The following is a 144,179-nucleotide window of genomic DNA, read 5'->3' as shown; positions in this document are numbered from 1 at the left end:
TTTCCTCCCAGCTACATAGACTTTAAGAATATGTTATTAGATTTATAAAATTTACTTCGAGGACTGTTATATATCAAAAATGTGAAAAATATCAAATTTTAATAATTTGTCATAAAATTTGTATTATATCGTGAATTTCAAAAATGAAAATTATTTGATATCAGAAAGACATTCTTCGTATTCAGAAGGCAATTCGATATGTCTGATGTGCTCTCATGTCCCACAAAAATACTGTCGAGACGCTCAAAACGCTCATTCCAGATCCCTTAATGACTAAAATAGCTATGAAATTATACAAATCGATTTCACAAGAAAAGTAGGCCCTGTCCGAATTACTGCTAACGGAACAAGTTTTAATGCTAGTTTTGGCGTTGAAATAACGGCACCGCTTTTCAACATTATTTACTAAAAAACTGAATCTGTAAAGTTAACCAAAATTGAAGCTTAAATGAAAATTCAGTCCTTAATTAATATACAGGGATGACATAAAGAAGTGAAAAATATTGTCACGCGGGGTAGAAAACGCTGGGTATAAAAGTTGACTTTTACGTGCTTTTCAATGCAGAAGTTATTTGGTGGTCTACGCCCATAATAAAGATAATCATGGCCGATCAAAATTCACCAACTCAAATAGGATTTTAAGGCCATACAATTACACAATTTATCACTAGAAAAAATAACGATTTTCTGTGACACTGTGAAACGTATTTGTATAACTATCATAACTATGCAGTCACAAACTCACCTAAAAAGCTTTAACCTTCAATTGTGTTATCTAAATGATTGTAAGACATAATAAAGACTTCAGCTTTTTATTCAAATAAAAATAAAATATGCCACGTTTTAAATTGGTAAATACCCGAAGGTCATTTTCTGGAATATACGTCTCATCTTTTAATCTCGAAGAAGAAGATTTAGAGAATAAAGGTATTGGTTTTAGCCACTGGAGTGCATCTATCGTCTAATATAACACGGGCGACATCATTATTTTAAGTAAAACAACGAGGCGAAGCCGAGTTGTTTTACGCCAAAAATAATGATGTCGCCCGTGTTATATGAGACGACATATGTACGCGTATTTATCTTCGACCAATGAAATCTCGCCGTAGCATTTCTTATACGCGTAAGAATGGCCAATTAGGGATGGACGGTATTCCGATTTGACTGGTACGACGAGTGTCGAATTATCTCACCCTCAATATCGATCTGCACCGCGGTAATTTTCGCAAACGTGATTATTTTACCATCACCTCTTGAAATTTAATTGATATGAGTATTAATTGACTCCAAATAACTGAAAAAAGTAGCCAAAAAGTGAGAAAAATCGGGATGTGGCCATGACGGACCAACAGTCGGAACAATTCCTGACATAGATTCGTTACAAAATACAGGGCATTGTAGCACTCATACAAATTAAGAAAAAGGCTCGTTTACGAGTTTGGTGACGAGCTCTCGCCGCCAATATTATCACGTATCGTCCATCACTAAAATCCAATTATTACACGCATAAGAAGTCGTGGGTGTTACAAATCACAAAACGTCTTAACATATTATTGGTTGAAGTTTGTTACGCATGAGATGATTGGTTGTTTGTGATTTCTTACTCTGTGATACGTCAATTTAAAAAATCCCGCTTCATTCTTACACGTATAAGATGCAATCTTACGCGTGTAAGATGCAACCTTACACGTGTAAGATGTAATCTTACACGTGTAACATTACACGTGTAACATTACACGTTTATCTTACCCGTTTATTGGACCACTTGGCCATTCATAAAAACGTATAGAAGACGTGTAAAGTTGTTCTCTAAAACCAAGTTTTCTCAGCAATCAAATATCGCAGTGAGAGAAGTGTTGGTGCGTTGCATGTAGCTTTACATTATTTTTGTGTATTTATACAAATATTTTTACGCACCATGTTCACAAGATCAAAAACGCGTTCCATTTTGTTGTTGTTTCTTGCAAATGTGCACCCCGTATAAAACCAAGCCGAGTGATTGTTTTCTCCTTTTTTGTATTGTACTACAAATCGATCAAAGAAATAATGGTGTCGTTTATCAAAACCAAGTGCAGTACCGATTAAATTTTAGTTTAACTAAGTACGCTTGAGCTTATTCTTTCCTGCATGGCTGTTTCTATTATTAACTTACGACCCTCTGGAATCAAGCCTTGAAAAACCCTTAATTCCAATATAGATTTGTTGACTTTTATTTATTGCTCAAAAGAAAGGAGCAGGGAGAAGAGAGAGAAGGGGAAGAGAGGATGTGTGTGTGTGGGGGGGGGATAAACAAAGGGAGGGGAGAGATGATCGGAAGAGGGAAAAGAAGGAAGGGGAAGTAGCTTTTGGGGCCTTGGAGCCATATGTGACATGTGTGGCTGTGGCTCATATATACAAGTAACAATATAAAGCTCAAGTCAGTGTACCAACTCTGAGCCCTGAAGCTGCTTTATTTGCTGAGATACGACCGACGCTTTGTTTTAACATTTTGGGCCATATATGACCCATATTATTTAACATTATGTGGTTCATGTACACTCAAAACGGACAAGATTTAACCATTTTCATGATAGTTAGCTCATTTATATATAACTCAAAATGGAAGGATCAAATGACAAAACTGAATGTTCCTCGTGAAATTCATTTGCCACAATTTGGTACTAAGGTCGATACACTTTGGACAACATTTGAGCATTTTCATGTTGATTAATTTGGCATATAACTCAAAACGGAAGGTTTTTACAGTTTTTATGCAATTAGCATTTGGGGCCCTTGGGTCCATACTAAAGGACATTAATTGTTGCTCATGTCAAATATCCAATATCTCGTTAAGTTTACCGTGACAGTTACCGTGAATATAATCTTACAATACTCTCGGCGACTAATTGACAAATGTTATTCATTTTTACAGGAGATTTACTGGAGAAACTTCTGGAGCGGGATCATGATGTGCAAGGTGACTATTAACTTCGAAATGATTATGCTCTCTTCTTCTTCTTCTTTCTGGATACGCTCTAACATTGCACAAGGAATCACACGAAGAGGGTGTGAGTGAGCAATGCTGTGCTGCTATTTAATCTCTGATATTATTTATTGTGTCTTGGTTCTTGAAGTATTCCGAAGTGATTGATTTGAATTGATTAGGTCCTTCAATTGAGTGGAGATCAGGTGGAAGTGAATTCCAATCCACGACGGTGCGAGGCACAGAAGAGTTCTTGAAACAATTGGTTCTTGCGTGGTATGGTATAAATGTGTTGGTAGTAGAGCGTCTTGTGTAGCGGCTGGCCGGGCGCAGGTAGTCCGACACTGGTAGGGCCAGGTGACCCCCCTATGGCTTTATGTAGTACGTTGACCCTAGCGATCTTCCTCCGTGTGCTAAACATGTCCCAGCCAAGATCTCTTATCAGACAAGATGCACTAGTGGTTTGCTGATAGTCATTGCAAACCATGCGGGCCGCTCTCCTCTGGATTGTACCAATCTCATGTACATGTGTTCATTTGTAAAAGGGTCCCACACACTAGCGCAATATTCCACAGTTGGTCTGACAAGAGCAGTATATGAAGTTGCTCTCGTTGGAATATTTATTATTCTTTCCCCTTTCTTTTCCTCTCTATCTTTTCTTTTATTCTTTCTTTCTTTTTCTTCCTTTCTTTCTTCCTTTCTTTTTCTTCCTTTCTTCCTTTCTTTCTTTCTTTCTTTCTTCCTTTCTTCCTTTCTGTCTTTCTTTCTTTCTTTCTTTCTTTCTTCCTTTCTTTCTTTTTCTTCCTTCCTTTCTTCCTTTCTTTCTTTCTTTCTTTGCAGGATTGTCTCTTATGTGTATTGCTTTTGTTTTTTGTTTTTCCTCAGAAACCCCAACAGGTTTTGGCTTTGCCAAGCGTTGCAAGAATCCAACAGAATTTCTACGAGATCTGAGAGATGAAACGAAAAGTAAGACGACCACTACAAAGTGTAACACGACCATATCCACCATGCATAACCATCCCACCATGCATAACCATCCCATAACTTCCATTACCTCTACATCCATACAACGTTCATCACCACCATAATTTCCAATAACATCCATTTCATCTACCACCAATATCCACCACATCGTTCATCACCACCATATCCACCATAACCACCCCATAACATCCATTACATCTACCAACACCACATTAACTTCCATAGCTACCACAACGTTCATCACCACCACCATAACCACCCCAAACTAAACATCCACTATATCCATCACTTCTTCCATCACCACCACCTTCCTAATCAATACCTATGTACCACTACAATACATCCACCGAGCCATGTGAGTACCTAAAATGCACAACATTTGACAGAATACGATCCGTGATTTTTTCACCTGTTAAATGTTTTAGTTAGGCCACTGAAAATTTAGAATGTAATTATTTTTGATCTCATGATGTTGTACAATTAACATGCCAGACCGTTTATTAAGGTAACGTTGATTTTTTTTATCTCAACTTCAACTCAACTTAACTTCAACTTCAACTTTGTTTTCCATAATTAAACAAATGGACAAATACTTATTGGATACATTATTACAAAGAAAGATTAAACGAAACGATTATGGAGGGAATGATCGAAAGGCCAATAAGGCCAGAATTGACCACCCCCTTTTATAAAATCAAAAAAAAACGGGGTTTTTTTTGGCCCACTTCTTTTCGATAACCATAACAAAAAAATTCTTAGGCCAAAACATTTTTTTTGTTCATTTTTAAAAACTAGATAAAAATATCTAGGAGCCGTTTATTTATTTATTTATTTTTTATTTTGACCAACTTCGCCAAAAATTTTGGCGAAAATCGGGCTTTTTATGATTTTTTTGAAAATTAAGCATTTTGTGGCATTTTTGGTGCAAATTTCTCAAAGTTGGTCAAAATTCAAAAAAATGATAGATATTTTTATCTAGTTTTTAAAAATGAATAAAAAAAATTTTTGGCCCAAGAATTTTGTTTACGAAAAGACGTGGGCCAAAAAACGGGTTTTTTTTTGGGGGGGGATTTGGGCCAAAAATGAGAAAAAAAAAATTGGGCCAAATTTGACCTCACAGATGAATTTATCAAGTCTTTGCCATTCTAAATATGTATATTTTATTTACTTTAGACCAACAATTTAGCAGTCATGAGGCCCGAAAGTTTCCATAATTCCAGGGTTAAGACCAACCTTAAAGCCATGTTATAACATTTTCATACAAAATAGATTTAGCATTTCTTTGACATAAAAAATGTTAGTTTTTACTGTCAGATATATCCCCTTTTATTTTTGAGCCGAACAACTACGGCAAAGCAAAGAAATTGAATTTACTACCAGCGCATACGTCGCCAATACGTACCACTCCTTCGGTCATGTTATGATATGACCCTTTGTTGTGTAGATCAACGTCCCGCACGCCGTGTACGTACTGTGTGTTATGAACATCGTGTATGCGTTCGACTAATAATTCCATCGTAATAATAAAACGCCGGTTCCATCGTTTTATTCAAAATCTCGGATTTTGACAAAACTATTGCAGGGTATATTGGTTTAATAAAGTTTAATATAATCGTGTAAAAAATGAATTAAAAAAATCAGTGAGGGCGTCCTCCTCAGCAAATGTTATAATATGGCTTTAATTCAAAATTTAGTTATAGAAAATCTTTGAAAAAAAAAAAATCTTTAAAAAAAAAACTCATTCCGCATTCCTTTTTGAAACTGCCATGGGCTTCGAGACATCACAATTTTTTATCCTTATTTCGGGCTTTCATTATATTCTTATATAGATCGAGAGTTTTCGATCCGCCCTCACTAATAAATGAGTAACATGGCACGTAAGATCAGCAAAGAATGTCGAGACTATTCTGGTCTACGGATTAAGTTTACCTTAAGGATACGATACATGATTTACCGACAAGTGACTCATTTCGGAATGCGATCATGAATTTTGAAGAAAAAAAGTTTCCACAGGCTTCGTTGGGATTCGAACCAGCGATTCGAAACTTCCTTCGATTACGCGTCTAGCGTTTTACCGTTCGGCTACGGTGGCAGTTGAGTGGAGGAGTGTAATGATAAATGATAAATCTCATAATGCCATCTTTAGCCTTTTGTTTACTAAAAAAAGACGCGTTTTGTAAAGATAGATTAGCCGTTTTATGCATAAAAAGCACGAACGTTTGGGAACGGTTTCAAACAAATAAAGACACTGATGTGATGATGAAATTGCGTAAGTCGGGAAATATCTGCGTCGCAATGTTTTGTTTTGGTTTTAGGAATTTGACCTTAAAATTTACGACTTCATGACATTATCATTCGAAATCAACAAAAGATATTTCAACAGTATATGGTATCATTCTTTCTCTAGAATGTTTTATACATGTATGTGAAATACCTTCAACAATGGTTCGCTGCATAATGGTAAAAACAGCCTTGACCTAAAAAAAGGGCGAGAGGTACAATTTTTACGGATTCAGGCTAAATTTAAAATTGATATTAAACGTTTGTTTTTTGATCGATTACAAAAATTATTTTTTGTCATGTAAAGAAATTGTGTCTGACGTGAATTACACTACAGTTTTTATTCTTAGGGTTCTAATGATAGAGTGAATCCCCTGGCCCTCTATAATTACGCATAAAAGATCGAGTCCCCTAGCTTAATCCATGTATCAAGAACAGAACATCTCTCTTTGTAAAGCCCGATTCTTACTCCACATCGCAGCGCGATGCGATGCTGCGATGCTTTTAAAACAACGCAGCATCGAGCGCAGGCGGTGATGGAAGCGATATCGCCAATTTTGAGGTCGCCATTGGATTAACACATAATCTTGAAATCTTCACAAACAATTCTAAATTTGTTATGTGGTGTCAAAGCAAAATTATCTTACTCTAAAACCGTCGGGGTTCTGCAAAGTACCCCACTGCAAGTATGTTAATTTTCCATTTGTAATTGCTAACCGTGTATTTTGAATGGGGATGTCAGCCCTGTATCTTCGCCAGCCTCGTACGTCACGGTCGCGCTTCCTATATGCCGCCTGATCGAGCGATGAAATTAAAATGCATATTTTAATTGCATCACGCGATGCTGCGATGTTTTAAAAGCATGTGGGGTCTGTATCTCCTTTTATGGTCATTCTGCCGACCTTGATTTTCCAGCAACCAATCACAAGCGTACAAGGCTGCGATATCGTTGAACAAAATCCAACTCCATCGCGGACCGAAATTTCCACCGCGCGATGAGAATTTTCACCGCCGAGCTCGTAAAAACCTGGCTCAGATTTCAGTTTTTATAGCATCGCATGTGGAGTAAGAACCGGACTTAACACGAAAATACCACGTGTCGAAAAAACGGGTAGCGGTATGTACAGAGGAATCCTTGGCATTTGTGACTGCTCTGGCGTATGCCATACACTACAAAAGCTTACAAAGTCAGACAATCAAAGCAGTGTCCGGCAAGGTCCGTAGAGCTGGCAAAGTAATTGCTCGCGGGCAACTCAACCCAAACCTCCACGTGGTGTCGGATGGATAACGCTAACTTGGGCTCTGGGGAACAGGCTTGGATGCGAGGAAGTCAAGCTAGCGTAGGATCATGCAAAGTAATTTGACCACGTTTTAGCCCTTCTTCGGCTGACTCAGCCTGGTGTGGCTCTGAAGAGACACCGTTTGGTTTTTACCACGCAGACAGAGGAAAAATCTACATTTTTTGTACGAGCATATACAGCAGGAGAAATACAACGAGCGTGGCATAAAGAAGATAGAAATAACTTAGATGCAGTGAAGCAGAAAAATACGTATTGTGACTGAATGGAGTTATACAGGTGCAACTAGACAAAGGAGTGAGTACTGGCGCAAATAACCTCAGTAGTTGAAAGCGCCATACAAATCAACCAAAAACAAAACAAAAAAAACAATCAAAGCAGCAAACCGTGAAGGAAATAAGATCGTATTTAATGAAAATTTAGAGATAGAATGAAATTATTTTATAATGTTTCTTTTCCTTCCTTCTTTCTCAGTCTGCATTTCATTCATTTTACTTATATTTCTTTCTCGATCATGTCAATAGATCCTGAAGAACGTGGATGCTGCGGGCGTTGTCGTCGCGATGTAAACATTTTTGGTAAGCCATCCCTTAACTTTAGGTCGGAATAATTAGAATGTTATTATGCTTTGAACATGCTTGTGATGTATTTGATCGAGAATCTACTCAATCTAGGGCATGGCTACTACGAAAGATATAGCTAATGTATGCAGGTCCGTTATAACAGGTCCGTGTCTGTACGGATATGGGGCAAGGTCGCCAGGAGTTATGCGGTGCGGTGCGGGGCTGCTGGCTACAGTACGGTATCTAAAAACAATTTCTCATCTGATATAACCCCGTGAGGGGGCACTCAACTTTTTAAGTAACGGTATGTGCCTGTCAATAGGCCCCCTTTTTAGGACTGCCAGCTAGTGAGGCGCCATAACGCCAGATAACGACTTTCATGCCAGACAAGTCGCAGCGCGTACCCGCGTGCATTGCGTGGATTTATATTATACCGCATGGTTGTATATCAACCGCTGCGTGCGCTTTGACAGCCAATTTAACTCCGGTATTTTACCGAGTTGATGTTCAGCCAATCAGAAAAGACGTACTTTGAGGTTGTCGCCAGGCGATTTGCTTAGGGTTTTAGTGACGGAGGAGCACAAATCGGCTGGCACCGAGACTACCACATTGATTGCAGTTTGTTTTGATTAAGAAAGGTTTTCTTTTCTTTCTTCATTAAATATATAAACAGGACTGACGCCCGAAACTCGTGGTCTGGATGCTGATGCTCGTACTCAGATGCAACTGCGTGAGCTATGTAAGTATATAGAAATAAAATGGAACGGCTTTTATAACACTTCGATAACCGCCGGCGCAAGAAAATGAGGAAGAAAATATTAAATGACGAAAAGGGAAAAAACTGAAAAGATAGGAAGAGAAAATCAATCAAATCAATTCATCTGAATATGTAACGGAGTAATGTGATCTTATTGTCCCTAAGTTTACTATTCTATACAGACCATTGAAAGACTTGACCTTCAACATTACAGTAACAATTTTTGGTTTAGCCTGTAAATTTTAAAACTCATGGCTGCATCGATGAGTTATTAGCGATTGGTGTTTAGCCAATAATTGGTTTTTAACCATCGCTCACCGAGCGCGGAGTACAAGTATAAGCTTATTATGTAATAGAAGCTACTGTCAGCGGCCGGCGAGCATGGCAGTTTATAAAGACACGTGCTTTGATGCCTATACAAAATATTATTCTTTACCTGGCGTGGACGATCAGTGCGTCGTTACTGCCCACATCCATGACATCACGGCTTTGAAATGCTTAACAATGTTCGCTAAACGATGCGCGCATCAGCGTGACGTCAAATGACGACATCTCAGGTCTACTTGCAAAGGCTTATGGAAGTTACTGTAAAGGTCAACTTAAAGTTGCCACCCCTACATCTCCCTGACCCCATAGAATTCATGCCATACCGGGATTATGAAAATTGATGATGAACAGTTGACTTTACAAAATTATAGGTTTTAAAATAGTATTGGTGTCTTGTTGTTTTTCTGTTTTCTCCATTTTTTTATTTGGCATTAATATTGTTCTCGACTCTATTTTAAATTTCAGCTGACGCACTTGGTGTTGGTCTCGATAAACGTTGTAAGAGCATGGAAGAATTCCTCCGTGATTTTGCTGACTCAACTAAAGGTAATGAAACCGTTTCAGTTCTCTACAGGGAATGAGAGAGGGAGTAGATAGGGAGGAGATCGATGTTGAAGGGGAGAGAGCAGAGAAGAGACAATGAGAGAGAATACTTGTATTAATAATGCGACCGCTTACCGTGTTTATCTTCGAAAGCTTTTGTGAGATTTTTGCCCGAAATTATGCTCCTGGAGCATAATCAATCATACCGATGTCTGATTTTTGTTCCTGGAGAACTGACACCTTCTAATACAGGTTTGATGATCATGTGACAATTCGAATCATATTGAATGATCACATGATCTGTAAAAATATCAATATCGATATCAATATTATTTGCAGCAACGAAACGGACCACAGCTGATGTACTAGACTGTCTAATTGAATACAAGTATCGGGAGCATAGCCGTGCGCGTGCGCAGAATCTAGTCTCAATTCTAATGTAAATTGTGTCACAAACCAATTTGGCCACGTATCGTCAATTCAGTCCCAAACCAATTCGCCCACATGCCAATTCGAACAAAAAAAAGTTGGCCAAATTTAACTTTTTCGTGATTTTCTCCATAACTGTTGTTTTTACACCAAATCTGTACTTGCCTTGATGTCTTGCATTCGGTCACAAACCAATTCGTTGTACTTTGTGCACTGAACCCTCTATCTTTTTAACCAAATAGCCTAAAGAGTCGTGCGATATGTCGAACTTTTCTCGGGTCATAAGGAACCAAAAAGTCAGCGGTCGCGTATCGGTACGATCATTAGTTAATGAGATTATAGTCACTTATTGTACTTTGTACACTTAACTCTACATCTTTTCCTACAGAGTCGTGCGATATGTCAAACTTTTCCTCTGGTCATAAGGAACAAAAAACAGTCAGTGGTCGCATATCTGTAGGATCATTGGTTAATGAGATATAGTCACTTTTTAAATTTTGTGCACTTAACCCTCTATCTTTTTAACCAAATATCCTAGAGAGTCGTGCCATATGTCAAACTTTTCCTCTGGTCATAAGAAAAAAAAAGGTCAGTTTCGTGGTGGACGGTCACATATATTCATTAACATATTAAATCGTTTATCCCTTTGGTCAATATCGAATTGGTTTGTGGCTGAGTTAGCTTGGGACCAAATTGGCATATGGCCAAGTCAACTGTGGCCGAATTGGTTTGGGTCCGAATCGACCTGCTTCCATGCTGAATAGCAGAAAATGGCGAAAAATTACGTACTTTTACAAGGCAAAAAGCAACTTTTCTAGGCATTGTTAACATGGTGCATTCGCGAAAGAAAGTTTCCTACTATATAGACCTAACTATTGAGATGGTTTGTATGTTTGAAGGTGCAAAATTAACAATAAGGCGCCCGGTTATACCGCCGCGTTCAGGAAGTCATCATCACGACACTTGTAAACAAACCGTGCTAAACAAACCGAGTTTGTTTTGACAGATGACGTCAGGCGCGATAAAGTCTTTTAATCTCTGTCTTTGATAATATCGAATGGTAAAATTCGCCATCTTCGTCCTGTGAAAAAATTTGAAGAATAAGCTAGAATAGAAGGCTGACGCTGCGCCAAAACACGTATGTAAGTGTATAATATTTTAATGATAAATGAACTACCACTAAATGTTCATGTCAGTGCTGCAGTGCAAAACTTCTCATGCAATTCCATCTTTAACATTACATTCAAATAATAATTACATTGTAAATTGGAACTGACACCAATTTTTTTCAGGAATATCTTGTTTGAAATACAACACTGCTTTACTTGCCCATAAGTATAGTATAGTTTAACACATTTTTATCAAATCTGCTCCTGGAGCATGTTTATGTTGTCTGTACAATGATGACATGAATGACAATGCTCCAGGAGCATAATATAAATGTCTAATTTTTGAAATACAGCACTGCTTTACTTGCCCATAAATATAGTTCAACAAATTATATCAGAACTGCTCCTGGAGCAGGTTTATGCTGTCTGTACGATGATATGAATGAGAGTGCTCCAGAAGCATCATACCAATGTCTGATTTTTGAAATACAGTCACTGCTTTACTTGCGCAAAAGTATAGTTTAACAAATTATATAAAATCTGCTCCTGGAGCTTGTTTATCTTGTCGTACAATGATATGAATGAGAATGCTCTAGAAGCATGATGTATCATACCAGCGATCCCCTATTACGAGAATGGAACACCCCGACAATTATCGATAGTTCGAATATGCTGATTGGCGTTGACTGCTCCAGGAGCATAATTTCGGGCAAAAATCTCACAAAAACACTTCGAAACAGGGGCAAATTTCGTTATTTACATGGTTTGAAATGTGTGGCGCGAATGATATTGTTAATTTAGCTAACTGAGTTTCCCAGAAATCCTCGTACTATCAAAAAGCCCAAGATCTCACGAAAACTGCAATAATAATTAACCCTATTTTGATCTTCTGGAAAATAAATCACTACACATGTGCAGATCATGAAAGAGAGTTATATAGTACACATTTAACCTTTGTTCCATATCTATAGTATGTTCAGTTCCGAATATATAGCCCTCGGTATTTTATGGAAAATATCCGGAAATGTTCGCATATTTGAATATATTCGCCAAAATGGTAGAAATGCGGGTTTTTTCTGCTAAATTATTGATATGAACGTTCTTAATCAAATGAAATGAAGAAAACGTATCAGTGGGAATTTTAAATTGCACACGAACAAAACAATAAAATATTATAATTCGAGAAGTTAAAGAGGTATTCAAATGCGGTTTTCTGTTTTCACTGTCATTTGACATTATTTTTAGGTACACCTTATTTTTAAATAAGCCTAACAATTTTTTGGTAAATTGGTTTTCTGAATATTGGACAAATCTGTTTGTTTCCAAAACGGATTAAATCCACTAGAAATACGTAGAAAATACAGTGAAAATTTAAAAAAGAATGAAACCACATCAGTAGCTAAGCTTTAATATATGCCAGTGGTATCTTTCATTTGGCAGAAAATAAACGTTGTTTTCCTAAGAACTATACGAAGTGGATTTTAATCCCTTTTGGAAACAAACTGTTTAGTCTGTTTAGTAGTTTATATATTCGTCATTGTGGATATGCAGAAATCAAGATGTATTACATCATATATATTTTGTATTATATTTTGTTATTTTATCATTTTTATCTTTTATAACAGGACCCGAGGAGCGTGGATGTTGCGGCCGCTGCTAGGTGCAAAAATGAGATATATGTACACTACATTATATATTGGGGGTCAATGTGTGTCCATATCCCCTGGCACTGTCAGGGCTGACAGCGTAACTCTACTGGCCTATAATTACTGACCAATTACAAAATCTTGAAAGAACTGTATCGTCAGAAACTTAATTGTTTGGGTAGTTTTGACAATTGACCACACCGTTCTAGAAATATAAGAATTTTTCGAAACTCCCTCATTTTCACACCTTTCCACAGATTCAAATATCAATCGATGATCTGTAATCGGAGTGCTAATCAATGTGCATCATCAGCGCATATGATCTCACACCACCAAATCAGAGTCCCATAGAGATATGTGCTAAATTTGCCTTAAGAAAACGTCATTTTTTCTTCACAGGAGCGACTCAGTTTTAATCATTATTTTTTACGACTGGCTCTCGAAGTCTACGATGCCCGGAAATTGCCTATTTTACAGCCAAAACCATACCAGTGTTTCTGTAAAGAAAAAGCCTGCTTAAAATCATTAAAAGTTATTCGATTTCTCCCATCTGTGGTACACTTGCAGGAAAGAATATTAATAATTATGACCAATCCAAATTTGGCTAAAATTATGCAAATTTCTGCTCATTTTAATGCACAACCATATAATTCTATTTGGTGGTGTGAAATCATATAGGCGTCTTAATTGTTATTGATTATATTGAAAATGAGGTAGTTTCGTAAACCTATATCATTTCAAAAACGGAGCGGTCAATTGTCAAAATTCAAAAAGTATGTGATAGCTGATTTATTTGTCAACCATATCGGTTATTTAATTATGTTTGCTTTAAGCGTTAAAATACCCAAAAAATCAGTTCCCGACGATACAGTTCTTACAGGGACACCCTGTAGATTAAGATATTTTTTGAGTAGTAAAGTGGGCTATTCCTCAAACATAATGGGATAGACCATTTTACTCATAAAAGTATGATGCAAATAAGTTAACTAAGGTATGTCTATGTATTGGGTCATGTGGTCTATCCCACATTTTGCACTTTTAGGCTTAATCTTGGCAAACATATTTCATTTGAGAATTTTATAATGTACTGGGTAAATGGGTAAAGTGTGCTATCCCACATTTGGGCAATCTTTCTTTGTGAGAATTTTTCAAAATCTAAGTCGTGCACAGACAGTTAACTAAAACAAGTCTACTTTTTCTCTAGAGCTATGATGATTTTTTTTAAATGATCCAACATTAAACCTCATTTTTTCGAAATGTGGGATAGCCCACTTTGCCTTCTATTATATTAACATATTTTCACTCTTGCACTTACTCATATTTACAGGACAAGTGTTCTGACTTGAAGCTGTGTAAGAGACTGTTTAACAAGCTAACTTATTAAAATTAGTGTGATATTGGTGACAGATTAAATTAATGAACATAGTTTTTCAGAAAATTGCTTTTTGTTCGTCATTTCATGTTCGTCTTCTGAGTACCTTAAGGTGGTATTGGAGGCATTTTCTAGAAATTAGGAAATGCTTAGCTCAGTAACTATATTGATTATTGATAAAAACAATAAGATACAAAGAAAATATTATTTGATGTCATGGAATCCGTATGTCCGATTTGCTTCATACAAAAGGCATATTGATTAGTGTACTTTACCCTACTCAATTAATCCATTTAAAGCATGCTCAAATCCATTTCCTAATTTCTAGAAAATGACTCCAATACCACCTTAAGTGTCATAGAGGAAGTGGCAGAACGGAGAGGGAGAATGGGAAATCCCCAAAGCACAGGGGGAACGTGAACACTCTACTTTGGAAGTAACGGGGATGCGCGGACACCAGTTCAATGTTCGGTGAGAGATTTAACACCAAAATGGGGTCAGTGGTGAGTAGGCCCAAAAGGGGTCTTTTCGTCAGACTGGATGGGGGAAAATTTGCCATAATAAAGGGATCTTTCCATGAGGCTAGACAAAATTTTGTGTCAAAATCCTAGGTCGAAACATAAAAGTTTTGATAAAAGGGTTGACAACTTCAAATTTTTAAAAAAACTTGAAGAAAAAAATAATGATGTAAGGTTTTAAAGAAAAAATGGGTCATTTGGTGAGAGATTATCAGAAGGAATTTGTTCTTAATTCACTGAAAAAAGGCCGGGGTCTTTTGATGACAGTAAAACAAGATGGGAGGTCATTATGTTTGAGCGAGTCGGTAAATGGGGGTCATTGTGGCCGCATATCCCAGTCCCCAATTATTAGTGAGTACTCCGGACAATTGCTCCTCAATGAAAAATCACAAAATATTTCATTATTTGGGCAACATTTTAAACTGGCAAATTTTTAGAGTATTTGACCTGCCAAAATGTCATTGCCTTTTCACAACGGTGGCGGAACCAAATGGGCCAGTGGCCCCCACTTTTTGACCGGGGCCTGGCCCTCCCATTTTAATCAAACCCATAATGCGCTGTGTGTCACATGTCTTAATATAGACCCTGAAAGAAAGTGTAAAAAATTATGCATCAAATGGCTTCAATTGGTCCTTCATTTGGCAAAATTTTCCAATCTCCCTGTGTATGGATAAACAAATCCCACTTTCACTTCTGCTTTGGACTATCTATCTATCTATGTCCCATAGCTAGGAGGCTGGTGGGGCGACGTAGTGATGGCTTTAGAGATGCACAGTTTGCACAGTTCTCTGTCCTCAGCTGTTCACATGAGCTGGTCAAAGTGCAATCCAGTCCAGTCTTTGATGTTATCAATCCATATGTCTTCCTTGGTGTTTCTCTCTTCCTTACCCCATCTGTACCTCCCTGCGGAATGGTGTCGAACTTTCTCAGGATTTCACATATACGGTCAAACGCTTTTTTTTGAAATCAAAGAAGTTGTGTAAAAGTGGCTTGATCTGTGCGGAATTTCTCCCTCAGAATTCTCCGATTGAAGATTTGTTTTACTGTGCTACGCCCTTTTCTGAATCCTGTCTGTTCTTCTGCTATGATTCTCTCTGCTGGAGGTCGAAGTATATTAAGAATGACTCGAAGAAGTATCTTTCTAGGATGACTGATCAATTACTGATGGTGAGGTAATAATATTTTAAGGTTGTCATTCTTTAAGAGATGAGGATGTCCACAACTTATTGCAAAGTTTTGTGTAAGCCTCGATTGTTGTTTGCATGCCCATCGGTTTTTTTAGCATCTCTGACGGTATATTATCAACGCCTGGTGACTTCCGATCTTTCATATTCATATTTCTCATGGTCTCTTCTATTTAATAGGTTATGATCTGATGTTAGGTTATAGTTGTTAAGTTCCTCACAATATTTCCTTCTTCTCAGTCAAAAGATTTCCATCTTTGTCGTCAATCACTGTTGATCTGCCCCTTTCGTCTTTGTAAGATCTGTGATGGGTTTTTTTGTTACGCTCCATAACAATGTGTGGATGGTTGATCATGGTGTTGATTGTATAGAGGCCTTGCATGTGACGTATCATCCCGTAAATATGGCGGACTACTCAAATGCATTCAACAACAGCATGATTGCAATCTACCGTGACAGTTCGTCTCACACACATAACCCTGCACTACGATCAAATAGGTCGATGACAACATTTGATTGAATGGACTGCACTCCGCCATAACTACGGTGAAGGACACCGGTTCAAATCCTTTGTTTGGAGCCAATCGATAAAATGATGCAGGGCCTCTATTACACCGATCATGGATTCACTGCTCGTTTGCTTCTTTAGTGGCTTTCTTTACTTACCTGTTAATTCTGCTGTAGTTGGTATGGTCGATGTCACTTATGAAACGCTTCTTCCTCATCTTCCTGCGCCTGTCACATACTTATAGCACATCATCTGTCATCCATGCCTGCTTCTTCTTTCTTACTTTGCCCAGCACCGCTTGTGCTTCTCTTTCCTCAACTTCTTCAGTTTTACTTGTATTGATGTCATCGCCAAGTCATGGTCCCTTCCGATGTCTGCACCAGGAAAGGATCTTGTTTGGGCGAGGTTCACGCTTGATTGGAAACGCTTACTGACTTCTACTAATTATATTTGATTTATTTCTGGCGAATGTTGCTACGCCACATATCAAACTTACTCTCAAATAAAATTGAAAACTGTATTATACAAACAAGAAAAAATACATATGGTTTAAATTTTTAAAACATTCATGATGAAGAATTTGATTTTGCCTTCCTGCGCATTTCGGGAAAATCCAAACATGCTGAATATTTTGTTGCTCACAGCACAACAATCTTCCGTTGCCAATCTTCTTCCAACTACATGTATATTCAAAGCAATCTTCCGCAAAATCTCAATGTGCTTTTACGCTATTTGACCATGTAAATTCTGCATTATCAAGGTACGTTTGATATATTTTTATGTTTTTCACAACATCTCCTAAAACATATAATATGCACATATATATTGGTAATAAAACGTATTTCATATACATTATGTTCTATGTTGGGGAAATGTTAGAATATGACTGCTCGAATATTGCAGCTCAAAATAAAAGGATTTTTCACACTGTTATACGTTCTTAAGAGGACTTGTCCAGGAAATTCGACTTTTGGGTGGCAACGGCCAAAAATAGATTTTCCTTATAAGTTGAGTGGTAAGAGGCCTTTGTCTCATATAAACACTGGTGGTTTTATTTTGACAATTTATATCTTGTTGCCATAGTAACGGACATTTTTTCCATTATTAGCCAATTTAACCAATTGTCACACTTTCGAGCAGTAAAATACCCTTTTATTAGAGTAACTGTACCTCACACATAAAATTTCTCAATATTTTCTTATAATTTTCCCGATATAGATGGAAGGCTTAGTAGCAAATACATTGCATAACAAATTAGAATGGGGTCAGAATTAGGCTATACCATTTATTTTAAATAGGGGTGTTTTTGATAATTTTGAATATTCCCATTTAGACCTAACTTCTGGGCTTCATATCCCGTATGGTAACGCTTCATTTGATTTGTCATTTTAGGGTTGACTTGATGGGACATTGTTACATTGAAAATGGAAGAAAGTAGTTTGGGGAAAATCATGTGGTAAACGGGGTGTTGCCAGAAAATGTTGCATACTTTCAATTTTGTAAATGGATTTAGGTGCATCATAAAGCTGATTCTCGCATATAATACTTGTATAAAATTGTACTATTATCGTGTACAATAGTTTAGTGTACTTTGTATAATGTATTTATATAAACAAAATAGCAGAGTTGCCATTCCGCATGTAAGTGTTGCCATTTTTGGCAAAAAATGTACTACATCTGTAAAAAGTTAAACGCATGCTTGCAACACTGATGGTGTTCATGATGAACTAATAATAAACCGTACTTTGATATTGACTTGTCATGAATAGCTGCATACAACTAAAATTGACATTATTATAATAATATTTGGATTGTATTTACAATATCTACAGTTAAAAGTTCTATATCAGTTTCTCATAGGCTTAATCCCCCCTTGAAATATGTGTAAAAATTCCGATCTTCTTTGCTCGTTTTGAGGCCTTTTGGGCACCTTTTGAGATATTTTATGACAACCAGTCGATTGCAAATCGATGAAAGTTTAACATATGATTCAATGTATGGGTAGCCTGAAGTTCCACCTCGTTTTCCAGGTACGAGGCACTAAACAGTGCCCTCACTGTTTTTGATATGCTCTCAAGACTATTTCGCGGACCTATTTTCTCGATAATTATAAAAATGCGACTTTTTTGGCGACTCAAATTCATGCATAGGCTTTACACTTTATTTGAGATATAATTTGCTACTCTCTCTGATTATTTGTCTAAAGGGCAAAAAGTTTTTGTATTTTACCGGAACTCATTAGGGTTACACAAATGACGCATTGATTTAATGGTGTGCTCCCTTCAACGATAGGCTACCGAATGTTCATAAAACTTTTGTTATTATTATGTTCTTGAAATATAAAATGTTTTGAGTAAAACACTCAAGGTTTGAGTGCTCTGTGATATTAGCCCTATTAAATTTATATGGTGAATTCTGAAAATGTGCACATTTTCAATATTTTGACCATCTATTTAGATTTGCATTAAATACCAATTATCTACCTTTAGTTTTTGACCGTTTATCTACTAAAAACCGCTTTAACCCTATAGCTAGAACTACGAAAAACAACCTCCTCTCCTAACATTTTTTATCCGTCATAAAAAACACATGTGCCTGCGCCCAAACGACCTAAGCTAGTCGTAGATCCATCCTTTGCGCTCATTTTAGTGATAAAATGTTCTTACCCGGGTAGAACCCGGGTAGAATCGATCGTCAAAGATGACTATAGAGGGGGGATTGGTGAGGCACCCATTGGTTTGTACAGTAAAATCAATGATTTTCATTTCGCGAATAGTGTGTCTTTTCCTTTTATATTGAGGAGAATATTCACTGAAAATTAAATTTGTGTAGAATTTTTAGCCCAAAATCAATTTTTCCTACCGTATATACTTTTGTACATGGGCAGAATTTCCCAAATTTTCATGGGCACCCTCACATTATGACATCATAGCAACATTGTGTGGGGAATATTTGTACTTATTTTGGTATTACTGGGTAGAGGAGACCCATAGCTATACATTGGTACCAAATATAATGGTATAAAAAATTAGGGGGTTACATTATTTCTTTTGGTAAATTAAAATGATTTTTTTCTCCCGAATTCAATTAATGAATTAATAATAATAATAATAATAATAATAATAATAATAATAATAATAATAATAATAATAATAATAATAACACTAACAACAACAACAACAACAACAACAACAACAACAACAACAACAATAATAATAATAATAATAATAATAATAATAATAATAATAAAAACACTTAAAATGCAATTTTCCAATTTTAAAAATAGAAACACTGCTTTTTTGGAGAAATTGTTATTCATTAATATTTTATAAATTGTCAAATGCTACCAAAATACTTTGTTATGCAAAATTGTTCTCTACTAGTAAGATTATCCCTGAACTAATTTTTCTTGAACTAAAAATGAATGATTAAAACCAAAATACCATAGAAACACTGTATTTTCAGCATTTTGATATTTCTGTAATCTCATATTTATATTTACAATACATTAGGCTTACAATATCCAATAATTTTAATTTTCCCAATGCTAATATTACAAATGAAGGCAAAATAGACAAATAAGAGATTGTAAAAATAGGGAAATTTCTAGAAACACTATGAGCATACAGATGATTTCCCCAAACCATTTTTTTCTATAAATTCTTAAAGCATACTTTAATCTTCCAGGAAACAAAAGTTTGTTGAATTAGAAGCGTTGGCATGATACTTATAACCGTTTCAACCATACAGGTTTTATGTACTTTTCAAAATAATAAAAAACACCCCTCTTAGAAAAAGTGGTATCTCCCAAATCAAAAGGCCCTCAGTTCCCATTTAGGTCCTGAAACACAGACAAGACCTTGACCTAAATTTTACCCTCACCAACTTTAATGAACCCGCTCTAACTTTTTTCCAGAATGATATCGAATTGACAGAAAATTTTACACATAATTTTGCCAAAATCACTCAATTTAAGGGGTAAAGAACAATTAGCCGTTTCCATGGCAACAAGAAGCTGGTGTCACTATAAATGTTATTTTTGATACATCACCCTAAAGTATCATTGATTGACACAATATGAAGAAAATTGGTGATTTTGCGTTTTGCCACAAATTTGAAAAATAAGTCTATTTTCCTGGACAAGTCCTCTTAATAACTTTGACATAGCAATTGTTCTGCTTAGCAGTTACATGGACATGTTCTTCATTTTTGCCTTTCATCAATGTTTATTGCATTTTTATTATGAAAAAAATCATCAAATAACAAAATGAACATGTTTTTCTTAGTATACATAGCTTATTCTTTTGAATAATTTAATAATACTAATAATCGAATATGTTCTCTAAATGTTCGATTCTAATCAGGAACATCTAATCAGGATTATAGTCTAATCAACATGAAGTTTCAGTTTATCAAATTAGGTCATTTTGTGTAATTTTCCTTAACCTACTCCGCCTTTCTAATATTATTAGACACCGTTTTCCAAAAGATGAATGCAGGATTAGGATTTATGAATAACTAAAGCAAATTCACCATTTAATTGACATTTTTGGTAAATCCCATAAATCATTGCGGTTAGACCCGAGAAGTCGTCATTTGACGTCACGCCGACTTACAATGCGCAGTAACAATTTTCCCTAAAAAATAATACAGACATCACGGGTCTAACCACAAGGAATTATGCGATTTACCGAAAAGCTGTTATAATTTCACAGTTTTTAGTATGTAAGAAAAAGTTAAAGTTTACCTTGAAATGCATGTTTCTGCATTCCTTTTAGAAAATTTGCTGCTATAATTTAACACTCACGTCTAAAAGAGGATATGCCTGCGTTCAACTCTCGTGAATTTAGGAACATCTAGTACAAGTTACAACTGCTCCCATTTGCCAGCATCTAGTGGAATTGGGTTTAAGCTTAACTTAAAATAAGAAAAACCCATTATTTTTGATCCAATTTTGCGAATTGCCCATTCCTTTAGAAAATGTGATGCTATAAATACTACTCATCTGAAAGAGTACCTTCTACCCTCATCAATTTGAAAAACACCAATTAATCTACCCAAATAAATTCCCACTCAACAATTGCAATTAATGCAAAATTTGTTTATTCAAACGCACCAAATCTACTTACCCATTTTGAGAATAATAATTAAACGCCTAAAAACATAGTACTTCAAATCTATCCCAGTCACTGACGTTCTCGCAACTTATAAGCCTATCTGGTTGCAAAATTTAGTCGCCAGTGGGCATCATTACCACTGAATGCAATGAAGATGAATACAAACTATGTTGCTACTGCAAACAATGAGCCGCTACAAAATACCATCAAGCATGTGAGTATGAAAATTTTCAAGCAACAACAGAATGCTATTATAAATTTCAGGAAATACAAATCCTATTTTTGGAGAAGTTTGTATAGTATTTGGAACAGGTCGATATTATGTTGCCAAAAATGAAACCTAGCCCAATACTTTTCTCAGACAAATGATTAATTTTACTGGATCCTCCCATTTTTAAATAAAAATTCCGTTAAAAAAGGAATGGGCGCCCGACCGTTTGGATACCTTTTTTTCTCTTTAAAACAATAATGTAATATTAGCATAGAAAGCAAAGAAAGATTTGGAAATGTAAAGCTATTTATTGCAGTGGGAGAGGTGTAAAATCGTTTGCATGGGATGTAAGAGGATTGGTTTCAAATAAAAAGGAATAAAGCTCAGGTTATCATTTCGGTTACTATTGTTAGGAAATGGTAGATCATGTGGGGGAGTATTGTTGGAGCAAAATTATTTCATTCATAATAGGCCTATAGGTTTACATATTTTATCCTTATGGATTGTTGTAAAACAGCTTTTATTTCTTATGATTGACTGCATCAGGTTACCATTTGGTAGGAAATGGTTTATGATGGGGGGGGGGGGGTAATTGTTGGAGTAGAATTATTTTATTCAGAATATAGGTTTACATATTTTATCCTTATGGATTGTTTTCCAAACAGGGGTATTTATAAATTTCTTATGATTGACTGCATCGGTAAAGAAGACAAGGACAAACAATCTGAAGAAGTGTTATTTAGTGATTTAAAAAAACAAATCAATACTAAAAGATATATGAATATTAACATTTAGATAACAATGCTTTAGACCTATACATACTAGTCCTAGATTAGACCACTTAACGTGTTATAGAAATAGATAATAAGAATTATAGGTTGTTACTAAGGTGATTTATAAACATTTAATTTATTTTTCACAAAATATTTTTATAGGCCTACTGAATACAAAATAGCCCATGTTCAGGGCCTACGTGATAGTATACATGCATACATAATAATCATTGCTATTAAACCAGAATTTATTATTGAATAAGCCAATACATATCTATATACTCTGTGTTAGTATAGCGCCATCTCTTGATTGCTAAGATCTTGGCACTCAAGAGATTTCAAGAGATGGCGCTATTAAAGAGACTGTAAACATGTTCAAAGGTCTCGGTTTATTTGGTGTTTTTATAAGTCCATTAATTTTGTATTTTAAACAAATAATATACGCACAACATTTTATTTCGTACATATCAGAAAACAATAATAAAATAAAATCCAAGCAAATTGTGGTTTTATTTCTAAGCTGGGCATACTTTTAAGCAAAACAGTCGCGAAGTAAATCTAGCAAGACCGAAATTAGAAGCTTTTTGACAAAGTCAAGCCAAATAATAGGCCGCCGCCGTAGCGGGCGCCAATAATAGGCCGCCGCCGTAGCGGGCGCCAAAAAGACTCCAGGCATGCATCATTCACACCTAAAATTAATTCGAGTCTTGATCACAATAATTACGAACAACAATCTACGAACAACCCCTACCAAATTCGATGAGTTGCCAGGCGACCAATTGAATTTGCGGCTCTCTATTCAGAAATAGGCTTTCATGTGGCCATTTATGAGTGTCATCATCTTGTTATGTATTCTTAAATTATTTTTACAATTTCAACTGCTTTTATTCAATATTGTAGTTTAGATGTAATCTGCGTCATAAATTGACTTATTCAAATGCCCCATAATATATTTATTATTCAATGATGGGTTTAATGAACGGTGAAGCACTGATAATTTAATATACCTTGCAGAAATGTTTTCAACCTTTCATTTCGTAGCAGAAAGCAGTTTTGTTGAACTGCGCAAAAGGCACCAGTTGAAGACAAAAACGCGCACCAGTACACCAATTTAGAAATTTACAGAAAGTAATTGTATTTTCCAAATTTTTGTTTTGTCTTTCTCGCCAGTTATTCATAAAATATGATTGTGTGATCGATCTTAGATCTATAGTGATCTTTGAACTAATTCTTTTAACGTCTCCAGAGCGGACTGTGACGTTTTTTCTTTGCACAACTTTTTAGAGCCATCAGTGGGCAGAGCTGCTATGACAACTCTTCTCAGAGCAATTCAGATGTAAGACATAAACTGTAAAAAATATGTTGAAGAAATAAAACTGGCCTTTCTTCACATTTTGCAGAAACGCTTCCACAAAACAAGCTAAATATTATGTTACCCACAGCACACTGTTGTCGATCTATACTTCTAACTTGTTATATATTTAAAGTAATCTGGTGCAAAATCCTAGTTTGCTTTTACGTTCTTTGCACGTACCAATTCTATCATTATAACGATATTTTATATATTTATCTGTTTTTTCACAAAATGTCCTCTGGAACATATAACTTATAATATGCACATATATATTGGTAATAAAGAATTTTTCATGTACCTATGTGCAGAAAATGTGCGTTTCTATTTAGAATAGAATATTACAGCCAAAACATTAAATAAATCTACTCGTTTCTCACATAAACATGATAAATTAGTTGTTATTTGAATACGGTCTTTTTAACTTTGACATAATAATCATTCTGCTTAGCAGTTCTTCTTGATGTTTTACATTCTTTTGAAGATTTAATCAGCTCTAAATTTTAATCAGATATGTTCTCAGACTGCATAATATCATTAAAATATGTTTTAGACGTCGATTGACCCGGTTAAAGCGCTCCGGTGAGTGTACCAAATTTGAGTAGCCCGTAGAAGTTTAATTTTGCTTTCTACATCTATCAAGTTTATATATAATTACCTTACAATTTTGCCGAACTCACTCTGCCCCAATTTAAAAACCTTTTCCAAATGATGATTTAGGGATTCAATCATGTTTTTTCACCGTTGTTCATCACCGTTTAACAACGATGCGGCCGCGTCGTCTGCGTGGTTTACGAAGTAAACCACGCAGACGCGCCGGACGCGATCGTTGTTAAACGGTGATGAACAACGGTGAAACATGATTGAATCCCTAATTAGATCCGGCTGTGAGTAACTAGAGCAAAATCACCATTTAGTTGTTACCATTTGGCATTTTATAGTGTAGTGAAAAACGTTTAGATTTAATTAAAAATAGCCCATTCTTCCTCATCGTGCTCATTCCCTTCAAAAAATATACTACTATAATTTAGGATTCCTCGTCTAAAAGAGGAATCTACGTTCAACTCTCATCAACTTACTATAATTTAGTACACCTGCTAACATTTGGCAGTATATCTAATGTAAATGGGTTCAAGTTTAACTTGAAATAAGAATAACGCATTCTTTCTTATCGCATTTTGTAACTTAATTGCTCATTTCTTTCAGAAAATGTACTGCTATAACATGATAATGAAAGACTGTCTGTTGTCATCTGCCAATTAAACTTGAGCACGGTTTGTTTACAAGTGTCGTGATGGTGACTTGCTGAACGCAGCGTTATAACCGGGCGCCTTATTATTAATTCTGCACCTTCAAACATGCAAAACATCTCAAAAGTTAAGGCACCATGTCAACAATGCCTAGAAAAGTTGCTTCAAGTGTTGCCTTGTAAAGGCACGTAATTTGTCGCCATTTGCTGCTATTCCCTTTCGCCGATCGACACCAAATAAATCGGCCTTCCCTTTACGCGCTATTAACCTGTGTAAATAAATCAAGGATCGTAATTGACAGTGACATCAGACGCGATTTAATCTTTTTATCTCTGCCTTTCATTATATATTTTATACTACTCATCTGGAAAATGTAATACGTTCTATTCTCATCAATTTAAAGAACACCATTTCACCAATATGTACCCACTCAACAATTTCAATTAATGCTAAATTTGTTTATTCAAACACACCAAATCTACTTATCCATTTTGAGAATAATAATTAAACGCCTGAAAACATAGTACTTCAAAATCTATCCCCGTCACTGACGTTCTCGCAACTTATAAGCCTATCTGGTTGAAAATTGAGTCGCCAGTGGGCATCATTACCAATGAATGCAATAAAGACGAACACAAACCGTGTTGTTACTGCAAACAATGAACTGCTACAAAATAACACTTAGGGTACACGATGTATTGTTGGTCGAATCAGCCAAAAACTCTACTTTCATTATCTAAATCAATATATTTATTGAAAAAATAACACTTGGGTGTTTTGTAAAAGTTCATTCTACAAATCATATACTCTGAAAACTTTGATTAATGAGTTATGTACGTTTTACAAAAGTGTTGTTGTTTCAGCTCTCTTTACCTTTACAACTTTACAACACTGGAAAATGATGTTGACTACACACAATCAACATGATCAAGAACCACAGGACTTACAAAAGTATATCTGTGATATTTTAATTCTTCTACACGCTCGCTATGAAATGATCAATGCATATGTTGTCAAAGCTCGCTACCATTCGCAAGACGCTGTGAACTACCATATCGCAACAGTTTCAAATAGTTGCTAACCTTAAGAATGAGATTATGAAAATAAGTTGCTTCAGATATCGGGAAGATTGATTATAAGGTAAAAATTATATATAAAAATTAAAAATTAAAAATACTTTCAGGATATGAATACAAACAATGTTTGACATTAATTGTTCTGCTTTGTATTCAGGCCCGTAACAGACCCCTTACCAATACCCAAATAACCAAAAAGTCCCCTTTTTACCCAAAAAGTCCCATTTGCGAGCGTAGCGAGCTTAAAACTAGGGGTTTTATGCCTTTTTGGTCAAAAAAGGTCAAACTTTTGGGGAACAAATCCACTTTTTCAAAATCAGCCCCCCTCCCTGGTTACGGGCCTGTTTGTATAGCTACCTATTATTTACCTGTCAAGTGTTTTGGGCATGACCCCATCGGGATAAAATCTTTCATTTTTCTTCTTCATTACTGGTTGACACACGATAATACGCCCAATAAAGACATCGGCCAATTCCAAAAATTGCTCAAGTACTAGGCCCTATGGCCTACAGAACTTGTAGCAAATCATGGCTAACTCTTTGAGCTGTGTGAAGGATCAAGTTATTTGTTTGGCCCACTATCGAGTGACAACCGAGTAATGCTTTGCGATAAATTGAACTTGCGGTAACAATAATTCTACCATTTAATATCACGATATACGCTCGTATGATATATTCTTATATTTTTCACAAAATTTACTCCAGAATATGTGGGGCAATAAAGCATCTTTCATGTAACTGTGTTGGGGGAAATTTGCGTTTAAAGTTAGAATATGACGTTATCGCAACTTATAAGTTATGAGTAACGCACGGCAAGGTGGCTGCTAAACGAAAATACGGACACTGTAACAGATAACACACAGTTTTTTTATTATGTAGCATTATATTGATTCAACATCATTCGAATAAAGAGAAATGAATGTGTACGCATGTCTGGGCATGAAAGAGGTCGCAATGCCATTGCACACTGCGTTGAATTAAAGTTAGATGTAGGGGACGGATAAGGGTGCAGACAACGGTGACAAGTCTCTAGTCCGAAGGCCCCTTAGTCCGAAGGTTCGCTAGTCCGAACACGTAATCTACCATTCGCTTGTCCGAATTTAGCTGCAGTTAGCGAGCGCGTAGCGCGAGGCGTTCAACCGAAGCGCTTTAGCGCGAGGCGCAACCTCTCTGGATAGTATATAAAAGCAAAAGAGCCCAAAAGTAGTGCTAGTCCGAATTCTGAAAAAGGTTCGCTAGTCCGAATATCGGGTTCTCTAGTCCGAAGGTTTGCTAGTCCGAATAATGAATAAGGTTCTCTAGTCCGAGTATAGAATAAGGTTCGCTAACCCTAACCCTAACCCTAACCCTAACCTAACCCTAACCCTAAACCCTAACAGTTAATCTATATTCGGACTAGAAAACTTTCGGATTAGCGAACTTAATTTGGTTTTCGGACCAGCGACCTTTCGGACTAGAGAACCTTCGGACTAGCGACCTTTCGGACCAGAGAGAAGTCACGCAGACAACCTGGATTCAGGAAACTTTAAAACATACACCAGTTGAGGTATAGGATTCAGACTCAAAACTTCATAAACCTCTGAATCGAAATATCTTAATCGAAAGGAACCCGATAAAAAATTATTCCAATTAAATACTTTATTTAAATTACGTTAATCATTTTATAGCGAGCATGTAGAAAAATTCAAACATTACATACTTTTGTAAGTCCTGTGGTTCTTGAGTTATATTGTAAAAGAAGGCTGAAGCAACATCACCTTTGTAAAGCGTACATAATTTACTAACAACAGTAAATCAAGCAAGGTTTCAATGGTATATGATTTTGTAGAATGAACTTCTGCAAAACATCAAGGTGTTATTTTTCAATAATCATGATAATATATTGATATACCTAATGAAAATTTGTAGGCTGCTTCGATCAACAATACCTAGTCAACCCTTAAAGACTCAACATCAAAATTTGAAGCGAAACACATCATAAATCTGCTTAAACTGGCACTGTTTATTAATTAGTAACTCCAAAAACATTGACAAATCAATAAACAATAATAATATATTTTCATTGTGATACCTTACTAAATATTCCTAAATTTTAAGCACTGGTTCAATGCTAATTGTGACAGACCCTCCCTGACATGACACTAACTAACTCTAGAGCCATCATTTGCGTGCTCAAGTTTCTGCCTCGCGCGAGGGCGTCACGATCCGAAGAATTGAGCCATTAAGGGCGCAAACACCAAATAACTTCTCCATTGAAAAGCACGTAAAAGTCAACATTTTACATGGCATTTTCTACACCGCGTGACAATATTTTTCACTTTTTACGTGAATTGTGAAAAGCGACGGCGCTATAATGTCACAAACACCCAGAAGCCTGTGGCATTGTTTTAAAATAATGTACACTAGGAACATGTTTATCTTTGCCCCCAACCCCCCTTTCCACAAAAAGAATGACCCCTGATATACCACTGGTGTAAAGGTGGGTATGGGCTTTACACCAGTGGTGTATTAGGGTTCATTTGTGGAAGTGGAAAGGGGGGTTGTGGCAAAGATAAAAATGTTGTGCGACTTTTTTGGATTTGTTGTTGTTGATAAATTGGAGTAAGTTTTCAGGGTTCCAGGCGTTCATCCCCACCCAAATGAAGTATTGTAAATGTTAAATATAAATCTATTTATAGGCCTAGAAAACTAACAGAATGCTTATTACGTTGACGCCTCCAGGCTTATAATTTGGATATTTTTTTCAAACATTAACTTTAATCAAAACGTTCAATACAAGACAGAGCCTTTATTTATAAATGATATAGTTATTTGTACAGGATTGTAATCAACTAATCATACTGGAAATAACAAAACACTTTAAAAAAATCATGATCCAGGTTACGTTTACGTTTACGATATAGCGGCTGACGATTATCAGTCTATAATGTCTGTAACAAATTTAACGAATATAAACCCATAAAGTACTTCCGTGAACCAGATTGCGTCGAAACAGTCTTATTACAATTCGTGCGATTAATGTGTACAGGCAACGGTCTCCCAGCGCGCAGCTGGGATGTACAAACAAGACGTAAGACGAATAGCGATATGCACACAGTTTTATACGTCAAGACGTACTACGCACAGCGATATGCGTACAATAATTACGTCACTGATTCAATGATACGTGTGAGTTGACATTCACGGGACGTGTTAGCAAGCACTCGATGGGGCACTCGATCGGTGAACCGGAGTTCTCTGTTTTTAATATAAAAACTTAAATTTTACTGTAATTCAAGCACTTCAGGCTTAGTCTTCCACGGGGTACACCACTCGGCATTACAATCATGCAAAAGTAGAAATTCGAGAAAAATTAAGGGCGTCGCTGTGGAGCAAATCACACAGTATGGCTTTAATATTTGGAAATCTGAAATACAAAAGGGGGATTTCGGTGTCCTATTTTAAGCAACATCAATTCCAAAAATGGTGTTTTCCCAAAAATTCTTTATTCAATAGTAATAAAGTATTGTAATATCCTATACAACAGATCTTTCAGTACCTTTACTAAGTGTCCAATTTTAGTGACACCTTTACCTATATATAAAAAAGCTTGTGTTTACCTATAGATGAGTCGACTTCTGATGTCTATGCCTGGCAATATGCGCACACATCATCACAATTTCCAGTGTTTGTTTGTTTTTGCCTGGCAGTATGCGCGCGCATCATATTTTGTTCAGGGTTCGTGTTTTTAAAACTCCCGCCACAACACAATAAGGCTATTGAACAATGCAGTGGTTGAATGGGGTTCACGCAAGCATATCGATATACCAGTCCCTTACCTTTGTTGATAAACATTGAGGTCAACTCATCTATATAAAAGCTTGTGTTTATCTATATAAACGCTTGTGTTTCCCTATATAAAAGCTTGTGTATATAATACATTAAAGCCATATTATAACATTTTCATACAAAATAGATAAGTATTTCTTTGCCATGAAATGTTAGCTTTTACTGTCAGATATATCCCCTTTTAATTTTGAGCCGAACAACTAAGGCAAAGCAAAGAAAATTGGAATTTACTACCAGCGCCGATGTGTCGCCAATACGTATCACTCCTTTGGTCGCGTTATAGTGCGATCCTTTGTTGTGCAGATCACCGTCCCGCACGCCATGTACGTACTGTGTTATGAACATCGCGTATACGTTTTAATATTTCCATTGTAATAATATATAAAACGACGGTTCATGCGTTTTATTCAAAATCTTGACAAAACTACAGCACCTAGTGTCTTGATTTTTGCAGGGTATGTTGGTTTAATAAATTTCATTATAATAGTGTAAAAAACAGAATTTTGAAAAATATTGAGGGGTCCTCCTCAGCAAATGTTATAATATGGCTTGAACAATCCGTAAAAAATCTGTAATCCAACACAGATTTTTCACGGAAAAATATCTCCTAGTGTATCATCTTAAGTTTGTTACTTTTTAAACACAAATCTAAACACCTAAGAAGCATAAAAATATTTGCATACATGGCAACACACAAGCAACTTCCAGCAATTTTAGCTAATTACCCTCAGAGCATTTCGTAATTTCAAGAAATTCCCTTAATATCTAGCAATTTTTGAAGAAGTTGACTTCCCCTTGCATACATTTGTTGTACACCTCCTTCGCTGTATCCTCTTTTATAGCCTCCTCATGTGCGTCGATGAGTTTCTGCAATCTCTGCCAACCCTTGTGTGTTTTCATGGTATCTATCCAGAATTGATACAAGTTGTTAGCCTATAAGAAAAGATATATTGATTTCATAAACCAATAGCCAATGAGTACAATGACGAGGTTTTTAATCTGACACCTTGAACATGGTGAGAAAAAACACCTGAAGACTCTAGCCGGTACTCTAATGGAAGAAAATGCTTACAAGTGAACGTGTAATTTTAAGAAAAAGATTAATATGTTCTTGTGTCATTTTCGTTTACAAAAAAAGCTTGTTTGAATATCTCTAAAAACTTTCCGAATATTGAACCATTATTAAGTTCCAGGTTCCTTTAAATTAAGGTCAGAATAGGAGAGGCAAAGCCCCCTGACAAAAAAAGAAAGAGAAAAGTGCCCCCTGACAAAAAATGAAAAAGAAAAGTGAACCCTGACAAAAAATGAAAAAGAAAGAGAAAATCGGGAAGGCAAAGGCAAAAAAGGAAAAGACCCAAATTTCACCTCGATCATTGGGCAAAATAGTGTACAATAGCAAACTTTTGCGCGCTACGCTCGCACATTGTCCCAATATAACTTTTTTGGAAGCCTAGAGACTTTACATGTACAGGCTCTCTAAAAAAACAATCGGTATGTATTATATCCCACCGATAATACCGGGTCAACATGAAATGATGCAACGTAACCAGACCCAGTTAACAAGTGTAGCACAACTCCCGGAAATTTACTTCGTGTGTTGGAATTTTACGGGGTCTAGATATTCCATAACGATAGTAAACATTGCTTCTGTTTCGCTCATAAATACCGATCATCGTGCAATTTTCTGTGAATGTCTAGAAATTTTGATTTTGGCCTTGAGTCAAGTACGACTCGTAACAATGTTTCAACCTAAATCTGAAATCTGGAGAGTATAATTAAAGAGAAAGTGACTTTCGAGCGTTTCTATGCCCGAATTGAACAGCGACTGTCTATGATAATCCATAGCGATAGTAAAAAGTGCTTCTCTTTCCCTCAGAAATACCTATCGTGATGCAATGTCTAGAAAATATCTCTCAACCTAAATCTGAAATCTGGAGGAGTATTAAAAGAGAAAGTGACTTTCGAGCGTTGTTTTCACCACTGTTTAGAACCACTGTTATATAACCATCAGTCGGTCAATGCTCACTAACCAGCATTACACACATAACTTGCGCCGTTGGTGACGACAAGGATTTAGTTGAGGCATGGATATACGCTGGCGAAGTGACGTAATAAATCGGATTAACTTCCATAGCAATAGGTTAAAAGAATTTTGAATATATCACGCTGCACTACAAGCAGGTTGCACTCATCACCTGTGTATGTCTGCAATCATAGATTGATTGAATACCGGTCTTTTCAAAGATGCTAATCTTACAGGTGCGAGTGATCAGCATGATATGTTTCAATGCAGAGGTACCGCGTGAACGTACCAGTGCAGCGCGGTATATTCAACAATTGTTTTCACCTATTGCTATGGTAGTTAATCCGATTATTACATAACTTCGCCAGCGTATAAACTCAGCTTCACAATGGCTTATTTACAGAAGCACAGTGGCCCAGATGTTCTATGTTCAAGCCTTTCCTAACAAGCAAACAGATACGAAGAACAAGCAACGTGGCGAAATAAAAAGGTATAAACCTACCGCACTTCCGGGTCCTAATTCTATTGCCAACCAATAAAATATACGGTAACCGGGCACCAGAGATATGAGGAAGTAGAGAGGATCCATAGTCGTTGCCACCGATTGTGTATAATTCATGTATAGTTGAAGTTGCGGGTTCACATAGATCCCATCTTTAGATTTGATATGCCAGTCTTTAAACATCTCGTCACGGTAGCTGTGAAAGAAGGTGATAAACAATTATTAGCCTGAAGACTGACGGACGCAAAAAAGTATATTCAATTCACAATTATAATTTTAACATGAACAACGAAAATTTTGCAATAATATTAAGTCGTGTTCACACGGTCGGACTTAAGTCACTTATTACCAGTAATAAGTCATTATTATACTTCATTAATATATTCTTGTTCATTGATTGGTTAAAAGTGGGTCACATGACCAAAAATAGTTCTACCATCAGTACTCCTATCCGTAAATAGTACCTCTAAACCGTAAATAGTATTTTCAATGTCCCGGATGAGCCGTAAATAGTACCTCCAAGCCGTAAATAGTACTTTTGACCATGCCTTCCGCGTGCGCGCATTCGATGCGACGGAACAGTTCACGCACGCGAAACTGCCATAGCGTCATTTCGCGCTGCTGTAATTGGTTAGCCCGATTTTAGCCTATTCGATTTTTTTGAAGGGCAAAATATAGGTTGTGCTTAAAAATTGGTCGTGCTGTTCACTCAGGATAGAAGCGGGAGAGTCAAAACGTCAAATAATTTTCTTTTAACCAATCAATGAACAAAGAACATATTAATGAAGTATATAAAACAAATATATACTGCCTGTATTCGAAGTTCTGGTTAAAACTATGATCCCTCGTTGAGATCAATTAATACTATTTTCCTTCGGGGCTGCGCCCATCAGGAAAATAGTACTATTGATCTCACCTCGGGCCCATAGTTTTAACCAGAACCTCTCATGGCAGTATATATTTGTACACTATTACCGGTTATAAGTCGCTTATTACCGATAATAAATCACCTAGAGGTAGTTTTCTCTCTGTACAACGTGTTAAACATTTGAACGGTTGAACCCTTTTATTCAAAACAAAAGGTCTTTGTAAATGGCTTGTAGGCAAATCAATTCGGTCAGGGGCGTACGGGGCCACCAAGTCTGGGAGGGGGGCAAATTTCCAAATCGTCGCGCTGCATCGCTATTGAAATGATTTTACTGGGAAATGCGCGCAACAAAATTGCAATTTAACGCTAAATGGGACAACATTAGGACAATTGTGGCCAAACGTGGGCCAAAGAAAGAAGCACATCAGTCTGTAAATCCCCCCCCCCCCACGTCGGTACACCTCTGAATTCGGCATCAAAGTAACAGCGTTACGTAATTTATTGCTTCTCCATGTTTATTATAACCCCTCTCGACCTGTCAAAAAATATGTGTTAGTGACTGACGTAGTCATGGTAGTTCAGGCTTTAATTTTATTAATTGGATATCAAGCATTGTTAATTCTACACGGGCCTAATGCTATACTATTGTACTCACCTTGATATATACTTTTCCTGTGCCTCTAAATAGATGAAGATGTCAGATCCCGGGTCAGCTTTCTTTTTAGCTATACCAAGATTTTCAACAACAGATGCGCAATAAATGCTATCTTGAACCATGTAGCCGCCTGAATTAATTGAAATAAAGAAATGTAATCAAGATCTCGTTTTGGCAACTCATAATGGCCCAGCAAACACATTTTTTTTTACAGAAAACGTTTTATTTATTGTCGGGTTATATAAAGGGTATAAAACGTTTTAAATAACAATCCAAAACATTTTTCAAAACTTGTTGCAAAACACTCTAACCTAATGTTATTTAGAAGTTGACAAAATATTTTGCAAAATTGTTTACATTTTTCAAAACTTGTTGCAAAACATTCTAACCTAATGTTATTTAGAAGTTGACAAAATATTTTGCAAAATTGTTTACAACAAATATTTTACAATAAAATTTTGACAACGTTTTTAAAATGTTGTTGTAGTGTTATTTTCATATAAAACGTTTTTATGTCCTTTCTATAACTCGACATTTAAATGTTATTGAAACATTTTGAATAAAAAATACGTGTTTATAACATCTTTATAACGTTTAAAAACATTTTTGTGTTTTCGGAGGGCGGGGGGTATTTTTAATTTCAAAGGTCCTGTTTGGTGTCAAATATCATATCATATCAATTCGATGTCATTAACCTTTTCGAGATATGGCGGACACAATAGGATGGCGCTGCACGAAGTGGGTAAAGCATTTTGAATTTACCGGGTTTTACCCAACTTGAAGACTGCCCTCCTTTTGTGTACGCCATCAGGGAACTTAACTACCTATCGGGAAATGCTTCTGATTCAAGGTCACACAAAGTGACGTAGTACATAAGTGGTATACCATGTCACAATCTTTTTCAATTTATTTTTTAAAAATTTTGACGATATTACAAAGGTTATCGGTAAATTATTTTCTTATCTGGTCTAGTAACTTTCTAGAGAGCGTCAAAGTAGGGACCAAACTTTAACCTCTGTTCATGGTTCATGTGAGCTACATAGACCTACCTCGGTTATGCGTTATACCAAAAATGCCAACTGCTTAGGAATACCTACGACCAACGTAAATTTTGGCAAGTTTATGATTAGATGCGCCTTCTTTACTATTTGTGTCATAAAATGGTCTTTCCTTACCATAATCCTTTGGGTCAAGAGTCCCTTGACCTATTCCTTGGATCCATTTGCTGTTTAAGGCTTCCTCTCTAAGTGACTTGGTGTCTTCCCATAATTGATCACAGAAGCTCCCTTCGCTCCTGTTGCGGTAAAATAATATTATTATACAATTACTGTTTTAGGCAACTTTTTGCTCCATGTGTCAGGTATCAAGATGGCGGGCGAGTCCTGGTTCTCTTGTTTTAATTATAATTATGGTCTATTTAGATAAATAAACGTACCGTCAAGAGGTTGCTTTCTCAAATTAAATCCGCGAGCAGTGACGTCTTTTCTTTTTTTATACCTTTTGAAAATTGTAATTTATTTATGATGATAAGTGTTCGAAATTGGCGCATTTCAAAAAAAAGCAGAATCCAAACATGACTCTGATAGTGTAATAATATTGATATCTTGTTTTATGTTTAGTCAAAACTAATAATTAACCTATTAATATCACGCACAGCACATAAGCGGTTGATCTAACTTTCAGACTGCACGGATTTTTAATCTCACTGCACTAACGTTAAAATAGCCCCTTCACACAACCACTATGAACCACCCATCTACCCAAACACACCTTGTAGCTTTGCGTGTTGTCTCAGACAGGTGTTCATCTGCTGACATCTTGAAAAAAATAGAAAGAGGAAATATCACTTTTTTAATACTCTACTAAAAAGTTTAATACTTCACATGAAATGTGGTAATAAAACAACCCCGGGAAAACAACTCGGCAAAGGAAGCAAAAGGCCTATACAGTACAGTGAAAAGAAATTAAACGGATATTTCCCTGGGGATATTTCGCAACATGTATCCTTGCGGATATTTCGCAACATGTAACCATTCGGGGATATTTTGCAATTTCATAATGTTATCTGTGTTTAAAGGCATATATTAGAATGTCATCTTTCCCTGGGTAAGATCTTAGAGCAGACCAGACCATGGCCTGAGGGTAACATGAGTAGGTTTCTTTCACCTTGCAGGCAAGGATAGTCTTGCAAATATGGGCTAACTTTCCCCTAGGTCATCCAATATGCCATGAATTAGTAGGACTACAACTGGTATCTACTGGTCAGTTTATACTCCTATGTTCACATCTGTTATTTTTATGTGGGCCTTTAAGGGACCGTTCATTATCAATGCCGGAGGGGTGGGAGAAATGTAGGAGGGTTATGTGATTTTCACTTTGACAAACAGAGGGGTTATATGATTAATTTTTTCCTGACAGGGGAGGTCATGTGAAATTTAATAGTTAATAGTCATTCACTATTATTTTAATAATACCAAGTATCCTGGAAGGTCTTGCTTGGACAGTGACACACGCACACAACCCACTCACTCCTCACCACATACATGTGCTGTGGTTTTGTCAAAAGCCGAGATTTTGAATAAAACGCAGGAACCGTCGTTTTGTTATTATGATGGAAAATTTAGTCGAACGCATACACGATGTTCAGAACAGTTAACATTTTATGGCAAAGAAATACTAATCTATTTTGTATGAAAATCAAAATGTTATAATATGGCTTTAAATGACATATGAGTAAAATTGACTGACACGTTATAATTGACTGATATCATCTGACTCAAGTGTTTACATCTTTAGAATTACATGTTGAAACAGAGAAGAGAAGAGAAGAGAAGAAGAAGAGAAGAAGAGAAGAGAAGAGAAGAGAGAAGAGAAGAGAAGAGAGAGAAGAGAAGAAGAGAAGAAAGAGAAGAGAAGAAAGAGAAGAGAAGAGAAGAAGAGAAGAGAGAAGAGAAGAGAAGAGAAGAGAAGAGAAGAGAAGAGAAGAGAAGAGAAGAGAAGAGAGAGAGAAAGAGAGAGAAGAGAAGAGAAGAGAAGAGAAGAGAAGAGAAGAGAAGAGAAGAGAAGAGAAGAGAAGAGAAGAAGAAGAGAAGAGAAGAGAAGAGAAGAGAAGAGAAGAGAAGAGAAGAGAAGAGAAGAGAAGAGAAGAGAAGAGAAGAGAAGAGAAGAGAAGAGAAGAGAAGAGAAGAGAAGAGAAGAGTGGGTGTCTAAGTTAATTGGACAGACAATAAACATGTTGAAAAGGAGAAGTAGAATATAAAACTAAATTCAAAATGTTGTGCTTGTTCCTTTGTTTACATAAAAATAACAAATGTTGTAAAGATTGGATGGTCATTTTACGTATAAATAACACGAACATTAAGAGAAGACATCAAACAAATAATGTAGACATTAATACGATGAGGCTAAACAAAAAATTGTTAATTTTTAATTAAGATGTCATTTTCGAGTGTTCATAAGTACACAGTATGAAATTGTGATTGATTTCAACAACTGAAGTAAAAATATCAATTGTTTTATACCTAAACAATGCGAATATCAGCTTATTTCTCGGTTTCTGTTTCCTTTTTTCTGTTATTATTGAATTTGTCTCAGAATTTCATGATATTACGGCAAAAACTTTTTAAAGAAAACTTAAATAAAAAGCAAATAAGAAATGAATTTGCTGTTTCAGCTGACATGGACACGGTAAGAAAAATGAACGCGCGCCGCGGCTTTGAGACATGACAATTTTTTATTGAGCCTCATATGACATCACATAAGACGGGAAATCTATGCGTCGTAATATTGTGTGCAATGTGCGTGCAAGTTGACCGCAAAATACACGAATCCATAACATTATCATATGAAATCAACATGGCCACATTCTTTCTTTGGAGATTCTGAAATAGCATCATAGCTGGTTCATAGTAGAAACAGGCTTGACTAAAACTAAATAAAAGCATGGAACCGTTTTTTGATGCAGGCTAAAATTTAAAATCAATATATTAAGTATGAGAAAGGTTTTTAACACAAGTCAACACATACATAAATGAACCTGGGACCTTCGAATCACCGGACCGATGCTCTACCAACTGAGCTAATATTAGTCAGATGGAGAAGAGCAGTGATGTTATTATCTATATATTAGGTTTGTTTTTTGATGGATCACAACTTTTTCATTGTTAAAATTACGTTAGTCATTCATTACATTCTCCAAACCAGCTTTGATTTCTTGAAATAGTTTTTATTCTAATAAAGTTAAGTGATTCCTCCGTCCCTCTAAATCGTACGCAAAAAACCTTAACCTATCTTTCTTTTAGGTACAATCCGTATGATAGGCCAATACTAAACCCTAACTCTGACCGCATCATTCCGCTAAAAAAATAACCATAATGTAAAAAGAAAATTCTGGTTTGCTTCGCTTGCTAAAATTGGTGGACCGATATTTTTTCAAAGCTTGTGATTGCATTGCCCTAAACACGTTAATCAAGCCCCCAAACCGATTGGGCATCACTGACCAGTTCCCCACGATCCATAGCCAAGTCCACCGCTTGACCGAACCCTAATCTCAAATACCAAATTTTAACTTTGTAATTCTTTACCAAAAATGATGAAATAATAATAATGTAGTAATAACTTTGGTGTCAGGAAGGGTTTTCTGTCCATTTTAGTGGGATAAAATTATAGAAACCGCGCTGGCTGTATTGACCGTTTAACGGCGCATTTTACACTGTTTTATAAAGAGAGGCAATTTGCTGTCTTAGGACTTCAGTCAACGTGAGAAATTATGTATTAAATGCGATGTGACCGAAAAAGCAAATCGCTGAATAGGCATTTAATTATTCTAATACTAAGTGTTCCAACCCTTAGCTACCTCCCTAAATTAATCCAATCCCACGCTGAACCCTGACATCAACATTGAAACCAACCCCATCCCTTACACCTTGATTACATTGCTATGTAATGTTAAAGACTAAACAAAAATGAAACTGAGCAAGCTGATTGTCCCAACAATAGCCAACAAAATCTAATAAAAAAATATGATATAGTAGAGCAAACTTACTGTAAATGTCTTGGTTGTGTCACCTCAAAGTGCTAAATTGCGAACAAGCCAAACGCACAAAGTCCAAATAGCACAAGTATTCACATTTACTGGTTCTCAACTACGATAAAGCAAATCAACTTTGAGCAGTATATTCTATAGGCTTAGCTTTATACTGTACACAAGTATAGCGTTCATTGTGTTAGAACCAGCAGTGTAAGGCCTATTAGGGCGTGTCACTTCCATGTGAATAATAATAGGGCCTATATTTGTTCCCTATTGGCCGAATTATTAATGTATCACGAAATAGATCCACCAATAAAAATGACACAGACATGGCAGTATCCCGCTTCACGTGACAATAAATCACTTAATTCGCTATAAATAAAAGACATAAAGCCGTAGCCTCCTACTACCTGAGTTTGCAAATCGATATAACTCGGGCCTATTAAAGAGCCGACCAGGTGCGTCGTAAGCTTTTTCGTAACTTTTGCCCCATTTTTCTTAACTTTTGCCCCATTTTGGTCCCACTTTCGTAACTTTGGTCGCCCCACATTCTTGCCCTTGCTACGCGCCTGGAGCCGACGTCCATGCCAGCCTAACTTTAATATGTTGCAATTTTAGAATCCCCTGATTTACTTTCGAAGTACTGTCATTTCATCCGCTTGTTCTATTATTATCGTTCAGAAAAAGTTCATGACACTTCGTACAAACTTTTGTTTGCTCGATTCCACGCTTTCACCCAGATGCATAAAAAGACCTTGCAATGTAATTGTATATACACTCATAGAAATTGTTCGTTGCCATTACTCAGTAAGTTGATGTAAGTCGTTGCGTCAACTTTCCGAGCAATGCCAACGCGTACAATTTTGAGTAACGCTGACTCGATATCATTATGTTGGTCGCACTCATTTGCGCTAAGTAAGTCTTACTCTATTGAGTTGTTACAACTCAGAAAATGAAACTAGGTTATAATTTAGCATAATTTTCTAGAGGTATGCTATAGTATACAACATTTTGCACTGATTACAAAAATCAATATTTGAATACTGCTAATTGTGCAGAAAATGATCAAATAACGTGAATTAAGTAACAAAGTACCAAATTGGAATAACTCAAAACAATAAGTACCAGTAACTTAATATGAACGCGTTACATCAACGTACATGTTGAGTAACAAATACTCAACTAATTGGTTCTTTGAACTGAACGCAACGACTTATATCAACTTAATCAAGTAATGCCAACAAAGTTGATTAGTTGACGGAACTTTTTGAGCTTCTTCAGCATTTGTTAAGTTCGGATAACTAAAATGAATTTTGTTTTTACAACTTTTACACTATTTTTGAGTTGTCCAAACTTACTCCTTTTGAATTGCGCCAACAAGGCGAACAAGTCATTTCTATGAGTGTACGTACTGACGTATTGCGGATGGAGCAATATATTTTTTGGAAGAAATGAAGAGGGGACAAACCATGCAATCATTATTATCAACATATATACAAAAACAAAATATAAATTAAATTACAAGTTCACACAGGACTTAAAAGTTTTTCAAATTTTATTTCCTAACAACAATAAGTCTTAATTGCATGCACCCGGAATTAGCATCACATGACTAGTAGTTACTTGTAGCCTATGATTTATGAAATAGATATTAATGTATGATCAAGTTTTATTTTTACTCTAGGCTCTGGGATGATTTCGTGTACATGACTCTTTTAGAAATTTACTTTCCATTTTCATGTTATATATGCTTAGACATTCAAAAAAAGTTTGGGTAAGAAATTCAGATCGAGTAAAATTAAAGAAGGCGTTAAAAATGGCCGCCAAATAGGAGTTTTCCCATTAAAACACACTATAGCAACATACAGTATACAAATGATCTAATGATGAAAAATATCAATGCAATTAATATTCCTAATCAACAGAAATAAATATGTGCCCATTTTGTTTCTTTCAAATCTTTTCAATTCAATATGGCGTCCAAAATGGCCGCCAAAATAACATATTTCCATTAAAATACACTAGAGTAACATGCAAATGATATAATAATAAAGTGTTATATATAAATGGAATGAATGTTTCTATTCAAAAGAATTAAATTTGGCTGTAAAATTAAAAGTCGATGAAATACATAAAGTGACCATGTTACCAAGAGGCTAAGGCTACGATAACAAAATGTGTCTCCATCAACTAGCCTTAGCCTCTTGGTAACATTATACATTGTTATAACGTATTCTTTTACAGCTATCGCTTGGCATTATGTAGACTGGCCCAGTCTCGGTTCAGTTCCATCTCTGGATAATGTAACAATAAATAATTATTCCTGTACCCCCCTCTCCCCCCTAGTTTTCTTAATGCCAAAAACCCATTCCTCTTCATCCACAAATCGACGCCACTGATTACACACACAGACAGTGCAGCAATATAAAGTCTGCACAAAAAGTAACTCAGCTGTTATAAATACGCCTATAGATTCAGAACTAATAATTGTTTTCATAATAACAACATTCAACGAGAAGGATGATTTATTTACACGCATTTTGATAGCCCATTCGTCAAATGTCGTTCAATATTAACAACACAGTAGTGCTTCTACCGAAAAATACCCGAATTTAAAAGTTGCAGTTTACAGCGATCAATGGTTATAATGCCAGCACTGTAAACACGTAAAGCCCGCCATTATCTTCGCGCCACTCAATACAAATAACTGCAACTTTTAAATCGGGGTATTTTTCTTTCAAAACACTGCTGTATTGTCAATATTGAACAACATTGGACAAATGGGGTATCAAAATGCGCGTAAATAAATCATCCTTCTTTTTATGTTGAAATATTGTATTGCATAATCTATAGGCGTATTTATAACAGCTGAATTTCACGACTAAGTTTAACACTAAGATTTGAAAAAAAAAATACAGTATCAAGCATTACAGTTTTTCCTGACATTTACTGAAAAAATGAAAATTATTGCTTTTCATTTGGCCGAGAAAAAAATTTTACACTGAAAAGGTGTAACTCAAAATTTTGTTCATTTGAATACCAAATTCGATCGTTTGTATTGCCTTATTAAATGACTGAGTGAGCCTTGCAGAACAATAACAATCGGTAGTCCCGCGTCCTAACTGTGTAGTTGTAACGCAAAACAATGTTTATTACGTGAACTAGACTGCTGCCCTCATTCGTCAACTGACTGGGTTGACGATTGAAAAACGTATGTGTTATAAAAGTGGCGGACTTTGCAACAAGATTCTTGCATTGAGACTGTGCAGTTGTGTCCCCTTGTTTGTAATTAGGGGTTCGTTCATAATTATAGTTTCATGATTAAACGGTTGTTTATGCCCAAGAGGCCACTTGCCCGGCTCTCGACCAACCACGGTATACACGCTTTTTCAGAACTTCAGAGCGCGATCTTGTCACAACGGCGCGGCGCTGTACAACATTTATGATGTCTATAGTAAAACTGTAACATTTTAAAACTGATATGATAAATAGACTAGTCAATTATAATAAAATAATTGGAACATGTACGCCTAGACACAATTGGATCACCAATGTTTTCGTTGATATTAGCACCCTCCTGAACAGCATACCAAAAGACGACAAAAAAGAAAGTAGGGAAAATGCTAATTTGTATAAAACAATTTCAAAATTGGGTCCGGCCTCTAACACCATAATGGTCGATCTTCTTCAGAAGGTGGCGATGTGACACTTTATCAAATGCCTTCTCATAATCGAGCAGTACTAGGTCAATTTGCGCCTTGTTGTCCAGCCCCTTGGCTAAATCCTCTAGAGTGACAATCCGCTAGCTGTGTCTCGCATGATCTTCGCTGACGAAACCCATGTTGAGCATCAGATAAGATGTTGTTGGCAGAAAAGTGGCGGATTATGGCACAGTGAATTACGTGCTCGCATAATTTGCACAGCACAGACGTTAGGGAGATTGGGCGATAGTTAGCAGCCTCTGAACGACTTCCCTTCTTATAGAGGGGGACAATATGCGCCTTCTTCCAACTGGATGGAACACTACCTTGGTTGATCGACGCCTGGAATAGCAAAGTAACTGCTGGTGCGATCTCTTCTTCAGTAGCATGTTTGGAATTCCATCTGGTCCGGATGCAGAGTGAGGCTTCAAATTTCTTAGAAGCTTGATAACTCCGTTGAGACTCACATCGATGTCATCCATAGAGGGATGCTGGCTGTCTCCCAGGTCGGGGATTGGAGCGCCGTTATCTCTGGAGAACACAGATGTGAACTGTCTGTTAAGGATGTTCGCCTTGGTCTTGGGGTCGGAATGCAAGTATCCGCCATCCTTCAAGGGGGCAATGCCAGAGCTGTCGCATCTCTTAGATTTCACTAAGGCTCCCAACTTCTTGTTCCTGTTGCCTGGCTCACTACTGATGATGTCATGGACATATTTGTTGTAGACTCTCCTACAGGTCCTTTGGGTAATGCCTTTAAGGCGTTTGTAACGAGTCCAGTCGCGTTCTTTGTTGGTACGTCTGGCTTTTGTGAAGGCGCGACCTTTGCGTCTCAGAGCTCGCTTGGTTTCAGCATTGAACCACGGCTGATTCACTCTGGTGCTGCTAAGCTTGGATGGTACGCAGTCTACTATGATCTTGTCCAATTCCTCCTGGAGAACACTAGCCAGTTTCTCCACAGGTGTTGAGGTTTTGTATTCAGCCGTGAAGTTATCTGACACTTTGCTTGCTCTCAGACGAATATCCACAAGATCAGCTTTCTTCCACAGGAGAATGTTCCGCTGGACTGGTTTCCTTCTGTTTGCTCTAACATTAGCATCCATATAGACCATGTCATGGTCACTCAGGCCAGGAAGACCCGCACATGTATTGGTGAGCGAGGGCCTGTTAGTCAAGATGATGTCAAGGGTGTTGTCACCTCTGGTAGGAAAATTGACCATCTGTTCAAGGCCAGTGGTGGTCATGAGCTGCAAGAAGGATTCATTCAATGCAAGGCGGTATTGATGTGAGATGATGCTGTTGGTACTCCAATCAATGTCAGGTAGATTGATGTCGCCGGCTATCCAGATAGGGCAACCAGGATTGCTGATGCATAGGTGGCTGATGGCGCTATTCAACTCTTCCATGTACTGGAGGTCGTTGTTGGTTGGGCGATACAGAGATGCAACGACAATGGAGTGATTACCATTAACAATCTTTGCAGCCACAAAGTCCACTTCACTCTCAAGATCAATTTGATGGCTAACGAGCGTAGCATCAATACCAAGAAGAGCGCCCCCATATCCATCCTTCCTATCGCTGCGATAGACACAATAACCATGTGGGAAGATCTCTCCATTTGAGATGCTGGGGTTTAGCCACGTCTCACACCCGTATATGACATCGGGTTTAACTTTTTCAAGAAGATGCCAGAACTCGGAGCGTTTAGAGAAAACACTTTGAAAGTTCACTTCCAAGAGGCGCAGGTTCTGAAAGGAGCGTTGGCGACATGTCTTGCTTGGCGATGATTTGGCAAGAGGAGAACCAGGATGGCTTGAGGAAGTGGAACTAGATGAGAGGTTACGAGAGTTTGATGAATTGCTCTCAGACAAGGACTTATCAAGTAGAGTGGAGTTGAAGATCCCTGATGAAAAGTTGAGCATTCCACACTTGTGACATTCCCATGGCAGATCACTATGACCAAGGATGTCCAAGGCTGATTCAGACAGTCCCACACAATCAGAGTGAAACCATAAGTTGCACGATTCACGCAGGATGCTTGCCTTGGCGCCACGGTAACTAGAGCACGCTTTGGAGCATTCACCGCAAGGGTACTTCGGTGGACGGGGCATAATAGAGGCCAGATAACGTAAATGGATAATGGCTATCACAGTGAGTTATCTTCCATTGGTCATGGTTGGGAAGGACATAGGTGATGAAATTACCTATTGTCACAGGCAATAGATGATCAATTTACCGAGAGCCTAACACAACCATTATAATTTCATAAATATGATATTATGATATTAAAGTTTAAGTTAGCTAGTGTAGCCAGTAGGTAGTTGATGGTAGCAGTCATAACAAACATTTTAAAATGACATGAGTTCATGCAGTAGGGTACATTTGGAGAACACAGAATATACACCATAACTAATTGATGATGAAGATGATTGATGGGCAGTCAGCTAGGGAGGGATTACACAATCACAGACACAGCAGGGTTACATTCAGCGGTAGGTATAGGCAACAAGTTAACACAGCGAGCAGGAATCACAGTTAGTCAGGGTAGCAGGAATCACAGTTAGTCAGGGTAGGGTTGCATGCAGGAGACGTAGAAACAAGGTGGTACATTTCAATAATTCATACATACAGTTCGCCGATTCAAGTCTTGATTTCGTAGGTACACTAAACACTGCACAGCAGACGCAGGTCTTCCGAATTCGGCAGTAAACAAAATCGATATCACACAGTGATCCGGTGGTGGGTAACAAAAATTGCAGTAATTTTTCGTGATCGTGTGAAAAACCAAATAATCACGAGAGCAGTAGGTTAGAAGGACCATAAGGCAGCAGGATGGAAGAAAAACTTGGCGATCAGTGGTCCCAAAGGATGAAATCTAGCACAAAAAGATATTTTTTGCACAAGCAAAACAAAGGTCGTGTTGTCAGACACGACGCATGCGCACAACTCTCAGTACTCAGTGCACATAATCACCAAATTAAAGCATGGAACCTGTACAGTTAGGACGCGGGACTACCAATTCTTAAGAAATGCATAGTCGCGCTAAAAGTCGATCGATACATGTTAAAATCAGCACAATTCAGAGATACACCTTTTTGCTATGAAATTTATTGTCTCGGTCAAATATAAAGCAATATTTTTTTCCAGTAATGTCAGTTAAAGACATAGTGCTTGGATATACATTTTTTTTTAATCCTGGTGTTAAAATTCAAGCATCATATTTTGTGTTTTAGTGTGATATTTTTGATTTTTATAGGCCTTTAGTTCGCCCGTGAGCTTTTTACGGAATTAATTTTTTAGCGTCTCAAACTAATATAGTTTGCTAAAGAAAGATATTTCCCACCTCTGTAAAGCGCATCGTGTGGGTCTATATACTATAGTTTTGTCAGAATTTCCGTTTTTATTTTACCCTTTTTCCCTTCATGCTCCGAAAATGTCAAACTTAGTACTTTATCTCGAGAACAACCAGCAGAAATAATCGATATTTCAATTGTTGTCAACCAGGTTCCTTTTCCATTGAAAACCAGGATTGCCTGACCAGCGATTTGGTAGCCCAAATCCCCAATTCTGGTAAATGAGGTGAATTTTGGAAATTTGCTCCCGTGCTAGCCTGCAATTTCAATTTATAGGGGCTATGGGAAAATCCACTGTCCAAACCTAGAAAAATTCGCGTGTTATTAGAGGGGATTTTAATTTTCTGTCCCTCCTATCTCCAGGTGAATTTTGGACGACCCCCCCATCGCGGGTTGGCATTTTCATTACACCCTTCAGACTTGCGTTCGTGTTTGTGTAGGCCTATTTGTCATAATTTAGCGCTATAGGACCTACTTTCTAAATGTAGGCTATAGCTATAGACGTGCTATATAAATATTATAAGGTACCGGTATGTAATATTATGTAGGCCTATGGGGGTGGGGTGGGTACTCAACACATTTTAACCATGACTTACAATGCAAGGCTCATTGTTGCCATAAATGATTTTTCCTTTAGGTCATTATAATAGGTTGTTATAAACTTCCATGTTTAACTTTGTATTGTTTTGGCTGCTTCATTATGACTTTCGGTGGGTTTAAGCAATTTCAAACAAACACAAACAAAAGGCACTATACCCAGTCACCTTCATGACAATTGAAACACTGGGTATTTTCTTTGCTATATTGAAGTTCTGGCAACACTGTATCCAGGCCGGGCACCCAGAGATATCGATCCGCAATGCTAGTATTAGCCTGAGATTTCACGCATAGATTTGAAATTTTTTTAGCTAGTAGTCAAAAATTATGGAATCAAAACGGAAATTCTGACAAAACTATGATATATCGCTCACGGTGATGTGCGTTAGAAAGTTGGGAAAACTCCTTCTTTAGCGAACTATATTACTTTGAAAAGCTAAAAGATTGATCCAAAAAAAGGCTCGCGTGCAGAGTTGAAGCCTATCAAAATCGAAAATCTTACACTAAATGACTGAATTTCACGACTAAGTTTAACACTAAGATTTGAAAAAAAAATACAGTATCAAGCATTACAGTTTTCCTGACATTTACTGAAAAATGAAAACTATTGCTTTTCATTTGGCCGAGAAAAAAATTTTACACTGAAAAGGTGTAACTCAAAATTTTGTTCATTTGAATACCAAATTCGATCGTTTGTATTGCCTTATTAAATGACTGAGTGAGCCTTGCAGAACAATAACAATCGGTAGTCCCGCGTCCTAACTGTGTAGTTGTAACGCAAAACAATGTTTATTACGTGAACTAGACTGCTTGCCCTCATTCGTCAACTGACTGGGTTGACGATTGAAAAACGTATGTGTTATAAAAGTGGCGGACTTTGCAACAAGATTCTTGCATTGAGACTGTGCAGTTGTGTCCCCTTGTTTGTAATTAGGGGTTCGTTCATAATTATAGTTTCATGATTAAACGGTTGTTTATGCCCAAGAGGCCACTTGCCCGGCTCTCGACCAACCACGGTATACACGCTTTTTCAGAACTTCAGAGCGCGATCTTGTCACAACGGCGCGGCGCTGTACAACATTTATGATGTCTATAGTAAAACTGTAACATTTTAAAACTGATATGATAAATAGACTAGTCAATTATAATAAAATAATTGGAACATGTACGCCTAGACACAATTGGATCACCAATGTTTTCGTTGATATTAGCACCCTCCTGAACAGCATACCAAAAGACGACAAAAAAGAAAGTAGGGAAAATGCTAATTTGTATAAAACAATTTCAAAATTGGGCGTGGATAAAAGCAGTTAGGATTCAAAAAAATATAGTTTGAGTTATAGGCATAAAGGTCAAAAAAATGTCAAATTTTGGTCTCCATTTTAATGCTCTGATTTTGATCAAATTATACAACACCAAATATTTATATCCTTACTACAATTAATGCTTTCTTTACCCTAGTCATATGATACGAAGGGGTGATATAATACACCTCAGCGTTTTTCAACCGACAAAAAGACATGCTCGTGTTTACGCCAAACGACTTAAAGCAATATTATAACATTTTCAAACAAAATAGATTAGCATTTCTTTGCCATAAAATGTTAGCTTTTACTGTCAGATATATCCCCTTTTATTTTTGAGCCGAACAACTACGTCAAAGCAAAGAAAATTGGAATTTACTACCAGCGCACATGTCGCCAATACGTACCACTCCTTCGGTCATGTTGTGGTACGACCCTTTGTTGTGTATATCACCGTCCCGCACGCCGTGACGTACTGTGTGTTATGAACATCGTGTATGCGTTCGACTAATAATTCCATCGTAATAATAAAGCGCTGAATCAGCCTTTAATTCAAAATCACGGATTTTGACAAAACTACAGCACTTAGAGTCTTGATTTTTGCCGGGTATATTGGTTTAATAAAGTACAATTTAATCGTGTAAAAAAAGGAATTTTAAAAATTCAGTGAGGGCGTCTTCCTCAGCAAATGTTATAATATGGCTTTAAAGGAATGTGACCTGATATATTTGGAAAATCTTAAAAACTTATATATAACATAAAATGTCATCCCTTAAGGGATCTAAAATGAGCGTTTATTGCGTTTCGACAGTATTTTTTGTGGTACATGAGAGCACCTCAGACCTATCGAATTGCATTCTGAATACGAAGCATGTCTTTCTGATATCAAATAATTTTCATTTTTTGAAAATCACAATATAATACAAATTTTATGACAAATTATAAAAATGTGATATTTTTCAAATTTTTGATATATAACAGTCCTCGAAGTAAATTATATAAATCTAATGATATATTCTTAAAGTGTATGTAGCAGGGAGGAAAAGCCGACGGTCAATTGAAAATTTTGACCTTTCATATTGAAGATATAGATTTTTTCCCAAAAAGACCTAATTTTTTTTGGTGTTTTGGGGAAAAAAATCCATATCTTCAATACAAAAGGTCAAAATTTTCAATTGATCGTCGGCATTTCATCCCACCTACATACACGTTAAGTATAAATCATCAGATTTATAAAGTTTACTTCGAGTACTGTTAAATATAAAAATATCAATTTTTAATGATTTGCCATAAAATGTGTATTAAATTGCAATTTCAAAAACCAAAATTATTTGATATCAAATGACATTCTTCGTATTCAGAATGCAATTCGATATGTCTGATGTGCTCTAATGTCCCAAAATAAATACTGTCCAAACGTTCGTACCCCAGCCCTTAAGTTAATAAAAATTCCTTTAAAAAGGAATAGGGCGAGCCACTGAGGAAGTGCCAAGATAAAGGTGTAGTTATTTTATTCGAACTGTTTTTATAAATGGGATTGTTCATAATAAGCACGTTTGTACGTTTGTCAAATGACAAGTAGGGCATGTAGTAAAAACACACTGCATAATTCTTGATAGGCAATTGTTGTCAAAAGGGTGGTTCAAAAGAAACACAAATAATTACTACAGACACATGCAATGTAGTTTTGTAATTTTAATAATACTGGAAAAAGAATCTTATAAAGATCGAGATAACATAAAAGCACCATCACAACACAGTAGTTATTACGTTGACATTATTATGTAAATAAGTATATGTGCATCAGTCATATCCATAACAAAATAATGAATGTCATTAGATTATTGACCAATGAAAACACAGGTAAATGAAAGTCAAGTGTTACGAAAACTAGGCGGACATCTTCCACTAATTGCCTCACCCCTGTTTGGCCCACTCACACAGCAACACACAGAGCACGTATAGGGACCCAAAAAACTTCACCCGATTTAACACACTTAGCTCTATCGTATATCTTCAGCACCACATTAAGATTTTACCTCTACCCTTCAGCTTCTCAAAACTAGGTGTATTTTAAAATTTTATAAGAAATTACTGTGCAATATTACTATTTTACTAACTCATCTTCCAACTGATATTAAGCCCGAGCAACTGGTAATTACATAGCCATAACACGGTCACCTAGCCACTGTGCAACACTGGGAACCAATATTTTTAATGAACCCGCTATATTCCTTTCCCGTGCTCAAATATTTTGTGAACCGGTCTCATTTTAAAGGCCATGTAAACAAAACAACACGTGTGCAATTTCAACCAATAAAAATCAATAGATGTTTGCAAAATTACCATATTTAGGTGTCTATCATTTACCGGAAACCACCGTGCTCTATCACTGAAAATCACGCATGACGTAACCAGTAGTGCATTATCAGTGGTACTTGCTGCGTGATCAATTTCTGGCATTGTGCGCTGATTGGGTAATCTCGGTACCTACTAAATATTCATATCGATCCATCTATGAGTCATGCATGGTTGTAAATGTCCTCTCCACAGTGTGAAGTGTTTAGTGCGTGATCAAATCGTGTAATTTACCAGGCGGCATAGGACACGCAACACGGACGTACGAGGCTGGCGAAGATACAGGGCTGACAGCCCCATTCACAATACACGGTTAGCGATTATAAATGGACAATTAACATACTTGCAGTGGGGTACTTTGCAGAACCCCAACGGTTTTAGAGTAAGATAATTTTGCTTTGACACCACATAACAAATATAGAATTGTTTGTGAAGATTTCATGATTATGTGTTAATCCAATGGCGACGTCAAAAATAGCGATATCGCATCCACCATCATCTGTAATTTACCTGATATCATGATGACCATGATAATGACTTGCGTGTGTTGTGAGAAGTGCATACATCTTCTAACAATTCAATACTATTTTATCTCCGTGTTCTAACAATAAATTTCATCAGAATAACATTTTCACATGTCATTTTTGTCTTTAGCTTTAAATGTGTCATAATATAAATGACGTTCTTAAGTTTACTTCCACGTTTACCCAGATATTAGGCCTATTAGCAGTATCAGGTCTCTCAATCTAGTATATACACAGATTTACAGCTCATCTTACCCCCCCCCCCCTTCAGAAAGTCCAATTAGCACGGTACATGTATAATAATTTACTTCCGAATGGTAACTTGCGCCTTTTAGCTCCACTTATTCATTTATACCGATTAAAGGATTCTCGTTAAACCAGCAAGCCTGAGTGAGGGCGTTACTGATGTTACATCAGCAGAGCCAAGTGAAGGCCAAGTATCATTAACATATTCTATACGCTATAGTAAAACAACAAGCACATGCAAGCAAGTATTTTGCCAGTATCAATAAAACTATAATGAGGCTATTAATGTAGCCCAACTGTACGTACAATCTGGCAATACCGCTCAGTCTGAGAGAAATGAAAAATATCTGTTGCAATTTTCTGATTTGCATAAAAGTAATGCTAGTTCATGGAAGTTGTAAAACAATTATTTCTTTTAATACAAACATATTCCTTGGTAAGACAACTTTATAGCACTGTTTGATTAGAGGTCATATAATGACCTTCCATCGATTCTAGTACATGGGATTAAGGACATGTCGAATGCAAATATTTCGATGGTCTATATTTTTTCACAGGTGAATTAGCCTAGGCTTATTCGGTTTTGTAAACCACGTCTTTCAATGTAGATTACCATGCTCGATTTCTCTCCTCGTGAATATTGCACTGCGAAATTTAAACATTTCTTTTGTATACTTAGAGTAGGTAACTTCAAATCAAATAATTTTACGATTCACACCACTGAAACCAAAACCGAAACTGACTGACACAAATGTTCGGTTTTAAACAAAAGGTAGAAACAATGAGTTCGATATCTTATGATTCAAGTGGTTAGGCAGGACAATAGGAAACCACGTGACCAAAACCAAAACCAAAACTAAAACTAAACATTTGAAATGAGGCAGTGTTTAAAACTACCTATCATAAGCATGATAAGAGCACCGTCCAACTGGTCCATGGTCCAACTCTATTCAGTCACTTTTGTAACACTTGGACAAAAGTGGCCCAAGCGGTTTTAAGACTAGGTTACATAATTGGCCATATCTTCACTGTATACCATCGATTTTATTAGAACAAAACTTATCTGGTGGCTACAGAAATTATCTTGATAGACATATAAATATCAAACCAAAAAATAATCGGGATACTTGTGTCATTCTATTTTCAGAATTGTACAAATTTTATTGTTATTGGTTTTCATTATCGGAGAACGGATATAGATTTCAGCAGTATCTTTCTGTCTGCTCCCGGCGGGCCCCTCCGGTAGAAATAATGAATAAAATATAATCATTCATTGGTCGAGACAGTCGTGGCGACTTAGAAGTTACAACTATTATAATCCCGGATTATAATATAGACTAGACAAATATACAATCCTTTGCTGTGATACTAGCAACTTGTTGACTGCGAATCTCAACTCTCTTCTTTATTAAGGTTATTAATTATTTTAAACTGTTGTGATTTGGTAGTTCACAGCATCTTGCGAATGGTAGTGAGCTTTAGCAAAAACTGCATTGCTCAATTCATAGCGAGCGTGTAGAAGAATTAAAATATCACATATATACTTTTATAGGTGCTGCGGTTCTTGAGTTACGTTGTAAAGAGGGCTGAAACAACAACACTTTTGTAAAACGTACATAACTCATTAACAACAATAAATTAAGCAAGTTTGCAAAGTATACGATTTGTAGAATGTACTTTTGCAAAACATCAAGGTGTTAATTTTCAATAATATATTGATCTAGATTAAATGAAAATCGATTTTTAGGTTGATTCGACCAACAATACCTCGTCTACCCTTAAGATGGAGACTTCAACTTGCCTTTCTACAACGACATTCACTGAAGACAATACCACATCTCCGTTACACGAACCTTCAATGGCTGATGGGAATCGATACATTCTGTTTTTATTAATCCTCGTTATACTATTCGGAACAGTGGGTAACTCGCTCGTAATAGTGGCTGTTTTATACATACGACATTTACGTACACCAATTAACTACCTGTTCGCCTCTCTTGCAATAGCAAATTTACTAATATGCCTGATAGTTATGTCAATAAGCCTTGCTGACAACTTACAAGACGAACATGTTGGAAGATGGCATTTTGGTCTTACTTTTTGTAAAGTATTCTTTTGTATTGAAACTTTTCTTTTTACATCGACAATGTGGCATCTTGCTTTGATCGCATTAGATCGCTTCTTCGCTAACACCAAGCCTTTATGGTATGTTCATTATCGTAACACCAAGACATCCATCAAAGCCATTGTTTTTGCTTGGTGTGTGTCCGTCTTGCCAGTGTGTCTTGTTGTCTTTTTCCCACTGGGATACCATCTCGGGCAAAATGAAAGTGACGGCTTCCTATGCATTATTGGTAATATTCGGGAACAAACGGCGACGCTCTTCCTTGGTGGATGTGTGTTGGCATTTTACATCCCTCTTGGAATCCTCCTGTTTATGTACTGTGCTCTCATTTTTAGCGCAAATCACACCTCTGAAGATCGCCACCTTCAGTTCGAAATGAGGAATCCAGTTTCAAATGAATCTTCGTTAATGGTGCAATCTGTCAATCCTCCACTAAGAACGACGTCTTTTTCAAGGCAGCGAATTCGGCGGGCTCTGCAAGCTAACGACCAAATCATTGCCGTCATTATTACAGCATTTATTGCTTGTTGGTTTCCTTCCATATTGGCTCTTTGCGCCATTCACGTCATCGGCCTCCAGTACTCCGACTATTATGTCGACCTCGTAAGATCTGCAGTGACGGGGCCTCTCTGATGGAAGTGCGCAGTGAATTCCAGTGGCGTGGACCGTACACTGAGAACCCTGCACGGTCTAGTAACGTCCTTGGAGGAGCGAAGATTACGTTTGCTGGAATGGGTGTTATACAGGGTGAGTCAAAAAAAGTGCAATAGAGAAATGAATCCATTATTATTTAAGAACCGATTTGAACCTTTTAGGTTTTAAAACATTTTATAAATGATATATCCAATAGTGACCTTGTGTGAAAAAACCAAGGAATTAGCATTTACCGTTTTGTTTTTATGACACATTTTATAGCTATACCCAATTTTAATGTTTGTCCAAGAAGCATCTAAAATTTAAATGTCAGCCCACTCTGTGTATGGTAGATTTGGAACAACTGATATTTTCTTAACCTCATTGGCATTGAAATAAAATGGAGCACCCAAATTGTTATTGTCCTTGGTCTTGTTTAAGGAAAAGAAACATTATTTGTTGTTATTTTCATTTTACCTTTACTTTATAGATGTTTATTCTCTATCAATAACATAAACATTTGTACGCGGATTTATTCAAATGTCGAGATGAAATGCGCGCAAATTGAAGTGGAGTGAATTATAAATATCCAGTAAGTTGGACATATTGGGATTAAAAAAAACTGGAATTGGAGTCGAGTGAGGTATGAAGGACTTAAAATAATGTTAGAAAGTTTGTTTGAGCAGAAAGAAAAAAAAACTAACGCAAAAATCAACCTTATTTAAGTTAAAGCCAGTTACAGAGCTGGTGATTTTTATCGTGCATTGTGTGCTCTCATTCAAAATACATGGTACCTCGTGGACAAATACGGAAATTGGGTATCGTAGCGAAAGGACTCATACAAATTAAACGGTAGATGTGATTGACTTTATTTTTTCACAACAGGTGACTATTGAGTGTGGCATTTATAGAAACTTTCAATAATTGGAAAGTTCAACGTGGTTCTTACATAGATATCGATTTTTTGCTCTATTGCACTTTTTTTGACTCACCCTGTACATAGAAATTAGCTCAGACAAGTAGTAGGGGCATTGTTATATACAGATATATGAGAACAAGGATTTTGAAGTTAACTCGCTGCTTGACTGGGAGCCAGTGAAGACGGGTGAGATAAGGTGATATATGATCGCTCCTGCGAATACCGAAAATCAAGAGAGCAGCTTTGTTTTGAATGCGTTGAATTATCGTAAGTTGGGCTTCAGTGATACCAGCAAGCAGCGAGTTACCATAATCGAGGCGGGAGCTCACAAGGGCTCGAACAACATGATGACAGTTTTCTTCATTGAGGTACCGCCTTGTACGAGTTGATAATTAAGAGTACGGCATAACCCATTTACATGGTCTGACATAGACTACCCCGTAGTCCACTTGCCCATTCTGCATATACTCTGGATCCGGGCTCTGGATACTGTATATTTAAGCTTAAAACTCTGATTTAATTAATGTGTGCACAATTGATAGATTTTCACATCTGATCTTTTCAGTCACCCTACACCCTCTGTTTGTGAGCTCCCCAAGTGGACTACTGACATTGGATTGCGGTTTTCACGCTTAACACGGCTGTCTATGAGCTTCTATGGATGAGATTGTCGGAAATCTGGCCTACTAAAATTGGCCATGATGTAATGCATCTTTAAAGGGATCTGGCTTGTGATTGGTCGCCCAGATCTCGTTATGGTTTAAATCCTCCGGGTACCTATCATTACCATTAATAACTACACAAAAGTATGCAGCCATTGTGTTGTGTAATTGCATGAACGCGTCTATGGCAAGCCAAGGGGGCCAAAAGCGTGGAACAGCTACGCGTAGCTTCTTTCTCGTTACGAGCAGCTGTTTGACCAATCAAAATAGTCAAATTTAATCACGTGGTTGGGTCGTTAGCTACGCGTAGTATAGTTATAGGTATCCTCTTTCACAATTATTATCTTGTAATTAATTTACGGAATTAGCATAGATAACGAACGGGTAAAGGAGGCCAAATCACAGCACGTGTCAAGAGAACATGTTGCTAATGCCTGGCTAAAATGACACAAAGCATATTTATTTAGTGTTTCCAAGTTTACACCGTGTTTAATAGCAAGTAACTTTATACTCGGGCTGTATTAGCGGTGCAGGGGATATGAAGGTCAAACAACAACTACTACTGATGTAAAGCGCTGTGTAAAGATATTGCAGGAAAGCGATATCACATGCCACTGTGTAAATATGGAGAGAGTAAAATGGGTCATCATTTTTTTCGGAACGGGGGGGTTCCTAAATTTACAAAAAGTCGGCGGCAATAAATTGCGGCCCTCACTATTTCGGCATCAAAATGTTATGACCCCCGACTCCCACCACCGATACACCTTACCCCCTAGACAAGCTAAAAATTTTTTGAGTTCAGTCTTTTTGAATACAATAAACACACTATCTGTAGTCATCTTGTGACTCCCTACATTTTGTCATTATCAATTTATGACCCCCTCCCCCTTATTTTTCTTTCCAAAAAAGTATGACCCCCTATATTTGGGATCCCCTTCCGAAGAAAATGATAGCCCCCTAAATATAGAACAATCATCATTCTGTTCAGATATTACTTTAATAGCACCTATACCATTTTTTACAGATATTTTCATTTACAAAAATTAACAACGTAATATTTGTGAGAGAGGATGTTTACATCAGCTCCACGTGTTTAAAACCGCGAATCTGATTGGTTAATAAGCTGCACGTAACGAGAAAGAAGCTGCGCGTAGCTAGTCCCACGTTCTGAGCCGCTTAGCTTGCCATACGCGTCAGTATTGTGCATGAGCGCATATTGTATTTGCTTGCGGTTAAATTTGATTGATAAACAAGTATGATTGACAGTGTGAGTGTTAAGGACTTTGCCCGCTGAAAATCCCGTGTAAAATCTTAAGTCCATAGTCTATTTTTAACCTGGAATTTCGCGATTAATAAACTGGCAGATTGTAAAATCAGAATTGTTCAGTGAAGTGCCATTACAATTACGATATTATGATATGTTGCATTCAATAATATAAGCCTACGTACACTTTACTTTCACTGTCACTAATATAATTATATAAACTTTTTCATAACAATTTTATACTAGTATATATTTTAATGTAATAAATATCAGTATAATTTCGAGTTCAACTGAATGCTTTCATCATGATTAACATTAATAACATGCTTTTATTTATCAAAAATAGACTATGGCATAGTCTAGGTCTGACATAGACATGGCACTGTCAAAAATAATATTAAGATTACGGACCTTATTAATAAATTTAACGGTAGTTGTACTTACTTTAAGACTAAGAGCATTTATAGATTTAAGGTTATGAGGTAAGCCTACAACAAAGAGCTCTGTTTTCTCCATGTTTAACTTCAACTTCGCATGAGTCATCCAGCATTGAATATCAAGTAAATATCGTAAATATGGTAAGAAAGTTTGTGCTTACGAATGATCATGCCAAGAGGTAAAGTATAAATTGTAAAAGACAATGGTCCCATGACAGATCCTTGAGCCAGCCCACAGTCAAGGGAGACAGCAGCAGAAAAAGTGCCATCGATGTTAACACGACTGTGTCTGTTAGATTTATGATTGAAACCAATCTAGGGGTGGCATAGAAACACCTATAGTACGAAGTCTGTGAATGAGGGTGGCATGATCGATGGTGTCAAAAGCTGCGGTGAGGTCTAACATGGCCAGCAGCACAACCTTACCCTCATCCAGCTCATGCATAAAATCATTTTTAACTTTTAGCAAAGCCGTTTCTGTGCTATGCCCTTGCCTGTAGGCTGACTGAAAGGGCTCACTGAGGTTGTTTGATGACAAATAATCTTTATATCTAGCAGCAACAATGTGCTCAATTACTTTGGATATGAATTGGATGTTAGTAATAGGCCTATAATTTTTCAACACATTAGGATCAAGAGACGGTTTTCTTTTAAGAATGGGGGTGACACATAGAGACCGGTGCACATAGAGACATTTACAATTTTGGTGATAATGGGCACAACAAGAGACAGGTTTTGTTTCAAGAGCCATGTGGAAAGCGGGTCAATAGAACAGGTCTTGTTAGGAAGTTTGACCAAGACCTTTTCAACTTCCTCCAGAGACATAGGTTCGAAAACATTCAACCTGTGCCCTGCTTGCTCATCATCACTTTCAATCTTGTAATCAATGTCATAATTTGGCATAACAATAGCATCTAAGTCTCTACGGATCTTGTCCGTTTTATTCTTGAAAAAGTTGGAAAAGTCAGGTATCTACCCGAGCAATTTGAGACCATTTGCGTTGAAATCGAAGCATTTTTAATTTTTGGCCCCTGTGTGGCCAAAAAAAAACTGACCACCACCCAAAATTTGACCTTTTGCTTATAACTCAAGAACGGTATGTCGCAGGTAGGTACAAGTATACTTTTTCTGAATCCTTGCAATGAGAGAAATAATTTGGTATGCTTGTTAACCAGATTTGAGCAAATTTGAAATTTGACCACTGTGTTGACCTTTAACCTTGAATATGGCCGGAGTGCCGGGAAATATTTTTTGTTAACATCTTGAATGTGTTATAGGACCATAAAAGGAAGCTAAAAAGGTTGGTTTGGTAGAGTCCTGGGGGGATGCACATTAGATACCCAACTACTTCGCTCATAGTATCTGAAGAGCTATAGACAGGCAATTGTTTGTTAGAATTGTTGAGTAAAGTATTTATTGTACGAAACAGATCTTTGTCATCCCCATTGGCTATTTTGGTTTAAAAAAGCTCAGTTTTAGCACTTGTGATCATGTCGTTCACCAAGTGCAATTGATCAAGGTAACATCTGCGATCGTGATCTGACTGAGACTTTCTCCATTTTCTTTCAAGTCTTCTATGAAAAGTCAAAATTTTTCAATTGATCGCCCAAATTGATGCCCAAATTCTGTATAGACCAAAGTGTTTCTTCTATCATCTGAAAGGGCATACTGTCATTGTTATATATATTTACCAAGAATGAAGAAAAATAATTCACCTCGAGGGCGGGTGTAAGAACTTTAAGTTGACCATGAAATTTCTTGTTTTTTCCAACTTCTGAAAATGTGAAATTTCAATGTGGCAACAGGGTATCAATCTGGCAACACAGACTTATTAAAGTTGGGTAATTGTAAGACAATAGCTAGGGTTACTCAACTGTGAAGTCCGTTTGGGCAAAAAATCTACCACCTTTGTGTGGTTTTTCCAAAGTTCGTACTTTTTCACGAGTGAAATCAGAGATATTATGGTGTTTTTAACTTAAAATCAACCAAAACAAGGTAGGCCTGTTACCATGGCAACAAAGGGATGCTGATTTCTTTAAATATCTATTTTTGCATTGGGGTCCAATAGCTTCTATCTCCCAGACTTGGAGCAAATCCAAGAGATGACGTGTCCAAGAGTTGATCAACGTACAAAAAGTTTGCTCTTAAATATTGAATAAAAACGCCATGTCTAAGCAAAGTTATATTCTAGAATACTTTGCCAGACAATATTGAAACATAAAAGAAACCTAGAAAACACAAATCCAGCTTGCAGAAAGTAAAGTGCTTCTCTACGGAAGCTGGCTGACAAATGTAAACATTTTAAAAACACATTTGTTCACAATTTCATTATGTCGTCTGCGCCTTCCACTTAACGTAGTATATTTTTAAAAATCTATTGTTATTCTTGGTCCTTTGTGGCTTGCGGCTAGACAATAGTTATAGACAGTAAAATTGTAAAACAAGTTTTTTCAATTTCAGCTATGAGTTAAACATTGACAGAAACTTCAACTACATTGTATAATGGGCGTACATCATTAAATAAACCTCCCATTGAAATTACGCAATAAGAAAGAAAGGTAAATTTATTTTTCTACCCCATGTGGAATATTTGAAGTTATTTACGTAAACTGTAATGTTAAGGTATCACTATCGGATATAGATTTTTTTCTAATTAAAATATGTGAAAGTCTGTGTTCTCTTGATTACAAAACTGAAAATTTTATTTTAATCGGACATTCGGTTTTCGAGATTTGGCCTGTCAAAATGACGCGAAACCAACAAATTGGCAACAACTTTCTTTTTCTTTTCTTTCTTTTCGGCATGCAGTGTTGGCAGGTAATTTTCTAATTATATATGCATGAATTATGCAAAGTAAAGTTTTCAGATACAATTAGAAGAGGTATGGCACTGAAACTTGGTATATGGGTAGTACACATGAAATGCAACAAACCTACGGTCGCGTTTGGCAAATTTCCATTTGTATAATTAATTAGGGCCCTAATCAACTTTTCTAATTAGTGGCCCTAATTAATTATGCAAATTGAAATTTGCCAAACGCAACCGTAATTTTGTAGCACCTTGTGTGTACTACCCATGTACCAAGCCTCAGTACCATAGCTCTTTTAATTGTATCTGAAATCTTTACTTTGCATAATTCATGCATATATAATTAGAAAATTACCTGGCAACTGGACTTGTCAAAAATATAGAAAATAAAAAGAAAGTTGTTGCCAATTTGTTGATTTCGCGCCATTTTGACAGGCCATATCTCGAGAACGGAATGTCCGATTGAAATAAAAATTTTAGTTTTGTAAGCTACAAGGTAAGAGCTTTAACATATTTAAATTGAAAGAGAATCTAATTTTTTGCATTAGCCGACAGTAGATAGTGGTCATTCCGTATCAAATTACCCAACTAAACCTGACTCCTTCAAATGTTTTAGCGCTACGTCCCGCCAGTGTTACAAAATGGCCGCCAATTTTCAACTGACAAAATCTCTGTAACCAGTGGGGCGTAAATGTGTTGATATTGGTGTTTTGGAAGGTAATTTCATGGGTAATCCCAGTTATCCATTTTTGTTTTTTTGGGCGAGAAACGCGAAGCGTTTCTCGACCTTATTGTGATAGGTTTTGGCCTACTTATTTCCTCACAGCGTTAGTGTACATTTAAATTTGTCATTACTACTTCAGCTTGATATTCAAACCGTGCTATAAAGTTGTCTTACCAAGGAATGTGTTTGAATTAAATGAAATAATTGTTTTACAACTTGGATGAACTAGAATTACTTTTATGCAAATCCGAAAATTGCAACAGATATTTTTCATTTCTTTAAGATTTAGCGGTATTGCTAGATTGTACGTACAGTTGGGCTACATTAATAGCCTCATTATAGTTTTATTGATACTGGCAAAATACTTGCCTGTATGTGCTTGTTGTTCTACTATAGCGTATAGAATATGTTAATGATACTATAACCACACAGTCAATTAATTTATGTCAACATGTCCTTTTCTCGAGGCTGTGTTTATATAAGTGAATTCATTTATACAAACACAACCTTGATTTAGTCAATTAAAGAGAGTACTTAAGGGATCTGGAATTAGCGTTTCGATAGTATTTTTTTCATGTTTTGAAAATCACGATGTAATACAAATTTTATGACAAATTATTAGAATTTGATATTTTTCATATTTTTGATGTATAATCTCCTCGAAGTAAATTTTATAATTCTAATGGCATATTCTTAAAGTGTATGTAGCTGGGAGGAAAAGCCGATCAATTGAAAAATTTTGACTTTTCATATTGAAGATATGGATTTTTTTCCCAAAATGACCTAATTTTTTTGGTGTTTTAGGAAAAAGATCCATATCTTCAATACGAAAGGTCAAAATTTTCAATTGATCGTCGGCTTTTCATCCCGCCTACATACACTTTAAGTAAAAAATCATCAGATTTATAAAGTTTACTTCAAGTACTGTTAAATATCAAAAATATCAATTCTTAATGATTTGCCATAAAATGTGTATTACATTGCGAATTTCAAAATTCAAACTTATTTGATATCAGAAGGACATTCTTCGTATTTAGAATTATAAGAGTGGATCTTACTGGATCAGGGAACTATCGAGGGATAAGCTTAAGCTCAGTTGTAGCTAAATTTTTAACAAAATGAATCCTTAATAGGATCAGGCCTAGACAAATTTCTTGGGATCAACCAGAATATGGCCCTATGTATACTGGCAGAGGAAATCCAGCAAGTACAAGGACTACTGCAAAGAGTTGACTCATCTGCCCGGGGTCATCTGTTGAAAAGTTGACCTCAAAATGAATACTTCCAAAACAAAGTGCATATCTTTCAACCATATCTATCCAAACAAACAATGGCACCAAACTAGAAGAGGTGAGCGACTTCAAGTATCTGGGTGCATGGACATGATGGATGGATAGTACGGGAAAAGACGAAAAACTCGCAATGCAGCTGCATGGAGGGCATATGTAACAGCCTCAACAAAATCTGGAGGTCAGCTTTCTCAAGAAAATTCAAGTTCCGTATACTAGTAATTTGCTGCTACCATTGAAGCAGTACTATTCTATGGGATGTGAAGCACGGACCATGTCTTCCAGGCTATGTAAAGAACTTGATGGTTGGTATACAAAAATGCTCAGATGGTATAAAACATCAATTGGAAGCAGCACATCATATGACATCACGAACAAAGACGTGTGTGGTGACCTACCGAAACTTTCACAGAAGATTAGAGAGAGGAGGACACGTTTCGAGGTGGGCATGCGTACAGAAGCAAAAATGAGCTAGTAAGCCAAGCTAATCCATTGGACACCAAATCATGGACGCAGAAAATCTGATAGATCCCCTCTAACATACGTGGATGTATTGAAATAGGACACTGGAGTGGATGTTATGGATTTGGCCATGCAGGACTCAAGTAAGCAAAGTAATTGTGTGAAATACTTATTTACGACCATTTCTAAGATAAAGCGCACATAGATCGTTAACGTTTATGTGACGTACGTAATAGTTAATGACTAGAACATATTTATTTAACTTAAGGTGGCTAACTCGGCTAACTCCTGCACAGAATTGCTTTAAAATGCTACAGGGTGTGTATATTGATATAAATGAAAACTTACCTGCCAAATTTTGTTTGTTTGTTTGTTTGTTTGTTTTTGTTTGTTTGTTTGTTTGTTTGTTTGTTTGAAAAGCGTTTTTGACTTACGCGACTTTTTGTCATCTCAAAACCCGATTGACTTACTGCAGGAAAGGGTGTTTTTGGCCCGTTGCCAATTGCACAAACTATACGGATTCTAAAATATAGTTTTCTGTCCTTTGTATCCATTCTATACAAGTGAGTTTTGTTTTATTTTGTGGCTAATATATCACTGAATACCACAAACCATAGTTTTTCCTCTAAAAGTGCTACTGAAATATACATTTAAAGATAATGATGGTACTTTTTCATGTTTTCTTTATTTTCTTCTAGAAAATTTGGAAACCATAGCTCCCTAGGCTACAAAAAAATCAAACATAGAAAAATTTAGTGAATTTTCAAAAAAATAAAGAAACACATACGAATTTTTACAATTTCCATAAAACTCTTAAAATAGGTGGGGAAATGAGTTTAAATATCATATTAAAAGAATTGATGTATGCATTCATTGTAATCAAGTAATTAACATTTCCATTTCACTAAAAGTGAACTTAAATGTGTTTTTTTTTCATGTTATTTCATGATTTTCTTTTATAATACATAAGCGATCATTAAGTTTGGAGCTAATTCCAAAGGAACGCTTTCGATTTCGATTCTCTCGAAAAGGGTATTTATGAAAGTAAATATTTCAGTTTATGGAAACACCAATACCTTTTAAACTTTATAAGGTATTATTACTGACGATCATTCTTGATCATATCAGCAGCTTTTTCGCCAATCATTATACAGGGCGCGTTTGTGTTTCCGGATGTCACTTTTGGCATGATGGAGGCGTCCACAACTCGAAGACCTTGGATGCCGAGAACCCTAGTGAGGAGAAAGAGGAGAAAAAGACGACGAAAAAGATGAAGATGGTTATGATGTTTGGTGCTTTAATCAAACGTATTATCAGCTAAATTTGACTATATTTATAAATACGTATTTATGACCCATGACGCCGCCATACCAAGACCACCACGTGTGAACAAACCACTATACAGAAAAGGATACGAACTTTTTAGGCACATATCATCCAAGTTCATAGTTGGTAATAACTTAAGGTTACACGAAGAAACGTATAAAAACGTATAAAAGACGTATAAAGTTGTTCTCTAAAACCGCGTTTTCTCAGCAATCAAATATCGTAGTGAGTCAAATGTTGGTGCATGGATGTATCTTTACATTATTTTTGTGTGTTTATACAAATTTTTAGAATCCGTTTGAAAATCCTTCGTTTAAATATTGGTTATTGGTTGTTGGTTTTGTTATTGTTGTTGTAGTTATTGTTGTAGGCCTATATATTGCATAAGCAGGGTATAAATAGGCCTACTAGGCCTATTATAGCTTATAGAAGCATTGATTTATTTCACGACAGATATCATCCAGGATAATTTTAAAAATTGAAAATATAGAAAATCCAAAGGAAAATTGCCGAAAACGGCTGCCCACAATCAAACCCCCATCAGCCCATATGGTCCTATCATGTTCGCCCCCTCCCTATCCCTGCAACATATAGGATGACTCACCAGCCGCGGTTTGTCCGTGGCCCTAGTTCAGATTGATACACTATCATGACTATTTTACGCGTGAGTTCATTCTTTTCTGCATGGCTGTTTCCATTATTAACTTACGCCCCTCTGGAATCAAGCCTTGAAAATCAATTGTATTTAACCTTAACTAGCTAAAGTATTTACATTGGGGTATTCTGAATTTTTAATAAATTATAACAAATAACATTTTGTAAGTATTTGCCGACAGAAAAAAATGATTGTCGACGGAAACGTTTAAAATAATATCAGAAAGTTGAAAAATAGACAATTTTGCTGCACGATCTGATGTCGCTTTACAGCCTTCGCATTCAAATGTACAGGAAGACCGCCCGCAGTGCCAGAGGTCACTCTTCCAGACTTCCTGTCTATAAGCTGTTATGGCAGCACGGAGGTGGTCACGCGCGTATTTACAAATACGTATTCATAAATATAGTAAATACATATTCATAAATTCATAAATACATAAATACATATTCATATGGGGTCTACGAGCTGGCGATGTCATGTGACAACCAGGATCAATAACTAGCTTCCATCAGTTTGAATAAGACACAGAGTCGTCGTGTCGAAAGCTCACGTAAGTGAACATACACATACACTTACACTTAGATTGATGGGCAATAGTTAGGTTAATTAGCCTTTATGACCCCATATCCAAATTCGTGCTGCCAATAGGTATCTATCTTACTCTTGAATTCATTTACAGACTTTGCCATCACAACATTTCCTGGGAGACTGTTCCAGTGGTTGACAACTCTTAAATATGATTCTCGTCTCTTGTGAACATAGTCTGCTCCTGAATGCCCTCCAGACCGTTTAAGATTTTGAAGGTCTCAATCAGGTCACCTCTCAAACGTCTCTATTCTAGACTATACAACTTCAGCTCTTTCAGCCTTTGGGTGAACTCTTTGGATCTCAGACTTGGAATCAGCTTTGTTGCCAGGCATTGTACTTTCTCAATCATGTCTATGTCCTTCCTGTAGTTTGGGCACCAGGCTTGAACGCAATACTCTAGGTGGGGCGGGTGTACGTCTTGTAGAGCAGACTAGAGCTCTTCTTGTTGATACTTGAAGCTGATTATTCTGAACTTGGTCATTGCTTTTTTGTTTGCTGCTGCACACTGTTTACTTGCCTTCCTATCTTCTGTGATTATTACTCACAGGTCTTTCTCCTCACTATCATGGAGTATATTCTCGCTTCCAAGTTGGTATTCTGGACCACTGTTGGTGTTGCCCACATGCATTCTCTTACATTTGCTTGCGTTGAACCGCAGAAGCCATGTCTCTGACCACTTCTAGAGATTTTAGGTCGTTCTGCACTGATCTCCTGTCTTCTTCCTTCATAATATGCCTATAAAGCTTCGTATCATCATCAAAAATTTTCATAATAGTTGTGTGTATCGGTTTAAAATTCTACCAATATAAATATAGTTGTTGTAGAGAGCTGCATATAGTAAATACAATGAGAGCAGCTCAAAACATTACAATTTTGTGTTGCCTTTCTGTATCTCAAGGCATAGGCCTAAAGGCCTAAATCAGGCTTAACCGTCTGGTTATGTACTATAATTATACATACCGTAGATTACGTATTATAAGTTATGAATTTGATTAAAGTGTTGCAAAATTATTTACCTAAGTTGAGGGTCTACTACTGCCGTCTTGTCTTCGGCAGCTCCCATTTTACATGTACCCGAGGGATGGTATAGCGTCCAGGCATAATGACGGACAACCTCCTCGAGATTCTCATCGGACCACTCATCATGTGTACTATCTGGCATCTTCAAACAGTTGATCTTACATCTAGCAAAATGCAATGCAGAGAAAAGACTGCTATAGACCCTAACTTTTATCTGCACTTGTTAAGTTATGAACAGAAACATGTATATTATAACAAAATGTATAGAAATCAAACCCCGGAGGGGGTTCTCACTGGTTGAAGGTGTACGGGGACAATGGGGGATGTGCCACGGTTTTTGGGGTACTGGGATTTCTGTATATCATTGGGTGGGTTTTCACCAATGTGGTCAATTGGACGCATTTGGGTAAAAGTGTCATTTAAAACACCCAATTTGAGCAAATTTGGGTGCGATTTCGGTGTTTTTGTGACAAATTGGTATATACTGATGGTTGCAAAAACAGCAAAAGGTAGTTACATAGAAAGTCGGCATCCAAAAGTCTCCAAATCAATATTGTGTCGTCAAAATGCCGCAACTTTGACTCCAATTAGGGCTTAATACGGTAAAGGACATCATTGTGATCTAGCAGATGCAGATGCTGGTTACAACCTAGAATTCATACTTTCCAGGTGCATCAGATCGGGTCAAAATGACCACGACCAATAATTGTAATTGTAGGGCAATTACCTTACAAATTGACCTTTCGTGGATACTTACAGGTGCAACTGTCTATTTAGCCATGTTAGATTTGAACAATGAAAAGTTACTTACTCAAATGGTGCCATAGCCTTAGTTTCAGTGATTTTCTTAGCAAGGCGAATTCCCTAAATACACAAAATACATGATTCAACGTAAATATTGTGTGATGTACCAAAATGTGTATAAGGGATACAATTTTCTTCTACCATTCATACTTTTATGATAAAGTGCGACTATTTATAGCTATTTATGAATCCCCGCCCCTCCTCATTTTGTTTCAGAGGTAAAGAACATAATTTCCCAATGTCCATTATTATTCGCACTGTAATTTTATGATTAGAAGTAAACTCCTCAACAAAAGTTTGGAAAGTTTTTTCAAGCATCTGTATGTCATATTATTTGTGACATATTCATATCGTGTTGCATATCATTGGATAGCTACAATACTCCCCGTTACAATGACACCCCATTTGTTACAACAACATTTTTCACGGCTGAGTACACGCCTTGTGAATGTAGTGGGGTCTCAAAATGAATTTGCCAAATTGACCATTATTCTGTGCTCGAACAAAGCTAGCCACTAACCTCAATAGCGGGTGGAAAAACCACAGGCAGCCACAATAGTCAGGTACCTTCTCCTCATGCTGCTCGCCGACCTGGTTACACGTTACTGTGGGATAGAATTCAATTCTTCCACAAGGATTCGTCGCAGGTCATTCAATGTGGTTGACTATGGGCGTCTTTGGCACACACAGCACGATCAAGCTGGTTCCACAAGTGTTCAATCGGGTTGAGGTCTGGCCCCCGGGTCTGGCCTGATGGCAGGCCACTTTGACCCTACTCCCATATTCTGTAGGTAGTCGTTGACTACCGTGGCTATGTGGAGCGAGCGGTGTCATCTTGGGGGATTGCATTAGGCCCCAGATTGTGAAGTTATGGGATTGCAGCTTGTTGCACAGAATAATGGTCAATTTGGCAAATTCATTTTGAGACCCCACTACATTCACAATTCATGTACTCAGCCGTGAAAAATGTTATTGTTTCAAATGCGGTGTCATTGTAAAGGGGAGTATTGTAGCTATCCAGTGATATGCAACAAGATATGAATATGTCACAAATAATTGGAGATACAGATGCTTGAAAAAACTTTCCAAACTTTTGTTGAGGAGTTTATTATGTAAAAACTGTATTTCGTTGTGTAATATTGGTCTTCGCCCACTGCTCTCAGATCACTTGAAAATAAATTACATTTTGGAAACTAGTCATATTCGTTTTATTGTTATAATTTATAACTAGCACTGCAGTAATTAATGCAAATGACCATTTCTGCAAAAATATTAGATCCTTTATAAACAAAATCGAGACTGCGTAATTTCAACACTAGTGCGTATTCTAGATGCCACTTTTAGATGACGTAGTTCATGTAGTTTCGGGCTCATTTTGCAAAAATGGTCTATTTACCCCACCTGTATGAGTGCCTTGACGTCATATGGGTTTTCCAAGTAGTTTGGATCTACGATTGGTGGATCAAATGGATCTTTACTTCTTAGTTTCACGGATCCAATGCTCTTAGGATGCAAGAAAGTAGAGTACAATACAATCCCTTCTTTGCGCATGCGCTCTTCTCTGGTTGTGTCAAAGCTCATGAGCGGGAAGTATCTGAAGTGGGAAAGAAGAAAAAAGAATGGAAAGAAGACGAAAGAAAACTGATCTTTTTCTGCATCTCTATAGGCTTATCTCTATCAAGTCTATATGCTAGCCTTGGAACTAGCTGTTTATGTTCAGATGACAACGTATATAGCGACTTCTAGCTAATACTTCCCAGAGATGACTCCGTGTGCGCAAGACGCCGAGACCACGAGCTCTGAGAGTATCTGGAAGGACTTTATCATTAATGTCTTGTATCTAGAATCAAGATTGGGTGCAAAAACGCTTTAGATGACCGTAAAAACTCGCTAGTTAGCATATGTGTCTCAACCCAATTAGCTCACTTGCTAAAACACCGGACGTTGGTACAATTTCATGTTTTCAAAGGCCCTCCATAGTAAGCACATTATGTTAACTATCGAGTTTTTACGGATAAACCAGAGTCATACAACTGAAAGAATGAAAACGCTTAAATTATTATACACGATTAGGTTTGTCTTAACGTTAAATATAATTTCAAAAATATTTACTTCGGATCCTTGTACACGAGTATGTCTGGCGCATCTGGTCCGAATGGATAGAACTCGCCGGTGAAATGGATTTGCATGTCTGGTGCGTCATTATCCGGCTGTTAAAAAATTATGGTTAAATTAGTATTAAAGATGGTGACTCTTTAAAGATTCTCTCCGGCAATCACAACATTATACCTTATATGTAAGAAAAATATTTATCAAGCATGAATCACATCGTGATAGTGACCATAAAAAACGAATAAAACATCCGTCTCTCAACACGCGATATTCAAAAATCCCGGGCGCCGAAATTGTCGAGTGCAATGACGTCCCAGTAATACTAATTGCGCGTTTACATTGCGCACTCTGTATTTTTACCCGGTATTACCCTGGTAACCCACAATCCGATTCAGGCAACAACCAGCACGTTTCTACTGATGCTTAAAATAAGGGTTGTGGTGTGTACCTGAAGTACTGAAAATATTTTCCTGACTTCCAAGCTGCTTTTAAGGTCACGATGTGATACATAATGTACATTAAAAATGAAGTTCAACACCCAGCAACCGTTAACCATTGTGTTTCCACTGACAGAAATACCGGGTGTCACACCACATGAACTACCTCATGAGGTGGATCACGGTTGCCAGGTGTCCACACCGCATCACTCTGAACCGATCTGTTTCCACTGAGCACATTAACCGGTAACACTCTAAACTAAACCACATTAACCGCCAACCGTTCCCCAGTAGAAACACACAGAATGAAGGCTGACGACAATTGAGCACAAATAACCATTACGTCATTGCACTTAGACAATTTCAGCGCGGGAATTTTGAATATTGCGTGTTGAGAGCCGATTGTTTTTACTCGTTTTTATGGTCAATATGAGTTTGTTTTAAATAAAACCATGTGATTCGTGCTTGATAATTATTTTTCTAACATATAAGGCATAATGTTATGATTGCCGGAGACTCCCTTTACGGGCTTTTAAGCAAAATCATTGCCTATACATAGTATTGAATTAATAAACACCCCCATACGACCGAATCTGATATTACTATTAATCGTAATTAAAATATTGAAGAAAAGATTGAAAAAATATAATGTGCTCACCTCCTCCAGCCCTGTTTTAAAAAAAGCGGTGCCTTCCACGCCATTTGTCCCTGAGGGAAACTAAAATAAGTACAAGAAATATCCAATTAATACAAACCATTTGATTGTCGCCATATATCTAGGTTTCTCGAAATGACTTCAATGTTACCGAATGAGTAAAATAAAATCGTCAAATAATATGATAATGGTATTCGATAATCGCTTTATTCCCTTGTACTTCAGCTGAATTTATACTCCATCGCTGAATGACGAGCGATTGGCATTTGACAAATGTGGTAGTGGGTTCTTCCCAACGCAACAAAAAGTGCTCTATCTCATTGGCTAAAAACCAATCGCTATCGCTCAGCGATGTAGTATAAATTCAGCTTTATAAATGATATACAAATGGACCGCAGGGTACTTTACTTAATTGACAGAATCACTTACATTTTCCCCGGTGTTGACTTCAGATCCTTCTTTGACCGACACCTTGACTTGCACAGACATATGGTCCTACCAAAAGTATAGAAAAACATTTTTTTTAAAGAAATACAGCATTTGATATAATAACTCTGGTTTATGTGCAAAGTCAAGCAGACGTGGATAAAATTCTATATAAAAAGGCTTTGTGGGGAGTGGAAAAGATAGCAATATTTTCACTCTTTTATGAAAATTTATTATAATACCTGTAAGTTTTTTCCAACAGGAAGATCGGCAATGCAGTCAATCCCAAACTGCTGCAGGTGTTTCTTTGGACCAATCCCAGACAACATCAGAATCTATCCAGAAGATTATGAAAGAAAGAAAGTGAACGGCTCTTTTCAGGGCCACCAAAACTTTTACACTAGCAGATAAGCGACGCCTGCTTGTTCTGTGTTGACAAGGGGCAATCTGCAGTGAACGGCTCTGTTCAGAGCCATCAGTCGGGCAAGGAGCAGCCTAGATGTCTTATTCTTACTATGTCCTATTAGTCAAAGCCACTCCATTCCAAACTAATTGTCCGACGGCCAACCCACTAAAAACTTACCAATTGTTCTTGAAACAGTCTGCTTCCAAGCTCATTAACAAGGAATATAGTGTTTTATTCTTCGAAGGAAATGTTTTACCTGCGGTGAATTGATGGATCCACCTGAAACAATTGCTTCTTTGTTCACTTTAACGAACTTGTCGCCTTTCTTGGTACGGAAAGACACACCAACCACTTTCTTGTCTTCAATATTTATCTGTGAGGAAAGGAAGAGTTGAGCATCAATAGAGTACTTCTTGAAACATAATTATTTCCTTCATAAGCAAAACAAAATCGTTGCAGACAGTAGCGGCTGGGGCGTTTCGATAGTACGCTTCAAACGGGAGTAGAAACATGTTACGAAACGTTCAAACATGCAAACTTTTCTGCTTGCTTCGCTCGCATCACATGATTAGACAATAAGACAAAATACGAATAAAATATTCCCTTGATTATCTTACTTTTCCTAGTATTTAATTCTTGGTATTAACAATATATAAATAATACATTTAAGTAAAGCAAATTGAAGGCGTGCCTGAGTGACCAGCCTACCCAGCATATAGTCGTGACTACTTTTGTTTAGGTTTAAACGCATTTTTCTAAAAGCAAGAAAATTGTCCTGGACGCTTAGTTTCTTTCTGCAACCATCAGGTTGTTTGATGGCATGTAAAACTGAGTCATATTTACGAAAGGTTGAACAATGATGGCGCTATTTATCTAAAGTCTTGTTTGCGTCTATAACAAGCGTAGAAACTTGTAAAATGGTATTAGAACATCAGCAAACAGACTAACAAATAACAAGGGAATTTTCAAAAAACTTTTTATCATGAAATGTAAGGTATAACTCAAATTATTCGGCTAATTTGAATTTGAAATATATGTAAATAGCGCCCTCAATTTGCACACAAATGTACAATTTATAGAATAAAAATTACCACAAAAAGCAGAAAAAGTTGAATAATTTGATATAGAAACGAAAATCTATGTTAAAAATTGCAACAAAATATTATGTGTATATATAGTTTATTAATTATTATTATTGGTTAGTGTGATAGCTGTTGGTATTATTCAGGTCTAGAATTGAACATTATATAGTGTTTTGTTAGAAAAATTAATAAATGATCACATCAAACAACCGTTAGGGTTTAGGCTTAGGTTATTACGGCCCATTAATATGATTACAAAAAAAAACGCCCTCTCTCCCTCCCCCCTCTCTTCCACCCCCTACTCCCTCCTCTCTCCCCTTCCCCTTAGTATAACTTAGTAAATTGGAACAGGTTTCCTTACCTTTGTGACCGTAGCATTACATAATACCGTGAGGTTACTCCTCTCCATAGCAGGATGAATGTAAGCACGTGCTACACTGGATCGTAAACCGTCTTCATCGATAGTCATTGGGAAATCACCAAACCCAATCTGCGAGAAAGTTTGAACTCGGTGATAATACAAGGCACGTGGGGAGGATTTTTTGGGATCGTATTGAACAGCGTTTTTCAAAAATTCACCAAATATTAGCTGACCATATTAGTGCCCATGGCGCCTAGTTTTGAAGAATAAAAACGCGTGTTTTTACGTCCTGGTTGTCATAGCTTCTGATTGGATAAACACGGGAATAAACGTAACTCAAAAACGAGGGTGCAGCTAATCAGGTTATTTCACCGGGTGATTTAAAATGCAACATTTTCATGATTTTGTAGGTATCGATCAGATCATTTTCTGTGCCAACTTGCATATAAATCGGACCTTATGTTATTGGGAGGTGCCACCATTTCGAATATGTTTTGGCCATATGGGCGTACTACTCACAATGTTACCACTGTTCACATCCACTCGCTTAAATCCTAGCTCAACACCTGTATGTTATATAAAAACAATTACAACAATCAGATTTAAATTTCATGCTGATAATACATGACAGTGGTTGTTAGCATTTTTTGCATTAACAATCTTATAAATAGCAAATTACGACGGGTAATATAATCTTTTATAGTTACAAACTGTTTTCCACCACTTTTATTTTACATGTTTAAATCGAGTCAGTAACGTGCATCTGCTACCTGTGGTTACCAGTGTAAATAGAGCCCGTCCGCACATCCGACGCTACTTTGTCTTCGGACGTGCTATTTTCTAACTAGCCCGTCCGACGGACGCCCTGAAATGATGCCACTATTTACAGTGACTTATCGACCACCGAAATACCGGAATACCGGTAAAGTCATTTTGGGTCAATTTTTCACCTTTGTCCACCTTCGGAATTTTGCTCGGGCAAATTACTGATGAAATAACGATGCATAAAACCAAATTTACACATAAAATAATGGACAGGTTACTCACAGCCAGGACAGGCTACTATAGTACTGTCTCGGACGCGTAATTTTTTTCTGCAACCATAAATCCTAACCCTAACCCTAACACTTACCCTAACACTTACCCTAACCCTAACCCTAACCCCAACCCTAACCCTTTCCTATGTGTTCCTATGGGTTATAAAATTTTGTGTCCCGTTATGGTTGCAGAAAAAATTAAGTGTCCCGGACTACATGTAGTTGCTTTTTTGCTCTTTTTTACACACCGGGCACCGCACCGTTTTGGTTTTGTTTGTTTTTGTTTTTTCGCAGGCGTTTATATAATATCATCATAATGAGAGACCGTATTCCGATTCGTGCATTTTGTGCTGAAGTCACGGAAACAAGATATTTTAAAACTGTCTTAAACAAGTACCTGCGTCAACAAAAGCGTCACTAAGTTGCGTCCCTCGATGAGTTATCGTCAATGGACCTCCAGTGTTGTGGAACTCGGATCCTACAAGCTTTGGACTATCAACAGCATTCACGTTTCATACACCAGAACACGTGATATGAAAGGTAACAAGGCAAAGGAATTGAAATCAGTACAATAAATACGAGAGAACACAATCGGCCAAAATTGTCAAAACAGTGGCTAAAAAGAACAAAAAATTGGTAATTTTGCCGAAAGGTGGGGGACACGCCCCCCCCCTCCCTGTCCACCGATGGTGCCTTAATTTTTAGTCTCGCCTAAATTGAGCATTCACAACTGAGTGATCTACTGCATGGTACCCGGTGTATTGTTCAACCTTTGTTCGAGTCCTTTTGGCTTATTGTGTCCCCTATAATTCTTTCTTACAACATCTTTCACAATACAAAAAAACAAAAACAAAAAAACCACCTAAATTAGAGTAGCCTATTTGTTTTAAAAATAAGCGCCCAAAGAAATGCTTTAGACTTGTGCGTGTGTCACGTTTCGTCCCTAAATTGAGACTCTTCAGTCACTATACAATGATTGTAAACTGAGATCAAACCCGGGGATCAAACGTCTTTATCTCTGTGGTAATGGATATCTTAGTTTAGTACACGATAGATAATCAATATTTTAGTGGTTATGAAGTTCAGAAGTCGGTAAGCCTAAATTGAGTCTTATGGATCACGGCTTGGGTAAACCGATTTTGTCTCCGAATGGAGTGCATTGGGGCCATAGCGAGTTACCTATTGGATGCGTTCACGAGTTTCGTAGTATCTTGGTGGCTCTGAAAAGAGCCGTTTGCTTTTTGGACGTGTGTGTGCTTCTCCGCAAGAGATGCGTATGCGGGCTGATACTCTTGCGGGCTACATATTCAATCGCTTAAGACTTTGTACATTAACGTCGATTCCGTTGACATTCTCATATTGTATATAGGAAGTTTCAATTAGTAAATATACCATTTGCAGTTTTCTGTTTTCAGAAAGAATGGTAGCAGTTCCGTCCAGCTCCACCCAGCACAGCCAGCCTTAGCCCAGGAATCGTAATCAGCAGATGAACCTCTTGTGAAGCACATGTAATTGTGTGAACTGCATCCACCTAAAACCTGAAAAGAAACCAACAGTGTATAATAGAGAGTTTGCGAAATTATCCTAAGTTCATAATTTTCATTTATTTATTTATTTTTCCATTTTTTTTTCTTTTTGCGGAATTGGAGATTCCCTTGAGCCAAAAGCCTAAAGCCAAGTACGGTAAACATTCATGGGTGATTTAAAAACAATTTGTAAAAAACCGAACAATTACAATTTTGTATCCAAAAGGGGTAAATTTGTAACTTGTACTTGAATGTGTTCACTTCATTATCTATTAAAGATCTAAAAATGCATTGTTTTGTATACATTCCTATATCTTGAATAGTTTCTGAAGTGAACACACGTTACAAATCTGCCCCTTTTGGATACGAAATTGTCATTTTTTGGAAACTATTTTCCCATTTTTATTTTTAATCAACCATATTGCAACACATGTATTTAAGTCTAAATTCGCCAAAAAAGATATTAAAAAAACGCAATTGCGTATTTGTAGCAACCCTACTCTTATTAATCAATTCAAATAGCACTAATATTGGGCATTTTTTTTCTTCAAAATTTTCAGTCATAAAAGCGGGTCAACATACCTTTCCACGAGGCTGAAGACAATCTATGAAGGCTTTGTAGGCATTAGCTTGGGGCTCACACTATAAGGGGAAAAAGCATGAACAATAAAGAGTTACACAAAACGAACAGTTTGAAATTCTAGAGATGCAATAATTATGTTGGGGGGGGGGGGGCAATTTTGACAAGAGAGGTAGAGGGAGACAATTTTCGTCAGGTCAAAGGGAAGATTAAGCAGTTTTTGGCACATAATTCATAAAATACACCAGGTACAAAAAGAAACTCGTCAGTTATAGTCATCCTTGCTGTTCAACAACCTCATATTGTTGGATTTTTCTGAAATATACGTTTTGTTAATTGGACTTTGCTTTCTCATTTAACACACTGTTCGTGAAAATCGAGCAAGAACTGACCAAGATATGCGCCTCCAAACCCTCAAACCCAAAAATCAAAGGTTGCAATTTTAACAATTCATTAATTTGTGCCTGTTACATTGTGTGCTTTATTGATTGGCCCGTGGTGCTTGTTTGCAATACAACGATGCGTTCCCATTGAAAATCGTTGAAATTGCAACTTTTGGTTTTGGGGTTCGACGGTTTGGAAGCGCATATCATATTGGTCAATTCCTGTTCGATTTTCACGAACTGGGTGTCATATGAGAAAGTAAAGTCCAAGTAACAAAATGTATATTTCAGAATAATCCAAAATTATCCGGTTGTTGAACAGCAAGGATGACTATTAACTGATGAACCCGGGGGGGGGGGGGTACTCAAGGTTGGTTTTGGTAGGGACGTGCCGCTGAGATTTTGGAAGAGGACCCATAAATATACCCATTTTTCAAGAAATTTGGACCCATTTATACACCAAAAGTCAAAATTTTCGGCCGAATTTAACCAAAATTGTCTTAGTTTTTACAAATTTTCCCAAAATTTTGGGAAAATTTTGAAAATTTTGGCTAGAGTAAGGAAAAATTGGGCTGTTTTCCGAAAAAATTGAGAAAATTTTGAAAAAAGGACCCATTCATATACCAAAATAGGCTTTGAAAAAGGGGTCATTGATATACCAGAAGGCTGAAAATGCTACCCATGTTTGCGGCACGTCCCCGTATGGTCATTTGTACTGAGTACCCCCCGGGCTGATGAGTTTCTTTTTGTGCCTGGTGTATACCAATAAAACGCTTTGAAACAATTGAAAGTGGCTTGTTTATCTAGAACATTTGCCGACAGGTACACCAAATCAAAGAACGTGACTAGTTTAGTACCTTACTTCTCTGGTATCTACTCCGCAACTACCGGTTCAAATAAATTTACTAAACTTGTAATTATTGAGCGGAGCTGAACAGTAGAATCGGAGTAGTAACTAAACTATAAAGGATTTGATAAGCTTTGATACTGCAAAAATAATGGAAAAACAATATTCTTGTTTTAACATTATATTGTAGTCTTTCAACATTTTCACAACTTCAGCTGTGTAATTACTTTCATAAATTCTCGCTTAACATCTTTATGGACTTTTCGTACTGATCAGACTATAGGTGATCTGATTAAACTATAATGCGCTGATCACACTATAGATCAGTTGACATATCACGTCATTGGCAGGGACTTTGTATGTATTATGCCCATTGTTCCTTGCCCGGTACTAATATGCTCGTACATGTTGTGTTCAGGGCCCGTGCTTTTAAAACTCCCGCCACATCACCATAAGGCCACTGAACAATATAGTGGTCGTACGCAGTTCGCTCACGCATATCAGTAGGACAGTCCCTTGCCTTCTCATTAATATGTGTTGCATTAGGTCAAGGACGGCGACGCTATAGTTCGAACCCTTTGTTTGAGGTAAATAGTAAAAAAAAGAGAGGCCCTGCATTACACACGTGTGGTCCTTCATAATATTTTATCATTCCTCAAGGCTGCTACTATAGAAGAACTCATGGAAGCGGCTCTTGCTAATTAGCCTGACCTATTCATTGTATATCCAGCTCAAATTTTTATCGATAACATTTCGTGAGTGGCAAAAACGCACCCCTCCCCAAAAGTAGCAAAAGCATAAAAAAATCCCAAAACCAGGTTTTTTACGCTTTCCGGGGCCAAATTTTCACAAAATCCCAACCCCCGGAAAAAAGGTCCACTTTTTCAAAATCAGCACCCCCCAAAAAAAAACCAAACCCCTGTGTACGGGCCTGGGGGTATGAACCAGCATTAAAAGACAATTGTTATGGTTCATTCTTTTATTCTGTCACCAAACAGCAGTCGCGGATAATGTTTGCGATTAGAATATTGAAAACAGGATGAACTGGTAAAGAATACTAAAATGATCGTAGAAATGGTTTCAACTTGTAGTCTTATTTTGGTAAAATGGTATACATAAGTTAACATCCTGTTATTTGTATACATGATATACGTGACAGGTCACTAGTTTTTTTATGTCGTCTCATTAGCTCTCATCCTTATTTTCCATCGTTATCTTCTCATTTATCTGTAAATAAACATCTCAAAAAAAAATAACTACCCCCCTTAAATAATGGCCATTATTCAAAAGGGGCTATTGTATTACAAATCTGTAAAATGCGTTGGAAGCAGAATTTATTTCTGCACATTTTGACATCTCATTTGATACGATAGCCCAGAAAACAATAAAACATCGTCAATTTAATGCAGTGAGGTCAAGTTTACATACAATACAAAAACACTCAAATATAATTACACAGATTTCCTTCCATTATCATGATTATACTGAATACAAAATCAATACAATTTACTGCAACTTTCAAATCTTGGGTTACATTGATTTAAATGTACGCTGTGACGTCAATATTTAGTCAATTGCTACAAATGAGGTCAAAATGTGCAGAAATGAACTCTGCTTCCAACTGCTTTTACAGATTTGTAAAATAATCGCCAGTTTTTGAATAATGGTCATTATTTAAGGGGGTTAGTTACATTTTTTGAGATGTTTATTTGCACGACTTGAATATGCAGGCCGCTGCTAATGATATTGAAAATTAGTCTGATCATACCCTGGTTTAGCTTCTGTTATCGGTTAGGCTATGGACTGAGTATCGAATCGTCGCATTTTATCTTATACTTATCATACATAGCTTTTATCATTATGAACTCTGTACATGAATATTGTTTGCTTTAGCATAAGGCCACAAAAAATGTTTGATTGGCGTAACCCGACCGACCCTAAAATTAGGCCCGACCATAGCGTTATTTTTATATTTTTTTGCAAAATAAGTTATATAATTAATTAATAAATTCATAAAATTAAAGAAAAAGGAAGAAAAAAAGTTCCAAGGCTTATTTCAAACGCAATTTACAGTTCTAAAAGTTAAAAAAAAAACGAAAAAACCCCGACCTACTAATTTTTTAATGTTACGCCAACGCCAATCAAACATTTTTATTTTTGTGGCCTAACCATTCCCAGAAAACTCCTTGCTTACAGAGAAAGATTCGCTATTGCTAAGTTATTGTAATTTGTTTAATGCTTTCCTTTACTATGCTTCCAAAGTTTTCAATAGTCAATACAATATATGTGAGGACTGAGGAAAGAACGTGAAGAACCAGAAAAAGCTTCCTTGCCAAAAATGCAAAATGAAATATTCGTGATGTTACTTTCATGCTTCAAAGAGAGCAATGTATTTCCGTCCAGGTCCTTATCGAACAAAGTAACAAATTATATCAATATTCCTAGTCGGGAATCGAAACCATCATTTCAAATGTAGATTGACTTGTTCGACTTCTTTACTCGTGAATATTGCATTGCGAAAACTTCTTTTGTATTGATCAAGGTAATTTCCAACCTGATATTCTGCGTTCGCATGATTATGTAATGAATTGAAATGCAAACCGAAACTGCTTTCTACACGTTTTAACCAAGGATACAGACAAAGGTATAGGTAATGACGTCAGTCAAGAGCAGGGTGCGCAGGTTTTTGCCGCAGGTGGAAAAAAACGCGGTTTTAACCGCGGTTTTAACCACTTGGCAAAAACAGTTTTTGCCAGTTTTTGCCGACAAAAATGGCAAAAACTAAAAAAGTGATTTATAGTTCAGTTTTTCATCTCAAAACAAATAATTAAGTTACAAAAATAGGTTCCCGAGTGTAACAAGGCCAGATTTTGTAATTATAAGCAATTTTAAGAAATTAAAGGCATGCGTCTTCATTGCTCAAGTGCAGTTAACCGAAATGTGGCATGTATCAAATTATAAAACTTTTTCATTTTAAGGACTTAATGAGACAAAAATATGTTGAATGATTCGTTAAAAGTTGTGTGTTACTGTTTATGAGCTTTCTGTGTCACTTTTTAATATTTGAGTGACTATATGTGAGTTTTTGCCATTTTTGCCATTTTTGCCGGTTTAAACCAGGCAAAAACTGGCAAAAACAGTTTTTGCCAGGTTTTTGCCACTTTGCCGGCAAAAACAGGTTTTTGCCGGCAAAAACCGAACCCTGATCAAGAGCTCGTGACCAAAACTTGAAACGACTGATTATTATCATGAGTCTGATCAGGGAAGGGGTATGAACGTTTGGACAGTATTTATTGTGGGACAATAGAGCACATCAGACATATCGAATTGCATCCTGAATACGAAGAATGTCCTTCTGATATCAAATAATTTTGATTTTTTGAAATTCGCAATGTAATACACATTTTATGGCAAATTATTAAAATTGATATTTTGATATTTAACAGTACTTGAAGTAAACTTTATAAATCTGATGATTTATACTTAAAGTGTATGTAGGTGGGATGTAAAGTTGACGATCAATTGAAAATTTTGACCTTTCGTATTGAAGATATGGATTTTTTCCCAAAACACCAAAAAAAAAGGTCTTTTTTGAAAACAAAATCCATATCTTCAATATAAAAGGTCAAAATTTTCAATTGATCATTCGGTCACAGACTGTCCTGTGGAAGTTAACAAAGGCCGTGGTATCCCAACTCTGCATTATTTGTGACCACTGACCTGATTGCCCTTGGACTCTCGCCTTCCTGTGTGTACTTCAACATCTATTGGGTCTATTTGCAATAACCACACACGACATCGACAGTGGAATGGAATCTTACAATTTGCATAAAGGCCAAAATAATGTGGGAAAGTTGGGTCTGTCGGTCGATTTTAAACCGTCAGTTTTTAAAAATTCCCCCAAATATTAACTAGTGCTTCTTCCCGCATAGGGACATTTGTCAATAATGACTACTGGATATTTGTTAGATATTCAATTCAAGACTAATCTTCCAATGAAATATCTGTAAAAATCATCGTTGAAAAACAAATTAAAACGGCTATAGCTCAAAAGTGAGGTCCGGCACCCACTGTTTTTTTTACTGATTTATTATCTACACATATTAATGTACAAAATATGTCAATTTTAAAAAATTTGATCGAATGGTTTAGTTACGACGGTAAACCCTTAATTACGATGCGCTGACATTCTGTGTGTTTATGCGTCTATGGTTTATATGTATTTTTATTTGTAAAAATTTAATTTGTAAAAAAATTAATATTTTGTAATGATGTTCTCTTGCGATTTGAAAATATATTTATGGTCACCCCTAACATTATTACTTTGTCTGTATTCGCAATAATTTAATTTTTCTGATTAACTCCAGCTCGATTATTCCGATTGGAATGTGGATTTATTTGCGTGCATTCATTAAACACCTAATGACAATAATTGCTCCAAATCATGAAATAGGCCTAGAACACTTGTTATTTATAATTCCCATTCTGCGCCTAAAAAACATCAGGCCTACAAAAACCAGGATTTGCAGGCCCTACATTCCAATTTTTTTTATGGTACATAGACCTATAAATCGAAATGACACATAATAAAAGTTGTGAAAGGAGCATGTCTATGTATTTGAGAGCATTAGGCGGAGGCGCCCTATTTATCGTAATATCTTTGGATATTTGATTATTTGATTTATTTTCCATCCGACTTGCCCGAGTGAAAAAAGGTAACGTTAAATAGGGCGCCTCCGCCTAATGAGTATCCCCTCCCAGACTCTGAGCAATATTAAAAATCGATTGTTTGTTAGGACAACCGGATGTCAGAAGGGCCTCACGGTCCCCTCCGCATTTAACAAGTGCTAGGATAGTGGAACGTCGGACGAATTCTTTAAAAAAAGAAAAAGGGGAGAAGTGTATAATTAGCTTCACATAAATTAGGCCTCCTTGAAAAACCCGGATTATTTAAAACAACCAACACCCACCTTGTAATTCCAGTCGATGTCTGTTTTTAGCAAACTAGCTACCTGTACAGGAATATGCGTGGCGGGCCACTCCATATCGGAGGGACCCGCTTCCAGAAGCAGAACTGAGATGTTGTCATCTTCAGATAGTCTTGCTGCGACCACTCCTCCAGCGCTTCCTGATCCACATACTACATAGTCGTAAGAATTAGCTAGGGTAGCCATGATTTTTAATATTGCTGCTGACGTGCGTTTTCATAGCAGACCCGATTAACACAAAGTGAGGTTTGATGTGCGGTTTGATCTGAACTTAACCTGTCTGCTATGATATTTTTACGTGCAATTCAGTATTTTTGTACACCGAGTTTGCTGCCATCTAGGCTTTCTTGTATATAGCGCTATAATTTTACTTCAACCAAATTAATAGAGTGTGTTCATTCATTAAACATTATCTAATGACAATAATTGCTCCAAATCATGAAATAAAACATTTTTTATTTATAATTCCCATTCTGCGCCGGAAAATCACCCGGAAAACATCAGGCCTACAACAACCAGGATTTGTAGGCCCTACATTCCTACTTTTTTGATGGTACATATAAAATCGAAATGACACATAATAGAAGTTGTGAAAGGAGCATTTCTAGTATTTGAGAGCATTAGGCGGAGACGCCCTATTTAGCGTTATCTTGGATATTCAATTATTTTATTTAGTTTTTACCCGACTTTCCCGCGTGAAAAATCAATAAAATAATTAAATGGCCAAAGCTAACGTTAAATAGGGCGCCTCCGCCTAATGAGTACGCCTACCCCCTCTGAGACTCTGAGCAATATTAAAATCCTATTGTTTGTTAGGACAGGTGGATTTGGTAATGTCAGAAGGGGTCTGTCACGGTCCCCTTCGAATTGAACAAGTGCTAGGATAATGGAACGTCACGAATTCATTATAAATAGAAAAGTAGAGATTGGACTTTTCTTCAGATTTCTTCAGAAAATAATTTCTTCAATACGCACCTTGTAATTCCAGTCGATGTCTGTTTTTAGCAAACTAGCTACCTGTACAGGAATATGCGTGGCGGGCCACTCCATATCGGAGGGACCCGCTTCCAGAAGCAGAACTGAGATGTTGTCATCTTCAGATAGTCTTGCTGCGACCACTCCTCCAGCGCTTCCTGATCCACAGACTACGTAGTCGTAAGAATTAGCTAGAGTAGCCATGATTTTCAATATTGCTGCTGACGTGCGTTTTCATAGCAGACCCGATTAACACAAAGTGAGGTTTGATGTGCGGTTTGATCTGAACTTAACCTGTCTGCAATATTTTTACGTGCAATTCAGTATTTTTGTACACCGAGTTTGCTGCCATCTAGGCTTTCTTGCATAGCGCTCATCATCATCAGTCGGCTGCGGAGCAGGCGACTACAAGCTTTCTCCAACTAATGCGATCTTGGGCATGCGAAACAATTTTGTTTGGCTGCAGCATCCCTTCAGTATCTCCCAGGAGGTGCTGGACATACTGTAAGTACAGTGTGCGCGGCCGTCTCCTCTTCCCATGTGGTGGAATATAAAGCGCATATTCTTTCACAGGCTCGCCATCTTCAAGACGCAGTATATGGCCGAGAAATTTGAGTTGATGAATCTTGACTCTGGCAACCAGTGGAGTGGTGTTGGTCAGGTTGTAGATGGTTTCGTTTGGAATCCGATCCACACGCCTGATGTTTAACATGACTCTGTAGCAAGATGTTGCAAATGCATTGATCTTGTTTTCCATGTCCTTGGTAATTACCCATGACTCGCACCCGTACAGTAACACACGTTGTCTGAAACAACTTGATTTTTGTTTCGATTGGCAGGGACGGGCTTCTCCAAAGGCGTTCCAGTTTCCAGAAAGCTGCCCAGGCTAGTGCTTTTCTTCTTTTTAGGTCTCCAACACTAGAGCCCATCTTGGAACCCAAATACCTGAAGTCTGTGACATGGTTGATGGTACTACCATAGACTTCAAGTGCTGGTTGGGGTTACAGTTTGCAGTCATATATTCTGTCTTAGGTGCGCTGATTACAAGGCCTAAATCTGCTGCTGCAGTTGCAGTCCTAGTAAGCTGTGACTGGGCCCGTCTATGGAAGATTCCAGCAGGGCAATATCATCAGCAAAATCCAGGTCATTCAGCATCTTGGCAGGATACCTGCTTGACCGACGTGGGTAGGTAACAATTCCAGCGTCAATTCCAGAAGTTGATTTCATCAGAAGGTAGTCTACCAGGATAATAAACAGGAATGGTGCCAACACATCACCCTGAAGCACTCCAGTTGTTACTTGGAAAGGCTCTGAGATACTGCTATCTACCATAACGGCACTATTGGAGTCTTTGTAGAGCACCTGGATGGCATTGACCACAACCTTTGGTATTCCATAATGCCGCAGCACTGAAAACATGACGGACCTGTTGATGGAGTCGAAGGCTTTTTGAAGTCCACAAAAGTGACTGTTAAGGGAAGTTGGTACTCCTTGAAACCTTCCATGATCCTCCTCAAAATGTGTATTTGCTGAGCACAGCTGCGACCAGATCTAAAGCCAGCCTGGTTGCTTCTCAGTAAAGGATCAATGTGGGTCGGATCCTGTTCAGAAGGATCTTGTTGTACACTTTTGCGGCAATGGACATAAGCGAAATACCACGGTAGTTTGTCATGAGAGAGAGGTCACCTTTCTTTGGTAGCGCTATTGTACTTCAACCAAATATTTTCCCGCCTAGAAAAAGATGGCCATTGAACAGCACAAATTGGAATTGGAAAACAAAATTTGAAGGCATATTTGAACATGTTGACAAAGTTTGAACAAGCGAAATTAGAAAAAAGTAGGTGACAAATTCTCATCAGATTTTGTCTTAGAAGTATGTGAAGCTTGTCCCTAATACCCAAGAAGAGGTAGATAAGTATTTCCAACACAGGTGGTGGCCGCATTGCATTCTCTAAATTCAGTAAATTTTCATCATCAACCGTGTAATTGAATGGAATAATTATGAAATTTTAAAACTGTAACAAACAAATAGGCCTATGTTGATAAATAATATAAATACAAGCTAAAACCGTTGGGGTTCGATAATGAACCCCACAAAACTAACTGACTATATTGGAAAATGCCATACGGCCGGGCGGTTTCACAAGTTGCCGGCTCGATCATGTCATCCGCCGCCTGCTCCAACACTTTGAATAGATATCTTCAAATTTGAAATGGCATAAAGAGCATTGCCCCCTGCTGTTACCAAGTAGTTTTGTAAAGAAGGCCAGGGAATGTACTCATCTCTACAATAGACCACCTAGTGCTAACATGATATTATCATCTATCTGAACTCCACCACCTTGTCAAAGCTTTCTGAATTCAATGAAAAATCAGTAGTTTTTCTTGGCAACTTCAATGTCCACCACGAGGAATGGCTTGGCAGCTTTACAACAGATGCTGTTGGACGCCGCACACTTGAGATGTGTAATGCTCTTGGTCTAACACAAGAACCTACCCGGGAAGACCAGATTCTCAACTTGGTCATCACTGATCTAGATGCCAGCTGTACAGTACATGCAAGACTAGGTACTTCAGACCATGGTCCAGTTCATTTTAAACTGAACACAAATAAACCCCACAAGCGCAAAGTGTGTCAGTACGATATAAAGGTTGACTACTGGGGAATGAGAGGTTTTCTTGCATCTGCAGACTGGTCTCTTGCACTCCAATCTGATGACTCAAAGGAAGCTTGCAGTAACATCCCCACTATTATCTGAGATGCAATGGAGATTTTCATACCAGCTATGGTTGTTTCCAAGAAAACTGGTGACAATGTATGGTTTGATGACAACTGCAAACGAGCAGCAACCAAAAAGCGCCGCTTATTCAGGAAGCTAAAAAGAACAACACCAAGGAACACAAGGATATCCTGCAGAAGGTAGCCAGGAGTTATAACAACAAGTTGAGTAAAGAACTCTCAGATGGCAACCTCAGCAGCAAGAAATGATGGAACACTGTTAATACCCTGTCTGATAAGTCCTCTGGAGTAGATATACCAGTGCTGACGGATGAGTGTCAAGTCTACACTACATCAAAAGACAAAGCTGACAAATTTTGCCAGACCTTTGCCACTAAATGCCAGCTTGCTAGCGCATAAGAATCTGCTCCTGGTGTTCAGCATTCAACCACATGCTCAATGGAAAAGATAGCCTTCAAGTTCAAAGATATAAAGAAGCTTCTCAGGAATCTACAACCATATAAAGCTACTGGTCCTGATGAAATCCCTGCAAGACTCCTGAAGGAGTGTAGCGCGGAACTTGCAAGACCACTCAGCCAGCTGCTTGAGCAAAGAACAACACCAAGGAAAACAAGGATAAGTTTACAAAAGCTAGAGAGGAGTACAATCCTGCAGAGAAGGTAGCTAGGAGTTATAACATCAAGTTAAGGAAAGAACTCTCAGATGGCAACCTCGGCAGCAAGAAATGATGGAACACTGTTAACACCCTGTCTGATAAGTCCTCCAGAGTAGATATACCAGTGCTGACGGATGGGGGTCAAGTCTACGCTGCACCGGGACGCTGCATCAAAAGACAAAGCTGACAAATTTTGCCAGACCTTTGCCACTAAATGTCAGCTTGCTAGCGCATAAGAATCTGCTCCTGGTGTTCAGCATTCAACAATATGCTCAATGGAAAAGATAGCCTGCAAGTTCAAAGATGTCAAGAAGCTTCTCAGGAATCTGCAACCATATAATAAAAAATAAAAAAAATGTAGATATTTATTTATATAGCGCTTTATGCCGTAAACAGCCTCAAAGCGCTTTACATTTATTCCGCCGTCATTAGAATATGTCGGAACCACGTTTGCAGCCTACAAGTGGCGCAGGGTCCATCAGTACAACGACTGTGACTACCCCTAACAGCTTCCCATTGCACCTAGGTGGGGTGCTACTGGTCCTGATGAAATCCCTGCAAGAGTCCTGAAGGAGTGCAGCGCGGAACTTGCAAGACCACTTAGCCGGCTGTTTGAGCATTGCTTCTCCAAGGGAGTTTTCCCAAGCCAATGGAAGACTGCATCTGTCATCCCTATTCACAAGAGAGATTCGAAGTCTAATCCATCTATGTACCGTCCATCTCTCTGCTCTGCATCATCAGGAAGGTCATGGATGCTGTTGTACAGAACCAAGTGGAGAAGTATCTCCTTGGAAACCAACTAATATCAGATAGACAGTTTGGATTTAGGCCACACCACAGCAGAGCTGACATCTTCACCATTCTGACCCAAGAGTGGTACAACTCCCTGGAGAGTGGCAACGAAGTACGCCTGATTGTCCCGGACATCAAAGTAACATTTGACAGGGTGGTCTGGCATAATGGCCTTTGCTTAAAACTCATGGCAAAAGGAGTATCCGGCAATCTGCTCACCTGGATTAGGAGCTACCTGACAGATCGTTCCATCAAAGTTGTCGTATCTTTCCAGTCATCAAGTACTTCCTCCATCAATACCCCAGGGGTCAATATTGGGCCCACTTTTGTTCTCTATCTTCATTGCTGATCTGGGTGAAGTGTGACAACGAACTCTACCTCTACGCAGATGATTCCACCTTGTTCTGTTCTAGAGACAACCCTGAAGCCGTTACTGCTAACCTGAACGGAGACCTGGAGAAAATGAGGATCATGCAGACAGATGGAAGATGACCTTCGAGCTATCGAAATGTAAGGCAATAACAATATCAACCAAGCTAGATCTTCTGTTTGGCACCACCAAACTGGTTGTGAAGGAGGAGCTGGAGATCCTGAGAGTTACAGTCGACAACAAGCTGACCTGGACAAAGCACATTTCTAACGTGTCATCCAAAGCAGGACAGAAGCTGGGCGCTCTGAAGAGAGTTGCGAATAAACTTGATGGCAGAAGCAGAGCAACCGTTTACAAGGCTAAAGTTCGCAGTGTGATGGAATACGCCTCACTGTCTTGGATGAGTGCCAGCGCTACCACTCAGATTACTAGACTTGAACCAGAGGAAGGCCCTTCGAATTATAGGCGTGATCGAAGAGGAAGCAAGTACAGAGCTGAACATCACATCTCTCCATCATAGACGTCACGTGGCTGCAGCAACAGTCCCTCTACAAAATTGCACACCATGCAGTCATTAATGTAACCGCACAAAAGATGATCTCCCGGCCCCTCCTCACATATCTGAGGGTAGGGGTCATAATTGAGCTCCCTTAATAGTGCAACGTAATGCATAAATGAATACTCTGTATGTTCTGTCGAGGAGGGGGCCGGTGGTCATCTTTTGTACGGTTACATTATTGACTTTCCCCACCCTGGGGATACATTGAGGGCATCTTATACCTACTTATACCCACTAATGTGACGTATAGACCCACACACACGTCACATACACACCCCCACCCCAATATGTGACTTGACCTTGACCGTGGTGACGTTTGAAAAATGGCTTCAAAATCGAAATTTTGGCCTCCATTTTCCTCCCTCCCCTCACGATGTGGGTGATGGCGGATATTTGTAATGAGTGAATTATGTCTGCAGCTTAGGGAACAAGTGATGTAATGAAAGATCAAGCACAATTATCAATAATATTTTCATCATATCCAATGTTTTCAAAAATGCTGATTATATTTAACTAAAGCCAAGAATTCTCCGCGTTGCGGAAATTCCGCGAAAATCGCGGAATTCGGAGGTAAAGCGGAAAACGCATTTCTGAGTAAAAAAATAAGCAAAAATGACCTAGAAAAGGAAAAAAATACAATTGAAAATAAATAAATACAATACTAAATGAAATGGGTCTTCAATATTCATCAAAATAAAGCAAAATCCGTCATAGATTTACCGTACAACGCCTGCCCTACCTCCCATTGCAGCCATGATACCCAATCACCCATCCCAACTTTGCAACATCGCAATGATCGTCACATTGGCCGGGCTGCAAAAAATGTGCTAAAATTACAAAGCGGAGAAAAGCGGAATTTAGCATTTGTAAAGCAGAAAATTCTTGGCTTTATATTTAACTGATCCTTTCATTCTTTTGAGGAGTGTACTAGACTTTATGTGTAGGTGTATGACAGCCACATGTCTAAAGTGACATGAAACTTTTGAAAAATCAGCATGCTGTAGATAGCATTTGCTAAGGGTCTGTTTTTCCTGGGCTCTTCTTCTTCCAGCGTCATAACGAGACACCGTAGCCATATGCTTATGGCCACTTTGACCATACTTATATGATCACTGCATTGGGGGCATAAATATTACATGATCAACTTCCAGTCACAGGTCAACCACTTCCGGTCAATGGCCAAAAACATGATTTTCACACAAAAAATGCTACTCCTTCCACATACCACTGTTACGACTTGCACACATGCATAGGCTATAGCCAATGTCAAACGTTGTACACAGAATTATGGTCAAAGGTCATTTCCGGTATGTAAGCAAATACATTCAAAATGCTGCTGCTTCCCTAAATTACATAGTGGAATTAATTCAAAAAAATATTTTGTTTTGAATTATATAGATCAGTTTGTTTATTGTGGGTCTTTGTGTGACTTTGGAAAAGGTGTTTGTTAGCTTTGTTCTTTCTATTCTGTGCCAAAATAGTATCCTTACACTTGGAAAAATAATCACAATTTCAAAACTGAACCATATTGGGGTAAATTTGTTTTTATAATAGATTTGATGCACTATCTAATCCGGTACATTATGACACCACATTGAATACAATGTGACTTCAAGAAGCAAAGTTACAAGCATTACAAGCAAGTGACAAACTGGCCTATTCAAAACTCCACGGACTAGACAGCCAGTGGCGTAACTTTGGGTCAGGGTGCCCGGGGCGAAAGTAGTTCGGTGCCCCTGACCAACAATAATCAATTTTAGTATTGAAAGCCATAGACCTACCGAATAACTTACGAAGTGTTTCAGATTAAATTTATATCATGTTTCAATGCAGTTCATGTTAATAAAACAAAATGTTTTCATATTCTCTAATGTCTTTACTTTGGAGACTCGTCAGTGACGTAGCAAATGGCGCCCAGGGCAAGAATACAAAATACCCCTCTTCCTAAAGCAATTGTGTGCGGTGCGCTAAAATGTGCATAAATACCACTAATTTGGTATTTAATCAAGTCGAATTTAGGTCTTTAAAATGACAATTTATATGTTGGGATGCGCGCGAAGCGCGCGAAAAGTTTTGTGTTGAAGGGGCACCAAATGAAGAGTAATTCAATGCATGGTGGGTAAAGGCTTCCACTTCTTTCCTATAACAAAGTACTATCGTGTCAAAGGCTATCCAGGCTTGGGTGCCCCTTAGCCCGGGGGCACGCCCCCCCAGAGCCCATAGGAGTTACGCCACTGTAGACAGCTGGTTTGAGAGTGGTGAATGGCTAATTTGTGTGTGCCTTTAATTTAAAACAAAAGAAAACTGAAACAAAAGATCTGACAAATAAAATGAAAAGTACAGAGAAGTAAAAACTGAAATAAAAACTGCTTTAAATAAAGCTTCATTGAAGAAACTGTGTTGTTTCTTTTGTTGCGCTTGCATGTTGGAATCGTTTTGCGCCTTGTCTAGGCCAGTTTGTCACTCTTAAAACTGGATCTTCGTCTATTCTATTGCTTGTAAGTTTACTTCTTGAGGTCACATTTGATTCAATGTGGTGTCATAATGTGCAGGATTAAATAGTGCATCTGTTAAAAAAACAAATTTACCCAAATATGGCTCAGTTTTGAAATTGTGATTATTTTTCCGAAGTGTAAGGATACCTTTTTGGCGCAGTATATATCATAACATTAACAACTACTACGAGGGGTATCAAAAAGTTTTAGAAATCGCCCAGAAGTGAAAGCGCTCTATCAATGAAATTTTGTCAGTGCAATCACTGGTCCTTATGTACACTATGATGCAAAAATGGTCTCATAAGAATGTTTACTTTTTTTACAGGCGCTGGATGTCAGTACCTGCCTATATGTAACAGCATAACCAGCAAAATGGAGAAAATTGAGGCATGTAGCATGATTAAGTTCCATTTTAAGGGTTACAGTGCCCAAAAAATCTGTGGTGAAATAAAATTCATTTTCCAAAAAGCAACAGTGACAATATCACAATCACCACCGAAGATAACTTTCATTTCATCATCGATTTTCTAGGCACTGCAACCCTTCAAATGCAGGATCTTAATAACGCTGCTTGCCTAAATTTTATTAATCTTGCAGTTTATGCGCAGTAACTGGGGCAGCAGGTTATTAGCATCTAGCGTCGCCTGTAAAAAAAGTAAACATACTTATGAGACCATTTTTGCACCATAGTGTACATAAGGACCAGTGATTGCACTGACAAAATTTCATTGATATAGCTCTTTCACTTCTGGGCGATTTCTAAAACTTTTTGATACCCCCTCGTACACACAACACAATGAAATGATGGTACACAATTGAAGGTGGTGGGTACGTATATTATTTGTCACAAAAATAACAGTGAACAGACTAAACACGCTTATTTGAATAACATGGATACACATAAAAGCATGAGTAGATTCAAGAAGTATGTTTTTGGTTACAGCTACAACATTCAACACTGGACATTTCTCATAGATCACAGAACCAGGGATTGCCAATGTGAATATGCATAGTTCGTCGGCTGTATTCCATAGTGGCGTATAGTGATTTTTGGTCATTTTTTTGAAAATTGGCACATATGTTTTTAATGATGTTCTCTTTCATTTTTTCTAAGTCTCATCAGTCATAATTATTAGCTAATTAATTAATTAAATGTATGCGTATAGTTACAAAGTGACATTTTTGTATTCCATAGTGGCGTATCGACCATACGCCACTTTTTATACACATTTTATAATTATGAAATATCGGTAAAAATGAAAAACATCGTATGTGATAGTGGCGTGACGCAGATCGGACCTATACGCCACTATGGAATACTGAACGACAAAAGTAACACCATAGGGATTACACGGCGACCGAGGTGGCGTCACGGTTAACGTAAGGTTAGGGTATTGCGTTTTGTTCGCTTTTCCATAGTGACGATAGTTTTATTGTCAGTTTGCCAGCAATAGTATGTATTTATTTCTTTTGAAAATATATAACAATAAAATCTATTTAGTTTACTACAGAAATTTCACATCATTTACAAAATATAATGAATGTCTGATTTACACAACTCGATTTTAAATTGGCATTTCTTCAAACCCGATTTTCTCGAAAAGTTGTTTATTCAAGGCGCCCACTATACGCCACTATGGAATACGGACGACGAGTTTTGGTTTAAAGAAAGCACAAACCAGCTTAGGATTGTGACATTGAGAATCCTGGTTTATACCAGTTATGGGATGGATGTTTCAAGGTGACTTGATTTACAGGCTACATATACATAATAATATATGCCTTCAATCATGCTGTAATTCCATGCCATTAGTACTGCTGACATAAATTGAAAGCTGGCATGTAAAATGAGATGCAGTGCTTGCCTTCGTTGCATGGAAGTGTTCATCCATTTGAGGTCCTGTGTCACAACCTGGGGTACCTTTGTGTTACATAGTAAAAAAAGGAAATGTTTCAAACATTTTACCTGCACGTCTCATTTGAAGTGGTTCATCCTCATGAGCATTTTGACACCTTTTTTTATGGAAATTGGTTAAAAAATGAGAGAGTGCGGGCAAAAACAATCACAAAGTAGGTGGGATTTAACCCCACCTCTTTTTTCCACATTTACAATCATTCTGAGCAAGTATTCTGAGCATTCTGAGCAAGTATAAATGACCTTCTGTATTTATATACTTGGTCTGGGAGTTCATTTAGACAGTTTTTTCCTAAATTCAAATTTTTAATGGGGGTTTTAGATCAAATTTACGATACGAATCCCTCCCCCTAATCCTCCTCCCCCTACTTCCTCAACCACCCTTGGCACATTTCATGCCAAACGTCATAAGAAAATAATTAAAAATTATTTTAAAACAGTCAAAAACATGAGTAATATAGAATAAATTAGCCTCAATTTAAGACCTAATTGAATCTTCTAAGTGAAGGAATACTCAAGAGGCAGTGTTTTGAAATCCAAGCTGCACATCAAAATGTAACAAAACCACCTTTTTGGGTACCCCAGTATATGACACAGGATCTTGAACATTTTCAATTACGATCTGCATGCGACGATTCACTGCTGCATATTTTAGACACCAGATTTTACTTTCATATCAAGAAGGTTGAAGTATATTTATGATTGCTAAATACCACAGGCATTTAAATAAAGAGGACGAAAGTGTTGTTAAATCTACACTAACATATAATATATGTTCCTGCTACTGCGAGACCTCATGACGTCAAGCTGGACAAATTCCATTCATTGTCAGAGGTTTGTGGGTGTAAATGCAATACAGCATTGATTTGCCAAGAATTGAACCCGGCACCTGTCTCATCAAATCACTACCTCTTTGAAAGTGACAGGTGTCATCAAAGTTGGAACAGATAATAAATTAAGTACTGTAAAAGGAGATATTTTTTTTTTTTTTTATTTTCGCGATTCAGAGTAAGAGAGATATTTTCGCGAATGTTATTTTCGCGATTGGTAAGTCCTGCCCTATACTTGTAATACATTGTTGCATATATTTGTGAGGTGTTATTTTCGCGGTTGGAGCTCCAATCGTGAAAATTAAACCTGCAAAAATTTCCCCTTTTACAGTATTCTGTTCTATAAAACCTTCACGGTTTTCATACTTTGATTAGTACCACACAAGCAGAACAAAAATCAGGCTGATATGTCATGACTACGAATGCAAGCACTAATCAACCTGTGTGTCTGCATTTTAGCATAGGTTGCACAACAATTTGGCAATTTACGTGGTACTAATCCAAGTACTAGACTTTAACAATTAAGCCAGATCTCCCTGCTTAAATTAATAACATGATTCACAAGCACTACTTCTATTTACTTGGCAAGACAAGCTAGTTTATTTTTCAAAGTAGGTTTGAAGCTCAACTACCACATTATTACAGATATAGCAACCAAGTCATGACCATAGTGATGATTGACCAGTCTTGAAACATATGATATTTACTTTTACATTTCCATTCTAACACTGTAATAATATTAAGAAGTGCCCCTTTGAGATTGTCAACAGAATATATTTATTTATTTGAAACATTTGACATTTCTTGAGCAATGTTTTACTTGCCTATACATGTAGCAATATGCTCCACATTTGAACCTATTGATAAGTACTACGTCGGTATCATAAAGGACTTTTAGACTCTACAACAGAGGTGATATTACTGTGTAATATATTTTCGAGGAAAATAATGAGGCTATCTATTAATAGTTAAGATCGAGATTGAACTACACCAATCTGCATTCATATGGACTGGACACTTTGATCCACATTCTGATTATAGCAACATCCCAATCTGGATCGATGTGGGACTCCTTGGTCGACAATACAGACGAGCTGATTCTGATTAGAGTGTCTTCTAACTTCCTTCCCAGGTAATCTTAATAAGTGGCAGTGTAAGGTAAGGTACCTCATATTGGGTCAAAATACTTGTTGGACATGTATACGCTACAAAAGCACATCCGTAATAAACATACACAAAATGTGTCGGAGTTTATTGCTGCTCTGATTTGCAGGGTGTCTGCACACCTTTTTGCTTTCCACAACTGAATTAATGTTTTTAAACATTATAATACAGATTTCTCAGATGGATCTGGGTCAATTGGCCAAACCTTGCAATCTTACTATCAGTCCAACTTAAACATGATGAAGCATATGCACACAAAGTTCAAATCGTTTGGAAAATGCAAGCAGGTAGTATATGCCACTGAAATACAAGGCACTTACAACTATCTTGCATTCTGCGGATGAAACAAGTTTACTTCATGGCCCCTGGATCCAAAACTATGTAATAGATAGCCTGATATTTTTAAGCAAATACCCTGAAAGACTACATACACACCAGACATCGAAAAAAGATCCACAGTACTCATTTTAAAATTAAGAATAAACATAATAGAAAGCACTAGGTGAACGCGGTATGTGTGATGCCAATTTGGTGCCATTCAAGAGTACCAATTGGTTAAAGCGCCATCGCGTGACATCGCATGTTCGCATACAGTGTTCACGTTTGTTCCACTAGTGCCGTCTAATAATACACTGTACTGTACTTGAACAGCTGCAAGTAGGTTATAACATAAAACCTACAAAGACTTTGGGAAAATAAACTTTGGCAGAAAAAAAGTTACTATTCTTCTAAAATCCTCCCGATTTTTTCATGTTAAAAAATAAAATGATCTCTTAGATCACGATTGCAATTTCAGGTAATATTCTAATATTCATTTAGTAGTCACACTCAAGCATGCATCGACGACGGAAGTCCGAGAGGATGGGTCTCTACTACAAACCAGGTGCACACATATATTTGAGCAAGAATTGGGGTCTTGGTTTGAAAGTTATCATAAAACTACACTTTACATTGTTTTTGTTTTCATCAGGCGAAGTATACAAACAACAGAGAGTTGCAAAGATGCAATGCTTCAAACCTCATTAGGCAATAGAAACAAATTAGTTTGATCTTTCGATCGACCATCGATGCTTGGTTGATCCATATTATTATTCATGAAATCAACATAACTATTGTTGATGACATACGAATCTTTGCATATATTGATATTGACCAATGTAAATTTAGCATAACTTATCATTATTTAGTTGTAAGTTCATTAATAACAAGCATTGAAGCAGCATCAACGATTGATCCAAAGATTGAACAAATTTGGTTCTGGTGCCTTAGATATAAAGCTAACAATAGCTAATCTTCTACACAAGAAATGTTGCTGTGATCTTGTTTTACAGACTGCTTATATACTGCATCAAAATTCTGTTCCACATATAACTTCCCCATCATAGTGAGTTTCTATAATGCTGCTTTTTTTAATGAAAGTTTCTTATGTCTTAACTTTTTTGTATATTTACAAACACTGTTTTTAAAGAAATTATAGTGTTTCTATATAATATTTGCACTCTCTAAGAAATATGTTTTTGATATTGGTTTGCAGATCTCACTTCCATCCGATAATGGTAGTAATGATTTACTTCAGGGGGTGACGGAATTTCTCTCCTGCGTACACAGCGTTTGCTCCTAGCTCCTCTGAGATCCTGGAAAGAGATATATCCAAATAAATAGTACATATTAATGCATGAACATATTACGACATCAACCAAATTATTCCTTGTTTTATGTTCCGATTTTATGAAATATTACCCCTAATTAGAATTAGATTGATCCCTGTACTTCTTTCCTACAAGGTTGCTTTTTCTGTTGTTTTGGGGATTCAAGTTTCATTTTAAAGAAGCAGATTCTGCATGGTTCTGATTCCTATTTTAAAAAACAAATTTGGCAGTCTGTTGCTATTTGTTTTAATGCCAAGGCTAATCGAGGCATTAACAGCCGATATCTAATTGGGTAAGGCTGACGGAAAGGCACCTAGTCTCCTAGACAGCTAATTAACCTCCCGCTTGAAGCTCTGTAAATCCCAATTTGAAGCTACACATGCTGTTATTTACCAATTGCTCAGAAATCATGCATCATCCGTATAACATGCACCTTGAATCAATCATTACAAAAACTTAGGCTACAAGTTTATGCACAAAAGTAGCGCCCTCAAGTTTGGTCAAAGTCCAGTTTGTGACATGTACGCAATCCATATTGAATGGGTAGTGCAATAAGGTCCTATCTGCAATAGCTGCCTTATAGATATTTGACACTTTCTGTATTCTATATTGTACACATGTCACACCTGGCAGCTATTGCTGATGGGGCCTTCTTGTTGCACTAACCCCTCCATATATTACTTACCTTAGAATTTGATTGTATTTTGACAGTCTTTCAGAGCGACAAGGAGCACCAGTTTTGATCTGTCCTGTGCAGAGACCTACCACCAAATCGGCAATGAAAGTGTCTTCTGTCTCGCCACTACGATGGCTCACCATTACTCCCCAGCCATTCTTCTGAGCCAATTTGCACCTGTTCAATTTTAAGAAGTAACACCCATAAGGTAAAAGTAAACTGATATTCAGGCCTAAACAAGACCCAGATTTTGCATATTATGAAAGTTTTTAGCTGCACAGGGATTTTTGGCAAAAGGGGATAATTTTGACTGAAAAAGCAAGTGAAAAAGGTTGCAAATTTGTACCAGATATGGTTCATTTTGTAGGTCATTTCCCAAATAAAATTAAAAGTAATAACTTGTTGCAAGGTCCCTTTTATGTGTTTACAATCACATGTGCGTGCGACGTCAAGCGTGTGCATAGGACTTTGTGCAAATATGCGCTGGGGGATTAGCAGTACGCTTAATTTGTAAAAGGAAATCTACAAACTTGAAACAGGTTTTCGATTTTATTTGTCGCCTAAAATCATAACATCACACAAATACTCAATGGGACAGTGGAAACTTGTTTTAAACACAAAATCTGTTGACACAACATTTCTGATAACACAAACTGTTTTTTATTTTATATCCTAAGCATAATTATACAGCTTTTTGTGAAACATCACTCAAGTATACCATCTTTCACTGTTATTGCTCCGCATTGAGTAATGATATCTTCTTGTCCCAATTTTAGTACTCTTGTCATTCAATGCAGAAGTACACATTATTCCTTTATCCAGCCAATGCCCATCATGGCCGGATGAAAGAGCTTGGACCAATCTAATCTACGATTACATCACTCGACAACTTACGCTTCAATAGCCTCTGTCACAGACCCAATCTGGTTGACTTTCAGCAGCAAGCAGTTGCACGCCTTCTTGTCCACGGCGGTCTGGATACGTTTAGGGTTGGTGACGGTCAAATCGTCACCTACGACTTGGATGTCCGTCGTTGCCATGTACTTGGTCCAGGAGTCCCAATCATCCTGGTCAAAAGCATCCTCAATTGATACAACTAATATAGGAAATGGACCAAGAATTACATAGGATTATTCGACTTGTTGTCATGAACAGAGATGAAGGGTCCTACTTGCTAATATCAATCATGAGACCAATGAAAGGAAAAGAATGGCATGTGCTATTGGCACAAATAGTTTTGTTACTACATTGGAACAAAATGTTTGATATGCCTATTAATGGTTACGGTCATCAAAAATAAAATGATTGTTCTTAAAAAATAACTATATCATGAAACGAAGTTTTTGTACTACAATTCTCAGGGCTAAGTGACTATTAAAATACAAGTACATTTTACCCATAAAATTCCACAAAATCAAACTTGACGCTACGCACAAATACAAATGTTATCCACGGGTTCAGCAAATATAATTGCCATAAATTTAATTTACATTTAATTACCTTGATGACTGAATTTTGTTTCATAAGAGCTTTAAAATTTTAACCGTCGTATATGTTTTTGCAACCGGTGAACTTGTTTATACAATTTCCAATTTTAAAGTGCTTATCAAACGAAATTCAGTCACCAATGTCATTAAATGGGTCTTACCTTCACGAGGTAAGCATGACAAAATTTTTATCATCCCTAACCCTAAAACCAAACATTACGAATTTGTGATAATTCTTACATGAAGGTAGAATCATTAACCGCCGAGAACTACCTGCCGATTGGCCAAAATGAATATTGTGTCCAATTTTGAACCAATCAAGGAGGGTATTAATAAGATCATCTGCAAATGCAAGTTTGACCATAAATAGTTTAAAGCATAGTCGTAATTGGCAATTGAAATGTTCATTTCAAGTTATCAACCAATCAGAAATGCTGTTAGATGACCAGTAGTGTCCAGGGGGTGAAAGCAGGACTTCCCAAACTTTTTCCCCCGTGACCCAAATTTCATAAGAAAATTTATGGGACAAATCCACTGCATAAAACATAATGCTGTTATTTACCAAAACTTATCAGTGGCATACCAAGCAAAATTTCCAAAGGGGGGCACAATATCCAACCAAATTATCAACCTCTAAGAATTATTTTGATTGGTTACAAAGAGGACTATATCACATATTGAGCCAATCAGAGACATGGTACAATTGCCCAGTAGGGCTGAAGAGGAGATCAAAAAACTCTATATTGATTGGTTACTTAGATGCTTATATCATGTATTTGACCAATCAGGGGCACTGTAAGGAAGGTCCATGGGTTAATTTCCACTCACCTGGGTAGTCCTTGACAAATCCCCTGTATACATCTGCAAGCTGATCACCTGTCAACTGAAGAGAAATAAAACAAGAAATATGTGACCCTCAATATCAATAAATACCTGATCATATAAAAGTTTGTACACAAATTTAAAAAAAAAAAATTAAAAAAATAGCTCAGTGATTTATAGTGTGCAAGCATCAGCAAACTTTACACAAGATTCACTTGCTGACCACCTTGGTCCAATACACACCATATAAACCATTTAGCAGCAATCAGGGACTAAGCACATACCCTGCACATACCACAATTAACCACCGCAGCCAGGACCAGCTTTCTGATTTCTTGTATGAGTAACCAAGACAATAAGCAGTTAGTTTCTTGTCCAGGGGAATTTAAAATTGGCTCAATTACTCACAAGAACAAGCAAGGACTGCTCTGCTCGGCCTTACGGATTGAGCTGACTTGAGCTAAATTTACACCATCTACTTGTGCAATTAGTTTTAATAACATTTTTCCCCTGTAGGTTCATATTAAACTGGTAACATTAATAATTACAATCAGTCATATAAATTGCCAACACAATACGATAATCGCATAACCTAGGCTTGTAAACCCAGCAGCCCAGATACTATTATTACTGGGATTCTATTGTAAATTTCTCTCCAATTTCATAAGGGATGAAATCAAAACTTGACCAGAGGATGACCGGCGGTTGAAAGTAGATATTTAATCACATTATCAATGCATTATAGAAAAATTACTTAATTTGTGTACATCGTGGAACATGCGTGGCTGTGCGTAGTAAGCTGTTGTACGCAGATAACCTCGCAATATGGACGCGTAGAGTAGGCTCAGTAGCGCGCGTTGTACGCTCGTGTATTAGCATGATTTGTTGCGGAGTAACAAGCGTAGTTGAATGTTCCACGATGTACACAAATTTAATAATTTTCTATAATAAATTATATTTTAAATAACCGTACCCATTTAGCAGGATCTGAGTCTTTATTTTTGAAGTCCAGATCATATTTAGGACCTTCTTTACAGAATTCAGAAGCAGCTACATCCATGCCAATTTTCACTTTGTCTGTGTAGCCTGCCTTGGCGATAGCCGTCTTCAGCAGTTCAAGACCTGGAAGGAAAAGTATAAAAGAAGTTTATACACGGGGTCAATGGTATCACAGTTCAAATACAATAAATTCTCTTTTGTTCTTAATAAACGCCGGAGGGGTGTGACTATTAATTTACTACAACACAAACGAAATATGAACATTACTTCCGATACAGCCATTTTGAAAATTGGTCAACAAAAATGAGGCGAAGTAAAATAAATAATAAATAAACTTTGGTGAGGACGGTCCTTATTTGCAGAGATTTATTGGTAGAATATGGAACAAAATCATTCCTGATTTGTAAATACCTCTCTTCATGCAGAAATAATTAGAACTTTAAATGAAAGTTCTGCAGCAATTTGGCAAATGAACTGGATTGAAGTAGAGGTTATGTCCATGCAAATTTGTGATATCGGGCATGCAGTCTAACTATTTGGTGTAAAAAAAAGGTTTGCCAACTGCATTCACTTACATTCTCTGTTGTCAAGGATGTTTGGAGCAAATCCACCTTCATCCCCAACGTTGGTTGCTGAAAAGAAAAACACAAAATGCAAATCTTAATATCAACTCCACTCAGTTTCCTCCATCGTTGTCACTGGTTGTGAATTTTAGAATGGTATAAATCCAAATCCAGCTTTGTATTAAGGGGTCACATAGGGGCGTAAAACACGTAGGTCTTTATGTGAGTTTAACAATGACAAAGAGGGCTACGGCAAATAAGTGATTAGGGAAGCAAAATAATGCACCTGAATTTAAAAAAAAAAAGAAGCAATATCTTTAAAAAACATTTGGACAAAATTTTGTATCCAGAAAGGGTAAAGTGGTAATTTATAATCTATTATTATTAAGAAATGCACACAAAACCAATGTATTTTTAATAATCTTACACATTATGAAGTGACCTTTTTTAAATTTGATGATACTAGCATTTGTGTCTAGGTCCAGGGACTCTCCAAATCCACAAAAACAAAAAAACAACTGTTACAGAATTTTTAGATTATACCGAAATGTCAAAAAAACACATTTGGAGCAACAAAAAAAAAGGGATGGATGCACAGGCACTTTCTGGATCCTGACTAAAACCGTGGTGACATGCCAGCTTTTACAGTATTGCCCAGAAGTCATAGAGTAAAGATCACTTACCATCTTGGCCATACTTCTCCTTGATGACCTTCTTCAGGTTCTGGTAGATTTCTGCTCCAATGCGCATGGCTTCAGGGAAGTTGGCTGCACCTATGATGACAACAATAGAACAGATTGCAGTGAAAAGGAATGGTTACAGCTCCACCTATGTCAAAGGTTCACTACGTCGAAGCTTTGCTATGTTGAATTCAGGTTTGTCACCAGGACAAAAAAGTACTGGTTAAAATATTGAAGGCGAAGCATAGCGAGCGAAGCTCTCGCGCCTCGCACTATCTTTTTAGCAAACGCTAGGGATCGGGGAATAGGCTTTGAGGGTACCACCCCCCTAAAAAAATTTTTTTGCTCTTTTTATAATGAAATATCATCATCCACTTCCGAAATGTAAAAAAAAAAAAAAAAAAAAAAAAAAAAAATTTAATTAATTTTTTTTTTTGTGAGTGCCGGACGGCCCTGTCCAGTAGGGTGATTCAAAAATACAAAAGTTTTGATTTTTTAACGGGCCAACCCCTAATATTGTTCATTTTGGTGTAAAAATACATCATGCAAAATTTCAAGAAATTCAAATAATTTTTAGATGGTGCGCCCGGGCTTTGAAGTTTTGTGTGTGAAGTCTATGAGGATTTTTGGTAATTTTCGCTCAAGCACCAGAAAGTAATAATCAAGTTATCCAACTATGCTATAAAACTGTTAGCATGTAGTCTTAGGTATTCATGAAACAAATATGTAAGAAAAATTAAATGAAAATATTGACAAGAGGAGAAACTTCAAGATTTATCTCAATTGCTTCAGTGGTGGGAAAGCAGTAGACAGAACAGCCAAAACATTTGGCCAGTCCTCTGACCACAGAAAAATATTATAATTAGGATAGCCTATAATAGAATGAATGAATGGTATAAATATTCTCTATTGTGTTTTCAGCTTCAGTGACCACATCATCCACATGGAATTATAGAGAATACAAAATGCCCATCTCTCCTCTTCCCATGGTGCATTGTATCTATTGAGTTGAATGGTCAAATGGCTCTATTCATAACTGTCATAATCAATGGCCAGAAAGACACTGGTATTATAAATCCTGTAGCATTATGCAGGAAAGCATTATGGGAGCCTGCAATATCAACTTGATATCTGGTGCTGGGAGGGTTTCTTCTTTCATACTACTAGATAATTATGTAACAACCTGTAATAGATAGTGGATATGCCTTTGTTAATATTCATGAGTTTATTCATCTGCCTTTGCATTAATTATACAAAAAGTTTAACTATCAGCAGTGCTACTGAGAGGATTCACCCCTCTTCAGTGAATGTACTTTTTTCATTATTATAGACAAACTTGAACTTATTGATTTAAATTTCCGATGGGTGTACATAGGAAACATATGTATCTAACACACCTGAGAAATTCATCCACATAAGTTGAGTCTTTGTGTGAAAAAACTGTTGGAGAAAAATTTTGCACCAAAACCCTATTGACTTTGCATACAAAATTTCAAAGCCCGGGCGCACCCTCCAAAGTTAATCTAAATTTTATGAAATTTTGCATGATGCATTTTTACACCAAAATGAACAAAATTAGATGTTGGCCCATCAAAAAATAAAAACTTTTGTATTTCTGAATCACCCTACTGTCCAGCGTAGTGACAACCCTGGTTGAATTACTCTAATTTAACATTGACCCTAACAAAAGTGATTTAATATTCGACTTGGCAAACCTTATTACATGATTGACATAGAGAAGCATATTTTTTGATATGGCAAACCTCCTTATGGGCTACACATAATTGACAGTCTGCGGATATGTAGGTTAATCATTAATCAAGTAGTGTTCCCTGTAAGCTGCTCTTCCCGATTGGACGCTAACTATTATACAAGCTAGTACTTTAATTTGGTCAAATTCTTATCCCTATTAACATTTTATATTACATATATGTCTAGGAGATTTTTGCTACGACAGTATGGCCTGCTGTAGTCCATTTGGCCTCTTCAAGACTGTGTCCGTGTGTGATAATACATGTGTGATCTGTAGGGCACAGCCATATTGCGCTACAGGTAAACTGGCTTTGATTGCACGTGTATCACACATGGACGCGTACTGTCTCGAGAAAGCCAAATGAACTATGCTGCGAGGTATGGACCATCACACTAAAAACTGGCCAAAGAGTTGGATCATGGATGTTACACCAGAATGTTTTGGAACAGTCCTTACTGGAAGTAACACCTTACCAACACCCTGTGTGTATATGGGAACCTCCCCAAGAAATCCATGGTTTGCTGTAGTTTCACCCGGTGTGTCCACCATGACAGTTAAGTCCTTGGTGTAAGGGTCTTTACCCAACATCCATGTTTGATTAGCAGGAACATGTAGGGGTGTGCGTGTGGGGGTGCACAGGTGTGTGTCTGTGCCTGTATTTATTCAAAATGACCATTTACCTGTTGGGAGCAGCATGAATTCCTGCATGGCCAGTTTGTTACCTGCGTGGCTGCCTCCATTGATCACATTGAAAGCCTGCAAAGTACAAACAAAACACATAGCAAGAGAAAGGGTGTTAAAGATGTTGACATGCAAAACACCATAATAGATCTGCAGAAATTAATCACTTACCATTGGGTCAGTCCATGTCAAAACAGACTGAGTGTACACCCACCCTCTTGGATTATGCTCTCCTTTGGCTCAGGGGTACCTTTCATGGACCCCTAGGTGAGGTCACAAGAAAAAATTCAAATTCAATTTCGTTTCGAATGGCGGGCCATCTAAGTTTGGCGACCTTGACCAAAATTGGGAATTTAAGGTGTCCAAATGACAAAGCGCTCTCTTTGAGAGGCATTTTCTTCTTAATTAAATCAGTTGTGACCCTCTTTTTGAATGTGGTCACTCACTGGCTGTGTCTGAAATGCCTAATGCCAAAAAGATTGATTTGAATTTCGTTGGGATTTCAGAGGGGTCAAAATCAGCACTTCATACTGTTCAATCAAATTATCTTTGATTTTGAAGGACCCATGATAATGCCACAGTGCACTTATAGGTCCTAATTATGTTCAGAATGGATTAACCATGTGTCAATGTCTATGAGCAATTCAAAAAAAGAGACATTTCTAGACCCCCTACAGAATTTTAGGCCCCCCTAAAGTGGTTCAGCCACAAATGCCGCTTAAAATCGGCAAATTTTGACACCTAATAACTTTAGGTGTACACCAGATATGAATTTCTAGTCTTTTGCATCTGAAAGAATGTAGTCTAATGTTACTAGGAACATAAGATTTGTTTTGTATTTTTTGTGTTTTGATACTTTAAAAAAGGTCATTGACTTATGAATATTTTTTGTCATATCGACCTCCTGAAAGGTTTGACACATAACAAACTATACATTTTTGGAATCCTCATGACCCTACGAGTAATTTGATATATTACTTGACATAATTGGGAGCATTCTGAAAATTTGACCCCATAACCTGTACTTTACATGTGCATCGTTGCCAGGAAGTGCATTTTGACCCCTTAAAAATCCATACAGAGGATTAGAAAGTAGTTTTTTCTTATTACTTGACTCAAGAGCAACTTGAAATATCAGGATAAATAATACAAATGGCTATAAAGTGATCAAAAATATAAAAAATATCATACTAAAATTGGCATTTTGTACCGTGATCCTGTATGCATGGTATGTTAGGCAAAAATGACTATTTTTGAAAGCGTCAACTTAATACTAAAACACAAAAATACAAAACAAATCTTATGTTCCTAGTAACATTAAACTAAATTCTTTCAGATGCAAAAGACTAGAAATTCATATCTGGTGTACACCTAAAGTTATTAGGGGTCAAAAATTGCCGACTTTAAGTGCCATTTGTGGCTGAACCACTTTAGGGGTGGCCTAAAATTCTGTAGGGGTCTATAAATTTCTCTTTTTTTTTAATTGCTCATAGACATTGGCATATGGTTAATCCATTCTGAACATAATTAGGACCTATAAGTGCACTGTGACATTATCATGGGTCCTTCAAAATCAAGATAATTTGATTGAACAGTACGAAGTGCTGATTTTGACCCCTCTGAAATCCCAACGAAATTCAAATCTATCTTTTTGGCATTAGGTATTTCAGACACAGCCAGTGAGTGACCACATTCAAAAGAGGATCACAACTGATTCAATTAAGAAGAAATTGCTCCTCAAAGAGAGTACTTTGTCATTTGGACCCCTTAAATTCACAATTTTGGTCGAGGTCGCCAAACTTTGATTGCCCGCCATTCGCAAATCGAAATGGAATTTGAATTTTTTCTTGTGACCTCACCTAGGGGTCCTTGAAAGGTCCCCCTTAGCCAAAGGAGAGCAAAATCCAAGAGGGTGGGTGTACACTCAATCTGTTTCGACATGGACTGACCCCATTTTGGTCTGAATTCAATGCTTGCAAGGATTCTTGTAAAAGAGTTGTGTTCACAATTCAAAGTTGATTCTCTTAAATTTTCAAAGTCCTCACAGTAGAATCTGTTTCGAGAATCAAATGATTCCCACAAAAGGTTGCTTCCTGCACTGTTTGACCAAATCCAAAACTGCTGCTAGCAGATGTGTGATATGCATAATCAGACTAGGCTGCAGCTTAACCCTAACACTGCCTGTGGTTTTTTTTGTTATTTGGAAGTTAAAGAAATAATAAAGGAGAGAAGATGAACAAAGAAGTCACTTGGTGCCCCCCATGATTCAAACTTAGACCCCTCATGTGCTAAGCACACAATCACTGACTGGTAGTCAGAGGGGTTTCGCTGGCTCGGCCAGTGATTCCATGCATATAGGACTTAGGGTGATTGCATCGTGGCATCACATGGGAACATGCATGTGGTTATCCTTGTGGTATTTACTGGTGTTAGGGCTAATGATTTTGATAGCACCCACCCGCCCAATCACCCATCTGCGCAATAACATATGCCCCACCCAACACATTGTTGTGGGGGAGGGGGGCAAAAATCATCCATTTTAAAATTATCCAAGTTATTTCAATACTTACAGGTACTGGTACGATGACCTCCTTGTTGCCGGCCAAGTTTGCGATGTGACGGTAGAGTGGTATCCCATTGTGTGCGGCTCCTGCTTTGCAGACAGCCAGTGATACACCCAGGATGGCGTTGGCACCCAACTTGGCTGTGTACAGAATAATAAAGACAACATTTATTATTATAATATCCTTGGATGATAAAAGACCAGGGTTCTTAAGGGTAGACAAGGTATTGTTGGTCGAAGCAACCTAAAAATCGATTTTCATTATCTGGATCAATATATTATTGAAAATTAACACCTTGATGTTTTGCAAAAGTTCATTCTACAAATCGTATACTTTGCAAACTTGCTTAATTTATTATGGTTAATGAGTTATGTACGTTTTACAAAAGTGTTGTTGTTTCAAACCTCCTTACAACGTAACTCAAGAACCACAGCACCTATAAAAGTATATCTGTGATATTTTAATTCTTCTACACGCTCGCTATGAATTGAGCAATGCAGTTTTTGCCAAAGCTCACTATCATTCGTAAGAGGCTGTGAACTACCAAATCACAACAGTTTAAAACAATTAATAACCTTAAGGTTAAACAAAGTGTTGAAGGGCTTTACCTCCAGAAAAAATATATTATTACCTTATACGTAAGAAAATATGTCTACTTATCATGTGAAATAAAAAAATCCGGAAAAAATGTGTGAAAATGTGTTTTTAGCCTATTTTTTTAGCTCTCGTCAAGCACTATTTTTCGATTTGTTTACGGGCGCCAAGCAACTGTCCTCTAGGAGAGTGATTGACATCTTTATTATGCGAGAAGAATGGAATCTGTATAGTTCATGAATATTCATGTAGTATTTATACATCCTGTATCCCAGCCATTTTGCTTAGCTATCATAATCGCTCATATAAGACGCCCATATGATCCATGGTGTTAAACTGATATTCAGCAACTTTATATCTCTCGATCTTTGCGATCCGAAATATTGAATTTCAACTTTAGGCACATCTCTAGCAAGATAATTAAATACCTGTCACAAATATAGGTCTTGAAATGTTACTTGCAACGTTAAAAATGTGAATAGAGAACAAATCGGGTTCAAACATGCTTCAAAAATATGAAAGTAATTGTCAACGCCTACTACCAGAATAGCCGGAAGAGGGCAGACTTCATAAGGGAGTGTTCATAATATATTTTAGTGGGGGACAAAGAATTTGAAACTTATTTCGGGAAATTTCCTGGGTTTTTGGTTTTTTTAATTTATTTTATCTTCCTGTTCGGGTGTTTCGGTTGGCACATTTTCGGGCATTTTCATGCACTTCACAGGAGTTTTTTCGTGGCTTCTCTGTAGCTGTCGTGTGTCTTTTTCCCCACGTACAGGGTATAAATAATAAATGAATAATAATAGCCTATATGAAAAAAAGAATCTGGAACTTCAACGTCAAAAAACAAAACAAAAACAAGACAAACTGTACCCTGCTAAAAATATCAACCCCTATCCTCTCTGAGAATAAAAATAATAAGACTCCAACCTCACCTGCAAAAAAAATTTTTTCGGGGATAATTTGGGATAAGTTCGGGCCTATTTTTATTGCGACAATTTTCCAAATCTATAAGGTTAAATACGGTGTCGTGGGGATGTGCGGCAGATTTGGGGTGCATTTTCAGCCATTTAGTTTAGACTCTGTTGCATTTTTAGCCATGATTTTATTGACCCTCAGTGTCTTGAAAATTAGGTTTAAGAATGGTATTTTCAATGATTTTCTCGAAAAAGTAAAAATTTGCGAAAACTTTCAGTCCAAAAGTTGATACAATTTTGGGTCTGTTTTATTCAAATTTGGTTTAAAATCGCACCGTAGTTTTTTCGGAGTCACAGCCTCACATCCTTACCCAAACCAACTTGAGAAGGTTCCCCGGGTGTGTGCAAATTTGCAATTTATAGGCCTACACTCATCATTTAAGCCTAAAATCAAAGTGTTAATACCATTAACACTACCATGGCCCGCTTTGTCGTGATGACTGGCTTCCAAAATGTAGGCCTATTTTAAATTATAAATCTGGTCCCGCTTAGAGGTGTGTTTTTACCCGCTGAGGTCTCTCCTCGGGTTCGTGGATGTGCCACAGTTTTGGAGTAGGCCTACCTTTTCAACGACTATGATGGGTGGGTTTACAGCGAAGACCAACTTTTGGGCGATTTTGGCAAAAGTGCCCTTAAAAAAGCGCCAAATTAGGCCAAATGTGGGTGACTTTGATCCTCATGGTACAAATGTTTTGAAGAGACCACCCGAGGTGTTATAAAAAAATGGTCGGGCCTGCTAAAAACCTCCCGAATCAAGCATGGGTAGGCATACCCCCCCCCCCAACCCAGCGCCGGGACCTCCATGACATGATATTCTCCATGAGTCCACCAGAAAATATAAAAATATAACATTTTGCGATAGGCCTACTAGACCTAGGCCTATATTTGTCTGTAAACCTTTCTTGTAGTTGTAGGCTACCGCGGATGTCTACCGTGATGACAGTAGCGTAGCTGCCGGGGGGGGGGCAATTGCAAAAATTGCCTATTTGGGCCCCCCCGCCCCTAGTGCAAGGAAAAAAGAGGGAAAGAGGGGGGGGAGGGAAAAAGAGAGGGTGAGAGGAGGGCAGAGAGATGGGGAATCCAAACGATATGCAATAGGCCTACAGCTCAATAGGCCTACCATATACGATTATTATCAATAAGCCTGGCAAAATTGTCTATTTGGGCCCCGCCCCAGTGGGAAATTTGGTGGATTTGGGCCCTCAAAAATCCCAGCTACGCCATGTGATGATGTTGCAAAGTTGCGGAAGTTCATTCATAAATTTCCCATTTCCACTCGACAACAACCCGGGACAACAACAGGCCAGCACGCAGCGCCAAGCAGTAGCTAATCCCCGAGCTAATCAGAGACATGTGCGTTTCTCAAATAATTATGCTCTCGGCGCCGAAAGTATGATAATGGAAAATATTTATAATGAACACTCCCTTATTTAGCCACACCTCAGTTCCTTTCTCGGGTTGCCTGGTATATCAGCAAAATCCTACACCTATCGCCTTCCCTTGGTAAAATCCCTGATAAAAACTTGTGATATTGAAATTGAATTTCCGCAGCGCCAGAACTTCCGTCATTCTAGCATCATGGATGGATATGCAGTGGCGCCCGCTAGGGGGGCAGTATTTCCACCAATATTTTTTCTTTCCCACCCAGTTTTTAGGCAAAATCCCCACAATTATGTAATTTTCCACTTTTTTCGGCATTTTAGTGCAAAATGATGATTTCCAAGTGCCCGTCTCAAATTCACTTCCCCCATGCCCCGCTAAAAAATTCTGGTTCCGCCACTACTGGTATGGCCATAGCTAGGGGGCTTTCCCACCCACCCCCAGTTGCCCTTGGTTATGCTGGACGTGAGAAATTTAGAGCTTGTTCAATTCCACCAATTTTAGAAATTTTAAAGGTATATAGGCCTACAGTGTATATAGGATCACAGTCAAATAAAATATCGTAGGCCTAATAATTTTACCAATGGCATTTATTGAGCTGCTCCTATGGTTTAATATTGATATTATATAATTGAGCTCCTTGTCAAGCTCCTGAGTACAGTGACTAACTGAGCTCCCGCTATTTTCAGAAATGAAGGCCTGGCCTTAAATGAATAGGCCCTAATTAGGATTGAGGCAGCCTTTTGTTTCATTTTACAGACCTTTTTTTTAATCCCCCCAAAATTAGTTGGTTTTTTTAATGGGGAGTAGGCTTTTAAAACGAAATTCAAATTTGGCAATATTTTCCATTGCTTAACTAATTGATCTGCGTGAAAATGCCTAAACATGTGGCCAGAGCGGGATGAGTGGTATAAAATCTTAACTTGTGAGAAAGGACGAGGCCTATGGGGTTGTATGAGGTTGTGGATCACGAAATGCCCCTTTAATGTGTGCTAGGTAAAGTCATTCTTCCTCCCTTCGACATGCCAAAATTTATTCCTCCCCGCCCCGCTTGCCAAAAAATTGCTTTCTCGAAGGCTGTGCAATCAGTAGGCATACCGGTATTAGCCTACTAATTATAAGCGAAAATTTCCAAGCGACTCGCTAAAAATCGCTTGCCTCCCTTCCCGGCCAGCCAAAAATCGCTTGTCCGCACCCCCCTGGACTGCCAAATTTTTGTGGCCCCTCCCCCTTGGCCTGCCAAACTGTGCCCCACCCCTTTGCATTGGCCTAGGCCTATATGCCAATTTCTTGGGATCCCCAATTTCCATACCCATACCTTAAACCTGTTGCAAGCGCAGCAAGCATGAAAATGTGCACATTTTTTTCGCCCTAACTACCCCCCCCACATTTTCCCTCCCATGCACCAGGTTCATTGGCGCTAGATTTTAAGCTAGAAAATACCTAAATATTTTAAAATCCAAACTCGGCAACACCACTTTAGCGGGCAAATAGAGCCCGTCGTATACGTAAACAGCGTGTTTTAAAAAAAAATGAGAGTGTCACTTTTGTCCAAAAAATTTCGAATTTTGGCCTTGAGCAGCGACAATCAGAGGTAAGAAAAACACAGTATGACGCAGCTTGAAATATAGAATCACTATATCAATTTTGAAGTTTGTACTTCAAAGCACGAGCAAACGAGGTGAAATGGTTCTAAAAAAAAATTGATTTCGCTGTATCTTTTTATCGCGAAACTAGACAATTTGACAGCAGCGAGTCGGAAAAATAGCAAATATCTCAATTTTCTGCTGTCGAAATAAAAATTTAAATAGCACCTGCATATAGAAGAGGGTTTATAGAAATAATGTAGGTCAGAATTTTGTCTATGAAATCGCAACGGAATTGTTATTACTGGTTACAAAACGACATACAAGTGGAGGCCATTTTACTTCAAATTCGGCAACCATGTAAGCTTACTAAAACAACTCGAGACAAGCAATAGCAAGAATGAATATGCACATTCTTTTATTGACTTGTTTGTAATGTCGCGTCGTAGTTCCCAACAAAATCGCCACTTCCACTGAGAAATTATGGCCGTGTTCCCAAAAATCTTGATGTCGGATATTGAAAAAATTTGAAATGTTTGAAAAGTACATTTCTTTTTGAGCCAAGTGGAAAATTCAAGCATAATAATAACCAGTACACTTTCAGCTTTTAGACGTAGTTTATGCTTTCTCTCTCGATATTTATTTCCAGAAATAGATAATTTTAAAGGGGCTACATGCAGTCTCATTCTGGATCGATCATTACAAAGTTTAGTATAACCTTAAAGGAGTATTTTGTGACCCTAAAGTCCATATCGTCAGCCTGCTATGCTTTTTGCCCAAGTCATTTTTTGTAATTTTGAGAAAAAGTACAAAATATGGTTCAAGCATGCATTTAAAGTCATATTTATTCACCAATCTTTGCACAAGAACAAATGATAATGATACAAATGAAAGGGAATAATCTGAAATAATTAGAGTGATTACATAACTGATGCATGCTTGAACCACATTTTGTTCTTTGTTCACAAAATTACAAATAATGACTTAGGAAATTAGCATAGCAGGCTGATGATATATATCTACCTCGAGTCACCGGCACTAACTTTGAAGTTCAGCGTGTTCTGTTTTAGTTTAGCGTTACTTGGTGTGTGTACATACTTTTACGTGTGTGATCAACATACCGCATATGTACACGCAAGAAACCACGCTAAGCTAACGCAGCAGCGCACACGCTGAACTTCAAGCTACATTGTAGTGCCGGTGACTCGAGGTAGATATACAGACTATAGCATTTTCTTTTTTTGTGACAAGATGCTTAATCCCAAAATTTCAGTAGATTCCCATTTTGCATTATGCATTATTATGGGTATAACATTGCTCCAGAGGCCACTGTGTTGTAATTTTGTTCTGTTTAAAACTACAAGTGAAGTAATCTGCACAAAATATTTTGCACACAAACATTAAGTAGTCGGAGGTGTCCGGTAGTATAAAAATCTCAACGAAATGCCCCTTTAAATCAAAAATAGAAGGAATCTGTGATTTTTTGAAAATGGCAATGTTCTTTTGTCTCTGACCAGTGAATCAATATTTGTCTTGCTGGCGTGTGATAATAATCACTTTACCAGAAAGGTATATTAATTATAAAAAAACCGCAGTGATTTATAGTGCGCTACGCACAGGCACAACGCCTAGACGCTGATCCACACTGACCTCAACACCCTTTACTAAAACTGAGTGCCAAGAAGTTTTCTTGTTATAGGTTGCTTTTCTAGGGCACATCTAGGGTGTCCATATGGCAAATATTTGAGATGTGATCTTACACATGTAGTGCTCCTCGTACATAGCTTATTTTTCTTCAAGTGGTACATTCAAGCAATTATAATAATATTATGTTACCATTTATGTTGAAAACAAATCTCAATTTTGCTATTGGCACCCCCACAAGCCTTTTAAATAAAAAATTAGAAACCCATAATCTAAACCCTGCCGATTCAAATATTCCATACAGTACCATACTATTTTTCTATGCTATACTGCATCTAGGGTTTCCCAATATATCATACCCTAAAATATCCTTAAATTCCTTTTTTTGTAGCCTCCTGTAGTAGGTAAGAATAAATGTCACTTTATCTTGCATCAAACTAAAAAACAAACGTCTTAGGCACATACATGACTGTATATTGTTAAAATTACAATGGCTCGCAAAAAAATTAAAATGCTAAATTTTGAGAACTGTTTTGACTATTTTGTTGCATTGATGAGTTGGCAAAACAAGATGATATAAAATAACATTTTTATTAGGTATAATGTCAGATTCTGTAACATGAACTATCACCAATCACTATGGACCACAATGACCTCATCCCAATGGCATAGTACAATAACCTCAATTAAACAATCACAGTGTAAAATTTCACCTCAACTTGCAGAGTATGAGTTTTTGTACCCAAATTTTCAAAGGTCATTCAATGAATGCACAAATGTATTGGGGTTAAAGAACTGTGGCCTGATAGATGAGCATGTAGTGTATGGTCATGTTTTTTATACTGGGACCCTAAAAAAGGTGGTGCTGTCACATTTTGCTAAATCATTTTGTCTTCTTATTCCTATATTTTTGCTAAAATTCATCATGAACAAATGGTTTTGGTCTTATTTTGAAGATAAATTATTAATCTAATGAATTAATAAGAAATACAAATAAACAAATGTATAAATTAATTACTGCAGCTTAATTAAGCTAATTAGTCAGGGGTGGTGCCGGAAGTGGAGGAGCCGGAAGCGGAGGAGCTCTGTGTAAATCCAATGGGAAGTTGGTGTGCATTAATAAAATTCATGCACTTTGGTGTCTAGTAGAAATAAAAATGCAGTTGCATAGTTTTATCTTATTTTTTAACTTTCTAACTATAATTGCTTAATAGTTAATCTTACTAAACTTTAGTAATTAAGGATTTAACGAGGTTTTCATTAATGCAGTGGAATATGTGTGTCATGCAATCCAATAGAATTCAGGAAGCAGCAATATAGGTTTTCATAAATAGATGGACTTATAAATTGTTTTATCTTTTAATATATTATATCTTCTCAAAGGAGATTATTACAGTCAAAGGATTAATCTGATGACATATTGATCTCTGGTTATTGTTTTATTGATGTAGGCTTTAGAATTGTGCATGTAATATGCCTATGTACCATTGTTACAAATTACTTCATATTGATTTTTGGAACACCCTTTATGGGAATTAAATATTTAAATGTGATATTATAGCGATTCTTTATACGGTACCTAAATTGAATATATTTTCCAAATTCAAAGTGCATTTGATTACAAATGCTACAATTAATGGCACTTATACATTAAATTACGCAACTTAAATACAACTTTTTTAACACCCTGTATAACAAAATGGGCTTAACAAATATGGTGTAAACTATATATTTAATGAAAGGGCTAATTGCGTACATTCCAAATATCAAGTTCATTTTCCAATTTGATATACTATGTAGAAATATTGGAGTGGTAAAGAAATGTTATTTTTTTGGTACTTTTCATTGGAATCACCCTGTATATTTTTTGGCACACCCTGTATATCCATTTAAACTTTACAGATTTGCAATCCTGGTAATATATGCTTTCTAAAAATGTATGCCTTTACATAGTTTAGGTGAAAACTTTTTGAAATATAATCAGAAATGCAAAAAAGGAGTTGATTTTTGACAAATTGCAAGATGTGACACAAATGGGTCCCACCTCAAAAAACATGACCGTATCCTAGTTAATGTGAAATGAAATATCTCGATCACCCAGACTGACTGGAATGATGTTTCCCGTACAGGGCCCATTCAACCTGCACATGAACCTATTACTGCAAAGGTTACAACATAATACCACAGGCAATACGTGTGAGCTGCGTGTGTGTGTGTGCTACCTTGGATCTAGGCACTGAACATGTCAGAACTGTTGGACTGCATCGCTAGGATATCAGTACTAACTAAGTTCTTTCACCATAATATGTTTGTACATGTTCATTCATAGAATGAAAAAAATACCATGCCCCACAACTCGAGGTCAAATGCTGCAGTTTAATTGTTGAATGGAGGCTACAGAACTAAGGCATATGAAATGAGGTTATTTAGGCTCAAAATAGCATATTAGGCCTAAAAAGGAAAAAAAAAGTATTGTCCTTGGAGCTCCAAGGGCGACCCTATTTTTTCAGATTTTAGGGTCTGTCGAAAAGCGTAATACGAATCTTTTTTTAGGCCTTAAGTGGGTACCTTATGATATGCGCTGAAACCAGGGCAGCTTTCTCAACTTCCTTGACTGAACATGACATTCAGGGTTGCCACACCCATGATTTGGTAGCCCAATTGGGCAAATTTTGAATATTTTCTCAGCGACTTATGAACATATCCTGTGGCCCAAATAAACTACAAGTTAAGAAGAAAATTTGGGCAGCGTTATACAGCGGCTCCCGTAACTTTACTTTGATAGTTTTCTACATCCCATAGATCTACCAATGGTTAATAGCAAAATTGGTTGACTTTTAATGATCTTACTCGTGACTCTGGCTGCAAGATTTTTTTAGGAACTCTGATGACATTTATACAGGCTGTACAATAGCAGGCATGAGAATGATCATCAACGAAAAAAAAAACCCTGAAAATTTGACGAAGCCTGAAAAAGCGTGTGAAATTAGGCTAAAAAGTCCAAATAACAGGCTGAAATTAAAATAAAGTGTGGAAATTTGGATCAAAAAAGTCAGATTCAGACTTAAACCTGAAAATTCACATGCCTGCAAATAGTGCAATGTACATCTATGAAGTTCAAGTCACATGTACTTTGATATACACTGATGAATATTACCAGGCCAGCAGGACTTCCTGCTGTAGTGATTAATTTGTGGTATAATATTTTTGTGAATTGAATGAGCCTAAAATATCCATGGACAAAAATTGCAAATGTCACTCAGCCCCAGCACTCAGCTGTAATATGTTGATATGTATAAGTATATATTTTGTGATGAGCTGAACACATTGAGTTATGAATTAATTTTAATTCTTGGGAAGCTTTTCAAAATATGGCAATTTCTTATATTCACTTAATAATATTTTTAATTTAATTTCAACTGATAAACATTTAATTAAAATTTGCAGTTACTGATATAAACTGATTGACCTTAATAATACCACATGCATATCATCTACACCACGCTTGATGCAAAATTGGTAGGCATGCATGCTGTCCCAGGCATACTGTGCACTACAAGCTTATGTCTGACCTTGCATATTTCATCCTCATGTACAGGGTCAGATTTCAGGTATCATTGAATGAAGTAAGGTAGATTGGATAATTAGATTCTGATGTCTGGGTATATCCTGATAGAGAAAACTGATACATGTGGGTCACCATATGATATACATAATGGGTTGTGCATGTACTACGGGAGATTACACAACAACTGAGTTTTAGGCTTACATATCTTAGTTTCCCCATTCTAAAATTTTGCACATGGTTAAAATGTGGTATGTTTATTTAGGTCTATATGTCGTAGATTTGCAGACACCCCATGTACATTTATCCATATGATATGCATAATTATATGGACTGTGCATACTCTGCAGAGTTTGCACAACAGCTGAGTTTTATAGGTTTATATAGTTTCTTGGTTCTACACATAGGATTTTATACATATTTAAAATGGATTAATTATTTAAAGGTCTTTAATAGATTTAGCACTACATTTATTGCTACAGATCAAACACACATAGATAATATGCAAAGATAAATCAGCACTCTTCCAAGATGACCAGATATAATGACAATTTTGAAATTCACAGAAGACACATTTAACTCTGGTTCACAAATTTTGCTTATCATAAAATACCAGTCATCTATGACTCTCTTCACCATATTATTTTAATCACATATAACCAAATGAACTTCCCTACCCACTATGTGGTTCCTACTTGTACACATCAGTGTGGCATAGCCAGCACTTTTTCAGAGGGTGGGCAAGCCAATATTTAAGGGGGGGGGGGTGCAAAAAGTACAAAAAGGGCTAAAACCTTACATATCAAGGCAGCCAGCATCCCTGAGGGGCCAAAACTTCTCGGGGGGATGGCAGCTACCCATTTAACCCCCCTTTTTGCTATGCCACTGACACACATTAATAACCCTCATTAAAACAGTACTTACATTTGTTTTCTGTGCCATCTAGTTCCAGCATGAGTTTGTCACAATCGCCTTGTTGTGTGACATCCTGATCAGAAAATATAAATGCATATTTCAAATAAAGAGATACCAAAAGATTTCAAATAAATTATGTAAAACTTATATTTCCAATGGCACTCTACAGCACTTAAGTTTATTTCTACAATGGGAGTGGTGTGTTAAGTCAGACCAGGGGTCGCGCTAAGTTGCGTTCTTGCGCGCCACGCGCATTTTTTTAAGTTTGAGCGCATCTATTCATTTTTGCATACCAGTTCGGGGTTTTCATGCGCAGAAAAATGAAAACATGTGAAAGAAAAATAAAAGCTTCGATCTCCAATATTTACGACCTGTCCAGAAATTATGTAACATAAAATGCAATAACATAAATGTTGATGTGAAGTCGCCAGTAGCATTGTAACATAATTTAAAAATAAAAATAAAATACACACACGCCAGCGTAATTTAACACAGATTGTGATATTGTCTAGAATCACTGATGAGTTTTATTGAAGTAATAAAGGACGACACATACGTGAGTTGGTAATTTCTAATTCTAGGGATCTGTAAGAAATGCTTCAAGGGTGGTGTGTAGAGATATGCCCGCGGTGAAATTTACGAGGCCGTAGAACTTAGAAGAAAAAAGTGACAAAAATTTGCCCTTGAATTATGTTTTATAGTCAAAATACTCCAGTAATTCAATAAATATCATGATATTTGGCCTAAACTTGAACTCATTTGCAATGAAATGTCATTTTTATTGAGTAAATCATGGCTTTTTCACTCGTGACATGTGACTTGCAATGCTGTTGAATTCTGCACTTTGCAAGTTGAACTGCATTTTATGGAATTCATGAACTTTTATGGCATAAAGCAACACTTTTATAGCAAGTACACTGCGTGGGGAACTTTCTTTAAAAGCCAGATAGTTGGTTAATAGCGAGAATCACGGCGTGAAAGGGAGATCGCGATTTTGCCAGGCCTTAACTATTTACACATCATAACCAAAATCACAAAATCTGATACTGATATATTGAAACGCTGAGACGAATATACCTATTCGTCTCAGTTGAAACGGGCATTCAATACTTGACTAGAGAACCCCTCATTTTAGGATTTGAGCGCATATTTTTAACACTTTCAGGGGTTCAGGGGTTCTGAGAACCCCTGGTTTTAAAACCTAGTGCTACCCCTGAGTCAGACATGATTTGCCAAAAGCCTAGACTTTTAATCCTGCCTTAAAAATAAGAAAGGGTTTTTGAATCAATATTTTTGAAAAGCCTGAAGAATGGAGGATGATGACATGTAACGATTACAGCAAACAAACAAGAGCTGTTTTGTGAAAATTGTGATTTTAAAATGTGTACAATATAGAATGCAGAAATTGTCAAATGTAGCTATTGCAGATACAGCCTTCTTGTACCACATCCTCAACATGTAGTTTTACTGATTTCATAATCAATTCAAGGTAAGCCACTGTAATAAGTTTTTGCACAATAGAATCTCTTTATGAATAAAGGGTGGTCATGTGATGTGGTGCAATAATTATGTGTATCCCCAGGGTGGTGAATTATGGGGGGGGGCACAAAGATTTTTGGCAGGTCAAATTGAAGGCAAGCATTATTTGGTAGGTTGAAAGGGGGGCAAGCAAATTTTGGCACAGATGTTTTGGGAACCGTTTCTATATTACGTCCTAAAAATGCGTAGGAAAATGTTAGCAACATGTTCAAATATGCATGCCAAAAGGGAAAGGCAAAGGTTTTTTGGCACGTTGAAGGGGTGGGGGAAAAGTTTTTTGGCACAGCCATGGGGGGGGGGGGGCGGAAGAGTGCCCCCGGGTACACATTTAATTATGGCACCACTGCAAGTTGAAGGTGAAAACAACCCACACTATATTTAGTTGCAACCAGTGCCCAAGTGGTGTAAACTGTTTGATATAGCTTAGAGATGGGGGGGGGGCATTGTTCAGTATGTTATATAAATACAGATGCACATCATCTTTTGAACATTTACGGGGCCATTCTTTGGAATGTTACCTTTGTGATCAGACATTTAAAAAAAATGCGGATGATTCAATTGGACTTACCTTGCCAAGAATTTTTGGTGCAATGATATCATTGATGTTAGACACAGCTTTCAATACACCTGCAAAGTAAAGCACATAAAACAGCTTTAAGTCCAACAGTTTTGGTTAGAGGTGCCACACATGTTCCCTTAGCCCCCCCCCCCCCCTTGCTGAATTGAAAATTTAAAAACAAGCCAAGAAGTTCAAAGTCAGCCAAGTGTGAACAATTTCACCATGAAAATTACCATATTTACAGTTACTATATCAATTTGGAATTTATATGGTAGTCGCCTCACACATCCAGGTGCCAGGTGGTGAGGCATCATCATTAAGCTCATTTTTAATCAATATCATATTCTCATAAACCTTCTTCCCAATAAATAATAAACAAGAGCAACACCGCTTGTTTTCAATTAAAATTATTAAACTTTGACTGGACATTGCAATTGCTACTGTATTCGGATGGCAAAAACTTTTTTTAAATCCCATCAAAATACAAATAATTGACATATTTCCCCCTACCACCAGTGTTTCACCACCGATCGTTGTTGTTTCAATTTCAGAATAAATATATATTGTTGTGTGATTGCAGAACACAAGTCCAGACAGTCCAGATACTCATTGGACATTTTTTTTAAAGAACTTTTTATATGTCGACATCAAAAGTTTACTTCTAACAAAAATGTAATGCTCTTGTCTTGGGCATTAACACTCAAAATGTGCTATTCCAGTTGAAAATCCATACACCCCCTATGGAAGACATGACCTGTCCTTAATCACACACACAGGGGGTGTAGATTTCAAAAAGAGGTCACCCATTCAGGTAACCCCATTTGAAATTTACACTCCCTGTGTGGGAGATCAAATCCATGTCTTCCCATAGGGGTGTGTGGATTTCAACGGGAAACGCCTACATTTTAAAATCACAAGGCAGTTTATGTCGTGCATTTTGGGTTAATACCACTATCTGAATAGCGGAATACATCAAAAATAAACAAGCAAGACTCACCTTTGCCAAGGAAGCGAGCTTTGTCATTATCACGCAATTCCAGTGCCTCATGGATACCGGTAGATGCACCACTGGGCACAGCAGCACGGAAAGCACCTAGTAAATCAAAATACAATACAATTTATAAATTTTTTTGTTATTATTGCAAATGGCAGCTGTATATTTTTATTTTTTTATTTTTTTATGTCAAGCATATCTAGGCATTAACAGTTGAAATCTATTTGATATATCATAAGGCTGACGAAACTTCAGCCAGGCACAGGTGACCTGGTGCAGGGGCCGGGGGTCGCCAAAGATGACAAGATGTTACAAGACAATTCTCCAAATATAATGTATTGACATTAATCCACTATGTTTTATTCTGCGATAATATAAGGCTCGCCAGTTACAAGCTAATCAAACTATAATCAAATTAAGTATTTCTTGGCCAAACTGGAACATGCGCGTTGCGTCCATGTAGTGTACTAAGCGTGTACGCAGTGTAAGGCGCGTGTATACTTTCTTGTGTACCGCGCTATGTGCGCGTGTGTTTATCGCGGAGCCACTAGCATTCACAGTGTTCCAGTTTGGCCAAGAAATACTTAATTTGATTATTACATACATCTTCTCAACAGGCTGTTACGCTCTTTATTTGATAACTCATAAAGGCACAGAAGTTTTTTGGGAGGAGTGACTGGATGTTTTTTTAATGTCTTTATTTTAGCTTCATGATACACATTTATCCACTGTATCAAATGTTGTTATCACATACATGTATGCAGGCAAAAATACATCATCATGACATCTGCAAGTAAGTTTTACCTTTAGAAGTTGTCAGGTCTACTTCAACCGTTGGGTTGCCCCTGCTGTCGAAAATTTCACGAGCGTGGATCTTTGTGATTGCAGCCATTTTAGTTGGGTTGCTAATTAGACCTGGGAAAAATTAATAAAATAATATGTATGGTTGAACTACGACCAGTCGACTACGGTATATAATTCATGTTGGTCTAAATCCATAAATTTATCTTTGCTTCCAGTGTTCATCATAAAAAGTAGCAAATAATTAAAATGTCATTTAATCATGTAGGCCTACTAAAGAAAATGTCAAATAAAAATCAAATAGTTAAAATTTAAATTTTGGATGCGGAAGGGAAACAGTCAAAATAAAAAATGGTCAAAGTCAAAATTAATTGCATGATTTATGAAGTGCGTAATGATCATGATTAATGACTAAGTTATTTGTGTATATAAAAGCCCCCGATACCGGGGGCACTTCAATATGAAATGGATATAGGTGTAGGGCTGGCACTTTCGCACTAAGGGGCATTCGGTGAGAGCAAAATGTCAAAAAGATGGGGTCATTGGGTGAGAGCATGATTTTTGGCATACGGTGAGAGCAAAATGTAAAAAATATATGGGGTCATTGGGTGAAAACATGACCTTTTTTTTTAAATGGAATCTTTGGGTGAGAGCCGCAAACAGCGTCGCAAAACCTTGACAATCAAATTTCTAGTTCTAAATGGCTTCAAATTTCATTGTTTTTTTCAAAATAAGTAACAAAATCAGTGATAAATGAAAGTTGCTGTTCAAATTGAACTTGTAAGGGTCTTTGGGTGACAGATCAAATGGAAAAATAGAGGGTCTTCGGGTGACGGAGCATGTATTCGTAAAACAATATGGGGTCTTTGGGTGACAGCGATGCTGAAAAAGGGGGTCTTAACAGCCCTACATACGCGTCACCTCCAAAGTTGGAGTGCACCCCGATAAAAGCATCAACAATGCCATCACATCACATCATGCTTATCAGTCATCATCTACATATAGGTACATGTATGCCAGGTGAATTTAAATTTGCCATCCAACTGCATCAAACTTGCTCGAGAACTCTAGCTTCGAATTTGCACACGATAGTTACGCATTCGATGCTAGAGTACTTTACTATCGGTGAGCAAATTCTTGGCTAGAGTTCTCGAGCAACATCAAACTTACAAGTTCAATTTGAACAGCAACTTTCATTTATCACTGATTTTGTTACTTATTTTGAAAAACCTGGGAACCAAGGGAGAACAGTGCCAGTGTGTAACAGTGCAGAATGTTGATACCTTTTGTAGGATATTCTTGTTTGCTTTTTGCTATTTAAGAAATAGAAACACATCGTAATATTCCAGATAAACGGTCGAGTCATTCAGATCGATTTTATTAGGACAAAAGAATATTTGTTTATGAATAGGGAAGACGACTATAAAAAACCCAGGTGTGGGATAAATCTTTCTCTCACTCTCTCACTCAAACTCATGGGGCCAACACACATTCAGTTATCATTTGTATTTTGATGTCGTGAAGGAAGAATAAATAAATTCATCACCAAACCAATTCCAGTAGTTACCAGAACTTTTATTTAAACCAGTGGCCTACCGCATCTTTATATATACACACCAAACAACCTCGTTACAATGGTGGCAGCGGTTCAGAACTCGAGATAGCGCCATGATAAGACTCTACCGTAGACAGCCATGTTTACAATGGTAGCAGCGGTGTAGAACTTGACAGCGCCAGAGAATTATCAATGGTTTTGATACCCTGTGCTTTACAATTCATCGCAGTTTCCACAGGGACAACGAGGCATGGTATATTCACTCTGTATTCGACAATTTATACCAAACTAGGCGAATTTGCAGCTTCATACAGAGGCGGCGGATGTGATGTCAGATGTGATGTGATGTTTTCAGATGGCTTTGTGACTGTGATGTCAGATGAACGGAAATTTCGTGTTTTATATTCACTCGCTGAGCTGAACTGAGCGGAATTGACGGACAACTGAAGAAAGAAGATTGGTGTGAAAGCTGAACCGAAGAAAAGTTTACGGAAAGCAGAAAAGGTTTTTATAATATGTAAACAAAAAAATTATTTCTTCACTCAAAAATTCACTGAAGCTTCGGATATCGCAGAAATATCTTGTGAATTTTAATAATTCATATAGCGTGAAATAGAACATTTGCAAGGAAAATCACGTCATCAACATTTTGATATTTACAGCGTACGAGTATCATTTACAGAACATTTGCGGAAAAATAAAAATCACACATTCGCAGTTCGGTCATCGCGGATTTTCAAACAAAATGTTAATAAAATGTGCCAAAAATCTTTTATGAAATGTAACCCATATTCTGATATGCATTGAAGTTTATGAAAATAACTCTGATATTTGTAATATTTATGGTATTTGTGAATTATTATGCAATGTTTTTATACAGGTGCAAGATGTTTACGATATATGCATTGATATTTAAAAAGAGTATATTGTCATTTATTATGTGCATTGAAGTTTAAAGTACATGTGTGAATATTGGTACATGACATTTTGGTGATGTGAATATGATACGCATTTGATACATTTTTGTGATATTTTATGTGACATCAAAATAATTACTGTCATGAGTGCAGATATAAAATATTTTGTATAACAGGTAGAGTACAATGTGATACATCCTTGATGTCAAGACATTTTTAAGGGCTCTATCGGATTTAATGTGATATACCGTTGGTATAGCACATTTTTGAAAATTGTTATTGTGAGTAAAATGTGATACATTGTTGATGTGACATGTTTTTAAACAAATGTCATATTTAAAGTGATAAATGGTAGATGTGACACATTTGTGAGAGATTTGCTGTATTTGTGTTTAATATGATGCATCGTTGATGTGATATGTTTAATAATTGTTTGCATGTGAATTTATGTGATACATCTCTGATGTAACACATTTTGATATTGTTAAATAATAATTAAGTGCAGTTGCAATGTTTATTGCAAGGTTAGTTAAAACTGACACGGTTATTGACAAAATGAATAAATTGTGTTGAATCAGTGCTGATATTGCATTGTATACATGTGGTAATTTGATCATTTTGATGAAGTGTATAGAAGTCTATGAAAAATTGCTCCGATATTTGTGATATGCCATGATATTTTTGTGAAATAGATTCATTGGTTTAAGGTTCATTGTTAATGATACACGTACATTGATATTTATTTAAAATACATGCATTGATAAGACGAGTATATTTTGTCATTAGATATTTATTGAGAGTGAAGTTGGAAGTTTTGCTCATTTTTGAAGTACATTGAGGTTTTGAAAAATTGCTCTGATATTTGTGACGTGTTATGATATTTTGTTAAATGGATGCAGTGTTTTTAAGGTACACAAGTTTTGTTACATGTACATTGTTATTTATTGGAAATACATACATCGATAAGAAGAGTATTATTTTGTCATTTATCCAAAAATGTTACTTACTTTGATGAGTGGTTTTGATAGTATTTTACTCATTTTGATGAGTGGTTTTGTATGGCAGGGTGTAGAATTGAAGTTCTATGGCATTATTTTCGTGGTTCACTGAAAAATGTTTTTACTGATATAGGTTCTATATTATGAATAGGCTTTGTATTTGTATACCTTGATACAATAAAATTATGTTTAGGCTTTCAAATAAATCATGTTGTAGAAGTTAAGTTGTATCCATGAGAATCAAATGTTTTAAAAATAAGTTTATGTATAAGAATAACTCAAGCTTATAAACAAGCATAACTCAAGCGTATAGGGAAAACAAAACAAAAATATAGATGTTTTATTGTTCAATATTAATTATTTCATGTCTTTGACATAAAATGTATGCAATAAATAAAAAGAAATTATTTCATGTCTTTAACATGAAATGTAATAAAAATTATTCATGTCTTATTGACATAAATCTTGTGTGCAATAAAAAACATAAATATTAATGAATTTAATTATTGCAATTAATGAATTTAATTATTGCAATTTTCAAATGCAATTTAATATTAATAATGAACAATAAATTTTAAAACTAGTGATGTATGTATAGTATGTGTTATAAAGTGCAATATAATTTATATGTAAATGTAACTGTGATATTGACTAACAAAAATATATGTAAAACAAAGGTTTGAAAGGAATTTAAAATGAACATTAATGTTTAAATGAAGTTGCATTAATATTTCGATATGTTAAAATGTCAGTATTTTTCTATATTTATTGATTTATCAAATTTTTCAATTTATTATTCAATCAATTTTCAATATTGAATTTGTCAATTTCTGATATTTCACATTTGTTTATAAAAACAAGATCACATCCAAATTCTTGTGGTTATTTTATGGACCGGTATAATTAGTAAACATAATTAATGTGATTTTAAATTAAAGATTTCAAAAAGTTTTTGACTTTTATTCTCGTATTTTATTGTCAATGTATTCAATTTATCAACATTGACAATATTGAAATCAATTTTTTAAAATATTGCAACAGTTTGAAATTATTATGTAATTGGAAGGATTATTGGTATGGTACAATTCATTGTACATCGGTACAAATCATTGTAATAAAGAAACAAGTTATGAAAACTGTTTTAGATTGAAGATTGTTAAAATTGAAAAATGCTTTGTATAAGATTTAAACCTTACAATGTATTATAAAAATAAATGTATTATTGTAACTAACTTTATTTTAATTGTATTTTAAATGTATTAAGTAGAAAAACAAAACTTTTCACTTAATGAAATTAAATCATTCAACAAAAATATAATTTTTAAAATATTTTACAGCATAATGCTTGTTACATACAACCCAATGTTATGCGCATGATGAGGGCATCATCTTGAAGGAAGGGGAGTTATGTAACAGTGCAGAATGTTGATACCTTTTGTAGGATATTCTTGTTTGCTTTTTGCTATTTAAGAAATAGAAACACATCGTAATATTCCAGATAAACGGTCGAGTCATTCAGATCGATTTTATTAGGACAAAAGAATATTTGTTTATGAATAGGGAAGACGACTATAAAACCCAGGTGTGGGATAAATCTTTCTCTCACTCTCTCACTCAAACTCATGGGGCCAACACACATTCAGTTATCATTTGTATTTTGATGTCGTGAAGGAAGAATAAATAAATTCATCACCAAACCAATTCCAGTAGTTACCAGAACTTTTATTTAAACCAGTGGCCTACCGCATCTTTATATATACACACCAAACAACCTCGTTACAAGTGCATTGATTGGTCACCCCAGGTTAAATAAGAAATAAATAAATAAATCATTTTATATTATAAAGCCCTTGAGTCAAGAAAGCCAAAACTGAACCTTTTTGTCATAGCACTTTCCGTAGCAAAGTTACATCTTTTCAAAGATCGACTTTCATGAAAAAGATTCTGCTAGCAAAATTCCCCAAAACAGCATTTACAGGGGTGTTTCTGAATCTTAGTCTCATGATGATAGCAGCTTTTTTATGGAACTGCTATCAAAATCCCTCTAAAATTCCATGATCATGTGTGAGTGTCTCATCACCATAAAAAATCATATATTTGGGTCAAGTTAACGCGGCTGTGTACTCAAGACGTTGCTTCTTTCGCAAAATTGAGTTTTTTTGATATTTGTTACTTGGTTATGTTTTTTATAAATACAAGGAAAGAAAATACAGATTTATAAACTCCAACTGCGCTATTTTATGGATTTTATTGCACTATTTCATTCGTGTTTGCAATTTTAAAGAGAAAATCTTTGTTGTATCAGCGAGGTACACGCAGCGCAACAACGCATCGCGCTATGTATCGCGCAATTTGTTAACGCACAGATACGCTACGCATACGCGACGCTTCTGCATGCGTGGCGCATCCTTTGGAAAAACTAATTTCAAGTGGTCAAATGGCTCCGTTTTAGCTGATAAAATGTGGGTTTTTTCAAGTTCTCTCCCTCGATTTGAATATCAAGTTATGAATGGATTTCACTCAAACTTCTCAACGGGCTGTGGATTTACCCGATGTTCACGTAATATAAGGTAGAAAAACGAAAACTGCCGCATTCTCCTGTGAGATTCGATGAAAGGGCAAAATGTGACCACTTTAAACTTCAACGGTCATTATTTCAATGTTCATTTTCTCGGTAAAATGACGATTTAGGTACACGATAACTCAATAAATACAGCATCTATAGGTAAGCAAATATGATCATCGTAAAAAGCATGATCGATTCAAGAAACGGTTTTCTCATTTTTTTTTATATTTTGGTCTATTTACGATTTTAGGCATCATTTTGTGCAAATAGGCGTTTGTGAATTTTTAAAAGTTCAATTTGATGCCTTATATGGTCAATATCTCAAAAACTAAGGCCAATATCAAAAAAATAAAAAAACGTTTTTGGAATGGCGCCTCAAGATTGAGCTAAAACAAAATAAAATATTTTGGAAAGAGTGTTTTTTGTTATGATGTACCTAACAAATATTGCCAAAAACTCACCTTTTGTGATTTTCTTCATAATTGTTGTTTTTACGCCAAATCTGTATTTACATTAAGATTTATTGATGTCTTGGTTATAAAAATGTATACCGTACTTTTATAAGTTTTATATGTCTTGCGCGAATAATTACAAAGTTATTGCACTTTTACTACATGCAGTATAGAAAACATATAAATGTAGGTTTCCTTGATCGACCTGTTCTTGAAAAAAATTGAAATTTCTATATGTATTGTGTTTGGTCCCCGGTCTAGGCTAAGTTTGCTGACTAGCAAATGTGTTAACTAAGGTTTGCCTGGCATACCTATATCTATATTCTTGTAGGCCTATATTGCTTGGTTGTATTTCCCACGCATACCGTACGCTAAAAAGGAATCTGGGGTGGCATATTTTGAAGTAGAACTTGAATTTGAATTGATTGAATGAAGCTCCAAATAATTTGACAAGTCACTTGACATGCTTGACTTGACACTTAACACTGGCTGTAATGTTTTTTGGTCATGATCAAGTTGATGAACTTGAACTTGTTGAATTTTTGAATTTGAAAAAAATAAATGTACAAATTCAAACTGAAGCATGCCATGGAATGGTTAAAAAATTTTAAACTTGGGAAGCAGATATCTATAAGACTGTACACATAACATGCATCACATAGTAAAGTGCAACACGCCTACATCCGTCAAGTAAGCTTACAAATTCTGCACCATATATACCAGCACGTAGGCACCTGGATGCACATGTACAATGTACGTTTGTACTGAGCTGAGATTGGTGATCTACTGCACGATAAAGTCCCAAAATGAATTGACGTTTTACGTCTGAATTATAAGCTAGAAATTATTTATAAAAAGTTTTACGGTTAATATAACATTTATCTTACTAAAAAATTTATTGAAAATGTTTAATATCTACCTGATTCGTCAAAATTCAGCTGAAAAAGACGCTGTTCCTGAGCTAAACTTCTACACGATCACACCACCTGGGCCGGCAAGAATGACCTTTGACATGAATTTAAATACCTCAAAAATTGGAAAAATAATATACATTTGATTGAATAATTATCTTATTATGACATTTATTTCCCAAAATAAAATACTCAAAGTATATTCAAAATATTTTCAAAAGTTTTTAGACAGAAATATTATTATGTATGGTCCAATTTACAGAAATGATTAAAAATTACTTGAAAGAGTCTACGACGTGGAAGTACTGAAGGATTGACGAATTCGGAACTCAATTGTACGTAGTAAATTTCACTTATTTACAACTATTTGCGAAGGATTAATGTTTAATTAAATAAACTCATCACGTAGATGTGTACTTTGCTCTTACTGTATTTCATTAATGGCTACATCAATGATCTGGAAAGAATCATTTAAGCAGACATCCTGGTAGTGATTTATGATCGAATTTTTCTGATTGGGACATGACTCGTATTTTTATTTTTAGTAAGCTTACAGAAAACACTACATGACTGTCATATACATTTAGTAAATCCTGCCATATAAATTTATCTTTGTAAAATTCCAAATTCCTTGTAGCCTTAAGCTGAATTTATACTCGATCGTTGAGCGATTGCGATCATTTGCGATGTACCGCTTTTTTTCAAGCGATGCCGATGATGGCCAATCACTAGCAGCATGCAGCCGCCATGGGCTGGCATGCTAGTGACGTGTCACGTGCCGTACTATTACGCTGACTTTCGTATTCGGCGAGGAGGACGATTTCGACCTCCTGGTAAGTTAGAGAGGTAGACAAAAGACCGTTCCGCTTGTCCAAACACTCAACCTCAGAAGGATGGTCCACAATAGCGTGATTCACGTAACATAGCGATTAAAAAGCTGTCACGTACATGTAGAACCATATGCTTCTATTGTCCAATTTGTCATCAAGATTTCATATGGAAACAGTTCAGACCCAGCATGCCAGAACAGGATCAGTCTGATTATTCGGACTACATGTAGGCAATCACTGAATTTTGCGATACATCACTTGTCGTTTCGATTCACTCGGTCGGACATCCGGGAACATTGTCCCCTTCGTCCCCTTCGCACAAGCGCGCACATAGCAACCAGCTCGAGAAAGGGGAACTGCACATGCGCTGCACATGCGCACACTAGTTTTACTAGGCTATTTCCCCTTTGTGACGTCAGCCTGACCAAGAGAATGGGCAATCACTGAATTTTGCGATACATCATTTGTCGCTTTTGATTTGCATCATTGAGCGATTGCTCTCGCTCTCCTCAGCCTCAAAAGGCAGTCCCTGCTGTGTGAAAGACACGATCAAGTGTTGTTGCCGTAGCTCGTTCACGTAGTGGTTCCGTTGTCCCACTGGCCTACTACACATAGATTGCCTGGCGATCGGAGTGTTTATATCGTCAGAGCACCTTGGACTAGCGTTGCCGTTGCGTTGGGTATGGCTTGCAACCTTGTGCAAGAAATTTATTGCGAAGACTACACGAAGACCAAATCAAAATAATGTGCCGCAGACTACAAACGTTCACATTTTTCTTTCATTTACTGTCACATTAATTGTGAAGTGCCAAATAGTGGAAGTGTTAGTTCAATACCTTTAGAAAATATTTCTCTGTGATGACCCATGTTGATTTTGGCTAAATATGTTGTATTTTCACTCAAAAGGGTATGTAATTCCGCTTGATTCATTGTGAGCCAATTTCAATTTGACCCCTAGCTTACCGTACTGAATAAAAACTGCGGTTTTCCGATCTTGATTTGAAAAGGTCTAGATATTAACAGGTAAATTAGGGCCATACCTTCTTTTTTAAGGTTTTTAAATTTTTTTTTACATTGTATTGTAGACTTTGATGTGCTCTAATTGATCCTGCAAAAAGTGGAAAAAAAAGTGTGATCTTGTCACAAAAATCATGCAATGTTGTCAAAAGTGAACTCTGAGAAATCAATGTTTTAGTAAAAAAATCTCAAAATTATGCACAAAATGTCCTTATATTTTAAAACTAACACTTTCATGCTTATAAAAACTGTATCTGGTGCATGGGCCCAATGTGCATCTTTTTGAACTTAAATGAATCCATATTATTATGTCTGCTTTTAGTATGCCAAAATTCAAAATAATTAAAAAAACATAAGTGGCATTTTGACTGCAAATGTTTGTTTTGTTTACACACATTTTGCTGGTTTTAACGACATACCGAAAGCGCCTTGACTGCGTTGGACATACGCGCAGGGTTGCGTCGCATCACACGACTCATTATTTCTCGCCAAACTTGTCTTGAACCATGTGACTTTTAAGAGTGAAATAAATCAAGCAAAAATAGTGAGCAAATATTAACATGGTGTACCGGGTATTTTATCAATTTCAAGTGAAAGAATACATCTTGGTGTGAACTCATTCAAAACGACTGAAGAATGTGTCTCCCCTTATTCTGGCCGTAACTCGTATTAACATCAATCTTATTTTATCCATTACATAAAGGCAATAGCTACATGACCTAGTTAGCAAGTACATCATGGATGGTACGGCACAAAATTCCGAAACAGGAAGAGACCAGCCTGGATTTCTTTCAAGAACATTTACAGGAATCGGACAGGTAAAAAGTGCCTCTTCTTTCTTGATCAAAAATATGTATGTTCGGATTGGATGCTGATATTTTGAAACAGTGGTAGCGCTAGAACTAAACACTCCAGTGTCCGCAGGGACCCCCGAACTTGCAGAAAATTAAAAAGTAGGGGGTAGAGTTTGGTGAGTCCGAGTTGCACAAATGCAGCATAAATAGTATGTCTGCAATAGCACTAGATTGAAAAACTGGGGGTCTGCTGGGACCCCTGAACTTGCAGAAAATTTAAAAACAGGGGGTCCGAACTCTATTTTGCTGGGTCCGGGACCCCAAAAAGCAACCTAGCGCTACCCCTGTTTTGAAACTTGTGGGAGATGTAAAGCGCTGTGTTCTCAGTAGAGTGCATAATAAATATGTGTAGATAAGTAGACCTGTGTTTATTTAGACCATCGAAGTACTTTTTGAGTGTATTTGATGATTTCTGGGTGTAAAGTGTTATATATGCCAAAATGGCAGTTAACATTATTGCCCTTCGTTGGCCTTTGATTGACTAATTGAGTGGACTCATTTGACCACCCATAATATTAAAGATCAGGGACTGTCTTTTGGAATTTGCAGGCGAGCATGAAATAGCTCTTCTGGAGCCTTTAAGGAGAGCTGTTTAGAGCAATTACAATAGAATGTAAGGAGAGAATGGTCAACTAAGGAGAGCTAAAAATCACTCTTCTATATCAGATTTAAGGAGAGCGAGCGATTGCGCTCGCTCTCCTCAAAAGGCAGTCCCTGAAAGATCTGCGTGTGAACTAGAACTTTCAAATGCATAGATCTTAGACAAAATATGTACAGATTTAAAACTATCAGAAATTGCATGATACGGTAATGGAGAGAAAGCTAAAATACTTCAAGGCTATATTGTCAGGAAACAGTGAGTAGAGAAGCAAATTTAGCGAAGGAGCTATGGAAGGCCGGGGTGAAAGTTGACATCCAGCACATCTCACGACTAATGATGTTAAAGCTGGTTTCTAACCAAGGAATGCATTGTGCAGCACACTTTGCACCAGATCGAACAAGATGGCGTACTCTTGTGGAGACCACCGCAGCGGCTCCATAGTGCCACCTGACAGGTGGCTGACCCTACATGGTTTGGGGAATAGAGAATTTTGTTCTATTTTTCCCCCCCCCGAGATACTGCATGGCTACAGCCCTATCACGTCTCTGGGATCGTGGTGATAAGCCTGTAGCCAGTACTGAGGGGACTTAAATGTTATAGGCTACCGCACCAGGGTACTTGAGGGTTTATGGCAGAAAAAGCCCAACTGGAGTATAGCTGCCCTGTGTCATATCTGTATAGAATGTACTCAATGTATGAATTGTTTTTAACAAACGGTTATACGGCAGCTATTGCAGATAGGTCTTTCTTGCACTAACTCCTATTATTCTTTCGCATCTATTATATTCTTATTTCATCCTTTTGTTTTCTTTTGGTTTTTTTTTTCAGAGATATCAAGGACTTCTCGACAAAAGTGTTCCCCATGGTATAGGCAGATGGATAAGCACGTTTATATTAGGTTTAATTTATTTGGCAAGAGTACTATTATTACAGGTAAGCGATACACATGTCAAAGAGATATGGCTGAACAAATATGTTTATATGTTTCCAGTTCGTTACCGTAAAAAACTATGTGCTTACTATCGAGCGCTTTTAAAACATGCAAACATGAAGTGCCCCATCCACAAAAGTGTAAAGGGTTTTGAGCAAATCATCGATACACATAGTTATATGAACAAGTAAACCTGCAATTTTGTATCTCAACCGCATTAGCTCAATTGATAAAGCGCTGGACTTTGGTACAATTTTCAAAAGTTCTCGATAGTAAGCACATATGCTCATTACTGAGTTTTTATGGTACCGGTATATCTAAAGATCCTCCTCCGGGGATCATTTGGCCGGTCAGCCAACTATTTTATTTATTGTTTTTAAATATATTTTGAATTCCGATGAGTTTGTGTAAAATTTTCATTGAAAATTTGGGCAATCTGCCTCCTTTGACCCCGCTGAGTCATTGCCCCTTGACCCCCAACAGGGGGCCATATATATGCGAGCCTCTTGATCCCTGACCATATCCTGCTCACTCTACCGACACTTGCCATGCTCACTAAATGTAGCCAGCACTAAGTTTAGCCCAGCTGCAACACTCTCACACACACACCCCCACACTAACTTTGAATGGTATAATGAAAGACAGAGATAAAAAGGCTAAATCAATTCTGACATCCTGGCAAAGGTGCGCCGTGATTGGTTGCCGACCTGCGCAGTTCGGCATTTTCTGTCTAGTTGTCCGAATTTCAGACGCGACCTAGTTGTTTTTGTCTCTGTCTTTCATTATACATGTAGGCATCAATGTAAAAACTGACCACCCATTGTTAAAGCAATGATTTGATTATTTACTTCTTTTGTTTGTTTCAGGGATGGTATATAGTGACATATGCTTTAGGTATTTATCATCTGAATCTCTTTATCGCCTTCCTATCACCAAAAATTGATCCAGCATTCACAGATGAATCGGGTAAGAACCATGCATCGCCAACACAACAGCTGATTTTATAATTTACATGATTTTAGCAAAATGACAAAAAAAGTATCCCAAAATGCAAATTCTGGGTTGATCGGCCCTAAAATTTCACAGCAAAAATTGACCCACAAAAAAATCCTTTCAGAGAACACTGGCTTCGACCCTAGGTCAAAATAGTCATAGCTGTTTGTTATTTTGTTGAGATAAAGGCAAAAATATGGAGTAATAAACAATATAATACATAAGAAAATAGAACTCACACAGCTTCATAACTTTAGAACCAGGTATGCTAGACCTTCGGTGTTTTCAGTGTATGATTGCCTAATGTAGTATTTAATTATATAGTAACTCAATTTTCAAAAATGCTATGGTCTGAGAAAATTTGTTTGCATCCCTTCCCTACCGCACCCCTTCCAGGCTTCCACTTGTTAGATTCTCAAACACCAGGGCGAAAAAAATCATTAACAATTTTACCCAGCAAACAATATTTCCATTTCGCTACGCCCCAGTTCAGTATCTCATGCCAAGCAATTCCAATCAGTTTACTTTGCAACCTTGATATTATCTTTTCATTTCTTCTTTAATTTTATATTTTATGCATTTCTGTCTGATGTTTTTTCCTCCAAACCAATTGTAGATGATGGTCCATCATTACCAACTAGGCAAAGTGAAGAATTCAGACCATTTATCAGAAGATTACCAGAGTTTAAATTTTGGTAAGTTCAGCATTCAGTACAGGAAAGCTTACACACCTTGCCACCGAGGAGCCTATTATCTGTCACTAGGATCCAAAACATTCCCATCTAATAGTGCACAGTTCTTTACCCCCAATACATTTGTACATTCATTGAATGACCTTTGAAAATTTGGGTACAAAAACTCATACTCTGCAACTTGAGGTGAATTTTTGCACTATGATTGTTTAATTGAGGTTATTGGACTATGCCATGGGGATGAGGCCATTGTGGTCCATAGTGTGTCTACCAGTCAGTTTTATCCAGGCGTAATGATGCATTCGTGTTGATGCCATCCAGCTACTTCTGTGCTGGTCTTCATCTCCATTTCAACAACTCTTGCTACTTTGTGACGTCCATCCCAGGTCACATAACATAAATAATTGGAGACACTACTATTAAGTTTGAAATCTCCACAAATAAAATGAGCAGCTCATTGCCGAGATGAAGATATTCTTGGTAGTACACATATAAATGGTTTTATATAACTCATACAAAGTCTCTTGTCAAACTACTATTGATTATTTCTGCTATTTTTAGCGGCCAGCTGCAAAAGGACTATTGCACTCTGCGCCTGCGCAATATTTATTTTTCCATTGCACAGGCACAGAGCTACCATAGCAACGCTGACAGACTCGCGAGCGTATAGCGCGAGGTTTCCACCTCACCTCGCCAATTATAGGTGCGGGTGTTGCTTCTAAAATCAATATGCATTTAGATATCTTTTAATTTATTTTGTTTTCCTGGTGATTTATAAAATTAAGTGGAAGCAAGGGAACTTATTTATGAGTTATATAAAAGAAATATTAAATGTTTTTATTTGTTCAATGGTGAAATATGAACTGTTCCATTCAATTCGGCAAAGCCTCATTGAATGGAACAGTCCATATTTCACCTCATGAAAATATTCTTACCATTGAACTTGCAAACATTCAATATTTGTATAGCACACAACACTCAATACCTTGCCATGTTTTCATTATTTTTCTGACATTGATGTTTTTGTGCCAACTTTTTCTGTAATTAATCAGCAAGCAACGATTATTTTACTCAATGATTATTATCAATGACAATCCCTTTAATACATTGTTTTTCTATGCAGGCATTCAGCCACCAAGGCCATTCTGATAGCCATGTTTTGTACATGTTTTGAAGCGTTCAATGTTCCTGTATTCTGGCCCATACTCGTCATGTATTTCATCATTCTCTTTGGTCTCACAATGAAAAGACAAATTAAGGTAAGTTGCCTTTACTGGTGGTACTCAGTAGCATAGTGTTATAAGACACACCACCCATCGTAGTGAAAATTGCAATCATGCTCTGTCCATCCTTGATTACATGGGTCATGTGACGTTTCTATAATAATTTTCATCATGATGTGGCAGTGACATTAACCTGTTGAGGCAGCTGTTTCGCTCTCGCGGCGTCTTCAGCGCTTTGAGCGTTCCTTGGGAACTGCGCCTAATAAAATGTACTCTTACGTCACTGCCACATCAGGGTGAAAAATGGTATAGTGCAACTTATGCACATATTCAATATATTCCATTACCCTCCTTTGCAGGACAATTTTATTTTTTCCCCTTGTATAGCAGCTGTATTAAATTGTGCTCCACAACAGCATTTTGAGATCTATAATATCTCGGCAAAATATTTTCAAACTGTTATAAACATGTTTTGGTTTTTATCAAAATGTTGTAATAACATTCATATGTCACGTTATATATGAATAAGAATTGTGAAACTACTACAGAATTAAAACCAGAGAATCAGGACACCTTATACCACCATGTGCAATAGACAAAGCACACCTTTTGCCAATTTATGGGGGATGTGTCGCCCCCACCGCACCACACCCCCACCTGTCTACAGACCTGGCCTTAAGTTAATATAACCACTTACCATTTTATTTTGTTGTTGTTCTCCTACAGCACATGATCAAATACAAATATATCCCCTGGTCACACGGCAAGACAAAATACAAAGGGAAGGATGATACAGGTGATGTCATAGCTCATTAAACTCTCTGACACAGGGTTGACATCGCTTACTTGCCAATCCTGTGTCTCTATCTCTCTCTCCTTCTCACTGCATAGGGCTCACATTGTTGGTCTTGTGTCGGTGTTGTGTATTTAATGTACCATACAGATAACTGTTGATAACTAGTTTGGGCTATTCCAGTTGAAATTCATACACCCCCTGGGGAAAAGATGACTATTTTTAATCTCCCACTCTGGGGATGTCAGGGACTGCCTTTTGAAAATGAGAGAAGAACTGTAGAATGCTCTTCTGGTCTCTTCAAGAAGAGCTGTTTGCAGCTGTGGCCATTAAAGCATAAAGAATTTAACGAGTCATCTAGAGGAGCTATAAATCGCTCTTGCAAATGCAACTTAAGAAGAGCTGTAAAGGAGTGATTGCTCTCACTCCTCAAAAGGCAGTCCCTGGGATGTAGTTTTCAAATGGTGTCGCCCATTCAGGTAAACCCATTTGAAATTCACACTCCCTGTGTCGGAAGATTAAGGTCATGTCTGCCATAGGGGCTGTATGGATTTCAACTAGAATAGCCTTTTGTACAGTACAAAGTTGATTAATTATTATATACATCTGGGGGTGTGTTGGTCATTGTGATCTGACACATTTATGATCCAAATGGTTTTAGTTCAGCATGTTTGTCCAAGCACACTGTCAACATCCATTTAAAGGTAGTATTACTATTAGTGATTTGGTGCTTTTCTCTAGAACATCCTAAGCATGAGATATGCTCAAATTGTCCTATAATTATTATATAATATGAAACTTTTAGCTACACCACAAATTTTTAATACTGCACAGATTTCTGATACTGAACTGATGTGCACATTTTTCGTTGGCTCGCGCAGCTCGTAGCGTGTTACGCTGCATACCTGTTCATGCGGAGAGACCAAAGCAGGCGTAATTGATTGAGTTTGTTGATTATATACCGCCGGCAAGCATGATGAAAATGATTATACAAAAAGACTTGTTTCCAATGGCACCAACATGTTTATTTTGGTACTTTGGCACTCAAAAAGCATGGAAAAAGCTTCATATTATATAATTATAATAATAATATCGGATAGCTTATTTTCATTTGATACGAGAATATACCGCATCAGTCTTGAAAATACCGACCGAGTCGAAATCATGCTCAAACCCAGTCAATATTATATTGTTGTCAATCGTTTGGTGGTGCAGGAGGGATTATCTAATGTTCAGTGCCAGAAGTTGGTAAGTTTAATAGCTGCCCTGTGAACACTTGGCAATTTACAAATGGTATATGGTACACATCTACACATGGCAGCTATTGCACTGACCCACTTCTGGCGCTTTCAGTGATTTGCCAAACCAGAAAGACATAAGATTATGTTGAATTGGGCCGAGATATGATTTTTGAGTGAGGCAGTTAGACAAAATAATTTGTACAGAAACCCTTTCATTCTGAAAGTTTTGTATTCCCTATTAAGGACTGATTGGTAAGAACTGATACTATTTGGAACAAAAGCTTGTTGGAATATCATTATATAACCGAGACTACATATATACAGCATTTGAATCTTTTCCAAGTAAAACTAAGTGAGATTTATGGTACATTGACCATGACCAGATATGTCCATGCATGCACAGCATTCCTGCGAGAGCCGAGGCATGCAATTCTGTGAGATCCTAACAAGTTGCATCACCTTCTTATGTAACCAGTGAACTACTACATGAAAAACAAGCTTTCATTTTTAGTGTGTAATTGGTTGAAACCACATAAAAAATCTGTTCTGTATGCGTGTGTAAGAATCCAGCAAGCACATAAAGTCAAAATTCTTGTTAGATGCATGCATGCATGCTCTTGAGTTGCCAGTAATCGATTGATTTCCGGTTGTGCTTTTCTCATTGCGTGACAGACTAATGTGGGAACAGTATGCTGTATAAATATGATGTATGTCAGCTATGATTTCCTTGTTCTAAACACATTGTACACCATGCACACAGGTTGCCAATCCCACGATTTAGTAGCCCAATTGGGTGATTTTTGAAGATTTTCCCTGCAACTTTTTGACAATTTCATGTCCCATAGAAACCATTGGTTAAGATAAAAATTGGGGAGACTTTTCAACATTGGCTAGCGCAACTTCTGATAGCTTCCTGTTCTGTAGAAACCAATGGTGAAGAGAAAAATTGGGTGACTTTTTAAATATTTGACCCGCGATTCATTCGGGCCGAAATTTTTTGGCAACCCTGGTTTCACATGGATTTGTTCAATGCTGGTCTAGAAAGTCTCAGTTTAAGCGAAATAATGGCTTTGGAGTACTGCAAATAAATTTTTGATGTGAATTAAAACTTTCTGCACCGACAGAAAAATCCCCACTCCTTTGCTCACACAAGCCCATGATGGCCATCTTGGATATATATGCAAGTGAAGGAAAACATACGATTACTTCATAGACATTTCAAATGATTATTCCTCATAAGTAGTTCTGAAATTCACCTTTACTGCACGTCCAAGATGGCCATTTATGCCATAGCGGCCATCTTGGATGTGCAGGGAATGGAATATTCCCATGTATGGACTGTGAGCAGGAAGTGGTAAGGTTTGTGAGTAATAAACGGAGTTTCTGTATGTGCGAAAGCAAGCGTCAGTTTGATTCAACGGTGATCTTGTGTGCGATTCACACAGCCAACCCCTGTGGACAGTATCCAAGGATTCCAGTAATCACTTTAAGAGTGATTGTAAGCTGAGAGTGACAGTATCAAATGTTTTTATTTTTGTGATGGAAAAAGTACTGCACACAGGTATTAAGTAGGGTGCAATGTCTTGACGTAGGTTAGCAGTCACAAAATGGTGCTGGAGTAATAAACATGAGAACTGTATACACTTTTATTTTTGCATTCATCATTCATTCAAGGTTAAAAAAAAGCGCAGTGATTTATAGTGCACTACGCACTTTGTAAGCACAACGCCTACTACGTTGATCCACAAGCCTCAGCACACTTTACAGGTTGTCGCTGACCACTACGGCCCCACATCATTCCATAAACCATTTAACAACAAAAAGGTATATCTTTACTTTTGATCAAGAAGTCTATCTTCAATCCAAGCCGCCGATAACTTGAGGATGAAGCAAGGCACCATTTAAAGTAATGGGAAAGCGGAAGTAAACAGCTGAATCCGCCGATCACAACGCCACAAATGTTGCTCAAATGACACATCAGCAAAGTGTTTGTCTCTCTAATAAAATTGGCTCTTCAAACTGTAACTTGCAGAAGGTGTATTTTTGCATTGAAAAAAATGTCAATGTGAGCGCAACATGAAAAAAGGAGCTTGCCATGCATATAAAAGCTATTGGTGGAGCAACAGTGTGGTTAATTAGTTTGTACATATTGTATGGTGTTATTATTTTTGTGCTTCCATGCCCAATCACAAAATTTGTGAAAATAAAAATGTATACAGCATTATATGAAAGAGTACATGTGTATTGCATGTATATGTAGGTAGTAATGTCAGCCCTCTGCCTAATCTATGTGAGGATGTTGCCATTTTATGATAAAAGTCAGAAATATAAAACTAGTTTGCGTCTGGCTATTCTGTCAATCAAATTCCAGTACAGGCTGCACAACCCATGATTGGTAAGTATCATGGTGCCTATTGTTAGTTATGTGATACTAACCAATCACAGGCTGTGGGGAATTTGATTGACAGATGCGAACTAGTTTGTTTTTTCTGACTTTTATTATAGTAGGTAGGATTGGAGGAATTTTGTACCATTAAACAACGACAGAGTTACTTTACCAGAAAGTAATGATTTTAAATCTTTGTGAGTTATAAACTGTAATAAATTATAATAGGCTTTGGGGGAGTAATCTTTGACTTAAACTTTTATATATTCCAAAGCAGCGCCCAAGTGGAAGTATTTCCAATTATGTAATTCAAAGGGAGAAAAGGCAGTAACTTTATTATATTGCTTATTTTTCAGAAATAAATGTAAAACTTAAAAGGTTCAGAATTTCCAGACCCCTTTAAGCTTTTCTTTTATTAGCTGCGCAACAGTACAGCTATAAATCTTTTGGCTTTTTTCGTTTCACATTTAAGTATATTTTGTAACTAAGTTTACTTTCTTGGTGAATAATTATAGTCAAGCTGGTCCTTAAACTGTAATAATGTGCATGTGTGTAAGTGAATAAAAAATAAAAATGTCTTCATTCAAAATTGTACCCTGATATAATTGGTTCTATGACACTTTTTATATTGTAGGTTTTATAAATATTTATATATGCTTGTCATTCCAAAGCTATTATTTTATTGGTTGGAAGTTTTAATGTCGGAAGTTTGTTTTCGATGGAAAAATAAGTTTTGAGTGTGTGCAAGCGGAGGTCACTGTACTATGCCGATAGAAAAAATGGGCCATTCCAGTTGAAATCTGTAGTGTACACCCCTGTGGATGACATGACCTTAATTTCCCACACAGGGGGTGTAGATTTCAAATGGAGTGACCCATTCAGGTAATCCCATTTGAAATTCACACTCCCTTTGTGTGGAAGAATAAGGTCAAATCTTCCATGGGGGTGTATGGATTTCAATTGGAATAGCTCAGCTGCAGTCCTCTTCAGCCGCTAACCAAAAAATAAATTTGAATGTTTGTGTTGTGTTTTGTCGTAAAAATATAGTCAAAGCTCCATTTTGTATAGTTTGATTAAAATCTGGAACATCACTGAAAATGCAATACAGTCCAACCTATTTTATCTGGACATATATGATGGGACCAAGCATTGGCCGGATTTCAGTGAAAAATCTGGCAAAGTGAATGATATGTAATTCTTCATTGAATGTTGAAAGATAGTTCAATATTATCACTGTAAGATGGTATTTGAGTGCTGTATGATGCTACATGTCATATCCTTGCTTCAGAGCATGGCATTAATGTGTCAAAGCAATTAAAACCTGTTTTTGTATACGAACTCGCTCTGTTATCCAGCTATGTAATTTTACAGAATGTAGCTGGATAACAGAGCGAGTTCGTATGCAAGAGGTCCAGATAAGGGAGGTTGGACTGTACTATTTATTGTGAGATGCTGCATGTGATTATGTTTACATTATTGCATCCATATGAAACTAGATAATTCTTTAAATGGGCAGAAAAAATCAGGTGGAAGTACTTTGCCTCTTGCATGAGCATTACAAGAATCAATTGGAAAAACTTTCTACATCCACTACATGAGTGTGAGAAGAATCAATTGGATTAAGAACTTGCTCAACCTGCTCAACCCTTACATCAGCACGGAAAGAATCAGGTCAAAGAACTTTCTCCACCCCTTGCATGAGAAGAATCGGTTGGAAGAACGTTCTCCACCCCTTACATGAGCATGAGAAAAACCAGGTGGAAGAACATTGTCTTCTCCGTACATGAGCATGAGAAGAATCAATTGAAAGAACTTTCCCCCCCCCCCTCACATGAGCAAATGTTAATTGGAAGAAATTTCTCTACCCATACATGAGCATGGCAAGAACCAATTGGAGAACTTATGCCTTATGTGAGCATGAGAAGAAGCATATTGACTCCCTTTATGAAGCCTGCCGATGCATGGTTTCAGATAATGAAGTCCACCATATATTATCGCTATTTTATATTTTTACATTTTTATTTGTAGCTATTATATCCTTTAAATATGTTGTAAGCTAGGCTAACTGGGCACCATAAATTTAGGAGAAATGCAACTTTAGTTGCATGTTGAGACTTTGAGTTAAGACAGAAAATGACATTCATAATGTATGTAGATGATAACTATGGTTTTTGTTCATGGTAGCTACAGCTGTAAAGGTTGCAGTCAGTTGAACTTTTTATGCTCATTGTCACATTAAATATCATGCATGCTGCTCCTGAGGTTTTCCTACAACAAAGATTGGTTTTATGGAAAGCATGGATTTACAACTGTCACTTCATGGTGAATTATCAGTTTGCTGAATTGTGATGAATGAAGTTGTAAAATATCACTCTTCTGATCTAGGTAAAGCAAGCAAGCTTATAATTGTACTGAAGACAGTGAAATGTCAATTAACTGCTAGGAAAATCCTATACTTGTTATAGGTCAGACTTGTGTGTGGAGGGGACCATAATTATATAGTTACAGAAGTATATCATTATAATACTAAGTAGAATTTATTTACGAAACCTTTTGGATCAGTTAACTGCTCATAATTATAACAAATTACTGTTATAAGCTACCATGTAGGGATTACTGGCCAAATAATATGCCTCTAAGAACCATTTTGAGTGGTTACAAAGAGGGCTGTATAATTAATCGAACCAATCAGAGATATGGTAAGAAGAGTCAGGATTGAGGGGATTAAACTTAAAATTGCTGACAGATCTCAAATCTAGATTTCACACACTTCACAGCCCTTCAAATACACTCTAAGAAATACAGGTTCTAGATAGAACCTTTTTTGTCCTTTCAGAAGAACCCTCCCTCTAAAAAAAGGTTCTTTGATTTTGGAGAACCCTTGAAGGTTCTCTAAAGAACCGAAAACGGTTCTGTATCACATTTTAGGGCCATTTTCGATTGTTTTAGAACCATTATTGGTTCTTTAGAGAACCTCTACGGGTTCTCCTGAGAGGACAACTTTAGAACCTTTTTAGAACCTTTATTTCTTAGATTGTATGTTTAAAATAGGAAATTACTTAAGTGTGATCTAACTACACAATAATGGTATTATATAAAACAGTGAAATAACTCAAACATGACATCCTTGTGATTGCAAATCTATGATAAGTTATGAATTAATTGATTTGGGGTACATTGAATAATAAACATGAGTTTGTTGTATAAGAACTATGTTTTATGTAATAAAATAATGAAGAAACATGTTGCAGTACCATGGCATGGTGTATCTAGTCTCTCTTTTTGTGCATTAATTTGATTGATTTGGGCTATTCCAGTTGTAATCCATATACCCCCCTGTGGATGACATGACTTTAATGTTCCACACAGGGAGTGTGAATTTCAAATCGGGTTACCTGAATGGGTGACTCCGTTTGAAATCTACACCCCTGTGTGGTAGATTAAGGTAATGTCTTTCATAGGGGGTGTATGGATTTCAACTGGAATAGCCCTTTGTGGTGACTAACTTTCATCTCATTTTATATCTTTGCATGAATCTGCTAAAGTGATATTAAAATTAGGCATGGTTTGCTTAAATATTATTAATAGAAGCAGGACTTCATGAAGTTATGTTTCATATTCACTTAAGTTATCAACAGTGCTTGTAAGATCAGGGGCCATTTCACAAAGTGTCAATCTATCTTGCATTGGATTTTATGATATGAGATCAATTGCATGTCTTTCTGAAATGGCCTTATGTTGTAGTAAATGTGTCAGTATTTGTATGTAAGTGGTGACTGGGTTTGATTAACCTTTTTTTTAAATCAAATTAGTTAAATGACTTTGATGGTTTGATAAATCTTAGCTTCGAACCAATTCAAATTAATGCCCAGGTTGTAATCTCTTCCAGTGTACCGCTAAAAGGCTCTCCTGAATATCATTTTTGACCCTCCTAAAATTGTCAGTCAGTGGAATAATACTAAATGGTGTCATGGGGTGTTGATAATGAATCCTAATCTCCACCGTACCCTGACACAAGTTCATTTTTGTTTCCATTATCTCCTCAGATATATACAGAGAAAGCAAACCACTTCCAGCTACTACTGATATGTAACTACAACAGCCAAACAAAGGCCAGTATTGGGCTATTCGCTGCCGTAATGCACGTTAGTAACCATTGGTTACTGGTTCAAGCCTGGGCTCATACACCTGTTCCGAATTATGATATGCCATAGGTTTTGTGTTGTGATCATTTCGATCAGTGGTACATAACAAAGAATGTGTGAGCCAGACATGACCTTAATCTCCCACACAAGGGGTGCATATTTCATCCATTCAGGTAACCCAATTTTACACTTCCTGTATGGGTTATTAAGGGCATGTCTTCCATAGGGGGTGTATGGATTACAAACGGAATAGCCCCTTCAGTCTGACGTATTTGGCAGTGTTTTGCCACTGCGGCAGATGTTGCATTTTCGGTTGCCAGCAGCAACATTTGGTTCTCTGTTGTCGACTATAA

The 144,179-nt window shown here is 37.0% G+C and overlaps 5 protein-coding genes across 5 annotated transcripts; 1 reads left to right on the top strand and 4 right to left on the bottom strand.

Moving 5' to 3' along the window:
- Positions 1–28,239: 28,239 nt before the first annotated feature.
- LOC140157024 (uncharacterized) lies at positions 28,240–39,349 on the bottom strand. The gene is made up of 6 exons (XM_072180083.1): positions 39,178–39,349; positions 35,904–35,950; positions 35,309–35,427; positions 34,134–34,263; positions 32,611–32,806; positions 28,240–31,018 (listed from the first exon to the last, which is right to left on the bottom strand). Exons 2-6 carry the CDS (start codon positions 35,948–35,950, stop codon positions 30,851–30,853), a joined length of 660 nt encoding a protein of 219 aa, XP_072036184.1. The 5' UTR covers positions 39,178–39,349; the 3' UTR covers positions 28,240–30,850.
- Positions 39,350–43,093: 3,744 nt separating this feature from the next.
- LOC140157790 (uncharacterized) lies at positions 43,094–44,971 on the bottom strand. Its single transcript, XM_072181037.1, has one exon. The coding sequence runs from the start codon at positions 44,969–44,971 to the stop codon at positions 43,094–43,096; it is 1,878 nt and encodes a 625-aa protein (XP_072037138.1).
- Positions 44,972–63,378: 18,407 nt separating this feature from the next.
- LOC140156339 (glucose dehydrogenase [FAD, quinone]-like) lies at positions 63,379–75,004 on the bottom strand. Its single transcript, XM_072179311.1, has 13 exons — positions 74,867–75,004; positions 73,872–73,966; positions 72,957–73,003; positions 72,438–72,566; positions 71,251–71,367; positions 70,831–70,923; positions 70,592–70,657; positions 70,166–70,225; positions 69,071–69,168; positions 68,360–68,552; positions 66,966–67,018; positions 66,151–66,318; positions 63,379–63,797 (listed from the first exon to the last, which is right to left on the bottom strand). Exons 1-13 carry the CDS (start codon positions 74,980–74,982, stop codon positions 63,665–63,667), a joined length of 1,368 nt encoding a protein of 455 aa, XP_072035412.1. The 5' UTR covers positions 74,983–75,004; the 3' UTR covers positions 63,379–63,664.
- Positions 75,005–95,715: 20,711 nt separating this feature from the next.
- LOC140157023 (alpha-enolase-like) lies at positions 95,716–128,237 on the bottom strand. Its single transcript, XM_072180082.1, has 14 exons — positions 128,129–128,237; positions 120,725–120,835; positions 119,924–120,019; positions 118,936–118,994; positions 116,838–116,901; positions 106,174–106,307; positions 103,603–103,678; positions 101,173–101,262; positions 100,502–100,558; positions 99,901–100,049; positions 98,934–98,988; positions 97,513–97,714; positions 96,628–96,795; positions 95,716–95,927 (listed from the first exon to the last, which is right to left on the bottom strand). The coding sequence occupies exons 2-14, from the start codon at positions 120,810–120,812 to the stop codon at positions 95,861–95,863; spliced, it is 1,305 nt and encodes a 434-aa protein (XP_072036183.1). The 5' UTR covers positions 120,813–120,835; positions 128,129–128,237; the 3' UTR covers positions 95,716–95,860.
- A 154-nt stretch (positions 128,238–128,391) lies between these two features.
- On the top strand, positions 128,392–143,945 carry LOC140157022 (protein RER1-like). Its single transcript, XM_072180081.1, has 8 exons — positions 128,392–128,455; positions 130,671–130,785; positions 132,251–132,355; positions 133,220–133,319; positions 133,963–134,041; positions 135,162–135,297; positions 135,988–136,057; positions 143,728–143,945. Exons 2-8 carry the CDS (start codon positions 130,705–130,707, stop codon positions 143,772–143,774), a joined length of 618 nt encoding a protein of 205 aa, XP_072036182.1. The 5' UTR covers positions 128,392–128,455; positions 130,671–130,704; the 3' UTR covers positions 143,775–143,945.
- The last annotated feature ends 234 nt before the right edge of the window (positions 143,946–144,179 follow it).

The sequence above is a fragment of the Amphiura filiformis genome, chromosome 7, assembly GCF_039555335.1.
Source record: "Amphiura filiformis chromosome 7, Afil_fr2py, whole genome shotgun sequence".
In the NCBI taxonomy this organism is placed as follows: Eukaryota; Metazoa; Echinodermata; class Ophiuroidea; order Amphilepidida; family Amphiuridae; genus Amphiura; species Amphiura filiformis.
This window is presented reverse-complemented; position numbering and strand designations above follow the sequence as displayed.

Coding starts and splice junctions, on each gene's coding strand:
- LOC140157024 (XM_072180083.1), bottom strand. CDS start 35,950: ATGTCAGCAGATGAACACCTGTCTGAGACAACACGCAAAGCTACAAG. Junction 34,264..35,308: donor TCTTGACCCAAAGGATTATG/GTAAGGAAAGAC, acceptor CAATTAATTCAG/GCGGCTACATGGTTCAAGAT. Junction 32,807..34,133: donor CAGGAAAAGTATATATCAAG/GTGAGTACAATA, acceptor CTTCTTTCACAG/CTACCGTGACGAGATGTTTA.
- LOC140157790 (XM_072181037.1), bottom strand. CDS start 44,971: ATGCCCCGTCCACCGAAGTACCCTTGCGGTGAATGCTCCAAAGCGTGC.
- LOC140156339 (XM_072179311.1), bottom strand. CDS start 74,982: ATGTGCTTCACAAGAGGTTCATCTGCTGATTACGATTCCTGGGCTAAG. Junction 69,169..70,165: donor TTAAAACAGGGCTGGAGGAG/GTGAGCACATTA, acceptor ATTTTTTAACAG/CCGGATAATGACGCACCAGA. Junction 63,798..66,150: donor GTAGTAGACCCTCAACTTAG/GTAAATAATTTT, acceptor TCTCCTCACTAG/GGTTCTCGGCATCCAAGGTC.
- LOC140157023 (XM_072180082.1), bottom strand. CDS start 120,812: ATGGCTGCAATCACAAAGATCCACGCTCGTGAAATTTTCGACAGCAGG. Junction 100,050..100,501: donor CATCCTTGACAACAGAGAAT/GTAAGTGAATGC, acceptor TTTTCCTTCCAG/GTCTTGAACTGCTGAAGACG. Junction 97,715..98,933: donor ATTTGTCAAGGACTACCCAG/GTGAGTGGAAAT, acceptor TTCCTATATTAG/TTGTATCAATTGAGGATGCT.
- LOC140157022 (XM_072180081.1), top strand. CDS start 130,705: ATGGATGGTACGGCACAAAATTCCGAAACAGGAAGAGACCAGCCTGGA. Junction 134,042..135,161: donor TTACCAGAGTTTAAATTTTG/GTAAGTTCAGCA, acceptor TTTTCTATGCAG/GCATTCAGCCACCAAGGCCA. Junction 135,298..135,987: donor CAATGAAAAGACAAATTAAG/GTAAGTTGCCTT, acceptor GTTCTCCTACAG/CACATGATCAAATACAAATA.